Source organism: Suncus etruscus, chromosome 6, assembly GCF_024139225.1.
Source record: "Suncus etruscus isolate mSunEtr1 chromosome 6, mSunEtr1.pri.cur, whole genome shotgun sequence".
NCBI lineage: Eukaryota > Metazoa > Chordata > Mammalia > Eulipotyphla > Soricidae > Suncus > Suncus etruscus.
This window is the reverse complement of record NC_064853.1, coordinates 49884746-50028924: the sequence shown is the minus strand read 5'-3', so window position 1 is coordinate 50028924 and position 144179 is coordinate 49884746. Positions and strand designations below refer to the sequence as shown.

General features: G+C 44.7%; 1 protein-coding gene, 1 non-coding gene and 1 pseudogene across 3 annotated transcripts; 1 reads left to right on the top strand and 2 right to left on the bottom strand.

The window, feature by feature from the left end:
• Positions 1 to 57961: 57961 nt before the first annotated feature.
• LOC126013135 (U6 spliceosomal RNA) lies at positions 57962 to 58065 on the bottom strand. The gene has a single exon (XR_007497465.1). It is a non-coding gene; the product is annotated as a U6 spliceosomal RNA (small nuclear RNA).
• A 9734-nt stretch (positions 58066 to 67799) lies between these two features.
• Positions 67800 to 138778, top strand: WDTC1 (WD and tetratricopeptide repeats 1). Of its 2 annotated transcripts, none has more exons than XM_049774724.1 (16): positions 67800 to 68110; positions 92914 to 93061; positions 94883 to 94966; positions 114582 to 114628; positions 115141 to 115252; positions 118240 to 118427; positions 123203 to 123385; positions 124708 to 124802; positions 125412 to 125527; positions 126811 to 126886; positions 127458 to 127563; positions 128309 to 128482; positions 131315 to 131550; positions 133162 to 133333; positions 134606 to 134798; positions 136917 to 138778. In XM_049774724.1, the coding sequence occupies exons 2-16, from the start codon at positions 93014 to 93016 to the stop codon at positions 137115 to 137117; spliced, it is 2031 nt and encodes a 676-aa protein (XP_049630681.1). In that variant the 5' UTR covers positions 67800 to 68110; positions 92914 to 93013; the 3' UTR covers positions 137118 to 138778. The 2 variants fall into 2 exon arrangements, with proteins under 2 accessions (XP_049630681.1, XP_049630679.1); XM_049774722.1 differs by having other exon boundaries at positions 67801 to 68110; positions 127455 to 127563.
• Positions 109200 to 109676, bottom strand: LOC126010887 (RNA-binding protein 4-like; annotated as a pseudogene).
• Positions 138779 to 144179: the final 5401 nt, after the last annotated feature.

The following is a 144179-nucleotide window of genomic DNA, read 5'->3' as shown; positions in this document are numbered from 1 at the left end:
TTATAGGTGTGCAGAAGGTATTTTTGTATTGTGTTTTTGTGTTCCTAAGGTATATGTTTATGAGTAATATAGTTGGATCTTATGATAGCTCAATTTTCAGTTTTTTGAGGAATCTCCATATTGTTTTCCAGAAAGGCTGGACTAGATGGCATTCCCACCATCAGTGAATAAGAGTTCCTTTCTCTCCATCTTAGTTATCTCCAGCACTGATTGTTCTTGTTCTTTGAGATGTGTGCCAGTCTCTGTGGCTTGAGATGGTACATCATTGTTGTTTTGATTTGTATCTTCCTAATGATTAGTGATGTGGAGCATTTTTTCATGTGCCTTTTGGCCATTTGTATTTCTTCTTTGAGAAAGTGCCTATTCATTTCTTTTTTTGGGGGGGCCACACCCGGTGGCGCTTAGGGGTTACTCCTGGCTATCTGCTCAGAAATAGCTCCTGGCAGGCACGGGGGACCATATGGGACACCGGGATTTGAACCAACAACCTTAGGTCCTGGATTGACTGCTTGCAAGGCAAAAGCCGCTATCTCTCCGGCCCCACCTATTCATTTCTTCTCCCCATTTCTTGATGAATTTAGATGTTGTTTTTTTTCTTGTTAAGTTCTGTCAGTACCTTGTATATCTTAGATATTAGCCCTTATCTGATGGGTATTGGGTGAATAGTTTCTCCTATTCTGCGGATGGCCTTTGTATACTAGTCACTATTTCCTTTGAGGTGAAGAAGCATCTCAGTTAATATAGTTCCATTTGTTTATCTCTGCTTCCATTTGTTTGGACAGTGCTGTTTCTTCTTTGAAGATGCCTTTAGTCTCAATGTCATGGAGTGTTTGACCTACATGTTGTTCTATATACCTTATAGTTCCAAGTCTGATATCAAGGTCTTTAATCCATTTGGATTTGATCTTTGTGCATGGTGTTAGATGGAGGTCCGAGTTAGCTTTTTTGCATGTGGCTGACCAGTTGTCCCAACATCACTTGTTGGAGAGGCTTTTTTTTGCTCTGTTTTGCATTTTTTGCTCCTTTACAAAGATTAATTGATTAATGGGCTACATTCTCTGAATACTCCAGTTTATTCCATTGATCTGAGTGTCTGTCTTTATTCCAAACCATGCAGTTATAATAACTATTGCTTTGTAGTACATTTTAAAGTTGGGGAAAGTGATGCCTCCCATATTCTTTTTTTAAAGGTTGCTCTAGCTTTAGTGGGTATTTATTGTTCCAAATGAATTTCAGGAGTGTTTGATCTACTTCTTTGAAGACTGTCATGAGTATCCTTTGAGGAACTGCATTAAATCTGTACAATGCTTTGGGGAGTATTGCCATTTTAATGATGTTAATCCTCCAAATCCATGAACAGAGTATGTGTCTCCATTTCCTTGTGTACTCTTTTATTTCTTTTTTTTTTTTTTTTTTTTGGTTTTTTTGGGCCACACCCGGTGACGCTCAGGGGTTACTCCTGGCTATGCGCTCAGAAGTCGCTCCTGGCTTGGGGGACCATATGGGATGCCGGGGGATCGAACCGCGGTCCGTCCTAGGCCAGCGCAGGCAAGGCAGGCACCTTACCTCCAGCGCCACCGCCCGGCCCCACTCTTTTATTTCTTAAAGCAGTGTTTATAGATTTCTTTGTATAGGTCCTTCACCTATTTAGTTAAGTTGACTTCAAGGTATTGAGTTTGTGTGACACTAATGTGAATGGGATTTGGGGGGTGTGTAATTTTTTTAATGTCAATTTCTTCTCTATCATTATTGGTGTATCAGAAGGCCGTTGATTTTTGTGTGTTTAATTTTGTAGCCTGCCACTTTACTATATGAATCTATTGTTTCTAGAAGCTTTATAGTAAAGTCTTTAGGGTTTTCTAAATATAGCAGCAAGTCATCTGCAAACAGTACGAGTTTAACTTTATTTCCTATCTAGAGGCCCTTGATATCTTTTTCTTGCCTAATTGCTATGGCAAGAACTTCCCCAGCACTATGTTGAATAGGAGTGGTGAGAGGGGGCAGCCTTGTCTTGTACCAGATTTTAGAGGAAAGGCTATTAGTTTATCTCCGAGAGATAGCATGTTGGCAAGGCATTTGCCTTGCATGCAGAACGACAGTCGTTTGAATCCCAGGGTCCCATATGGTCCCTAGAGTCTGCCAGGAGCGATTTCTGAGCGTAGAGCCAGGAGTAACCCCTGAGTGCTGCCGGGTATGACTCAAAAACCCAAAAAAACAAAAAAACAAGGGGCTGGAGAGATAGCATGGAGGTAAGGCATTTGTCTTTCATGCAGGAGGTCATCGGTTCGAATCCTGGCATCCCATATGGTCCCCCGTGCCTGCCAGGAGCAATTTCTGAGCCTGGAACCAGGAATAACCCCTGAGCACTGCTGAGTGTGACCCAAAAACCACAAAATAAAAAAACATAAAAACAAAAAAAAAAAACAAGACAAAAACAAAAACAAAACAAAACAAAAAAACCCAGAAAATAATATTTGCCATTGGCTTGTGGTAGATGGTATTGACTATGTGGAGAAATGTTCTTTCTATAAATGAAGTAAGCCAGAAAAACAAAGAGAAATACAGAATGATAATACTTACGTATAGTGTTTAGAATAACTGCACAAAACAACACAATCATCTAAATGGATAGTTGTCCTGAACCATTAGCCTTAAGTATAGCTAGAAAAGAAGCAACTGAGTGGAAGAGGAGAAACACAAAAACTTGTACTCTCTTCTATACCTCAAAGAGACCTTCAGCAATGCATACAGCTGTCTAGATTGAGCAGGTACCCAATCAATTGCTCCTTATAGATGTCTATAATAATGTTATAATGCTTTTATCCACAGAAACTGGTGCAGAATGTGTTTGGAAGCCATGGATTCCCACTACAGTGCTCACTGTAAGAAGTTTTAACAGTAATTTTACTGTGTCTATAATAACTCCTTGATCTTTTTGTCCACAGTGGTACTTGGAGATAGAGGTTGGTCACCCTAGTTTCACATTGCAATGCTATACTATATTAGACACAGAAGACAGCACACATTAAGATAATGTCTTGACAAAAATTCTAATCTATTCAGTTTATACTTGATTATGCCTGCTAATATAATATAATGTTTATGTCCACAGATAACAATAAAATATGCAATTGCATACCATAAACTCCTGCTACAGAGTTCATTTATTGAGTATGTTATTGTAATTTTGTTTGTTTTGGGCCACACCTGGCGGCACTCAGGGGTTACTCCTGGCTCTCTGCTCAGAAATTGCTCCTGGCAGTCTCAGAGGGCCATATGGAACACCAAGATTCGAACCACTGTTGGTTCTGGGTTGGCCGCTTGCAAGGCAAACACCCTACCGCTGTGCCATCTCTCCAGCCCCTGTAATTTGTTTTCAATTTTGGGTAGTTTACCATTATACCATAATGCTCATGATTTTAGTTGGCTTTTAGGAAAGGAACCTAGAAGCTCAAGACCCTTTAGACGATTCTTCATGATGTAGACTCCTTTTACAGTGCTCATTATCATATCACTTAGTTTTTTAGACTTGAAAATTATTATTTGGGGGGTCACACCCAGCGGCACTCAAGGATTACTCCTGGCTCTGCGCTCAGAAATCGCTCCTGGCAGGCTTTGGGGACCATATGGGATGCCTGGAATCAAACTGGGGTCTGTCCTGTGTTGGTTGCATGCAAGGCAAATGCCCTATTGCTGTGCTATCTCTCCGGCCTCAATTATTATTGTTTTTAAGAATGCTCTATACACAATCTAACCCATGAAGTCTTTCTTCAGTAAAATTTACCCTCACCAATGATGATTGGTCTAGAAAATGGAAAACCTTTACATCTGACTTGCCAACTTTATATTTTTTAAGTGTTTTGACCCATTCCACCTGGGTCAGCTTTAGATCCTTCACTCTCTCACCCTAGTTTCATTTATTTTCTTTTTGTTGCTGAGTTTATTTGTTTGTTTTGGACCACATCTACAATGCTAAGTGGATACTACTGACTCTGAACTCAGGAATTACTCCTGGCAGTGCTTCTTCTTCTTCTTCTTCTTCTTCTTCTTCTTCTTCTTCTTCTTCTTCTTCTTCTTCTTCTTCTTCTTCTTCTTCTTCTTCTTCTCCTCCTCCTCCTCCTCCTCCTCCTCCTCCTCTTCTTCTTCTTCTTCTTCTTCTTCTTCTTCTTCTTCCTTCTTCTCCTTCTCCTCCTCCTCCTCCTCCTTCTCCTTCTCCTCCTTCTCCTCCTTCTCCTTCTCCTCCTCCTCCTCCTTCTCCTTTTCCTCCTTCTCCTTCTCCTCCTCCTCCTCCTCTTCCTCTTGTTATTGGCCCATACCTGGCATGCTCAGGACTATGCATTGCTCTGCACCAAGGGATTGCTTGGGGATCACTCGTGTGTTTGGGTACCATATGGGTGCCAGAGATAAAAAAGAAAAAAAAAAAAAAACAGATCAGCATGTGCAAGACAAGCACCTTACTCACTGTAGTATTTCTTCAGCCCTAATCATCTGTTCTTGGACCCTTGGTTTATTTTCAGATTTTTGGCTATTGTGAATAGTGCTGTCATCTAGTAAATTTTATTTGGTTGTTAGCTGGTTTTTAGTTTGGTCTGGGGAGCATTCTCAACATTGTTTGAGCTACTGGGATAGGGATCATGCAGTGCTGGAGTGGAAGCAGGCTAGCATGAGAACATGTGCACAGACTGTTGAGATATCTCCCTGTTTCCTTCATATGTTCAGTTTATTTATTTATTTAAACATTTTTTGTATTTTTGGGCCACAGCCAGTGGCACTCTGGTTGTTCCTGGCTCTGCACTCAGAAATCACTCCTGGCAGGCTCAGGAGACCATATGGAATGCCAGAGATTGAACCAGGGTCAGTCCTGGGTTGGCCATGTGCAAAGCAAACTCCCAAATGCTCTACTGCTTAGCTATCGCTTCAGTCCCATTTTATTTATTTATTTATTTATTTATTTATTTATTTATTTATTTATTTATTTATTTTTGGTTTTTGGACCACACTCAGTGGCACTCAGGGATTACTCCTGGCCCTGAGCTCAGAAATCAGGCTCAGGGGGCCATATGGGATACCGGGGATCGAACCTGGGTAGGCAAATGCCCTAGCCTCTCTGCTATCACTCCAGCCCTCATCTGTTCTTTTTAATTTCTTTTTCCCTGCCTCTGTGAATTCCTCTTAGATTTGCCTGTTCATGTCCTTTGTCTATGTTCCAAATTGTCTATTTGTCTTTAAATCTTACTGATTTCTATGGGTGACTTACATATTAATTATTATCTTCTTCGATCAAGAAATCATCTAGTGGGGCCGGGCGGTGGCGCTGGAGGTAAGGTGCCTGCCTTACCTGCGCTAGCCTAGGAGACGGACCGCGGTTTGATCCCCCGGCGTCCCATATGGTCCCCCAAGCCAGGAGCGACTTCTGAGCGCATAGCCAGGAGTAACCCCTGAGCGTTACCGGGTGTGGCCCAAAAACCAAAAAAAAAAAAAAAAAAAAAAAAAAGAAATCATCTAGTAGTTAATTTTGTATATATCTTTTGCCACATGGACACTTCTAGTCTTTATTTGATTCTATTTGCATATTGTTTCTTTTATTTTTAGTGCTTTTAGAACTACCGTTGAAACACTTAGCCATGACTCAGCAGTCCCTCATAACCATTGCTTCTTGAGATTTTATTCATATCTCCTCTTTCCTCCAATGCCCTTTCACTGATAGGCATGTTCCTAATGATCTTTAATGCCATAAATTAAATGAAACCTTCTTTGCAAAGCTCTCCCCAGTTCCCCCAAGTAAGAATAGTTGGTAGCTGTCTTCCCAGAGCTCCCATAACGTGTCCATGTTTATTAAAATGCATGTATTGAGCTTTATTATAGTGCTCTTTAATTAAGACACATACATGTGTATTTATTTATAGGGGCCCGATAATCGGTGCTGGAATGGGGATCCAGGGGATCACTTCCAGGGATATTTAGCCTGGGAGTGTGAGCCTGAAGTTTAAGTGCTTAGACCAGATAGTGCCCAAAGATGAAGACAACCACACCCACTGTGGTGCTGGGATGGAGATTTGGGGTGCTAGTATGTATATAACCCCCTTTATGCCATTTCCCTAGCCCTGTTTGTATATGTGTTATTCCACTAGACAGAAATGATGTCTCAGGTAATTTGTCCTTATAGTCTTTGTTTGTTTTTTTGTTTGTTAAATTTTGGCCCATGCCCAGTGGTGCTCAGTTTGCTTACTCCTGACTCTATTCTCAGTGATTACATCTGGTGGAGCTCAACGGATTATATGCAGTTCGAGGGATCAAACCCAGGTTATCTGTGTGTATGTCCTAGCCACTGTACATTATTGCTTAGGCCCCCATCTTTACTCACTGTTTTTAGTTCTTGCTATTTGTTTAGGGGGCACCCCAAGCAGTGCTCAGGGCTTACTCCTGACTCCTTGTTAAAGGATTATTCCTGGTGGTGATTAGGAAACCATACACAATGCCAAGGATTAAACCACATGTAAGACATCAACTTGACCCCTGTACTATCTCTCCACCACACTCATTGTTAAATCATGGAATGGAGCATTTACTACCTTAACTGTTTTGAACTGTGAACTTTAGTGGTCTTGCTTACATTCACACTTGCACAGCCATCACCACCCATTCCCATAATCCTTCATTTATAACTCTGCAAGTCTACCTGTTAAACTATAGTCCCCATTTTCCCATCTCTTCATTCCTGATAGCCATCAGCATACTTTGGTTTTGTATTTTGTCCACTTTATGTACCTTGTAAATATGGACTCTTTCAGCTTCTTTGTTTTTGATGACTGAATTACTTCACTGAGCATATTTATAAATTTCCTCCATATTGTAGCATATTAAAGGATTTCCCCTTTTAAGAGTGAATGATGTTCTAGTCTATGAATGTATTTTAATAATCTTTGATCACTGACGGTTGCTACCACATCTTAGATATCATAAATAATGCTATTAGGAATGCATGTGCAAATAACTATTAAGATCTGTTTGAGAAGTAGGATTTATGGATAATAATTTCTGGTAATAATTTTGTGTTTTGTTTTTGAGCACCTGGTACTCTGAGACTACTCATGATTCATGGTGCATTGAGTATCGTAAGGTGCCAGGGATTGGGCTGGTTTTTCCCTTATACAATGCCTGCATGCACTCAGCCCATTGAGCACTCTCTCCAGCTGGTTATTCTAATTTTAGCTTAAGAAGCCTCCCATAATGTTTTCCACAATGGCAGTATCATTTTTACAGTTCTATCAAAAGTATATAAGAGTTCCAATTTCTCTACATCTCATGAACACTTGTTTTCTGTTTTTTTTCTTTTTGACTGTATACATTTTGCTCGTCACAGAAATGTTTTCCTAGAATAATATATTTTATGTATGAAAGTCTGTTGTTGTCTAATTTATTCATTCTTCAAGAGAAATTTTTGTTTGGGGGCCACACCATGTGTCTCAGGACTTACTCCTGGCTCTGTGCTTAGAGATCATTCCTGGCATGCTGGGGTACTCTAGGTGATGTCAGAATCAAATTGGATTGGCTGCATGAAAGGCAAACACCTTACATCCTATACTAGCTCTCTGACCCTATAAACTGAGCACCTCTAGGTATGACATCAAAAAGACCTTTCAACCACCCCAAGTGTGATCCTGAGTAACACCACATAGGAGCCCAAGCAGCATCAGCAGGCTTCTGTACCATCAGGCCTACACACTCAAACGAGCATTCTGAGGAGTTATCCTCTGGTTCCTTCTAAGACATCTGCTATGGAGACCCTTCATTTTTAAAAAATAATTCAAAATATCCTTTGACTTCAAGACTCTTGGTTTTTTTCATTTTCTTCTAGATTGAAGAATCATTGTTATTTCATCTATCAAAGAGTTAGAAGAAACTCTCCACAACTTTGAGTTCTTATTCATTGGTACCAGCAGAATCCTGCTATAGGACTGTGGCACACAGGAGCAAATTTGTTTTCTCAAGCCAAGAGGGAAACTTCAAGAGGGCCAAGGGATAGTACAGTGGGTAGGGTGCTTCCCCATATGATTCCCTGACCCTTGCAAGAAGTGATCCCTGGGGCCGGAGAGATAGCAGAGAGGTAGGGTGATCTAGGACAAACTACATGTAGCCCATCTAGGACAAATGGTAGTTGGAATCCTGGCATCCCATGGTCCCCCAAGCCTTCCAGGAGCAATCTCTTTCTTTTTTTCTTTTCTTTTCTTTCTTTTTCTTTTTCTTTTTTCTTTTTTTTTTTTTTTTGTTGTTGTTGTTGTTTTGTTTTTGGGTCACACCCAGCAGCGCTCAGGGCTTACTCCTGGTTCTATGCTCAGAATTCACTCCTGGCAGGCTCTGGGGACCATATGAGATGCTGGGATTCGAACTACCATCCTTCTGTATGCAAGGCAAACGCCCTACCTCCATGCTATCTCTCCGGCCCCACCAGGAACAATTTCTGAGTGCAGAGCCAGGACTAGCCCCTGAGCACTTCTAGGTGTGGACCAAAAACAAAAAAGAAGTGATCCCTGAGCACAAAATCAAAAGTCAGCCCTGAGCTTCACCAGGTTAGGCTCCCAAAATAGCCAAACAAACAAACAAGAGTAACTAGATCAAAAGAGTAGCAGCTGTTGGTTCTCAAGGTGTCTGTCCTGTGGTGGTCTTGGATCCAGGCTGTGACTTGGGTCTCAATTTGGAGACTTGTCCTCATAATAGTTTGTGTTTAACTCAGAGAGTTGAGGAGGATGATTAGAGTTTGAAAATCTCCTTGAGTTTCTGTCTTGGTACCTGACCAATACAACCCAGTACTGAAGCCACAGCAAACATTACTGCCCACCCTGTAGCCAAACTGATTCCTCATAGTTAACCTCTGACCTCTGACCTTACATTAGAGATTTCATGGCAAGATACTTTTTTTTGGCGTGGGGGGGGGTCATACCCAGCAGTGCTCAGGGGTTATTCTTGGCTCCATGCTCAGAAATCACTTCCTGGCAGGCTCAGGGGACCATATGGGATGCCGGGATTCAAACCACCATCCTTCTGCATGCAAGGCAAATGCCTTACCTCCATGCTACCTCTCTGGACCAAGATACTTCTTTCTGGCAAGGAGTCTTCAACCCAGAAGACTCTCGAATCCAATAACCACAGAGTGCTAAAAAACTCTAGGCATTGATATTCTGCCCTCGATTGTCTATACATGCATAAAAGCACATAAAATATACCTTAATGTGGGGCCGGCGAGGTGGCGCTAGAGGTAAGGTGTCTGTCTTGCAAGCGCTGCCAAGGAAGGACCATGGTTCATCCCCCAGTGACCTATATGGTCCCCCCAAGCCAGGGGCAATTTCTGAGCGCTTAGCCAGGAGTAACCCCTGAGCATCAAACAGGTGTGGCCCAAAAAAACAAAACAAAACAAAATCTTAATGAATAATTAGTCAAGAGTAAATGACTAGGGGCTGGGAGGAGAAAAAAAAAGAGTAAAATGGCAGGAAATGCATTCCATAGTAAAATTGCTTTTCCTTCTTCCTCCCTCCCTCCCTCCCTCCCTCCCTCCCTCCCTCCCTCCCTCCCTCCCTCCCTTCCTTCCTTCCTTCCTTCCTTCCTTCCTTCCTTCCTTCCTTCCTTCCTTCCTTCCTTCCTTCCTTCCTTCCTTTCTTCCTTCCTTCCTTTTTTGGGCCACACCCAGCAGTGCTCAGGGGTTACTCCTGGCTGTCTGCTCAGAAATAGCTCCTGGCAGGCACGGGGGACCATATGGGACACCAGGATTCGAACCAACCACCTTTGGTCCTGGATCGGCTGCTTGCAAGGCAAACACCGCTGTGCTATCTCTCCGGGCCTCTCTTTCTTTCTTTTCTTCTTTCTTTCTTTCTTTCTTTCTTTCTTTCTTTCTTTCTTTCTTTCTTTCTTTCTTTCTTTCTTTCTTTCTTTCTTTCTTTCTTTCTTTCTTTCTTTCTTTCTTTCTTTCTTTCTTTCTTTCTTTCTTTCTTTCTTTCTTTCTTTCTTTCTTTCCTTTCTTTCTTTCTTTTTCTTTCTTTCTTTTTCTTTCTTTCTTTCTTTTCTTTCTTTCTTTCTTTCTTTTCTTTCCTTCCTTCCTTCTTTCTTTCTTTCTTTCTTTCTTTCTTTCTTTCTTTCTTTCTTTCTTTCTTTCTTTCTTTCTTTCTCTCTCTCTTTCTCTTTCTTTCTTTTCTTTCTTTCTTTCTTTCTTTCTTTCTTTCTTTCTTTCTTTCTCTCTCTCTCTTTCTTTCTTTCTTTCTTTCTCTCTCTCTCTCTCTCTCTCTCTTTCTTTCTTTCTTTCTTTCTTTCTTTCTTTCTTTCTTTCTTTCTTTCTTTCTTTCTGTCTTTCTTTCTTTTTCTTTCTTTTTCTTCCTTCCTTCCTTCTTTCTTTCTTCCCTTTCTTTCTTTCTTTCCTTTCCTTTCTTTCTTTCTTTCTTTCTTTCTTCTTTCTTCTTTCCTTTCTTTTTTTCTTTCTTCTTTCTTCTTTCTTTCCTTTCTTTCTTTCTTTCTCTCTTTTCTTTCTTTCTTTCTTTCTTTCTTTCTTTCTTTCTTTCTTTCTTTCTTTCTTTCTTTCTTTCTTTCTTTCTTTCTTTCTTTCCTTTCCTTCCTTCCTTCCTTCCTTCCTTCCTTCCTTCCTTCCTTCCTTCCTTCCTTCCTTCCTTCCTTCCTTCCTTCCTTCCTTCCTTCCTTCCTTCCTTCCTTCCTTCCTTCCTTCCTACCTTCCATTCCTCTCTTCTTTCCTTCCTTCCTTTCTCTCCTTTCTTTCTTCCTCCCTCCCTCCCTCTCTCCTTCCCTCCCTCCCTCCCTCCTTCCCTCCTTCCTTCCCTCCTTCCTTTCTTCCTTCTTGTTTGTTTTTCGGCCACACCTGGTGACTCTCAGGGGTTACTCCTGGCTATGTGCTCAGAAATCACTCCTGGCTTAGGGAACCATATGGGACGCCTGGGGGATCGAACCACAGTCCGTCCTAGGCTAGAGAGCGCAAGGCAGATGCCTTACAGCTCGCGCCACCACTTCAGCCCCAAAATTGTTCTTTTGTTTTTGTTTTTGGGTCACAGCCCTCAGGGGTCACTTCTGGCTCTACATTTAAAAATCGCTCCTGGCAGGCTCAGGGACCATATGGGATGCTGGGATTCGAAAAACGTCCTTCTACATGCGAGGTAAACACTCTATCTCCATGCTATTTTTCGGCCTCTCGAAATTGTTTACTTTTTTTTTGTGTGTGTGTGTGGTTTTTGGGTCACACCCGGCAGTGCTCAGGGGTTACTCCTGGCTCCATGCTCAGAAATTGCTCCTGGCAGGCACAGGGGACCATATGGGACGCTGGGATTCGAATCGATGACCTCTTGCATGAAAGGCAAACGCTTTACCTCCATGCTATCTCTCCAGCCCCCTCGAAATTGTTTACTTTTAAAAATATATAGTTCTTATATTTTTGGATAAACACCACTTCTTATCTGAATGAGACCAGGTTCGACATCAAGTTAATATCTATTATTTATTTTTAGAACATAAACTATAATCACCAAGAAACCATGATCACACAAATAAATAATGAGAATGGAGGGAGTACTGCTGCAACAATGTCACTTAATTATCTGGCTTCCTTCTGAGTCTCAAGCCGCTATAATTCATGTAGTGATTTATCTTCAAAAATTTTTTTAATGACAAAATTAGAATCTCAGTCAACTTTATTGAAAGCAAATAACTGGCAAGTGCAAGCACTGCAAGAGATTTTATTCTCCAATCAAGAGGTGTCCCTCTCTTTTAGTTGGCTCCCTGAAGGATTCTAACCCCAGGAGCCAGGAGATTGTTGTTGGGGGAGGGGTGTCAACTGGGGAGAGGGAGAGAGATAGCGCAAAACGACTGAATTTCTTGTTTCTAACTCCAACACTGCTGAGAGTTATTTCTAGCAACCTAAGCTGGAAGTAGTCCCAAAGTACCAATGGGCTTGGCCTAAAAGCAAAACAAACAACAATAATAAATATATATGCATGCACACAATGTAAAATAACAAACATAGGGGCCCGGAGAGATAGCACAGCGGCGTTTGCCTTGCAAGCAGCCGATCCAGGACCAAAGGTGGTTGGTTCGAATCCCGGTGTCCCATATGGTCCCCCGTGCCTGCCAGGAACTATTTCTGAGCAGACAGACAGGAGTAACCCCTGAGCAACGCCGGGTGTGGCCCAAAAACAAAAAACAAAACAAACAAAAAAAATAACAAACATAATTTAAGTTCTGGTAGCTATTAAAAATTTTCATTTTAATTTTTACCATAATCAGCAATGCTTAGGGCTTACTCCTGACTCTGTACTCAAAGATCACTCCTAGTAGTGCTCAAAGGTCAATATTCCAAATATTAAACTCTATAAGCAATGTACAAGGCAAGTATTATCATTCCAGTCTCACAGGTCTTTGGGACAGAAATAAAAATCCAGGAACCAGAGAGATAGCACGGAGGTAAGGCATTTGCCTTGCATGGAGAATGACAGTGGTTCGAATCCTGGCATCCCATATGGTCCCCCAAGCCAGGAGCGATTTCTGAGCACATAACCAGGAGTAACCCCCGAGTGTCACCAGGTGTGGCCCCAAAACAAAAAACAAAACAAAACCAAAAAACCAGCTTCTACTCAGTAAATGTAGATTACAGTAAACTGAAGAAAGAAAACCAAGACTTCGTTTTTTGTTGTTGTTTTTGTTTTTGGGTCATACCCAGCAGCGCTCAGGGGTTACTCCTGGCTCTATGCTCAGAAAATCGCCCCTGCCAGGCTCCGGGGACCATATGGGATGCCAGGATTCGAACCATCGTCCTTCTGCATGAAAGGCAAACGCCTTACCTCCATGCTATCTCTCTGGCCCCAAGCCAAAACTTCTTTTTTTTTTTTTTGGTTTTTGGGCCACACCCGACAGTGCTTAGGGGTTACTCCTGGCTGTCTGCTCAGAAATAGCTCCTGGCAGGCACGGGGGACCATATGGGACTCCGGGATTCGAACCAACCACCTTTGGTCCTGGATTGGCTGCTTGCAAGGCAAACGCCGCTGTGCTATCTCTCCGGGCCCAAGCCAAAACTTCTTTTTTTTTTTTTTTTTTTTGTTTTTGGGCCACACCCTGTGACGCTCAGGGGTTACTCCTGGCTATGCGCTCAGAAGTTGCTCCTGGCTTCTTGGGGGACCATATGGGACGCCGGGGAATCGAACCGCAGTCCGTCCTAGGCTAGCGAAGGCAAGGCAGGCACCTTACCTCCAGCGCCACCGCCCGGCCCAAGCCAAAACTTCTTAATAAAAATGCTTCACCAGAAATCTGCTTAAAAGACTGCTTCCAAAAGCCATCGGCACAGTTTTCCACTTAACCAGGGAGTATTTTTTTCTCTAAATGCATAAAATCATGTTGGGGTTTGCAACGATTAATAACTATATGAAACTTGGAAAAAAAAAACAAAAACAAGCCATCAAAACTTCAAAACTCTTGGGGCCAGAGCAGTGGTGCAGCGGTAGGGGATTTGATTTGCTTTGTACACTGCTGACTCAGGACAGACCTTGGTTCGACCCCCCAGCGTCCCATATGGTCCCCAAGCCAGGAGCGATTTCTGAGCGCATAGCCAGGAGAAACCCCTGAACATCACAAGGTGTGCCCCCACTAAAAAAAAAATCTTTAAAACTCCTTCCCTATGTACAACTCCAGGCCATGGGAAAGAACCTTTTCTGCAAACTGTTAGGTCACTCCCCCTCTGGAGAATACCTGTTCCTTTTTGTTTTGTTTTGTTTTTGTTTGGGGGCCACATCCAGCAGTGCTCAAGGGTTACTCCTGACTGCTCTCAGGAGTCACTCCTGGCGGTGCTCAGGGAACCATATGGAATGCTGGAGATCTGAGATGGTTGCAAGGCAAGGCAAACACCCACCCTGTGCGGGGCTGTGCTATCACTCAAGCCCTAGCCAGTTTTCTCTTTTGAATCTGTTGATCTTTCCCTCATTTCTGCCCACTCACTTTTTTTTTTTTTCTCTTTTGGGGCCACACTTAGTTGTGCTCATAAATAGTTTCCAGTTGGGAATTCATGGGACTCTTCTACTTTAATAATATATCTGTACTTCACTGTTCTCCTATATTTATTTTCTGTGAGAGTAGATGATGAGCCTGAGAAACCTGAGCAGAGGTTCCTTTTCTTTGCCAAAGAGCAAAGAAATTCCTTGTTCCTGCCTGAGTCCAGAGCTCCCCCAAACCCCAGGTTCCCTCCAACCCGGTCCCCAAGATATTGGACCTTCACCACATTGATCAAGTGGATTTCCAGTGTAGTTTGACAGCTATCCGAAGGGGCTAGTGGAAATCTAGTGTCCATGCAGGTGCCCATGGCAGCATGGCAGGCTTATTTACCAGTTCCAATCCCCAACCCACCCACACAAACACCCTGATCATTTCTTGGAGAAACTCAGACATGGCAAGCAGGAGGTCAGTAGCACGGTCTCTGCCAAGGCTACTTTCTCCCTGACTCCCTGCTTCTCCCACTAACATTACAACGCAAATGCTGCAGTCTGTGGAGTTGTCTCCCCAAGACCAGCACACTCCATGGCCCATGGGGCTGGCGAACAAAGCACAGAGCTGAAGGAAATTTATCATACCTAGAAAGAAAAAGGGAAAAAAAATAATTAATTAATTAAAAAAATTTTTTAAAAGTTAGAAATTTATCATACCTTTGGCCTCACTGGCATTTTTAAAGTTTTCCCTTTGGTGGGAGGATAATTATGGTTTCTTCTTTAAACTTTCCTGCCTGGGGCTGTGGGTAAAGTGTTTTTCTTCCATACTGTCAGTCTGAGATCAATCCCCAACACCCCATATGATCCCCTGAGTCTGTTAGGAATGATCCCTGACCACAGAGACATAAGTAAGCGCTGTGTACTACCCAAAGACAACTAAAATGTGGCTCCCAAACAAGTACAGATATAAATAAAAATTTAAAATAAACTTTTCTTCCTCACTGTTAAAAGCCAAATGTCTCTCTATCCTCTCCTTTCTTCCAAGCTCCTATTTTTGCTTGAACACCTCCCTCTCTAAATTAAACCATATCTCTCTAATTTTTTTTCTTTTTTTGTGGTTTTTGGGTCACACCTGGCAGTGCTCAGGGGTTATTCCTGGCTCCAGGCTCAGAAATTGCTCCTGGCAGGCACGGGGGACCATATGGGATGCTGGGATTCGAACTGATCGACCTCCTCCATGCTATCTCTCCGGCCCCTCTCTAAATTTTCTACAATAAAAAATATTTTGCTTCATTAAACAACACAAAATTTTCTGCCTCTCCTGATTTAGGGTGGACACGCATCAATAAAGCATGTTAGGAGAGAGGAGTTAAGAACCAGGTGCTGGGCCCGGAGAGATAGCACAACGGTGTTTGCCTTGCAAGCAGTCGATCCAGGACCTAAGGTGGTTGGTTCGAATCCTGGTGTCCCATATGGTCCCCGTGCCTGCCAGGAGCTATTTCTGAGCAGACAGCCAGGAGTAACCCCTGAGCACCGCTGGGTGTGACCCAAAAACTAAAAAAAAAAAAAAAAAAGAACCAGGTGCTATGATGCACCAATCCTGAGCTTGCAGGTCAGGGGAAGGCTGCAGGAGGAAGACAGGAAAGAATCAACATAATTAATGTTGAAAACAGCTTTGACTAAGTTCAGTTTATAATTATTCTTTCAATAATAGTTAAATACTTGACACACTCATGTTTATGTAATTTATTTCACAATTTAAAAACATGAAAGCAGGTTGACCCCCAGAAGCAAGAGCAATAATCCAGCATCCAGATTTTGACTTCTAAAACTTATTCTTCAATAAAAGGAACTCGGAGACTGGGGAGGTGGCTCAATGGTACAACCTCAAGCACAGCAGCAGCAACAACAACAACAACAACAAAAACCCAACCCTAAATCAAGAGTGGGGAAACCAGAAATTTTCAACAAAGTGCTAATTCTAGGGATGGGGCAGAGAGGACAGGATGATCCCATAACATGGTTGTTTTTTTTTTGTTTTTGTTTTGGGGATTAGGGTTGGGTTAGGGTGAAGGTTAGGATCAGGATCAGGATTAAGATCAGGTTAAATGGGGTTTAAGGTTTAGGATTGGGGTTAAGGTTAAGGTTTTTTGATTAATTTTTTTCTGGGTGTTTGAAACTACATTTGTTCTGCCACTGGATTTCTGAGTATTTTTTTTTTCTGAGTATTTTATAGCACAAAGAGAGAAATAACGACATGCTCAGAGTGGGGCAAGGTGAAAGCAGACAGGAGTCAACCTGAAACAACTCCCCATGGCCAAAACAGAGATATTTTGGGCAACAAACAAATAATATACTATTGGATTATAGCTGGAAGAATAAAACTAATAGAGGTCAAAGTGATAGTAGGTGTTGGTTCTAGTATGTGGTCAATTCATGTTCAATTCCTAGGACCATGTACATTCTGCAGAGCACTTCCAGGAATCACTTTTGAGCACTGGCAGGTACATTCCTAACCTTCCAAAAGAAAGAAAGAATAAGGCAAATATATAAAATGTATTACATATAGGGCCGGCGAGGTGATGGTAGAGGTAAGGTATCTGCCTTGCAAGAGCTAACCAAGGAAGGACCACGGGACCTCGGTTCGATCCCCTGGTGTCCAATATGGTCCCCCAAGCCAGGGGCAATTTCTGAGCACTTAGCCAGGAGTAATCCCTGCGCATCAAACGGGTGTGGCCTGAAAAGAAAACAAAAAAAAAATATACATATATATGTGTGTGTGTGTATATATATATATATATATATATATATATATATATGAGTGCATAAAGTAACAAATATGGGGCTGGAGAGATAGCATGGAGGTAAGGCATTTGCCTTTCATGCAGAAGGACAGTGGTTCGAATCCCGGTATCCCATATGGTCCCCTGTGCCTGCCAGTGGCGATTTCTGAGCATAGAGCCAAGAGTAACTCCTGAGCACTGTCGGTGTGACCCCCCCCCAAAAAAAAGTAACAAATATGGGGAAAAAACACATAATCCTTTTTTTTTTTTAATTTACTCCTGGCTCTGTGCTCAGAAATTGCTCCTGGGAGGCTGGAGCGGTGGCGCAAGTGGTAAGGCATTTGCCTTGTACGTGGCTAACCTAGGATGGACCACAGTTTGATCCCCCATCGTCCCATATGGTCCCCCAAGCCAGGAGCAATTTCTGAGCGCATAGTCAGGGGTAATCCTGAGCATCACCAGGTGTGCCCCCCCCAAAAAAGAAAAAAATTACTCCTGACAGCCTCCAGGGACGATAAGGGATACCAGGAATTGAACCCAGGTCCGTCCCTACCACTGTGCTTCTTCTCTGGCCCCAGAAACACACAATTCTTTAAAGAAAAGTTCCAGATTTGAAGAAGGTACTCAAGCTTTATATACAAGAGACCTGAGTCTGATCCCAGGCACTACTGGCTCCCCTGAGCACCACCAGGAGATAGCCCTAGAGCACAGAGCTGGAGTAGCCCCCAAGAACCATCAGGTGCGCCACACAAATGAAGAATAGGAGGAGGAGGAGGAGGAAGAGGAGGAGGAGGGTAGAAAAGGGAAAAAAGAAGAAGAAAGGAAGAAAGAATTGGGGAGGAGAGGAAAGGGAGGGACAGGGAGGAGAAAAATGAGAAAAGAGCCCCAGGCAGGGAGGGCTTGCCTTGCTGAAAAAGAGGGGTGAGTTAGTGTATCAGGACCAACCAAAATGGTAGTAAGGCCTTGGAACTTTGTCCTGCAGTGGAGTTTGGTTCTGTTATTGAGCAAGGGCGTGACTGTTTACTCAGTGACTCAGCCAAAGTCACACAACTGGCCTCCAGTGGCTCACCCCTTTTCCCTCCCCAGGGTCCCTTCCTGCCACATGTTCTTCCTTTACCTTTAGAGGCCAAACTGATAGAAATCAGTTACTAACAAAATGAACCATTCCATGGTTCACCTACCAAATCTATAATTCAATGTTTTTGAGGGTCAACAGTTAGAATCTCAATGCATTTTGACTTTTTGTTCATTTGTTTTGGGATCACACCCAGCGTCACTCAGGGGTTACTCATGGCTCTGCGCTCATAAATCGCTTCTGGTAGGCTTGGGGAACCATATGGGATGCTGGGATGTGAACCACTGTCTGTCCTAAATGGACTGTGTGCAAGACAAACACCCTACCACTCTGCTATCGCTCTGGCCCCTCAATGCATTTTGAGATGTGGTCAGAATCATATCTTTCACATACACCTTCATCAGGGAGACCCCAAGGCAAGGACTTGTAGGGTGGGTCCTGTGTTAAAAATCGACAAGCTGGGGGCCGGGCGGTGGCGCTAAAGGTAAGGTGCCTGCCTTGCCTGCGCTAACCTTGGACGGACCGCGGTTCGATCCCCCGGTGTCCCATATGGTCCCCCAAGCCAGGAGCAACTTCTGAGCACATAGCCAGGAGTAACCCCTGAGCGTTACTGGGTGTGGCCCAAAAACCAAAAAAAAAAAAAAAAAAATCGACAAGCTGGGCCGAAGAGATAGCATAGCGGTAAGGCATTTCCCTTGCATGCAAGACAGTGGTTCAAATCCTGACATCGCCTGCTGGGGGCGATTTCTGAGCATAGAGTCAGGAGTAACCCCTGAGTGCTGCTGGGTGTGATCTAAAAACAAACAAACAAACAAAAAGTCTATGAGCTTTGGAGCTGGACAGAGAGCACAGTGGAAGGGCATTTGCCTTGCAAGCGACCGACCCAGAACTGACATTGGTTGGAATCCTGGCATCCCATATGGTCCCTCGTGCCTGTCACGAGCGATTTCTGAGCTCAGAGCCAGGAGTAACCCGAGCGCCGCCAGGTGTGGCCCCCCAAGAAAAAACTAAAACAAAAAAATCTATGAGCTGGGGTCCCTGAAGTGATAGCACAGCAGATAGGGTGTTTGCCTTACATCTGGCAGGCCCAGGTTTGGTTCTTGGTATCCTATATGGTTCCCTTCAGGTTCACTGCCAGGAATGACTCATGAGTGCAGAGCCAAGAGTAATGCCTGAGCACTACTGAGTGTGGCAAAACAAACACACAAATAAACAAAAAATCCTACAAGCTGTGACCAGAACAATAGTACAGTGGATAGGGCACTTATATTGTATGTGGCCAACCTGTGTTTGATCTCTGGCATCCCACTGGGAGTGATTTCTGAGTTCAGAGCCCAGAGTCAGCCCTGAGCACCACTGGGTGTGGCTCCAAAACAAACAATAATCTACTAACTCCAGATTAAGTCTTCTTCCTGTCCTCTCCTGAACATTCCTTGCCAAAGTAAAGTGAGAGCCCCTCTGTGAGGAAGAGGAGCTTGAATGCAGATCAAGACAGGAGTCAAGTCTGAAGACTGGAGCTACGAAAAGGTGCCACCAGGGAAAACTGTTCATTAAGTAGCCTGTTTGAAACCATAGACATGGCTAGGTCAGAAACTGGGGGTTGGGGAGTGGGGGAGAGAGGGGGTTATGAATGGGGCAGAATGGGCAGAAGAAAAGGGGTATGAGGGGCTGGAGCTGTGGCACAAGCCATAAGGCATTTGCCTTGCACACCCTAGCCTAGGACGGACCCCCAGTGTCCCATATGATCCCTAAGCCAGGAGTGATTTCTGAACACATAGCCAGCAGTCACTAAGTGTGGCCCAAAAACCAAAAAAAAAACAACCAAACAAACAAAAACAACAAAGAAAAGGGGTGTGAAAAGGAAGAAAGAAAAATGCATACTTTTCTGTGAACAGTAGTAGCAGGGAAAATTCAATGGGAGAATGGTAGAAGTTACTGGATTTTGTTTTATTTTGTCTGTTCGTTTTTCTGGGCTACAGCGAGCAGTGTTCAGTGTTTACTTCTGGCTCTGTGCTCAGGGGTCACTTTGGGCAGTACTCAGGGAACCATATGTGGTGTCAGGGATCGAACCTGGCTCAGCCAAGTGCAAGGCAAGTGTAGAAGATAACCTGCTGTACTACCTCTCCACTCTCCAGACTTAAGTTATGAGATTTCTTGGGGGAGAAGGCACTCTTGAGGCTAGAGAGCTATTCTTGACTCAGTGCTTAGGAGACTATGTGGTGCCAGAAATTAAAATAACCCCCTTACTTCATGCAAAGCATGTACCCAACCTGTTGTGCTGTCTCTCTGGGGATTTTATTTTTTACTTGGGGGAGGGCACACCCAGTGACACTCAGGGGTTACTCCTGGCTATGTGCTCAGAAATCGCTCCTGGCTTGGGGAGCCATATGGAATGCCAGGAGAATGAACCACAGTCCGCAGTCTGTCCTAGGTCAGCCACGTGCAAGGCAAACGCACTACCACTGCGCCACCACTCAAGCTCCTCTCTGAGAATTTTAATTAGATAAAACTTCTTTTTTTTTTTTTTTTTTTTGGTTTTTGGGTCACACCCGGCGGTGCTCAGGGATTATTCCTGGCTGTCTGCTCAGAAATAGCTCCTGGCAGGCACGGGGGACCATATGGGACACCGGGATTCGAACCAACCACCTTTGGTCCTGGATTGGCTGCTTGCAAGGCAAACACCACTGTGCTATCTCTCCGGGCCCAGATAAAACTTCTTTATACTTTATCTTTTATGCCTCTGGTAAAAATAGTAACAAGGGCCTGGGGATGTGGCTCAGTAGTTGAGCTCATGCTTTGCTTGTGTCAGGCCCTGGGTATAATCTGGCATGTCCCACCCCCCACCCCCACAACCCAGACTAACATTCTTGAGCAGTTTGCTCTGTGCTATGTACTATATAAACAACTTTATTTGATCCTTACAGCAGCTGTGTATTAGTGCTGTCATTTTATAAATGAGATAGTTGGGCTCAGAGAGATAGAATGTCTGAGTATGCAGCTGGTAAGTGTCGGAACTGGGAGAGAGCAGAACCAGTACAGAACAGTACATTAGGCGTATAGGTCTGAAATGAAGAATTCAGCTTTCAGAGGAATAAAAGTGAATTTTATGGTAACATTCAAATTTCTTCTCCTCTCCCTCCTTTTCTTCTTCTTTCCAGTGTGTTTAGGGGATACTTGAGTTTGTTTTGAGGCCGCTCCTGCGAGGAACAAAAATTTCCTGTGTAGAAAGCACAGTTCCACCCATCAACTGTCTATCAGACATTTCTAATCTCATACTCTCCTCTGCAGGCTAGGGTGGCCACAGCATGCAGAGAATCTTTCACATCAAATCTTCCTCCTGCTTTGTACCCAGAAAACAACCCCCATAATATTTCCCTGCTCAGCCCATCAACTTTTGTCTACACCCACTCCTTTTTTCTCATTTGTCTCCATAGCTCCTATCACATCTGATACTTTTATAGGCTCATTTCTCTGTTAATGCCAATGTCTACTCCAAGAAGACAAGGACTTGCACACTGCCAACCCGGGTTCGATCCCTGGCATCCCATCTGGTCCCCTGAGCCCACCAGGAGTGATTTCTGAGTGCAGGGCCAGGAGTAACCCCTGAGCACCGCCAGGTGTGCCCCCACCCCAAACAAACAAACAAACAAGCAAATCAAAACGTGAAGACAAGGACCTGCTCTGTGGGGTTCACTACATTTAACATAACCAGCTTCTAGAAATATGGGTTGATGAAAAGAGCATGCTTGTAATCATGGTGGTTTTATATTAAAAAAAAAAAAAAAAGAAAAAAAAAGAAAAAAAAAAGAGGCACTTTCTACTTTCTTTTTTGTTTTTGTTTTTTTGGGGGGCCACACCCGGCGATGCTCAGGGGTTACTCCTGGCTGCTCAGAAATAGCTCCTGGCAGGCACGGGGGACCATATGGGACACCGGGATTCGAACCAACCACCTTTGGTCCTGGATCTGCTGCTTGCAAGGCAAACGCCGCTGTGCTATCTCTCCGGGCCCTCTACTTTCTTTTTGTTTTGTTTTGTTTTGGGGGGGAAGCACACATGGTGGTGCTCAGGGGTTATTTCTGGCAGGCATGGGGGGCCATATGGAATGCCAGGCATCGAACCTGGGTCCGTCCCGGGTCAGCTGCAAGCAAGGCAAATGCCCTACCACTGTGCTATCACTCCAGCCCTACTTTCTACCTTCTTCATTGAGTACCTGACCCCCAATTCTTCAAAAGCTGCTAAATTTCCTATCTAAAACATCACTACCTTGGTTTTCCCTACTCCCCTGGCATGGTCACCCACACCAGCAGAGGTCAGAAAACACCCTTAAGACCCATACTTTCTTCTGCTCACTTTCCACCCACCCAGGGATCCAATCAATCACAAACTCCAGGATATTCTGTCTTGTCTTGTTTTTTTCGTTTTTTCTTTTCTTTTTTTTTTTTTTTTTTAATTTTTTTTTTTTTTTTTTTTTTTTTTTTTGCTTTTGGGCCACACCTGGCGATGCTCAGGGGTTACTCCTGGCTGTCTGCTCAGAAATAGCTCCTGGCAGGCACGGGGGACCATATGGAACACCGGGATTCGAACCAACCACCTTAGGTCCTGGATTGGCTGCTTGTAAGGCAAACGCCGCTGTGCTATTTCTCCGGGCCCCGTTTTTTCTTTTCTTTTCTTTTATCTCACCTTATTGTTTGGTGAATTACACCTGACTGACTATGCTTAGGGATCACTTCCAGCAGTACTTAAAGATCATGCAGTCCTTAAAGATCATGGGGGGATAGAACCCAGATTCCTTATACAAATCATGCATTCCAGCCTTCTGAGCTATCTCCCTCACATATATTCTGCCCTTTGTCTCTCAAATCTGTCATGTCTCATAACCCCTGCAGTGTTTCATCCACCAGGCAGCCTCCCTCTCTTGCCTGAGTTGATGTATCAATTTTCTCACTAGTCTCCTACCTTCATTTTGCCCCTGCCATTCTCTATACACAAGACAGTGTTTGTTCTAAGAATCCAAATTGCCTGGGAAAACATCCTGGTGAGCTTTCAGTGGCCTGAAACGAATTTCAAGATCTTAATGACTTAGGTTCTGCCCCATCTGACCACAGTCTCCTTCCTTACTTCCCTCTTCTTACTCCTTCTTTTCTTCTCTTCCCTTTCCCTTTCCTTCCTTTCTTCCTTCTGTCCCTCTTTCCTTCCTTCTTTCTTTCCTTCTCACTCACCTGTAAGTCATTCACTCTAACAAATGACTTATTCTTGTCTCTGCTCAGAAATTATTCCTAAAAGTACTCGAGGGACCATATGGGATACTAGGGATTGAAACTGGTTTGGCAACATGCAAGGCAATTGCCCTACTGCTGTACTATTGCTCTGGCTCTCAATTTTGTTTATTTATAGAAAGGCTGTTAAAAGTAGAATGAAAGGACAAAAACTCTCCCACCAGGGAGGAGCTTAGTATAAAACTAAATTTAGCATTTCAAATTATTTTTGTGGGCCACACCCATTTGATGCTCAGGGATTACTCCTGGCTATGAGCTCAGAAATCACTCCTGTCTTGGGGGGACCATATGGGACACCAGGGAATCATCCTAAGCTAGCACTTGCAAGGCAGATACCTTACCTCTAGCACCACCTCTCTGGACCCTCAATTATTTTTATTATTTTCCTTTTTGATTTGTTCCAAGCCCTAACTATCAGTACTGGTGGCTACTCCCAGTTTCATGCTCAGAGGTTGCTTACAGCAGTGCAAAGAGGGCCTTGCAGAGAGGAAGATCAAATTTTAGATGCAAACGCATCTAAAGCAGGGGTCTCAAACTCAATTTACCTGGGGGCTGCAAGAGGCAAAGTCGGGGTGAGGCAGGGCCGCATAAGGGATTTCACAAAAAAAAAAAAAAGTCCTCAAACGTCACTATTAACAGTTTTAATTATTTCTTCTGAACATGAATAGAACATTGAATGAAGATCATGAACAGTTCTTCTGAACATGGCATCTTTTGCCTATTCTTTGCTGCTAGAGACTTGACAGCGCTTCTCTCACAAATCTGAACCGCATTTGGCTTTAGAGAGGAAGCAGTTGAGACCCTCAGTATGGCTTGAAGATGATCATCATTAAGTCTAGACCTGTACTTTGACTTATTGAAGTTCAATGTGGAGAATAACTTTTCACACAAATATGTGCTCCCAAAAAGGCACATGGTGCGCTTGAACATTCGGGAAAGCTCAGGGAAGCTGGGGGGCAATTCTCTCAAAAATTGCCCATGCATGTCTGCTTTTCCACTAATCTCACTGAACTTGGCTTTGGATCAGAGTTGCATTGCAGGTCAATGAGCTCCATTTGAAGCACAGGAGGGGCATCTTGCATATCAAAGGAAAAGGAGTCCACAAAAATTTGGAAAGTGGCTCTGTGGTGTGTGTGTGTGTGTGTGTGTGTGTGTGTGTGTGTGTGTGTGTGTGTGTGTGTGGTTTTTGGGTCACACCCGGCAGTGCTCAGAGGTTTTTCCTGGCTCCGTGCTCAGAAATTGCTCCTGGCAGACACGGGGGACCATATGGGACGCCGGGGTTCAAACCAATGACCTTCTGCATGAAAGGTAAACGCCTTACCTCCATGCTATCTCGCCGGCCCCCGCTCTGTGCTTTGTGAAGTCTGCAAGTCTGTGATCAAATTCCTTCTCTAGCTTAAAAATAGCATCAACATATTTCTCACCACTGAATGGTATGCCTGCATCCACAAGTTCCTTGCATGCTGGGAAATGGCAAAGGTTTGTCTGAGAGAGCTGGGATTTCCATAACAAAATTTTGTGGAGAATGCTCTCATGTTGTCATAGGCAGCACTGATAAGCTGCCCTGGGCCTTGTAACATCTTGTTTAGTACATTCAGCTTATGTGTGATGTCAACAAGAAAAGCTAAGTCCATGAGCCATTTGTGATCACTCAACTCAGAAATAGCATTCCCATCCTTCTCCATGAAGGCTTTCACTTCTTCTCTCAACTCAAAAAATCTTTTCAGGACATTTCCCCTGCTGAGCCAACGTACCTCGGTGAAATAGAGCACATCTCCATATTCTGACTCCATTTCCTCTAAAAAAGCACGGAACCTCCTGTGCTTTAAGCCCCTGGATCTGATTTGGTTGATGCATTTCATAACAACAAACATCACATTGTCACATGGCAGGCATTTACTGCAAAGGGCCTGCTGAGGGATAATGCAGTGAAGAGCAATGGCCTTCTCTACACCCTCCTCTTCAAGTTTTTTTTTGAACAAGTGCCACCAGTCCATTTTTCCTCCCTGTCATCGATGGTGCTCCATTGGTTATTTTTTCAACAAACCTCTTCCATGGCAAACTTGCATTCTCAATGGCATCACACAGATAACGAAATATCTCATTAGCAGTGGTCTGGCCATGCATTGGAATTTTTGTTAGCAGCTCCTCTGTCTATTCAAAATTGCAATCAACACCACGGACATAAATTGTGAGCTGCGCAGTGTCTGCTATATCTGTGACCTCGTCAAGAGCAACTGAGTATGCATCAAAACATTTGGCTTTCTCACACAGTTGATGATAAATGTCACTTGACATGTCAGAAATGCGCTCTGCCACAGTGTTGGCAGAAAGGCTGATTTTGCTAAACTGACCTTTCTTTCCCAGACAGATAATACTTGCAGCCTATAACATACTTTTTTTTTTTTTAACGAACTCTCCTTCTGTGAATGGTTTCCCTGCCTTAGCAATCATCTCACTAACCATGTAACTAGCTTCGACTGATGCAACGTTCTCTTTGGTTGCTTTCTTGAAGAAATCTTGTTGCCTCATTAGACATGCTTTAAGACTGGCAACCCGCTTGGCTCTCTCATTTCCTTGATGTTTTGCACATTCCTCAGCATTTTTAGTTGAATAATGGCGTTTCAAGTTGTATTCCTTGTGCACTGCAACTTTCTCTGAGCAAATAAGACATGTGGGGATGCCCCTGTGCTCAACAAAGAAATACTGCATCTCCCACTTTTCCCGAAATTGTCTGTGCTTGTCATCAATCTTTCTCTTCACTGCAGGCTTTGATGAAGTCATGATGAAGGTATGACAAAATCTAATTCTGTAATAAACTTCTCTCCCTTAGGCTTCCGATAATGCAAGGGACAGCAGGCAGGAGCAGCGGAAATGACATCTGCGCTAGGCACAAACTATTCACGAGCAGTTCCGTTCGGGGTATGCAAATGTTTAATGCGATTTTTTTGCTATTTTTTTCTTACTAATGTGATTTTTATTGCGAATATTCAGTTAGCGAATAATCGCGAATAATTCGATATTTGAAGGCGGGCCACAAAAATATTGTATGGTGGGCCGCAAATGGCCTGTGGGCCGCGAGTTTGAGGCCCCTGATTTAAAGCATCACATGCAAAGCATACGCTCCAGTCCTTTGATCTATCTTGCCAATCCCAAAGTTTCACTTCTAACCATTCTCTGCCTCTATCTGGTTCAACTACATCCAGTTACCCAAATGTGTGCATAATATTTATTTTGTTGACATATATTGTCAGAGTGCTGACCAACCCCTACTGATCATTCAGGTCTCAGGTTTTCCTTTCTCCAGGAATCCCTCCCTAATCTCTTCTTTCTATTAGTGTATTATTACTATTAGGGCAGCTCACTCTTAGAGTATCTCAGGGATAACCTGGCCAATTTTGACAGTCTTCCATCTCTTGCTGCCTGGTGGGTGTTTTTATTCTAGAACCTCCAATGCCTCTCACTCTTCAAGACCCATCTCAAGTCTAGACTTACCCAGAAAACAACTCCAGGAGCACAGATAGAATTTCTCTTAACTCAAGTCTCTCCTTTGCTACTTCCTAGTATGTTACTTTGCCTCTGAGAGCCTTCAAATCCTCCTGTAAAATGACTATGATAACATTAATGTCCATCTCCTAGTTGTTTTAAGTAAAATTATAGCTGTCAAAGGGCAGTGTAAACAATGAAGTGTTATATAGACATGAGGATGATTATTATCTTCCCTGGCATGTTGCCCCTGCTGCACTCAAAGGTTGTGACCCTTCAGTTTGTACTTAATTATAGCCTGTCACCAGTGATCTATTCTTGTTCTGTGTGGTAGGCTGCTTTTTTTATGACCAGTGTAGAAGATGGCTCGCACCACCTTTTCTACACTCTTCTGCATGCCCTCTAGTTCAGAAATCAGTGCCAAGCAAATGGACGGTGTAGGTTACCACTGAGATTGTAACCAACCACTGTTATCGGTCACCTATTATACACCAAATATTTCACATTATAATTACACATAGTTGTATAGATTTTAATCCTCAACACCAGAGACAGGTCTTTTTATCTTCACTATCCAAACTGAGGCTTGGGAAAATTAAATAAGGTAGCTATGATCATGAATCTGTTACCTAGAGGACAAGGGCTTGAGAATATTTCTGGCATTGTCCCACAGACTGATGATAAAAGGTGCTTATCTTGGTCATCTTATGAGATATGTCATATCTTGGTCATCATATGTGATATATCTAGAGAAAGAAATATGTCTAGGGATTGATTAAAAGAGGTAGAAGGATGGTGGTTCAAATCCCGGCATCCCATATGGTCCCCCGACCCTACTAGGAGCGATTTCTGAGCATAGAGCCAGGAGTAACCCCTGAGCACTGCCGGGTGTGACCCAAAAACAAAACAAAACAAACAAAAAAAAAGAGGTGGCTGCTTTCATGAACCAGACACAGAGGCTTTGCACATTTAGGTTATGTCAGATTTGACCCAGCAAACTGTCCTTAGAAACAGGTCCTGCGATTATGTCTAACTCAACTCAGAACACTGTCCTAAAGTATTTGTCCTGAGAATAATGAGTGGCTTAACATCACGGAAAAGCCCTGCCACATCTGCACTGTGGCCAGAGTGATAGTACAGAGGGTAGGGCACTTGCCTTGCATGCAGTCAACCTGGGTTCAATCCCTAAAACCCCATATAACCCTGAGCACTACTAGGAGTGACCCCTGAACGCTAACCTAGAAGCAAGCTCTGTGCACAGCTGGATGTACCTCTCTCCAACACACACACACACACACACACACACACACACACACACACACACACAATGCTGCCCACGTTTGTGTGAGTAAAATCGCAGGACAGGGCCCAGAGAGATAGCACAGTGGCGTTTGCCTTGCAAGCAGCCAATCCAGGACCAAAGGTGGTTGGTTCGAATCCCGGTGTCCCATATGGTCCCCCGTGCTTGCCAGGAGCTATTTCTGAGCAGACAGCCAGGAGTAACCCCTGAGCACCGCTGGGTGTGGCCCAAAAACCAAAAAAAAAAAAAAAAAAAAAAAAAAAAAAATCGCAGGGCAAAGTTGCTCAAAGCAAGGTACTACTATTGGTCAGCTCAGGTTTCCATTCGCCTGGAAAGGAGGAAGGTCATGTAGAATTCATAGTGCACCACTAGGTGGCACAATGCAAAGAGCCCCAGAATAAGTAGATTGGAACTCTTGGACGTAAAGAATTAGACGAAACATAAATGCTTCCTGTACAGAAGTATGAGACCATAGTAGAAGTTATCCAAGGGAACCAGTTACATTACTGAACCACTATGAGAGATTCAGATTTCAGTCCAGATCATTTTGTCTCTGAAATACCTGCCAATCACATTTTCTGGACCTTCTTCTAGTTCATGGGATAGACAATAGAGGATTAATCTTGATCTATCATGTCAAAATGGTAGTCACTATCCTCCTATTTGAATTTAAATTAAAACATTAGCCACATACCCAGGGCACAGTAAACAATTTTCGTGGTCCAATATAGACTTTTTTTTTTGGGTTTTTGGGCCACACCCGGTAACGCTCAGGGGTTACTCCTGGCTATGTGCTCAGAAGTTGCTCCTGGCTTGGGGGACCATATGGGACACCGGGGGATCGAACCGCGGTCCGTCCAAGGCTAGCGCAGGCAAGGCAGGCACCTTACCTTTAGCGCCACCGCCCGGCCCCCCAATATAGAATATTTAATGTCATCAAATATTCTTTTTTTTTTTTTTTTTTTTTTTTTGGTTTTTCAGGCCATACCCGTTTGATGCTCAGGGGTTACTCCTGGCTAAGCACTCAGAAAATGCCCCTGGCTTGGGGGGGGACCATATGGAACGCCGGGGGATTGAACCGCGGTCCTTCCTTGGCTAGCGCTTGCAAGGCAGACACCTTACCTCTAGCGCCACCTCACCGGCCCCGTCATCAAATATTCTATAAACATCTATTGGATGACATTTCAGGCCATCCAAGCTTATTATTTATGGATATACTGAGAGCATTAGAGGGGATAGAATTAAATTTGTCCCAACTCACAACCCCACGATTTTTAATTTGGATCACACCCACTGATGCATGGGCTATTCTCTAGCATCTTAATCCCAGAACCAGCTGGCTCATCAACTTAAGGGTTATTTTTATTTGTTTCTTTTTGTGTGTGCTAGTTGGGGAATCAAACCTGGGCCTTCTACAAGTAAAAAATTATACTACAAGAGCTGGAGTGATAATATGAAGGGTAATGGACTTGCCTTACATTTGGTCAATACCAGTCCAATACCAGGTGCCCCATATTGTCCTTCAAAACAAAACAAAGAATGCATTATAGCCCATTGAGCTTTTTTCAGCCCTCAACATGAGGTTTTTGAGGTTTGTTGTTGTTCTTTGATTTTTGGACCACACCTGTCAATGCTTAGAGGTCACTGCTTGCTTTGCTCACTGAAATCACTCCTGGCACACTCAGAAGATCGTATGGGATGCCAGGAATCGAACCTGAGTCAGCAGTGGGCAAGACAAGTGTCTTACCTGCCCCTCAACCTGACTTTTTTTTTTGTTTCTTTGTTTTTTGTTTATTTTGTTTTTGGGGGCCACACCCGGCAGTGCTCAGGGGTTACTCCTGGCTGTCTGCTCAGAAATAGCTCCTGGCAGGCACGGGGGACCATATGGGACACTGGGATTCGAACCAACCACCTTTGGTCCTGGATCGGCTGCTTGCAAGGCAAACACCGCTGTGCTATCTCTCTGGGCCCTCAACCTGACTTTTTAACCATATATAAATGCTAATTACAAAAATAGTAAGAATTCGGGACAGAGAGATAGCATGGAGTTAAGGCATGCAGGAGGACAGTGGTTCGAATCCCGGCATCCCATATGGTCCCCTGAGCCTGCCAGGAGCGAATCCCTGAGCACTGCTGGGTGTGACCCCCCCCCAAAAAAAAAGGTAAAAATTCTCCCTTTATGAAATTTAGATATGTATATATATTTATATATTACAAAATATATCAAATGTATATATTCAGTTTTGGGGTCATGCCTAGCTATTCTCAGGGCTTACTCCTGGCTCTGTTCTCAGAGTTCACTCTTGGCAGGGCTCTGGGAACCTTATGGAATGCTGGGGATCAAACCCTAGTTGATCATTTGCAAGAAAAAGTGACTCTTTACTGTACTATCTCTTCAGTTCTGAAATTGATATCTTAGTGGGCTTAGGATACTGAATTTAAAAACTATTTTAAGACTTCCTGAAGCTCTCCCCAGCTAGGGAGACACCGTCCAAAGACACAGCCCGGGCGAGCAGCTTGGCTCTGCCCCTGGGGACTTTCTTCAGTACTCCTCAGGCATCCTTGAATACAAATGGCGGATAAACTAAGATGGCAGCGCGGGATACCACACGAGATACCATACCTAGCTTGCAATATGAGAAGGCCCCGAGAAAACTCTTTAACATACACTTTATCTCTAGGTTACACCTTCTTTTAGGAACTGAAGCACGTGACCAGTCAGACCACCGAAGCAGTAACTGAGACGTACAGACTTAAACTACATGCTCTATTCTGTGAACACATTCAAGCAAAACCGAAGCAGTAACTGAGACGTACAGACTTAAACTACATGCTCTATTCTGTGAATACATTCAAGCAAACTAGCATTCCCCTGCTATTCTCTCCTCTCTTCTCACTACTTTCTTATTTATTTTTTTATTTTTTATCTTCTTTTCTTTTCTCTTCTTTTTTTTCTTTTTCTCTCTCTTTTCTACTCTTCTCTTTACTTTTTTCCTTTTCTCTTCTCCCTTTCTTTCTAAAGTATTTTCTCTTTTCTCCCTTCCTACCCCTTCCATATACCTTCCCCTTTTCCCCCTTTGGAAATCCAACTATCCCTTCACCCCTCAATCCCATACAGACCTCCCGCCATATTAAAACTCTCCACCCTCAGTCCTTAATCTATTAGGCATCAAGATTGACCTCCTACCCCAACGAACCACTACCCAGCACCCAGTCGAGAGGACACCCAGTCAAACCCACACCTCGTCTCCTGCAAGAAAAGGCAGCCAACTCCCCTGCGGATCCATGCTGCGCGGCCCTCCCCACCAACTCCCCCTAACGTGGACTGTTACCTGAAACCGGACTTAGGTCTAAAAGTATCCTCAATGCAAGAACCCTTCCAGGACCTCCCTGCCACAAATCTTTTGCCACTCTGAAGAAGATCTGGGGATGGGATGGAAAGATGCCTGGGGACCCACACACCACAAGAAAAACCCAAAAGACAATGGGAAAACCTGTATTTCCAACATAAGCATAAGAACTGTATCACACCACCTCTTTACCTGCTTTTCCCCAAATGTAAGATAGTCATATGCATCACTTTGGCCCTTTAAATACTTTGCTACCTCATTAAAAAAAAAAAAAAAACCTGGCCTACATATACATATGTAAGCACATACATTTTTGATACCTATTTTTTTTCTATTTATTAATTTTTCATCTTTTTTTGGGTATGTAACCTGTTTCTGTTTTCCCCTTTTGACCACCCCCAAATGCACCAACAATATAAGGTAGCACCATTTTCCCCTGCAAAGGCACACTAAAATAAAGGGGAATTCTTACATAAATATATATATATATTAAAAAAAGAGAGCTCTTATCTATTAGAGATAGGAACTCATAGTTGTTTACAATAGAGGGATATCTCCTACCTTGAAAATATGTCATGTGGAATTAACTTAGACCTCAGGTGTTTAGATACCATCAATCCAGCCTTGAACCCTGGATCCCAGACACAGGAACGGCACAGTTCTTCACAACTGCTACAGGAAACAAATCCCATCCGGGACAGCCGCAATACTGCGAGGTCACCAACAAATGCCAGCTCTAATATGACATCCTGACAACGAAGAAAATGGGAACAACTTGACTTAAGTGAAGGTTATCCTACCTTTCTAGCTAACGACAAGACAAAATCAGAAGACTTGTCACCCTTTGGAAGGCCCAAAAGCCAAGATTTTGAGTTACAGATGACTGCTGCTAGAACTATGACCAGACTGTATACAGCCTGGGACCAATAAAAAAGCCCTAACCTAGGGTTTGAACTACGATCTGCACAATGAACATGATCCCCAGTTTCAAAGGTCTGGCAGAGACCATTGTAACGGAATGGGGCTTCTGGAAGCACAAAGAAAGACGCTGTCCTAGGTGCCATCCTAGCTTCAGTGCAAAGACCAAGATCACCAACCACAGAAGATAAATTAAAATGACACTGATGGAACAGAACTTCTAGAACCACAAAGACTGACTTCATCATAACTCCCACCGCAGGATCTGTGCAGATACTGAGATCCCTAGACACAGAGGCCTGATAGTATCACCCAGGACAGAGCAGAGGTCTTACAAACACCACAGAAGCACCACCGGGAGAGTAAATGATCCTGAACAGAGTCTATAGTTGATCCCATGACAATACACTCCAAGGGCGGAGAAACCCCATATCTCTTAGGCCAAGTGAATTCCTTTTCGAATGACCCCAATATTTACTGTGCCTGGGCAGGAGGGAAAAAAAACAAAAAGCACAAAACATTATTTTTTATATATATTATTTTATTTTCATTTATTATTATTATTTTTATTTACCTATCTATTTTTGGTCAATTTCTCTGTTTGGGTGTGATAATTGAAGTTGTCCCCAGTTATACTTATTCTTTCTCTTCCTTTCTGTTCTTACTTTGTATGCTATGCCATGTTTCCTATATCAAGACCATGGCATTTTTTTGTTTGTTTGTTTGTTTGTTTTGTTTTGTTTTGTGTTTGTTTTTGTGGGGTTTTTTTTTTTTTTGTGCTTGTGTTTATTGTTGGAGTCCTCACGGGATATTTGACACTTCTTTTTGTACTGGTGGAATGTTTCACCTTTTTTCTCTCCTTCATTTCTCAAACCGATGTTGAGAGCCTCTGGAAGAATTCCGCCTATTTTCGGCGTATTAGACTTTTACCCCAGTTTATTACTTTTCTCTCCTTCAAACAAAACCACATAACTTGAACTAGCTAGTCCTGCCCCCCCAATTAGAGGGGGAAACAAGGGAGACACCAGGACCAAACAGGTGCAAGACTACTATGCAGTAGGCTAGATACAGAGGAGACCACATATTCTAGCTACCCTGGGGGTGAGGGAAGAGGATATGGGTGGTAGGACAAAAACGGAGGTGTAGGGAGGACAATTTGGTGATGGGAATCCCCCCTGATTTTATGTAAATATGTACCTAAAATATCATTGTCAACAATATGTAAGCCACTATGATCAAAAAAAAAACTATTTTAAGAACTATTTAAAAACTCTTGCACTCAAGGTATCTTAGCATAGTTATACTTTTGTATGTAGACATAACTAGTAATGTAAAATGTAATTTCAGGGTGGAGAGAGTATGAAAGCTAAGGCATTTGCCAAGCATGTTGTTACAGTCACAACCAAGTTTAAATCCTGGCACTGCCTATGATCCCTTGAACAGAGAACCAAGCACAGACCCTCAATCATAAATAAAATAAAATATAGTTTCAAATTCAATAGGTCTGGGGTGGAGTCTGTGAATTTACATTTTTAAGTTTAATTCATTGACTTATTTTACTGTTCTGAGGAGCAAATCCAGAGTTTCACATATGCAAGGCAGGTACTCACTACTAAACCACATCCCTGACCCTGCAATATTGTGTATTGTTTTTTTTTTTTTTGCTCAAACCTTATTTTGACTCTGCTCAAGGATCACTCACTATATTATTATATGTATTTTATTTATTGGTTTGTTTATTATTCTTTTGTGGTGCTGCTGAACTACAATCTAGCCAAAATAGTGTTTATATATATATATATAATGGTTTTTGGTTCACACCTGGCAGCACTCAGGGGTTACTCCTAGCTCTATGCTCAGAAATTGCTCCTGACAGGGTTGGGGGACCATATGGAATGCCGGGATTCGAACCACCATTCCTTCTGCATGCAAGGCAAATGCCCTACCTCCATGCTATCTCTCTGGCACCCCAAATAATATTTTTGTTTTATTTTGGTTTGTTTGCAGTGCCAGGATTTGAGTCCTGGTCTCATGCATGCATGTCATACACTTTAACACTGAACCACTACCCCAGACCTCAATTTACATTTGTTTTTGTTTGGGGCCTAAAGAAACTACTCTCAGCTATATACTTAGAAGACTCTGCTATGCCAGTTGAATCTGGACCTCTTGCATGTAAGCCATGTGCTCAGATCTTTGAGTTGTCTCTCCAGTCCTGAATTTGTAAGATAAATAGCTCCTTGTTAGTGCCAGGGTTACAAATCTTAGAGTACACTTTAAGTAGTAAAGATGTTGAAAACTGGTCCAGATAGAGTTGCTATGCATGAGGGAGGCCTAGATTTTGTTTTTGTTGTTGTTTTTTATTAACTCATGGCTTTTTTTTTGTTTGTTTGTTTTGGGGCCACATCCAACAGTACTCAGGGGTTACTCCTGGCTTAAAGAGCTTAGAAATCCTTCCTTGCTGGCTCACAGAATGATACGGGACACCAGGAGTCAATCCCAGGTTGGCCACATGCAAGGCAATAAAAATACCATACCCTCTGTGCTATTGTTCTGGCCCCAAGATTTGATACTCAGTGTTGGTAGAGGCCTTTGGATTGGTCCTCATATTGCCTTCTAACTAAATGTCTCTCGATTGGTTCCTTTGGTTTTCTCGTTTATATGTTTTTTGTTTGTTTGTTTGTTTGTTTTTGGGCCACACCCAGCAGTGCTCAGGGGTTACTCCTGGCTGTCTGCTCAGAAATAGCTCCTGGCAGGCACGGGGGACCATATGGGACACCGGGATTCGAACCAACCACCTTAGGTCCTGGATCGGCTGCTTGCAAGGCAAACGCCGCTGTGCTATCTCTCTGGGCCTGGTTTTCTTGTTTAAAATATGTTTTCCTGGTGTTTGCCTTGCAAGCAGCCGATCCAGGACCAAAGGTGGTTGGTTCGAATCCCGGTGTTCCATATGGTCCCCGGTGCCTGCCAGGAACTATTTCTGAGCAGACAGCCAGGAGTAACGCCTGAGCACCGCCGGGTGTGGCCCAAAAACCAAAAAAAAAAAAAAAAAAAGATGTTTTTCCATAGCCTCCTCATCTGGCTTTTCCCCCTCCCCTTTGGAGTGGGCTTTGTTTATCTCAATAATACATGGACCTCTTAGAATCCCCTATTCATCAAACTGGAAATAGTCCCTGAGTATCAGGTATGACCTAAAACATGAAACAAAAAGAATAAATTTTGGGGCCGGGAAGGTGGCGCTAGAGGTAAGGTGTCTGCCTTGCAAGCGCTAGCGTAGGACGGACAGTGGTTCGATCCCCCGGCGTCCCATATGGTCCCCCCAAGCCAGGGGCGATTTCTGAGCGCATAGCCAGGAGTAACCCCTGAGCGTCAAATGGGTGTGGCCCAAAAACCAAAAAAAAAAAAAAAAAAAAAAAAAAAGAATAAATTTTGAGAATTATGCCAAGACAAGAGTCACTCTCTGGTGCTGGGGCGCAGGAACCTTGGGTTTCTGTATGCAAAAAAATGCACTACATCCTTCTGAGCTATCTCTGATATCGTCAAATTTGGTACAAATCTTACTGTGCCTGGTACAAATCTTTCTTCCTGACCCTTAATACTAGGGTCAGGTATTGAGCCTTTATTTTATTTATTTTTTTATTTTTTTGGTTTTTGGGCCACACCAGGTAATGCTCAGGGGTTACTCCTGGCTATGTGCTCAGAAGTTACTCCTGGCTTGGGGACCATATGGGACGCCGGGGGATAGAACCTCGATCCGTCCTAGGCTAGCACTGGCAAGGCAGACACCTTACCTCTAGGGCCACCATGCCGGCCCCAAACCTTTATTTTTCACCTTCTCCTAACCTGGTATTGTTCATGAAGCATTACCTATCCTTTTTCTGACTCCCAATAGCGGCAAAAACCGTTAGTCTCATTCCACTTTTATACTTTCAGCACCCACCTAGCAAAGCATTCCAACAATAGCAACACCAATTTGAATTTTGAGAACTATTTATACCTCCTTTATTTTTCTCACAAAGTATTTTATCAGATGTGTGATTAGCAAATATTCTCTCCATCTGTGACTAGTTGGTCCATTCTTTTTTCCATATCTTTTGAAGAACAACAGTCCTTAATTAATATAATGTCTAGTTTATTAATATTTTATATTATAGAAATGCTTGTTTTGTTGTTAAATTTTAAAGTATCTTTGTTCAATTCAAGGTCACAACTATGTTTATGAACTCTTGCATTATATATTTAAGGATGGGGCTGGATGGCGGTGGATTTTTCTCTGTGCCATTCCAGGCCACGTGGCTTAGCAAACCCCATGATCCGGCAGGTTCCAGGTTAGGCAAACGGCGGAATCAGACTCACAAGCAGGCAGACCTCAGGAAGCATTATCTTTATTCAGGCCCTGACCACCACAGGTGTGTGGCCTATCTCATAACCTTTTAAGCATTTAGCCATTCCAAACTTGCCCTGCGTCTTATTTCAGCCATCTCCCTCAGAGAGCCCAGCAGGGCCAAAAGGCAAAGACCCTTAACCCCCTGGCTCCCGGGTTTATCTACCTATTCCAAGACCCCTCCCCGGAATGGGCAGGGTCTTGCAGGTAGAGTTACGCCTACTATTCGGTTCCCAAGACCCCTCCCAGAAATGGGTGGGTCTCAGGGTCTTAAATAGGTACACCCACAATGAACTAGAAATTTATTACATTTAAGTTTAAGATTGATTTTGACGTGATTCTTTGGTTTGTTCATTTTGGTGGGTCTCAGGGTCTTAAATAGGTACACCCACAATGAACTAGAAATTTATTACATTTAAGTATAAGATTGATTTTGACGTGATTCTTTGGTTTGTTCATTTTTGGGGCTACCCCCAGCATTGCTCAGGGCTTACTTCCGGCTCTATACTCAGGGAACACTTCTAGTGTTACACAAGGAACACTACTAATGTACTCAGGGGACATCATATGGTGCCAGGGATTGAACTGGGGTTGGCAATGTGCAAAGTATATGCCTTGCCCACTGAACTATCTCTCAGGCCCCTTACCTAATTTTTTTTTTTTTTGCTTTGGATGCCACACTTGCAGTGCTTAGAGGTTACTCCCAGCTCTGTGCTCAGAAATCACTCCTGGTAGGTTCAGAGGACCAGATGGGATGTCAAAACTATATGGGATGCCAGGGATTGAACCCAAGTCAGCAGAGCAAATGCCCTACCTGCTGTGCTATTGCCCCAGCCACTCCTTAACTAATTCTTGTACAGAAATTTGCAAATTCTTGTGAAAAGGATACTTCTTTGTTCCAATGTAATTTGTAAAAAAAAAAAAAAAAAAAAAAAAAAAACCTTCTAGGGGCCGGAGTAACAGCACAGCAGTAGGGCGTTTGCCTTGCAATCAGCCAACCCAGGACCGACCCCCTGGCTCAAATCCCAGCATCCCATATGGTCCCCTGAGCCTGTCAGGGTCGATTTCTGAGCGCAGAGTTAGGAGTAACCCCTGAGCATCGCCAGGTGTGACCCCAAAACAAAACAAAACAAAAAAACCAACCAAACAAACAAACAAAAAACCCACTTTCTTTTGGAGGGCTGGGGAGATAGTACATAGCCAATCCAAATTCAATCCACAGTATCCCATGGCCCGTCAGTCTCTGACAGGAGTGACTTTAAGTGCTGACCCAGGAATAAGCTCTGAGCACAGCTTGTGTGGCCCAAAAACAACAAACAAACAAATCTTTATTTGGGCTGGCGAGATTGGCGAGATAACACAACAGTAGGGATTTTGCCTTGCATGCAGCCAACCCATATTTGAACCCGGCATCCCATATGGTCCCCTGAGTCTGCCAAGAGTGATTCCGGAGAGCAGAGCCAAGAGTAACCCTTGAACACCACCAGGTGTGGCCCGGAAACAAACAAACAAAAAGATCTTTATTCCATTGTCTCTTTGCATCTTCATGGACAATCAGTTGACCATATGTATAGGGCCTATTTCTGGATTCTATTTTTTTCTTTTTTGTGGGGGCACACCCGATGATGCTCAGGGGTTACTCCTGGCTATGCGCTCAGAAATTCCTCCTGGCTTGGGGGACCATATGAGAGGCGAGGGATCTATCTGCGGTTCATCCTAAGCTAGTGCTGGCAAGGCAGACACCTTACCACTCCATGCCACTGCTCTGGCCCCTTGTGTGTTTTTTTGGTTTTTTTTGTTTGTTTGTTTGTTTAGCTATTTTGTTTGTTTTTGAGCCACACTCAGCAGTGCTCAGGGGTTACTCCTGGCTATCTGCTCAGAAATAGCTCCTGGCAGGCACGGGGGATCATATTGTAAAGGAAAAGTTTCCCCTGAGTTTGCTAACTGCCCTGATCACCTACCCCCCTTCACAATTCTGGGAACTTAAGTTTCCCCTGAGTTTCCTGACTGCCCTGATCACTCACCCCCCTTCACAATTGTGGGAACATGTAGACCCAGTTATAGTTTAACTTTCTTTCTGTTCCTACATGGTTTTAACCTCCATGTTAACCCTGTAAGCTTGCACCTGCACCTTGCAAAAATGTGATTGAGCAAATGCCAGATGTCATGTACTTCTACTCTCTGTATGTAAATTTATTTGCTGCCAAAAATATTAATAAGTGTATCACAAGGAACTTTATGAATATAGTCATGGTTTAAAGAATTAATAATAATATGAAAAATCGTATTGTAAAAGCCTCCAGACAATAATCAGATTTAAAATTTTCTGTGCAAAATTAAGTAACATTTGCTTTTTCTCTCTTCCTACCACCTTTTAATATCATTTTTATGTCATGGCATCAGTTTGCTTTGCATGAAATACAAACAGGTAAATTTCCTCTCTGCATGAGGAGTAATCCCCGTGCAAACAGGGAATCTTAAAATTAGTAAGGGGACCCCAAAGCCCTCTTTTGGGAAAATAATCAGGCTTGAGGTGGTGTGACGAGCAGGCACCTTTAGGCATCTGGCTAACAAAACCAGGAAGACATCAAGATGAATGGCCTGAAAACGGAAATGGGAGATTTCTGAACCTGCACTAACTGGCCACGGCCACTCTCACCCTCACCCTCAGTCTCAAAAAAGGACTTAAGGTCAGAGTCTCTTCCAACCCTGAAGAGAAGTGGAACAGGCTACCTCTAGGAAAATCCTGCAGTGGGTGAGAAGACAACATCCATCCGAGAACCAACTCGTTCTTACATCAGCCTAGCCTAAATGACTGTGACGTGACAAACCTGCTGTGTCCCCACCCTATCCTCAAAAATTCTCTGTGAGTATTGGGAGTGCCCCAAATGGAGATTTCTCCAGTAATATTGTGTTTATGCAAAGGAAGGAGCCAAAATTTTTTCAAATATCTGGTAAGGTGCAGGGTGGAGGTGGAGAGAAAATTAATTTTTATAATTAAAGTAAAGTAACCTATGTGTGAAAGTATTCTCATTAATTGTACTGGAACAGATCATAAATTATAAATGCAAGCATAAGTCTAACTAAAAATAATTTAGAGCTGTTTGTTAATAATGCTATGATGCCTTTAATTTCTGTTGTTTAACTTGTGTTATCATTAATTGTTACACACTAGGTGTAAAAGACCTTAGATACAGAACAAGTGAGAAACCCCCCGGAAATCTTTTCATGTCTTTTTCAGATACTTCTCAGAAGCCCGCAGCTCGGGTGGTCAGTGGCCTGGACAGACTATCTGGTAACCTCAAAGGACCCCCCCTGCATATCCATCTGACTCAACTTCCTGGACCGGGGCAAAATGAAGATCACCTACTGTACCAGATGACAGCATGGGACTGTAAAACCACTGATCAGGCATACTGGAAGCTCCCTTCCAGTTGGGACTGGATCCTGATAACCAAATTTGTAGTGAATCACACTTTTTGAAGAGCAGCTGGGTAAGAGGGCATAAAAAGAAATGCCTTGCATTGCCCTTGAAGTTTTTAATCTGGCTTCCCATTATTGTGTGCTAATTCAGAAACTGCCCAGAGTGCTATATTATAATTCTGATTTCTTTTTTTTTTTTTTGGTTTTTGGGCCACACCCGGTGATGCTCAGGGGTTACTCCTGGCTATGCACTCAGAAGTCGCTCCTGGCTTGGGGGACCATATGGGACACCGGGGGATCGAACCACGGTCCATCCAAGGCTAGCGCAGGCAAGGCAGGCACCTTACCTCTAGCGCCACCGCCCGGCCCCTAATTCTGATTTCTTTAAGGCAAGGTTTAGTAGCTGCTCTACCCTCGAGAACTGGTTTCCCTCACCCTGGCAGTCATCCTAGGGATGGGGTTAGCTGCTGAAATTAAAACAGGAACAACAGCGCTCTTAAGGGGGGCCGATCAAATCAGTAAGCTTGAAACAGCCATCAGGCAGGACCTAAGAGAAATAAAAACCTCAGTTCAAGCTCTCAAGGACTCATTAACTTCCCTGTCAGAAGTTGTGCTCCAGAATAGAAGGGGGTTAAATCTCCTCTTTGAACAAGAAAGTGGGCTATGCGTGGCCCTAAAAGAAGAATGTTGTTATTATACAGATTATACTGGGGTCATACAGGCATCTATGGACAGACTTAAAAAGAGGCTAGACGAAAGGGAACAAAAATCCCGGGTTCAAGACAATTGGTTTCAGTCCTGGTTCAAGTAGTCCCCCTGGCTAACAACTCTAATGTCTGCCATTACAGGCCCGCTTGTGCTCCTGCTGCTATTACTGACTATAAGACCTTATGATTATTAGGCAGCAATATGAGGCACTCAATCAAATAGCCCAAGATCTCTAGATTTAGAGATCAAACAAAAGAAAAGGGGGGGATGTAAAGGAAAAGTTTCCCCTGAGTTTGCTAACTGCCCTGATCACCTACCCCCCTTCACAATTCTGGGAACGTAAGTTTCCCCTGAGTTTCCTGACTGCCCTGATCACTCACCCCCCTTCACAATTGTGGGAACGTGTAGACCCAGTTATAGTTTAACTTTCTTTCTGTTCCTACATGGTTTTAACCTGGTCATGTTAACCCTGTAAGCTTGCACCTGCACCTTGCAAAAATGTGATTGAGCAAATGCCAGATGTCATGTACTTCCTAAAGCAAATCAATCTACTGTACCTTTCTATTGTTTGAAATACTATATACAGCTTGTAAGCTCATGGCTCAGGGCTGGCAGTTTCTGGCCTATGCTGGATTCTAGCACAGCCCCTGCATGCTTGTAAGAAAATAAACCCCCTGCTATTACATGAGACTGTGGTCTTGGTGTCTTTGAATGGCGCATCATTCTCCTGGACTTAACAATATGAGATGCCGGGATTCGAACCTTAGGTCCTGGATCAGCTGCTTGCAAGGCAAACACCACTGTGCTATCTCTCCGGCTCCAGCTTTTTTTTTTTTTTTAATTTATATCATACCTCCCACACATGCAACATTCCCTTCCCTTTGTTGCTGTGACAATAACCTGGGGCCCCTGGAACTGGGGCACACTTTCATTGTAGAAGCTACATACACTCTGGGCCCGGAGAGATAGCAGAGTGGCATTTGCCTTGCAAACGGCCAATCCAGGACCAAAGGTCGTTGGTTCGAATCCCGGTGTCCTATATGGTCCCCCGTGCCTGCCAGAAGCTATTTCTGAGCAGACAGCCAGGAATAACCCCTGAGCAATGCCGGGTGTGACCCCCCCCCCCAAAAAAAAACAAAAACAAAAAAAAGAAGAAGCTACATACACTTTGGCTACAGTGTTCTCTAGGGGTTGCATCATGCTGCCTAGATGGCTCGCAGGATGTGGGGTGGTGCCAGACTCTACTCAGGCTTCAGGACTGACAGGCAGGATCTCTACCAACTGAGATGTCCCTGGCTCCCATATAATTTTATTTAGTTACTTTCTAGAGAGACTTAAAATCAGCTAGAGTGAATCCTCCATCTGTTCTTTGTTCTGATCATTTATGGCTATTTTTTATGGCTATTCTTATTTCTCTTCATTTCACTACAGACTTATATAAATGTATTTAAATGCTTATTTAGGGTGCTGGAAATTGAACTCAGGAATTGAACATGGGGATTACATACACACAAAGCAAATGCTCTACCATTGAGCTACACCCCCAGCACTTGATCTAAAATTTAAAATCTTTTTTATCAAAATGCCTGTGCTTGGTTGGTTTGAGGGCCACACCTAGCAGTTCTCAAGATCAATAGTTAAGGTCACTCTTGGCAGTGTTTTGGGAGTGTATGAGGTGCCAGGATTCAAACTTGGCCCTTCTGCATGCAAAGCATGTGCTGTACCAGTTGAGTTATCCCTCTCATTTTGCTTATCAAATTCTGTTTCTAAATTCCCACTGTTAATCTGATTGAAATTTTATTGACTGTATTGATCTTTTGAGGAAGAATTAATAACTTCATAATTGGAGGGGTTGTCATACCTTAAAGTGCTCAGGGCTTACAAACCTGTATTCAGAGACCACACCTGGACAGTGATCAGAGGACCATATGTGATGCCAGGGATAGAACTGGAGTCAGTTGCTTGCAAGGCAAGTGCCTAAAGTTCTGTACATCTCTCTGGCCATTTTCTCTTTTGGTTTTGCATCACCCATAGCAGTGCTTGTACATTACTTCTGGGTATGTATTTAGGGGTACTCAATGTTGTTCAGCAGACCATGTGGTGCCAGAGACCAAACCCAGGCATCCTACATGCAAAACCTATGCTCAGTCCTGTCAACTATTTCTCTGAACCTAATATTAGTTGTTTTTTTTTGTTTTGTTTTGTTTTGAATTATGCCCGGTGATGCTCAGTGATTACTAGTAGCTTTGCACTCAGAAATAGCTCCTGGCAAGCACTAGGGACCATATGGGATGCTGGAATTCAAACCAATGTTTGACCTGGATCAGCTGTGTGCAAGGTAAATGTCCTTTCTTGTGCTATCTCTTCAGCCCTAATATTAGTTTTTTATTTTTATTATAGTTGAGGTAATGTTTCACTCTGGTGTTCACATTTATTTATTTGGGGGGGGGGGTTTGGGTCACACCCAGCAGCGCTCAGGGGTAACTCCTGGCTCTATGCTCAGAAACCGCCCCTGGCAGGCACAGGGGACCATATGGGATGCTGGGATTTGAACCGATGACCTTCTGCATGAAAGGTAAACGCCTTACCTCCATGCTATTTCTCCGGCCCCTGGTGTTCACATTTATGATCTTGGCATACATAGTTACATCACCTCATTACCACAAAAGTGACCAAGACCTCTCATCCCCATGTCACTTCCAGTCCTGTCACTTCCAGTCCACATAACTGAGTATCTTGTGGGGAAACAGTGGTTTGGCCTATATTTAGCATTCAAGGACTATTTCTGGCTCTATGCTTAAGTGACCCCTGGAAGTAGTTGAGGGATCATATGCAGGTCAGGCACATTCAAGCCTTAACTGCTGTACTCTGTCCAGCCCCTGATTGAGCACTTTAATTTTATTTATTTTGGAGGATTGTTTAAAAATTATGGGGGACACACTCAGTGCTGCTCAGGGATTACTCCTGGCTCTTTATTCAGGAATTACACCTGGCAGTGCTCAGGAGATCATTTTGGATGTCAGGGATCAAATCCTGGTTGGCCACATGCAATACAAGAGCCCTACATACTATCTCTCCAGCCCCTACATTATTCTATTTTATCTTCATTATTAATTTATCACTTTTAATATTTTTGCCAGTTATCCCAATATTTATATAACATACATTTAATTCACCATAGTCTCTCTTCAAATTATAAGAGGCCAGAGCAATAGTACAGTGGGTAGAGCAATTGTCTTCCATGCAATTGGTCCAGGTCCAATTCCCAGCACCACAGAGGAGTGGCCCCAGAGACCATCAGGAGTGATCCCTGAGCAAAAAGCCAACAGCAAACATTGACCACTGCCAGGTGTGGCCAAAACAAAACAAAAAAAAACCTGCAAGAAACTTAGGGAGATAGGTCAAAAAATTGAAATGCATGTTCTTTACATGTATTAGTCCCTGGGTTTTATCCCTGGTAACACATGATGTGCCCTACCCAGAACCTTCAATTAGTGCCCTGGTTGCCCCAAAGCACTACCAAAAGTGGTTCAGGGAGAGTGGGGCTGGAGCAACGGTCACCACAGGAATAATCCAAACAAAGCTGAGTAAAATTTGTCTCATCAAGGAGAGAGGACAAGAGAGGCGAGGAGAGGTCCCTTCCCCAACACCCTTCCTATCTTTCTTGAACAGGGAGACCCTGGAGAGGTCTGTGGTTGGTAATTAAGAGTGGCCTAAGGGAAGAGGTAAGGGGGCAGACTCAGCAAGGGAGACGCAGCAGTAAGGAGATCAGAGACACATGTTGGATGCAGAGAGGCTGCTTAGCTTAGAAGCATTGTGAGATATGCACATGACGGTTAGGGCCTTGTAATAAAAGCTGGTTTTTCAGGAGAAACTTATCTGACCATTACCCTAACACCTACAGACCCGCCAGGCCATAGGGGCTGTAGGTGCCAACGTAGGCCAAGAAAGGCCTCACCATCCATCCATCCACCTCTAGGACTATATAATTAATAATTAATGCAACAAAGGCTTATCTTGAGCCAGTCCTGCCCAGGTTTGCTTGATACATGCTAAGTCAGGAAAATCTCTGTTTTGAGTAAAGTCAAGTTGTAAACAAACAGATACAAAGAAACCTGGGATGATCTTTGTTTTTAGATGGAACCAAGTTATAAGCCAATAATTCATTATTTGTTTGTTTGTTTGTTTTGGGCCACACCTGTTTGATGCTCAGGGGTTACTCCTGGCTAAGCACTCAGAAATTGCCCCTGGCTTGGGGAGACCATCTGGGACGCCAGGGGATCGAACCTCGGTCCTTCCTTGGCTAGCACTTGCAAGGCAGACAGACACCTTACCTCCAGCACCACCTCTCCGGCCCCTAATAATTCATTCTTTGTTGTTTATTGAGAAATATAAAATATGATATAAACCAGAATAGATGGTGTTCCAAAGTTCTAGAATTTTAGAACATGGAGGGTTTGGGCAAGAACCCTCAAATAGGAGCTATAAAAGTTATTTTGGCTGTTGTTTTTATAGGCACAGTAAAATCTGGAGAAATAAAAAAATAATAATAACTTTAAGCCTAGATAGGGAAGGGCAGCCTTTCTCAAGAAGTATTTGGTCATATATTCCAACTGTAGATTTTAGACAGTCTAAGTTTTACTTAATCCATAGTCTTTCTTTTAGATCCTGAGAAAAGTTCTCATGGCACTGTTGTTGTTGTAGACATAGTCCTTGGGCTCTCATAAGACCTATGTCATTGCCAGGGCATCACAAAGAATACTCTGGTTTACAAGTCGTTGCCAGGATGTCACAAAGCATGCCAGGGTTGCAAGCTGTTGCCAAGGCATCACAAAGGATGCCTGAGTTTGCAATTCATTGCCAGGGAAGCTCAAAACCTGTTCCTAGATTTCTCATTTGTCAGGATGGCATACAACCTGTCCTTGGTTCAGTGAGGGGACCCAAAGTTCAGTGGTGTATAGCTAATTTCAGAGCAATTGAATCGCTCTCTCTTCCTTTTTTTTTTTTTTTGGTTTTTTGGGTCACACCCGGCAGTGCTCAGGGGTTACTCCTGGCTCTACGCTCAGAAATCACTCCTGGCAGGCTCGGGGGAACGTAAGAGATGCCGGGATTCAAACCGCTGTCCTTTGGCATGCAAGGCAAATGCCTTACCTCCATGCTCTCTCTTCAGCCCAGCAATTGAATCTTACGTCGAGTCAATATGACAAATATTCAGGGGAAAAGCCACCTGCATCATATAAATTTTGGAGTTCCTATCCCTAATAGACAGGAACTTCTGTCATACATAAGATTTCCCCATTTTATTTTTTTTTTTATAATTTTTCTTTTTTTTTTTCTTTTTTTTTTTTTTTAGGTCACACCCGGCGGTGCTCAGGGGTTACTCCTGGCTGTCTGCTCAGAAATAGCTCCTGGCAGTCACGGGGGACCATGTGGGACACCAGAATTCGAACCAATCACCTTTGGTCCTGGATCGGCTGCTTGCAAGGCAAACGCCGCTGTGCTATCTCTCCGGGCCCTATAATTTTTCTTTTGACCAAAGTGGATTATATATCTTTTTTTTTTTTTTTTTGGTTTTTGGGCCACACCCTGTGACGCTCAGGGGTTACTCCTGGCTATGCGCTCAGAGGTTGCTCCTGGCTTCCTGGGGGACCATATGGGACGCCGGGGGATCGAACCGCGGTCCGTCCTAGGCTAGCGCAGGCAAGGCAGGCACCTTACCTCCAGCGCCACCGCCCGGCCCCGATTATATATCTTTTAGTGTGATATTTTAGGTACATATTAACATTGAATCAGGGGATTCCTGTCACCAAAGTTGTTCTCCCTCCACCCATTTCCCAGCTTGCATCCCTTATTCCTCTCCTTTACCCTACAGGTTGCTAGTATAAGTGGTCCCCTCTGTGTCTAACTTGTAAATTGGGCATCAATTCTTTTGTCATTGGCTTTGGGTTTGGTGTTAAAGTTTGATCATTTTTATTCCTACTTAGTGATCATACAACTGCTTGGTCTTGGTACCCTCCATTATTTCCCCCTCAGTTTGGGAGGCAGAGCAAGATGGTTCAAGTTATGTGATTTGTTTGAAGAGAAGAAAAGCAATGGGGTAAAAACTCAAGCAAGCCAAAAATGGGTGGATTTCCCCATTTTACTGGGTCCATGCAAAAAGAAAAAGGATAATGCTATAAAGTACTATTAGGGTCTTTCAGGTCCTTGCTCAATGTTCTTGTTTAGGCATCAATTGTAAGGACTCCAAATTTCCACCCAAGGAAAGTGGGTCTGGAGCAAGGGTCACTGCAGGAAATCTAAACAAAGCTGAGAGTGAAATATTCATGGCTGAGCAGTAATCTGTCTCATCAAGGGGAGAGAGAGAAAGAGAATCTCTGTTTTGTGTAAAGCCTAGTTGTAAACAAACAAACCAAAGATAATATTTGTTTAGGCTGGAACCAAGTTGTCAATTGTAAACCAACAGTGATGGTCTCAGAACCACTGAGCCTAAGCTGTACCCTATTGCTCCTTCGCTGAATCCATCAGGTTCCAAACTGCTCAAATTTCCACATTGGAAGATCTCTCAGGAATGGTTCCATTCACTTGGAAGCCCATCTCCCCAAGCAGTAACTACAAAAAACAATAAGATATTATTTCTTACAGGCTATAAGAATCTTACAGCAGGGGGATCCGGAGAGATAGCATGGAGGTAAGGCATTTGCCTTGCATGTAGAAGGATGGTGGTTCGAATCCTGGCATCCCATATGGTCCCCCGAGCCTGCCAGGAGCGATTTCTGAGTGTGGAGCCAGGAGTGACCCCTGAGCTCTGCCGGGTGTGATCCCCCCGCCCAAAAAAAAAAAAGAATCTTACAGCAGGGAGCAAGAGAGATAGCATGGAGGTAGAGCATTTGCCTTGCACGCAAAAGGATGATGGTTCGAATCCTGGCATCCCATATGGTCCCCAGAGCCTGCCAGGAGCAACTTCTGAGCATAGAGCCAGGAGTAACCCCTGAACGCTGTCGGGTGAGACCCAAAAACAAAACAAAACAAAAATATCTTACAGCAGGGATTGGAAAGATAGCACAGTAGTAGGGTGTTTGTCTTGCAAGCAGATGACCCAGGACTGACATTGGTTCGAATCCCGGCTTCCCATGTGGTTCCCTGTGCCTGCCAGGAGCGATTTCTGAGCACAGAGCCAGGAGTAACCCCAGATGTGTCCCCCCCCCCCAAATAGAATCTTACAGCAGCTTCTAGCTTCTTCCTATGACCTCATGTACATGATTTCTATGACTTTGGCTTTTAAAGGTGCTATAAACTTCACACAGTACAATATTGACTTTTGTTTTGTTTTGTTTTGTTTTGGTTTTGGTTTGGTTTTGGTTTTTGGGTTACCTCTGGCAGCACTCAGGAGTTACTCCTGGCTCTATGCTCAGAAATCGCTCCTGGCAGGCTCAGGGGACCATATGCCGGGATTCGAACCACTGATCTTCCGTATGCAAGGCAAATATGCCTTACCTTCATGCTATCTCTCCGGCCCCAATATTGACTATTTTTTGTTTCATTTGTGAGTTATTTTTATTGAGATTGAAAATAAAAAAGATATATTTTTTATTTACCATAATTCTGCCAACCCCACATGTCTCTTTTGTGTAGATTCAATGTCCCTTTGGTCTCTGCTCAGCTAAAAGTGTGTCCTGCCCCATCTCTATCATTCACTTTGGCAAAGTCTGCAAGAGGCCAGTCACAGTGGAGGGCTGCTGACAGTGACTTTTCCCAGCTGCTGTTTGTTGCCTCTAGCTTTCAGCCACCTTTTCAGACCTGCACCAGACAGGGATCTTTCTCCATGTCTCTCCCTCTCTGATCATGTTAGTATTTAGTCCTGTGCAAATTCTGCTCTTTTCTGGCTCATTTACTTAGGCCCCAGGTAGGCATTCTCAGTCAGCCTGGTGCTTTCTCAACCCTCTTCCTCTTCTTCATGGTGGTCAAATTCAGTTTTGGGTTTCCTGGCAGTGTGATCAAGCTTCTACTTGATATTGCCAAGGATTCTAGGCTCAGGTTGGATTCCTATCATTCCTCCTGGAATGGTAGAAATTTTCTGTGCACCCACCACCAAGGCAGATGTACTTTGTGCTACTCTGCAGAAATAGATTTTTGCTGACAGATCTGTACCTGGGCTTGAGAGCATTTTCTTCCCCTAGCCCAGAAGCTTAAAACTTTGCTTTGTTAAAAATAAGGGGACCTCCATAAAGGTCAAATCAAAATGGATAAAAGACTTTGATATCAGACCTGAAACTGTAAGTTATTTAGAGGAAAACATAGGCACTCCATGACATTGAGACTAAAGGTATCTTCAAGGGGAAAACACCACTGTCCAAGTAAGTGGAAGCAAAGATAAATAAATGGGACTACGTTAAACTGAGAAGCTTCTGCACTTCAAAGGAAATAGTGACTAGGATACAAAAACTATCCATGGAATGGGAGAAACTATTCACTTAATACCAATCTGATAAAGGGTTAATATCTAAGATATACAAAGTACTGGCAGAACTTAACAAGAAGAAAAAATATAATCGCCTCCAAAAATGAGGAAAGGAAATGAACAGACATTTCCTCAAAGAAGAAATACATAGATGATCAAAAGGCACACACACACACACACACACACACACACACACACACAAATGTTCTACATAACTAATCAGCAAGAAGATGAACAACAAAACAATAATGAGGTATCTCATGCCACAAAGACTGACACACATCACAAAAAACAAGAACAACCAGTGCTGGTGTGGATGCAGGGAGAAAGGGACTCTCATTCAATCTGATGGGAATTTCATCTAGTTCAACCTTTCTAGAAAACAATATGAATATTCCTAATAAAAATGGAAATTGAGCTTCCATATGATCCAGCAATACCACTCCTAGGGATATACCCTAGGAACACAAAAACACAAAATGCCCTCTGCACTTTTATGTTCATCTCAGCACAATTTACAATAGCTAGAATCTGGAAACAATAGATCAGTGGCTAAAGAAACTGTTGTATGTTTACACAATGGAATACTATGCAATCATTAGGAAAAATGAAGTCATAAAGTTTACTTATACATTTTGAATATGGAGATTATTATGCTGAGTGGAATGACTCAGAGGGAGAGGGACACACATAGAATAATTTCACTCATTTGTGGAACATAAGAAAAAATAAGACACTATGGTAATAATACCCAGATACAATAGAGATGAGGATCAAGAGGAACAGTCAAAAAATAAAAATTAAAAAAAAAAAAAGAGGAACAGTCCATAGTAAGAAGCTTGCCACAAAGAGAAGACTGCAGTTTGAGTAGAGAAGGGTCTACTTGGACAGTGATAGTTGGAACTTATCACTATGGACAAGAACTGGGTGCTGAAAGGGGATAAAGCGATATGCATGGCACTCCTTTATTAGCAATAGTGCAAATTACATATCAAGAAGGAAAGATATATATATATATATATATATATATATATATAGAGAGAGAGAGAGAGAGAGAGAGAGAGAGAGAAACAAAATGCCTGCCCCAGAGACAGGCAGGGGGTAGGGGTGAAAGAGAAACTGGGGGCATTGTTGGCTGGAAAGTTGCACTGGTGAAGGGTGCTGACACCCATCTATGAACAATTCTGTTAAACATAGTAATGTAAACATAGCGTTTAAAGAAAGCAATAAAAAAAATAAGGGGGCCTGGGAAACTGTTCAAAGAAGTGAGTGCATGACTAGCATGCAGTTCCTGCACTACACAGTCCTCCAGCGTCACATGCCCCAGCCCCAGCACTACCAGATGTAACCCTGGTGCTCCTGCCTCCCCTTTCTGTATCCTAGCAACACTGCCTCACTGGGCATGAGCATTATCCAATGTTTGCCCAGCACCGTTGGTCAAAAATTGCCGAGAGGGTCATGGGAGGTTTTTTAGGTGCCTCCCCCCACCCTCGACCCATAACCCTGCCCTACCACCTCTACCAAAAAAACTAAATTTGTCTCCTTCCCATCCGTGCTACTGAGTCTGGTCTTCAATTGACCTTCAATTCCCCCCCCCCCACACACACACATTTCTCTTATTTTTTTTCTTTTTTTTTCTCTCTCTCTCTGCCTTTCTTTCCTTCCTTTCTTCCTTCCTTTTTTTTGTTTTTTTGTTTTTGTTTTTGTTTTTGTTTTTTTTTGTTTTTTTGGGCCACACCTGTTTGATGCTCAGGGGTTACTCCTGGCTAAGCACTCAGAAATTGCCCCTGGCTTGGGGGGACCATATGGGATGCCGGGGGATCAAACCGCGATCCGTCCTATGCTAGCGCTTGCAAGGCAGACACCTTACCTCTAGCGCCACCTCACCGGCCCCTCTTTCTTTCTTTCTTTCTCATATTTAGGAAATATGAGAGAGAACACAGATAAAGAGGGGACCCCATAGGCAAAAGAAAGAGCACAGGACCAGGAGTAGGCCCTGATCACTACTGGGCCAATCACACTCAAAAGGAAACAGACTCTGGGGAGGAGCCATACCTTATAGCACTCAGGGCTTACTTTTGTATAAGTAAGGGAACAGTCTTGGCAGGCTCAGGGGACTAGATGGGTGCTAGACATTGAATCCAGGTCAGTTGCATGCATGGAAAGTGTCTTACCCACTTTAAAAGTTTCTGATTCTAATCTCCAACTCTGGGGGAACAGTAAGTATCTGAAATATCACTAATATGTGGGATAATAAATAATGATTGATTCAGATAATACAGGGGTTAAAGCACTTGCTTTGCATGTAACTGGCCTCATTCAATACCTGGCACATCCACACATAGCACAAAAACAAACAAAAGCACTGCTTTTCTGTATGAGGTAGCCAAGAAATGCCATCGAACATAATCTTGGGCCAGAGAGATAGCATGGAGGTAAAGCATTTGCCTTGCATGCAGAAGGACGGTGGTTCGAATTCCGGCATCCCTTATGGTTCCCTGAGCCTGCCAGAGGTGATTTCTGAGCACAGAGCCAGGAGCAACCCCTGAGTGCTGCCAGGTGTGACCCAAAAACCAAAAAAAAAAAAAAAAATTGCCATCGAATATAAGCTCTCCAGGACCCAAATCCGGTGAGCTGTTCCTACTCTATAAACATGGGGATTGATTCCTGCCACATGAGAGCCACTATAAAGGACTGCTGCCTCACTCCCTGCCTCCTTTTCTGCATGAGGAAGCCAAGAAGACGTCATCAAACATAATCTCTCCAGGGACCAATCCACACATAGTAAAAAACACACTATATGCGTGGCAATGGGGGAAAAATGCAAGGACAATCCCCACATATAGAGAATGAAGATAGCAGCTCTGATGACCCAAAAAATACCAACCAGCTAGTTATCCTTTCAGATAAAGTGTTTAGAGTAGAAATATGAGGCCAGAAAGATTGCATGGAAGTAGGGCATTTGCCTTGTATGCAGAAAGATGGTGGTTTGAATCCTGGCATGGAGATAGGACATTTGCCTTACATGCAGAAGGATGGTGGTTCAAATCCCAGCATCACATATGGTCCCCCGAGCCTGCCAGGAGCGATTTCTGAGTGTAGAGCCAGGAGTAACCCCTGAGCGCTGCCGGGTGTGACCCCCCGCCAAAAGAAATGTTTGTTACTAATACTACTGAATTTTGCACTGCAGGCATATACAGACAACTTTCATGATTAACCCATGATTCAGTTCTCAATTTTTGATAATATACAAAGAATCTCAATGAAGAATATGTGATTATTTGTTTTGCTTTCCAACAATTCACTGCAGATCTTATACAGTAGAATAATCAACCTTGAGGTTCAAAAATACACACAGCTTTTTGTTTGGTTGGTTGGTTTTTGGGTCACACCCAGCAACGCTCAGGGGTTACTCTTGGCTCAGCGCTCAGAAATCACTCCTGGCAGGCTTGGGGGACCATATGTGATGCTGGGATTCGAACCACCATCCTTCTGCATGTAAGGCAAATGCTCTATCTCCATGCTATCTCTCTGGCCCCCATACACCCAGTTTTGTTTTTTTTTTTTTTGGTTTTTGGGCCACACCCAGTGATGCTCAGGGGTTACTCCTGGCTATGCGCTCAGAAGTTGCTCCTGGCTTGGGGGACCATATGGGACGCTGGGGGATCGAACCGTGGTCCGTCCAAGGCTAGCGCAGGCAAGGCAGGCACCTTACCTCTTGTGCCACCTAGTTTTTTTTTTTTTTTTACACCCATTTTTTTAAGAGAAAGCTTATGCTCAGAAGATTAAAAAACACACACACATGTTGGAGCCAGAGTGGTGGTGTAGCGGTAGGGTGTTTGCATTGCATGCGGTTGACTCAAGACGAACAGTGGTGGGCCCGGAGAGATAGCACAGCGGCATTTGCCTTGCAAGCAGCCGATCTAGGCCAAAGGTGATTGGTTCGAATCCCGGTGTCCCACATGGTCCCCCGTGCCTGGCTGGAGCTATTTCTGAGCAGACAGCCAGGAGTAACCCCTGAGCACCACTGGGTGTGGCCCAAAAACCAAAAAAAAAAAAAAAAAGACGAACAGTGGTTAGATCCCCCAACGTCCATGTGGTCCCCCAAGCCAGGAGCAATTTCTGAGCGAATAGCCAGGAATAACCCCTGAGTGTCACCAGGTGTGGCCCAAGAAAAACCAAAAAACCAACAACATGTTTAATGAAAGTTTATGAACATTTAAAATTTTTGCCATTCAACCTATGAAATAAAAGTATTTTATTAAGGGAAATAGTCACACATCATGTGCCTGATAAAAGTAATCTTTATTTAACATTGATTGCTTCTTGAGCACTGCTAGCTGATATCAACCCTCTTAGTAAAATCCAAATTGGTCTTCTGTTCTCCCAAGCAATCTTGCTTCACCCAATGTGGTCACTTAGCTTGGGCCTTTCAGGCCTTTTACATCTTTATAGTAGGTTAAAAATAAAATCAAAAGTGTGAAAGAGAAAAGAATGTTGGGGCCGGAGAGATAGTATGAAGACGGGGCATTTGCCTTGCATGCAGAAAAATGGTGGTTCGAATTCCAGCACTGCCAGGTGTGACCCAAAAACAAAAACAAAAACAAAAAAAAGAAAGAAAGGAAAGAATGCTGAGGTCTGGAATGATAGCGCAGCTGTAAGGCCTTGCACATGGCAGATCCAGTACAGAACTGGATTCAATCCCTAGCGTCCCATATGGTCCCTTCAGCCAGGAGAGATTTCTGAGCACATAGCCAGGAGTAACACTTGAGTGTCAATGGTGTGCCCCCCCTCCCAAAAAAAAAGCCTGCTGTGATTATATATGGAAATCAGGATCTGCCCCTATGGGAAACACGTTTCAGTACAAGAAAATGCCTAAATGAAAACTTTCTAGTGGCCGAAGACAGAGCTACTCTGAGCATAGCTGAGGAACCTAGTATGTCTGGCAAGGAGTCAGGAGAACGGGAAGATAAGATGAGACTTGTGAGAGAAAAGTCAAACCTCTTGCCCTTGCCAGAGAGAATTTCTTACAGGAGCCATCCTGCCTCTCTCATTAGAGCTTTACAATTCACAAAGCAGTGCTTCACTTACTTCCTTTTTTTGTTTCAACCCACAAGTTGCTTGGAATCAATTATTTACTTTGGCTTATAGAAACTTCCAAAAGAAATTAAGTGTCAGTGAGACCCCCACCCACCCACTTCCTTTGAGAGTGGAAGGCAATGCCAGCCTCAGGAATTTTAGTTAACACAAGGAATTTAACATGAGGATAAAAATGTCTTGCTTTAGGGACACACTCAGCAGTGTTCAGGACCTACTTCACCAGCTCACACTTAGTCCCACCCATTGGTGCTCAGAGAAAGTGCCCTACCCAGGATCAAACCCACCTCCTTCAGGCAAAGCAGGAGCTCAGCCACTTGAGCTATATCTCTCTGGCCTCTCCCCCTAAGCCCCCCACTCCCGGGATTTTTTGGGACCACATCTAGTGGTGCTCAAGGGTCCCCCCTGGTGGTATTTGGGGGAATTATGCAGTGCTAGAGAAAATTCAGGGCTTCTGCATGCAAAGAAAGCATGTGCTCTAACCCTTTGAGTTATCTCTTCAATCCCTCAGTTTTCTCCTTTTCTGAACAAAAATAATATCAATTAATTAATTATCTTCATAAAATGTCACGGAAGTCTTTTAAGGGACCCGAGAAATAGTGCAAGAGGTAAGACACTTGCCTTGCATGTGACTTACACCTGTTCAAATTCTGGGCACCACCTATGGACCCCTGAGCTCTGCCAAGAGTGATCCCTGAACACAGAGCAAGGAGTGATTTCTGAGCACAGAGCTAGGATGAAGTCTTTAGCAGCACCATTTCCAATTGAAGTTACTTAATATTTGTAAAGTTCTAAAAAAAAAATTGTAAAGTGCTTCAAAAAGTAATTGGCATTTAGTAGATATTGTATTTGTTAAATAACTAAATTTTAAAAATCTAACTTAGCATTAAAGTGAAATGAACTGAAAAGTTCATAATCTATGTTCATGCATCCTGTCTCCTACCCCTCTATTTTAATTGATGTTGAAATACTAGTACTACTGACAGTCTAACCGTATAGAACTAGACTGAACTCAGGTTATCTGAGTTCTGCCCAAAACTAATACTTGGGAAGGTTTTATAGCTGAAACTTCTGGGCTGTTTGTTTACGGTTTTGGTTGTTATTGTTTCTTTTTGTTTGTTTTTGGGCCACACCGGGTGACACTCAGGGGTTACTCCTGGCTATCCACTCAAAAATCGCTCCTAGCTTGGGGGACTATATGGGATGCCGGGGAATCGAACTGTGGTTTGTCCTAAATCAGCTCATGCAAGGCAAACGCCCTACCGCTGTGCCACCGTTGGGCCCCTAGTTGTTGTTGTTTCTTTTGGTTTTTGGCCACACCCAGTGGCTGTAGTTCAAAGGTTACTCCTGGCTCAGTACTCAGAAATTATTTCTGGCAAGTTGGGGATCGAACCAGGGTCAGCTGCATGCTGACCCTGCATGCTCTCCCTACTGTGCTTTCGCTTCAGCCCCTGAAACTTCTGGTTGAGTGACAATATGTACTCACTAATCTTGTTTCCTCTGCCTTCTCTTGCAATTGGAAATGTTATATAATAACTTTTCTACCCCTTCCAACAACTTCCAAGTAGCTATAAGACTTTCTGCCAAATAAGGTGTAAAAGTCTGCTGGAGACTTTTAAGGCTTTTTGTTTGTTTGGTTGGGTTTTTTGTTTTTTGTTTGGGGGCTATACTTGGCAGCCTCAAGGTATACTCCTGACTTTGCAGTCCAAGATCATTTCTTTTTTTCTTTTTGTTTTTCGGCCACACCCGGTGATGCTCAGGGGTTACTCCTGGCTATGTGTTCAGAAATCGCTCCTGGCTCGGGGGACCATATGGAACACGAGGGGGATCGAACCACAGTCAGTCCTAGGCTAGTTCACACAAGGCAGATGCTTTACACCCTGCACCACTGCTCTGGCCCCTCCATGATCATTTCTAGTGGGCTCAGGGACCACATGAGAAGCAGGAGATAGAACCCAGATCAACTGCATGCAAGGAAAGCATATAAGTACTTGCTCTTCTATCTCTCTGGTCTCTATTCAATTTTTTCCTCTTTCCTCCTATCCTTCCTCTGCATTTTCTTTCTGGCTATTGTTGTTGTTGTTGCTGTTGCTATTGTTGTTGTTATTATTATTATTATTATTATTATTATTATTAATGGACTGCTGAGACCAAGTGGCACTGATGCCTAACTTGGGTGCTTACAAATTTTTAGCTGTGATGCTCACTGTGACAACACATCTTGGGGCACACATCAGATTGTGGTGTTCACATACATTACTATGGTGCTCACTAAGGTTTCCACTCCCTTAGTGACTGTGCTTGGACACATGCTCTCCAGAGCTTGCAATCTGAATTGAAGACCACAAGTAATGGTGATGCGCACACAAGTGTTCAGAAAAGGCCACACCAGTTTGAGACTGGTGCATCTTTTTACTTGTAATGCTCACACGCTCACACTTGGCTGCAGTACAGCTGGAAATCACAGTGCCTGGTGTCACAGATAGCAGAGGTATCTGAATTCTGCTTCACACATGTGGGATCCTGGGGAGTTCAACTCATGATCATGCACTTGCAAGACAGGTTGTTAAAGCCCTGGTGTTTATTTCTCCAAGGCCAAAGCCGTGGTTTTCTTTTTATTTTTATTAAATATTTAAAGCAGTGTGATTTTCAAAATTATTCATAATTGTTTTAGATATACAATTTTTTCTGTTGATTTATTTTGTTTTTGTTTGTTTTTGGCCACACCTGGTGCTGCTCAGGGGTTACTCTTGGCTATGTGCTCAGAAATCGCTCCTGGCAGACTCAGCGGACCTTATGGGATACTGGAAATTAAACCTAGGTTCATCTCAGGTTAGCTGTGTGCAAGGCAAATGCCCTACTGCTATGCTATCTTTTTTTTTTTTTTTTTTTGCTTTTATGGGGGGAGGTGGGAGAAGGGTCACATTCGGCGGTACTCAGGGGTTACTCCTGGCTCTGTGCTCAGAAATCGCTCCTGGCAGGCTCGGGAGACCGTATGGGATGACAGGAATCGAACCAGGTTTGTCCTGTGTAGGCCACATGCGAGGCAAATGCCTTACCACTGTGCTATTGCTCCGGTCCCAATTTGGCCCTCCCTTTTAAGTTTAATTGCTAAAAGTTTAGGTCTCATGATTTTATTGTTGTTGACTCCAAGGTTTAGATATTTAGTTCTGTTTTTCTATAATACCACCAATGCATTTAAGTCGAGTAACAAATGTCCCTCATTATTTCACATCTATCTTTTTCCTCCTCCAATTTCTTTTCCAATTTCTTTTCTTCTCCTTACTATATTTTGGAGCCAAGAGTGTTCTAGACAGTCCCTGTTTAAACCATTGCATTCCTTCGTGCAATTATTAGAAATACCACATATAGGCCCCGGAGAGATAGCACAGCGACTTTTGCCTTGCAAGCAGCCGATCCAGGACCAAAGGTGGTTGGTTCAAGTCCCGGTGTCCCATATGGTCCCCCGTGCCTGCCAGGAGCTATTTCTGAGCAGACAGCCAGGAGTAACCCCTGAGCAATGCCGGGTGTGGCCCAAAAACAAAAACAACAACAACAAAAAGAAATACCACATATAAGTGATATCTTCCTGTATTTATCCTTCTTCTGGCTTATTTCATTTAACATGATATCTTTCAATTCCATCCGAGTTGCAGCAAAATACTTTCTCTTGTATATATGTACCACATCTTCATGATCCACTCATCGCTGATGGGACATTTAGGTTGATTCCAACTCTTTTTTTTTAAATATGGAATGCTTCACAAATTTGCATGTCATCCTTGCGCAGGGGCCATGCTAATCTCTGTATTATTCCAATTTTAGCATATGTGCTGCTGAAGCGAGCACTGATTCCAACTCAACTATTGTACTGAGTGCTGCGATGAATAGTGGTGTGCATGCAGGTTGAGGAAAAGGTGATGATTTTGAGACCACAATCTGTGGTGCTACTCTTGGCTCTGTGCTCAAAGATCATTCCTATAAGTGCTTATAGGACCATTTATTATGTCAGAGATAGAAGCCAGGTCTGCTGCATGCAAAACAAGCTCCCTAAACTATACTATACTATTGCTCCAAGGTAGCTAATGCTGTTCTCCTTTCCTCTCCTTTCCTTATTGCCTTGAATAAATATGTAATATACAGCCATTTTGTTATTACAGTAAAAAGTTAAGAAACAATGGGGCCAGAGAGACAGCATGGAGGTAAGGCATTTGCCTTGCATGCAGAAGGACGGTGGTTTGAATCCCAGCATCCTATGTGTTCCCCCGAGCCTGCCAGGAGCGATTTCTGAGTGTAGAGCCAGGAGTAACCCCTAAAGGCTGCTGGGTGTGACCCCCCAAAAGAACAAAATAAAAAAAAAACAAAAACAAAAAAGTTAAGAAACAAAACCAGGAGCCGGAGAGATAGCACAGTGATAGGGTGTTTGCCTTGCATGCGACTGACCCAGGACTAATGGTGGTTTGATTCCTAGCATCCCATATGGTCCCCTGAGCCTGCCAGGAGTAATTTCTGAGCATAGAGCCAGGAGTAAGCCCTGAGTACAGCGGGTGCGACCCCCTAAATTTTTTTAATAATAAATAAAAGAAACAAAACCAAAATCAAAGGTATTGGAATAGAAAAAAGTAGTAATGAGTTATGCTGAGCCATTAAACTAATTGCAATAATCACCTTCAAGCCACCACCCTTGAATTTTTTTTCTTTTTTTTGGTTTTTGGGTCACACACCCGGCAGTGCTCAGGGGTTACTCCTGGCTCTCCACTCAGAAATCGCTCCTGGCAGGCTTGGGGTACTATATGGGATGCCGGGATTCGAACCACCGTCCTTCTGTATGAAAGGTAAACGCCTTATCTCCATGCTATCTCTCCAGTCCCATACCCTTGAATATTTTTATAAATGTTTATGTTATTTAGAGGCCAGAGCTATAGTACAGTGTTTGCCTTGAATGTGGCCGATCCAGGACAGACAGTGGTTCAAATCCCAGCATCTCTTATGGTCCTCTGTGCCTGCCAGGAGCAATTTCTTTTTTTTTTTTTTTTTTTTTTGGTTTTTGGGTCACACCTGGCAGTGCTCAGGGGTTATTCCTGGCTCCAGGCTCAGAAATTGCTCCTGGCAGGCACAGGGGACCATATGGGGCGCCGGGATTCGAACCGATGACCTCCTGCATGAAAGGCAAACGCCTTACCTCCATGCTATCTCTCCGGCCCCGCCAGGAGCAATTTCTATGAGCCAAGCCAGGAGTAACCCCTGAGAGGCTGCTGGGTGTGACCCAAAACCCCAAACCCAAAATAAATAAATAGGGGCAGGAGAGATAGCATGGAGGTAGGGCATTTGCCTTGCATGCAGAAGGACGGTGGTAACCCCTGAGTGCTGCCAGGTGTGACCAAAAAACTAAAAAAACAAAAAAACAAAAAAAAAAAGGAGGGCCCGGAGAGATAGCACAGCGGCGTTTGCCTTGCAAGCAGCCGATCCAGGACCAAAGGTGGTTGGTTCGAATCCCAGTGTCCCATATGGTCCCCCGTGCCTGCCAGGAGCTATTTCTGAGCAGACAGCCAGGAGTAACCCCTGAGCACTGCTGGGTGTGACCCAAAAACTAATAAAAAAAAAAAAAAAAAAAAAAAGGAAAGAAAAAAGAAGAAATTTTACTTTATTTAAAGAAAATGTATCACATAGTTGTCTATGTTTTCCAATAAATGAGAGCAAAGTTATTTTAAAAAGAATAGAAAGAGGGGCCAGGCGGTGGCGCTAAAGGTAAGGTGCCTGCCTTGCCTGCGCTAGCCTCGGACGGACCGCGGTTCGATCCCCCGGGCGTCCCATATGGTCCCCCAAGCCAGGAGCAGTCGACTTCTGAGCGCATAGCCAGGAGGAACCCCTGAGCGTCACCGGGTGTGGCCCAAAAACCAAAAAAATAAATAAATAAATAAAAAGAATAGAAAGAAAAATAAAAAAGAAGAGAAGAAATTTTAATAAGAGAAAAAAAGAGGGGACAGGAGAGATAGCATGGAGGTAAGGCATTTGCCTTTCATGCAGAAGGTCAGTGGTTTGAATCCCGGCATCCCATATGGTCCCCTGAGCCTGCCAGGAGCGATTTCTGAACATAGAGCCAGGAGTAACCCCTGAGTGCTGCCAGGTGTGACCCAAAATCCAAAAACAAAGAGAGAGAGAGAGAGAGAGAGAGAGAGAGAGAGAGAGAGAGAGAGAGAGAGAGAGAGAGAGAGAGAGAGAGAGAGAGAGAGAGAGAAGCACAGTGACAAGCTAATTTGTGAAATCTTTTTTTTATCTCCAATGAAGTCATTAATATAATGGCAAAAGATTTAGTAAGGGGGCCGGCGAGGTGGCGCTTGAGGTAAGGTATCTGCCTTGCAAGCGCTAGCCAAGGAAAGATCGCCACCGCGGTTCGATCCCCCGGCGTCCCATATGGTCCCCCCAAGCCAGGGGTAATTTCTGAGCCCTTAGCCAGGAGTAACCCCTGAGCATCAGATGGATGTGGCCCGAAAACAAAAACAAAAACAAAAACAAAACAAAAGATTTAGTAAGAACTTATTAGCTGTCTATGTTGTAAAATTGGTTTGTTCTTATAGGGTTGACAGTATCAAACAAATAAAGTTGTCCAGAAATTCAAAGCACTATTACTAATGTTGCAGCTTTTGTGGGGTGTATTCTCAACTGTTAGGCTTCCCAAAAGAGGATGGTGTTGGGGGGTAGGGGGAGCTTGGCGTGCCCTTTCCTCCCAGAATGTCAGTTTTCTGCTGTGTGGCTGGTATAGCCATGATTTATTTTGTTTGTTTGTTTTTGGGTCACACCCGGCAGCGTTCAGTGGTTACTTCTGGCTCTATGCTCAGAAATCGCTCCTGGCAGGCTTGGGGGACCATAAGAGATACTGGAATTCGAACCACTGACCTTTTGCGTGCAAGGCAAATGCTTTACTTCCATGCTAGCTCTCTGGCTCCAGCCATAATTTGTTTTGTTTTGTTTTGTTTTTGGGTCACACCCAGCAACGCTCAGGGATTACTTTTGGCTGTATGCTCAGAAATTGCTCCTGGCAAGTTTGGGGGACCATATGGGACCATATGGGATTCGAACCACCGTCCTTCTACATGCAAGGCAAATGCTTTACTTCCAAGTTATCTCTCCAGCTCCAGCTAGGATTTTTTTTTAAGGCTTGGTTTACATCTCTTTCGAGGAGAGTGAGGCTATGGAGCTGGCCCAGTGGGAACATGACAATTGCCTAAATTTTTAATTGATTATGTAGTACTTCACTGTATGGACTAAATCCACCCATCCCCCTACAGATTAGGTTGTTTTGATATTTGAGTTTTTTGGCAGGGGCACACTCACTGATGCTCAAGGCTTATTTCTACCTCTGTGCTCAATGATCACTCTGGTTTGCTTGTGGCCATGTATGGTGCCAGAGATTAAACTGAAATCAGTCATGTCCCATATTCCTGGTCCCAATTTTTGACATTTTTTACCATCCTGTTAGGTGTGGGAGTAATAGCCTTATACATGTCTCCATGCACATGTGTAACAGAATTACTGGACTATGAAATGCCAGTATCTTCAAATTCAGGTTGAATATGTCTTTTTGCCCGGGAGTCCAATCAGGAGGTGAATTGATGCTATCACTGACTCCATTCTACAGAGTTGGTAGTCAGTTGGAGCACCATATGGTGCTCTTAGGAGAAATAAAAAGAGCTACATTCATTGCCACCAGCTTATTGAAATAATATGTGTATGCTCACAGAAGCCAAATAATAGAATATTGGAATTGACTGCTTAATTCAGTATCTAATAAAATTAATATTAATATCTAATAAAGTTAATATTTCTATAATATGCTGGGCTTATGATTATACATCATATAATTAAATATTACCAAAGATAGGGAACTAGAACTTTTCAAATAGTCTGGGTCTGGGCCGGGAGAGATAGCACAGCGGCGTTTGCCTTGCAAGCAGCCGATCCAGGACCAAAGGTGGTTGGTTCGAATCCCGGTGTCCCATATGGTCCCCCGTGCCTGCCAGGAGCTATTTCTGAGCAGACAGCCAGGAGTAACCCCTGAGCACCGCCGGGTGTAAAACCCCCCCAAAAAAAAACCCAAATAGTCTGGGTCTGTAGGTTAGAAAGTGCTCTTTTAGGGAACTGGAGAGGTAGTACAGCAGGTAGGGCATTTGCCTTGCACCACAGCCATCCTAGGTTCAATCCCTGGCATCTTATATGCCCCCTCCCCCCGAGTTCACCGGGGTGATCCTTGAGTACAGAGCCAAGAGCAACCCCTATTAGGGGTCTCAAACTCACGGCCCACGGGCCGCAAACGGCCCTCCGTACAACATTTTGTGGCCCTGCCCTAGAGGAATCTTTTTTTGCTTTGTTTTGTTTTAGTTGTTTGGGTCACACTCCTCAATGTTCAAGGCTTCCTACTGACTTTGCACTCAAGGATCACCCCGACTTTGCCTCTTGAGGCCCGCAGGTAAATTGAGTTTGAGAACCCTGGCTGGGCGTGGCAAAACAAATAAAAATTGCTCTTTTAGGGGCCAGAGTGGTGGTGCAAGCGGTAAGATGTCTGCCTTAACCTAGCTAACCTAGGATGGACCGCGGTTTGATCCCCTGGCGTCTCATATGGTCCCGCAAGCCAGGAGTGATTTCTGAGCACATAGCCAGGAGTAACCCCTGAGTGTCACCGAATGTGGCCCAAATTTTTTTTAAAAAATTACTCTTTTAAAATTGATCTGAAAATATCTATGCCTGAGAGATGTTGGTTTACAACTTGGTTTCACCCAAAACAAAGACCAACCCTGGTTTTATCATATTTTACATATCTCAAGCAGACCTGGGTAGAATTAGCTCAGCACCTTCTGTGCTCACTCTCACACCCTGGGGTGGTCTCTGTTCTCAATAAATACTGCAGTTCTGGCAGGCAGCTCTCTCTCTGAGCTTGATGAGACAGATTGCTTACAGCCACGTGTATATCACTCTCAGCTTTGTTTAGATTACTTAATGCAGCAACCCTTGCTTCAAACCCACCTGGAATACTGCATTTGGGGCCATTACAGAAAGGGATGTCTGATTCTAGGAGAGATCATTTGTTTCTTTTTTTTATTTATTTTTATTTTTTTGTTTTTTTGGGCCACACCCGGTGGTGCTCAGGTGTTACTCCTGGCTGTCTGCTCAGAAATAGCTCCTGGCAGGCACGGGGGACCATATGGGACACCGGGATTCGAACCAACCACCTTTGGTCCTGGATCGGCTGCTTGCAGGGCAAACACCGCTGTGCTATCTCTCCGGGCCCGATCATTTGTTTCTGTGGTACCAGGGACTGAACCCTGCATCTTACCTTTGGGATGTGTTCTATCATGAAGTCATATCCCAGGACCTCAGGAATTCTAAACTTAATTACTCTATTTTTTAACCTTATTTATTTATTAATTGATTGATTGGTTTCTGGTCCACACTCAGCGGTGCTCAGGAGTCACTCCTGGCTCTGCACTCAGAAATCACCCCTGGCAGGCTGGGGGACCATATGGGAAGCCAGAACTGAACTGGGCCCCTCCCGGGTCAGCCACATTCAAGGCAAAAGCCCCACCGCTGTGCTATCTCTCTGGCCCCATGAACTTAATTCTTCTTTGAGTATCTTTAAGTATCTTTTTTCAGGGCCTGAGAGATAGCACATCGGGAAGGGCGTTTACCTTGCACTCAGCGACCCAGAATGGATAGTGGTTCAAATCCGGGAAATCCATATGGTCTCCCGAGCCTGCTAGGAGCAATTCTGAGCACAGAGCAAGGAGGAACTCCTAGGTTACTCCACTGGGTGCGACTCCCCAAAAATTATCTGTTTTCAACTATATAGGATGGGAGTAAGACTAATACCTAAGCTATAATATGGTTGCAAGAATCAAATTAGTTTATATATATGTACGAATGCATAGAAACATGTACAGATTCATGTGCATGGATGCATGTAGGTACATACACATGTGCATATCTGCAATATATATATATATAAATGTCATATCTATATATATTCATACATGTTGAGAATGAAAGGTCGTCAACACCTGGAATAAAATAATAAATAGTAACTGTAGATACTATGTTCAGACAAATATCTACTGTATTCTGTTACCTATGTATCAGAAATTGTGCTAGGAGACACAGAAAATTACTCTTATTTTGGAGCAATTTTTTTGTTTTTGTTTTTGTTTTTTGTGTCACACCCGGCAGCACTCAGACGTTACTCCTGACTCTGCTCAGAAATCCTTCCTGGTAGGCTCGGGGGACCATATGGGATGCCGGGATTTGAACCACTGTCCTTCTGCATGGAAGTCAAATGCCTTACCTCCATACTATCTCTCCGGCCCTTTGGAGCAATTTTTAAGCTCCTCTGTGGTATTGCCAACACAGAACAAGGGTTAAAAATAGGATTTTTGGGGGCTGAGAGATAGCATGGAGGTAAGGCGTTTGCCTTGCGTGCAGAAAGTCGGTGGTTCGAATCCCGGCATCTCATATGGTCCCCCGAGCCTGCCAGGGACAATTTCTGAGCCTAGAGCCAGGAGCACTGCCAGGTGTGAACCAAAAACCAAAAAAAAAAATTAGGATTTCTAGGTCTTGGGGTGTGGGCTTAGTTGTGGAGCACCTGCTGTGGAGGCAGGAGATTGTGTATTGCATTAGATCCTTAGTTTCATCCCACATACCAAGTGTGATCCAGTTGGCACTATCATTTAGGGTCTCTGCATCATAACAAAGGGTATAGGTTCTGGTGTATCACAACCAAGCATGTGACCCCTCATCATTGCAACAACACAGGAAGGGAAGGGGAAAAATAATTAAAGATGTGTATGTAGGGGTTCAGGATTCAGTATGGTTTTTGGTTTTTGGGGGTTTTTGTTTGTTTGTTTGTTTGTTTTTGGTCTTTTTGGGTCACACCCAGCAGTGCTCAGGGGTTACTCCTGGCTCTATGCTTAGAAATCTCTCCTGGCAGGCTCGGGGGACCATATGAGATGCCGGGATTCCAACCACTGTCCTTCTGCATGCAAGGGAAACGCCCTATCTCCATGCCATCTCTCCGGTCCCTCAATATGGCTTTTAATCCCATCTGTATCACTTGCTATGTGATGTGAGACTATTGCCTAATTTATTGGTAAATACCTCCCATGGTGTTTAATAAATGATCATATTTTATTTAATTGACTCAGTAAACTTAATTAAAAGGCTTTCAACATAAACCTAGAAACTAGATATATTGGATATATTTTCTCAAAGCAGTCTTTTTGTTTTGTTTTTGCTTTTTTGGCCACACCTGGCACTGCTCAGGGGTTACTCCTGGCTCTGCCCTCAGAAGTCACTCCTGGCAGGCTCGGGGGATGATATGGGATGCTGGGATTCGAACCACTGTTCGTCCTGGGTTGGCTACATGCAAGGCAAATGCTCTGCTGCTGTGATATCTCTCCGGCCCCTCAAAGAATTCTTGTCCCAAAGTCTCTGAAATTTTTGTACTGCGTAGGAACAAGATGAGAAGGAATGGTCCATAATATTTTTAGTAGACAGGCTTTACACAAAACTGAATTCACAATTCTAACCCCTAGAAACATGGGAAAAAAGGTCATTTGGGAGCTCACAGACTATTACTGATGTGAGCAGAAGCAGGAATAAACTAGTAACACATAGAATTTATTTGGTTTTGGATCACACCTGGCGAGCTCAGGGGTTACTCCTGGCTCTGCACTCAGAAGTCGCTCCTGGCAGACTCGGGGTACCATATGGGATGCCGGGAATCCAATTTGGTCCGTCAGGAGTTGGCCACGTACAAGGCAAATGCCCTACCGCTATGCTATCGCTTCAGCCCCAACACGTGGAATTTAAACATGGGATAAGTACCTGAGCATGGCCTGAGAGATCAATGAATACAGAGAGCCAGGAGTCTTAATCAGCTGAGCCCAGCTGGGTGTGGTCCCACTATCAAACAAATAAACAAACAAGCCTAGGACAAGCCAGTTTTTCCTGAAGATATGTGCTGTCTGGTCATAGTGGAGGGGCAGAAAATGTTCAAAAGCTCAGACTCTTAAGTCTGGGATATGTCTCAAAGTGACAGAGCAATATTTTTTTCCTGGTTGGTTTTGGTGACACATCGGGTTTGCTAAGGGCTGTTCAGGGATCACTCCTGATGGAGCTCTTCCAGGATCACTGATTGTGGGAGATAGAACCTAGGTCAGCTGCTTGCAAAGCAAAAGCCTTACCCACTCACTGTAGAAAATGGTTCCAGCTCTGAACACATTATCTTGTATATGCTAGGTCCTGGGTTTGATTCCTTAGATCACTTTCTGACCTCCACCTCAGAACGGTCTGCAGGTCTGCAATGTCCCCACAACGACTGCAAATCTCAGACTCTGTCAGGAGTATCTAGGTTTAAGTTGGGCTTCCTTTTCATATAGGTGACCTTGGTCAAACTGCCTTTAACTTCTTTATGCCCACTTCCTTTTCTGCAAAGTAAATATAGTAATAGTCGTCTAAAGAGCTCTAAAGCAATGCACAGTATATGCTCAATAGAAAACAAACTATCGTCATCAAGAAAATGGCATTATAACAAAACAAAAGAAAAAAAAAAAAGAAAATGGCATTCTATGTGCTTTAAGTTTGCAGTTCCAGTGTTAGAAGATGCTGGCAATATCTTTCTTTTTTGACTTTCGGCACCTCACCTAAAAAATAAAATAAAATAAAGTACAAAATAGGCGTGCGCGTCCGCTGGCACTTTGGGAACTTCCTTATTATTAAGAACACTCGGGAATTGGCGAGACAGGAACCGTTGCTCCTCCTACGACGTGTTCCAGCAGTACCTGCCACAGATTCCGAAGGAATTTGGTTCTCCCCACACTTGCCTGAAGGTTCCCAGAGTAACCTCTCTTGTCGGCCAGTTTCTGAAGGGCTGATTTCTTCGTATTCGCTTTCTCAAACTCAGGAGGCAAGAGCGTGGAAGGTGCCACTAGAGCAGCCTCCTAGCTTAGGAAAGCTTTAAGACTAGGGCCCACCCTGAGGTTCACCACATTTCAGGGGATCTGAAGTACTGAAGGCGTTCTAGGAGACTCTCCAGTCCTTAAGGGCAAAGGAAAAGTGCGTATCAGGGAGAAGGATCACAGAAGCTCCTTGAGGAATTTTTCCAGTGGACGTGGGGGGGGGGGGAGTGGTGGTGAATGGGAGGTGCGTCCGGGTAACTAATGGCAACTGGGGTGGGCGGAGGTGAGCCCCACTCCGCGGGTGTTCTTGAACTGAAAAGAAACTACAACTCCCAAGAGGCCCCGCGGCGCCACTCGGGCTTTCTCGCTCTCCGATTGGCCAGCTAGGAAGCCACCCGAGAAGCCGATTGGCCGGCGGTGATATAAGCCCCTCCCACCAGCGGGGTCAGTGGGCGGAGCCGGCAGCGGACGTTGCCGGGCTCGGGACGGGAGGGAGGAGGAGACTCGAGCACGCCATTCTGGGAACGGCCTGGGCGCCGCTTCCGTAGCGTGGCCGGCGGCGGCGAGGGAGGCGCGGGGCGGGGTGGGCGGAGACTGCGTGGCGCAGGCGCGGTGCTGAGCTCCTCCTGGGTCCCCAGACAGCTGGAGGAGATAAACAGAAAGAGGAGGGAAGGGGGTGCGTGTGTGAGAGCGCGCGCGAGTGTGAGTGTGCGAGTGTGTGTGCGAGTGTGGGGTGCGCAAGGCCGGGCGGAGGCGCTCGCTGTCCGGCCGCGATCAGGCGCCGGCTGGGGCTGAGGAGGAGCATGGGAAGGGGCTAGTAGAGCTGCCCGGGCCCCCTTCCCGGGATCCGCGGGCCCCCCACTCCCCGGAGCGGGGCTGGGCCTCCCCCCCTGGACGGACATGGGTTCCTGAAGTTGCGCCGCCGCCGGTCCCGAGAAGAGGCCTGACAGGTACGACGGGAGGGGAGCTTCCGCCGGCCCCTGCCCCGGGCGAGCGAGGACGGAGGGCTCCCGCAGTGCCCGCACCCTGGGCACCCCGCTTTGGGCCGGCCCCTGCCCTGATCTGCCATGCCTTGCCCGCCTGGGGAGCCGGGGCCCCTACCCTGGGGTGTCTGCCTGTCCCTTCCCTCCCCTCCCGGCTAAGGGACAAGGCCTCGCCGGCAGACAGAGGGCAGAGTGAGTGGGCCGGGGGCCTGGTGTGGGGACGCGGGGTGGACTTGTTGGCGGAGTTTTGGGGTGCCGTCCGATCGAGCGCGGGGGTCTCTCAGGATTCAGGGGGCAGGTGGAAGGAAGCCCCCGAGCGCAAGCGTGACCCTGTTCACTCCCGCTGGCTTTCCGAGTCTGTCTGTCTGTCTGCGCTCACCTCTCTCTGTCTCTCTCGAACTCGCCGCCCAGGATTTGCTTTCTGGCTGCGGCACATGCCTTCAGTGGCCCAGGCTGGCACCGAGCTGGACTGCTCCGCCAAGGTGTTTCCAAGCGGGCGACTTTAGCACACAGTCCAAAGGCCCTTTCGGGCACCGGATCTGGAAAGGGTGACGAGGAAGAGTGGTGGAGCGGGAGGAGAGAGCCTGTCTGCCTGCCTGCCAGCCTGCGGGCTCCATTCTGCAGTGGTGGGTCGCCCCAGTTGCCAGGCAGGGCGAATCTGCCGGTGCCCTCTGGTTCTCCTCTGCAGGTGTCTGGCTACCAGGTTCTCTCTGTAGATGAGCTCTGGATACTTAGGAGGAAAGGGCTAGCTGGGACTTTCTTTGACTGCCTGGGATCGTGGTAAAAGACGTGGAAAGTTTTCCTCCGCAGTTGGTGAGTTAGAAGCTTCCCCGTTCTTCCCAGGTACGGGGAAGAAAATGAATGATCAGGGTGCAGCGGCGTAGCTAAGTGTTTCCTTTTTCAACCAGCCTGAATACGTTTGGAGAATATGCTTCTGAGGATATCTCCTCGACTCGGAGCCCGGCTTTTTTGTATGTGAGTGCCTTTCTGTGCCTTAGAGTCAGTCGGCCTTGAGCGGGCCGGCCTCTGCTCACTGTGGGGAAAACGACTGCAGGCTATTTCTGCTTTGATTGTGTTCTAGCTGTTCTTCCTTGTTAATTCTTAAATTCTTGTTAATTCTTAAAAGGCTTTCAAATGCACCTAGGTTGTTATGTCTGTTGGCCTGATCCAAAGAGTAACTAGTAGAGTAGTATAAGACCAGCAAATGAATTTCTTCACTGTAATTTGTTTCATTGGCTGCTGAGGAAAATCTTTTTCTGCCAAAGCTCTGTCATGCTGCCCTCTTATCTTTTGTGCTTTTTTTTTTAGAGCACTTATGTTCAAGCCAGATCTCAAGTAAAGGCACTTTGAATCAACTTTGCAGAGTTTTTGAATAATAATCTTTATTATTGTAGCAGTAGTGATTTTTTTTTTTTTTTTGGTTGTCTCTTAAGGTACACTGGCAGTGCTTCTGGCCCACTCCTGGTCATTCCTGGTGGTACTGGGGAGACCATGTGGTACCAGGAATTGAACAGGATCTGCTTCATGCTCACCCTGCTAAACTACCTATCGGGTCCGTGGTAACAGTGTTAACACTGATGGTTTGTCAGTTTTGAATGTGTTTGTTGGTCATACAGAGTAATGCTCCCGGCTTACTCCTGGCTTTGAGTTTAGGGATCAATTCTAGCAGGGTCCAAAGCAAGTGACTTAACCTCTGTACTATGTCTCCAGCCCAATTTTGAATTTTAGCTGGATATGTTAACTTAGGGGTATTTCTCATACATAAGTTATTTTTACACACTTGTACTTCAGATCAGGTTGATCTGGATGTAGCTGAAGTTTGAAGCTTATGCCAATATCTGAATCTTAGGGGGTCAGCTGCTAGGAAGACCCAAAACTTATAACTTATTCTTTAATTTCTCTTTCTCTCTCCCTTACCTTCAACTTCTCCCCTTCCTCCCTCCCCTGCACAGGGCTTACTCCTAGCTGGGCTCAGGGGGACCATATGTGGTGCTGGGTATTGAACCTGGGTCAGCCAAGTACATGGCAAGCTTCTGGTAGGAACCCAGAGTACTACCTATACTTTCTTGTTCCTTTCTTTTCTTTTCTTTTCTTTTTTTTCTTTTTCTTTTCTTTTCTTTTCTTTTCTTTTCTTTTCTTTTCTGCCTTTTCATTTTTGGGATTTTGGGCTATACCCAGCAGTGCTCAGGGGTTACTCCTGACTCTGTGCTCAGAAATCACTCCTGGCAGGCTCAGGAGACCATGTGGGATACTGGGGATAGAACCCCTGATCTGTATCGGGTTGGCAGCATGCAAGGCAAATGCCCTATTGCTGTGCTAATTGGTGTGCTATTGCTCTTCCCCCCTTTCTTTCTTTTAAAATTAGTTGTGGGGCTGGAGAGGTCGGATAAGGTGCCCCCTTGCCTTGCATATGGCTAACTCAAATTTGATCTCCATCACCAGGAATGAATCCTGAACACAAAGCCAGGAGTAAGCCCTGTCTCTCTCTCTCTCTCTCTCTCTCTCTCTCTCTCTCTCTCTCTCTCTCTCTCTCTCTCTCTCTCTCTCTCTCTCTCTCTCTCTCTCACACACACACACACACACACACACACACACACAATGTTTAATTAAGTACAATTATGTCATGTGGTCCATGTGTGCATCCCAGATCTTAGAGAATTATAGTCAACTTTTTTTTTTTTTAAGGAAAAACATGTTCTATTTGGAGGTACTGAGGAAGAGGAGGGAAAAGATAAGAAAGAGGGAAGGGCCGAAGAGATAGCATGGGGGTAAGGCGTTTGCCTTGCATGCAGAAGGATGGTGGTTCGAATCCCGGCATCCCATATGGTCCCCCAAGCCTGCCATGAGCGATTTCTGAGCATAAAGCCAGGAGTAACCCCTAAGCTCTGCCGGGTGTGACCCAAAAACCAAAAGACAGAGAGAGAGAGAGAGAGAGAGAGAGAGAGAGAGAGAGAGAGAGAGAGAGAGAGAGAGAGAGTAAAGCTCTTAAGAAAGAGCACAGGCTTCTCCAAAGGTGGAGATGACCCCCCGCACACAAACCAGCATGAAAGTAGGACAGTATGAAAATACACATCGCAAGAGGGGAGATGTGGGTGACATTGTGCTCAGTCACTATGTATCCAGGCAACACAGATGGACACATGGGCCCAGGGAACACATGTGCACAGTTCTTTTTCTTTTTTGGTGATGATTTAAGTCAGTACCTATTTCGTTCCCTCTTTCTTCCTTGATTTTCCACTACATCTTTGTGTTGCTATTGCAGATGGACCCATGTAACAGTCCAGTTGTGTTCTCTTCTTTGCTACTGTGATACTCTTTAAAAAAGACTCAAGCATTGGGCCAAAGTGACAGCACGTTAGGTAAGACATTCGCCTTGCACGCAGCTGACCAGGTTCAATCCCTGGCATTCCATATGGTCCCTTGAGTCTGCTAGAAATAATTTCTTTTTCTTTTTCTCTTTCTTTCTTTCTTTCTTTCTTTCTTTCTTTCTTTCTTTCTTTCTTTCTTTCTTTCTTTCTTTCTTTCTTTCTTTCTTTCTTTCTTTCTTCCTTCCTTCCTTCCTTCCTTCCTTCCTTCCTTCCTTCCTTCCTTCCTTCCTTCCTTCCTTCCTTCCTTCCTTCCTTCCTTCCTTCCTTCCTTCCTTCCTTCCTTCCTTCCTTCCTTCCTTCCTTCCTTCCTTCCTTCCTTCCTTCCTTCCTTCCTTCCTTCCTTCCTTCCTTTCTTTCTTTCTTTCTTTCTTTCTTTGCTAGGAGTAATTTCTGAGCGAAGTTAGGTATAACCCTGAGTGCCTGTGGGTGTGGCCCCCCAAAAGAAAAAAACTCCTGCACTGGCAGCTAACAGAAGTCATTCCCTTGATACTGCATTATCATTTTAAAAAAGGTACTTTGAGGGCTAAAGCTGTGGCACAGAGCGGTAAGGTGTCTGCCTTGCCGATTCTAGCCTAGAACGGACCTCGGTTCAATCCCCCTGGGTTGGTCCAATAAACAACAACAAAAAAATGTACTTTGAGAGAATACATTGGAATATATTCTAAAGAGTGATAAGCCTATAGTAGGAAGTTAACTAGCAGCTGAAGAAATAACTTCAGGGCCCGGAGAGATAGCACAGTGGTGTTTGCCTTGCAAGCAGCCGATCCAGGACCAAAGGTAGTTGGTTCGAATCCCGGTGTCCCATATGATCCCCCGTGCCTGCCAGGAGCTATTTCTGAGCAGACAGCCAGGAGTAACCCCTGAGCACCGCTGGGTGTGGCCCAAAAACAAAACAAAACAAAACAAAAGAAATAATTTCAGAGATGTTAAATAACTTGCCTAAGATCACACAGTTAGTAGGTAGGCAAAAGGACTGGTATTCAAACTGGTGTCTCCTCTGAGATATTGATCTACCCCAGGAACTGTCATTTGAGGAAGAATTGAGAGAACTAAAGCTAAAAACCTGGGAACGTGATACATGCCTTCAAATACTTGAAGAACTATCATGTGGAAAGGTAACTGGACTTGCTCTGTTTGATTCCAGAATGTAGCACTAGTATAAAAGGACAGAAATTCCAAGAGGGTAAACTTTCTCTTGATAAGAATTTTACTTTGGGGGGGGAGGGTGGGCAAAAAAAAAAAAGAAAGAAAAAAAAAGAATTTTACTTTTTTTTTTTTTTGGCTTTTTTGGGCCACACCCATTTGATGCTCAGGGATTACTCCTGGCTAAGCGCTCAGCAATTGCCCCTGGCTTGGGGGGACCATATGGGACGCCGGGGGATAGAACCGCGGTCCTTCCTTGGCTAGCGCTTGCAAGGCAGACACCTTACCTCTAGTGCCACCTCACCGGCCCCAGAATTTTACTTTCTAAAAATGAAATTGGGACTCGGAGCAACAGTACAGCGGATAGGACACTTACCTTACACACAGTTCAATTCTTAGCACCATGTATGGTCCCTCCATCCCTGATCCAGAGTCAGGAGTAAACCCTGCTCACTACCAAGTGTGCCCCCCAAAATTTGAAATCAAACGAAAACAGAAACTGTCTTGAGAGATTAAGTTACCTATCACTGAAGGTATTAAAGCAAAGACTTAAGCCACTTCTTATTAAGAATATGGCTAAAGGCAGAAGTTGTGAATTGTTTACATACCTATGTAGGAAATTTGACTAAGTAATACTTTAGTATGTTAGGGATTTATTGGTTGTTGTTTTTTAGGCCAGAGGTGCTCAAGGGTCATCATTCTTGGTACTTAGCAGATCTATGCGTTGCTAGAGATTGCCCCTGGGCTTCCAGTATGCAAACGTGCGTTCCAGCTTTTTAAACTATCTCCGCAATTCTCTTTCAATAATTTAAACTCTATTATTCTGTGAAAATAATATCAAATTCCTTGCCATCTTGATTTGTAAAAATAAAAAGGGTGTTGAGTCTTCCACACTCAACTTTATTTTAATGTTGCCAGGTCCTTGCTAGTTAAATTCCTACTATAAGTCTCCCAGAAATATTGACTCCCCAGAAATCTTATCTGAGGTAATATCTCCCACTTACAAACAGGGAAAATGAGGCTCCAAGTTGAACACTTGGGTGGAGGTTGTACACATAAAATGGTAGGGATGATGATATTTGATTCTATATTTGCCCCCTCTTAGATCTTTGACCCGAATAAGTCATATATCTTCTCAGAGATTGTATCATCATCTGTGAAATGAAACATATGGTGACTCCTACCGTACAGTGGTTTATGAGGACTAAATGATGATATATATAATTTTTCCTGAACCTCACTGCTCTTCAGAGACCAGGTTTGGGGGCAGAGGGTTACCGCTTTAGTTTCTTTCGGGTTAATTCAGGCCTGACTGCAGCCCTAAAACTTCTGGGACTCATTCTTTATACTATTAGTAATAGCTACTGACTCCTTGAAGGGCTTTGTGGCATTAGTGACTAATACTCTAAAAACTCAAGATCTGAATAAGAGGAAGGTTGAAACAACAGGTTGGAATATAGGAAGCATTGTCAAAGGCTTGTGGAAAGAAAATTCTCACACTACCAAAGAGATGCATGGGCACTGTTTGCATTTTATATTTTTAATATATTATTGCAACAAACAGGGACATAACTGTTAGAGCTGGGAAAGAGATGAATGCCAAGAATAATTACCTTTAATCCTCCCTATAGCCATCTGGGGATGTATTAACCCCATTTCTTGGGATGGGAGGCAGAACAGGATCATACCTCACCCAGGTAGCCATTCAGGAGCTCTTTGGAAGGGCAGTTTTAGGGTCAAGACTTTGGAAAAATTTTGTTTTTGTTTGTAATTCCAAATTATTTTCACAGAAACCATAACAACAGTCTCTCTTAGAATAGGAGTCAGACATTTCTGGTAAGCTTCATCAGTTAATACCTTAGAGTTTGGGTGGCTTAACTGGGCCCTACTGTGTCAGTCATAAAGATACAGCACAACTGCATGTGACTTAGAAAAAAAAAAACCAGTTCCAGATTCATTGGTTTAGGGACTGGAGTGATAGGACAGTGCGTAGGATTCTTGCTTTGTATGAGGTCAATCCGGGTTCAGTCCCCTCTACCAGAGCCCAGCCAGGAATGATACCCAAGTACAGAGCCAGGAATAAGTCCTGAGTACTGCTAGCTATCTCAGGACTATGTGGCCCCATTCTGAGCACATAGCCAGAAGTAACCCCTGAGTGTCACCGGGTGTGGCCCAAAAAGCAAAAAAAGAAAATTTTCACAAATCTCAAAAGATGTTATAGAACTTGGTTGAACAGAAAAGATATTACAGAAAATGTTCTAAAAAGGGAAGCATTTTCTTTTTTTCTTTCTTTTTTTTTTTTTTGGTTTTTGGGCCACACCCAGCATTGCTCAGGGGTTACTCCTGGCTGTCTGCTCAGAAATAGCTCCTGGCAGGCACAGGGGACCCTATGGGGCACCGGGATTCGAACCAACCACCTTTGGTCCTGGATCAGCTGCTTGCAAGGCAAACACCACTGTGCTATCTCTCCGGGCCCCAAGGAAGCATTTTCTAGGGTGGATTTCCACAGAGAAACCAGTCAGTATCATATAGATTTAGTTGAGTCAGGAACCTCAGATGGAAAATAATTTTTCTTTTTTTGTTTGTTTGTTTAGGTTTTTTGTTTGTTTGTTTTTGGGCTATACCCAGTCACGTACAGAAGTTACTACTGTCTCTGTGCTCAGAAATCACTCCTGGTAGGCTTGGGGCACCATATGGGATGCTAGGGATTGACCCGGGTTGGCATCATGCAAGGTATTAACCTCCCTGCTGTACTATCATGCAGGCCCGAAAAGCATTAATTTTTTTGGGGGGGGGCACACCCGGCGATGCTCAGGGGTTATTCCTGGCTGTCTGCTCAGAAATAGCTTCTGGCAGGCATGGGGGACCATATGGGACACCGGAATTCGAACCAACCAGCTTTGGTTCTGGATCGGCTGCTTGCAAGGCAAACACTGCTGTGCTATCTCTCCGGGCCCAAGCATTAAATTTTTTAAAGATACTTTGATGATAGGCCTATCCTGTCAACTATGTCTCTTTCTCAGGTACTGTTCTTGTAATAGGTTGGTCCATCCCGAAATACATTTTTAAAGTGTTTGAAATCAGAGGGGCTGGAGAGATAGCAGAGTGGTAGGGCATTTGCCTTGCAAGCGGCCTGGCCCAGGACCGATGGTGGTTCGATTCCCGGCATCCCATATGGTCCCCCATACCTGCCAGGAGCGATTTCTGAGCTCAGAGCCATGAGTAACCCCTGAGTACTGCCGGTGTGACCCACCCCTCCCCAAAGAGTGTTTGAGATCAAGAACCTGAGTGATAGCACAGCAGGAAGGGCATTTGCCTTCCTGACCCAGATTCCATCCTTGGCATCCCATATGGTCCCCGAGCCTGCCAGGAGTGATTTCTGAGTGCAGAGCCAGGAAGTAATGCCTGAGCACTGTCAGGTGTGGCCCAAATATAAAAAAAAAAAAAAAATGAGATTAGTAGAATCAATGAGAGTTTTTTTTTCTTCTTAGTTTAACCCTAAGAAATGTAGGAGACATGGGGCAAGAGCGATATAGTACAGTGGGTAGGGAGTTTGCCTTGCACACGGCTGACTCTGGTTGTATCCGCAGCAATAGTCCACAGAGCCTGCCAGGAGTGATTTCTGAGCTGAGAGCCAGGAGTAACCCCTGAGCACTGCTGGGTGTGTCCCACAAACAAAGAGTGAGAGTGACAGTGGGAAAGTGGGAAAGGGAGTGGGAGGGAGAGGGAGAAGGAGAGGAAAAAAGAAAGAAATGTAAGAGACAAAATTTCTTTTAGGCAGGATGGTCTGAACTTTTTTTTTTTTTTTTTTTTTTTTTTTTTTGGTTTTTGGGCCACACCCGTTTGACGCTCAGGGGTTACTCCTGGCTATGTGCTCAGAAATCGCCCCTGGCTTGGGGGGACCATATGGGACGCCGGGGGATCGAACCGCGGTCCGTTCCTTGGTAGCGCTTGCAAGGCAGACACCTTATCTCCAGCGCCACCTTCCCGGCCCCAAGAACTTTTTCTGATTAAGAATAGTAGTAGTGGGCCCAGAGAGATAGCACAGCGGCGTTTGCCTTGCAAGCAGCCGATCCAGGACCAAAGGTGGTTGTTTCGAATCCCAGTGTCCCATATGGTCCCCCGTGCCTGCCAGGAGCTATTTCTGAGCAGACAGCCAGGAGTAACCCCTGAGCACCACCCGGTGTGGCCCAAAACCCTAAAACCAAAAAAAGAATAGTAATAGTGACTCTTTTAGTGGCAAAATGCCTAAGCTTTAGAGTTAAACAATGTAGTGTGTTTCTCCATCTATCAACTACAATATGGGGGAAACTAACTTGTCTCAAGTTATCCTTTCTTTAGTAGTAAAATGAGGATAATAATAGACACAATATTTGGGGCAGGAGAGATAGCATAGCTGTAGGGTGTTTGCCTTATACACGGCCCACCCTGGACAAACTTGGCATCCCATATGGTCCCCCAAGCCTACCAGGAGTGATTTCTGAGTGCAGAGCCAGGAGTAACCCCTGAGCACCACCGGGTGTGGCCCCCAAACTAAATAATAATAATAATAATAATAATAATAATAATAATAATAATAATAGTATCTGTTTTGGGGCCAAAGAGATAACATGGAGGTAAGGCACCTTTCATGCAGAAGGTCATTAGTTCGAATCCTGGCATCCCATATGGTCCCCCGAGCCTGCTAGGAGTGATTTCTGAGTGTGGAGCCAGGAGTAACCCGAGTGCCGCCGGGTATGACCCAAAATCAAACAAACAAAAAAAAAATAGCACCTGTTTTAATTATGACAAGGAGTTTGTCAGATGACACTTGTAAAATACTTATAATGTTCATAAATATTATTGTTTACAAGGTTTAGTGTAGTACATAATGTATATTTGTTCTTCCATTAGTTTATTTGTTCTCATCAGTCTTGAAGATAGGCATTATTATCTGTTTTACAAATTAGAAAATAGAGTTAAGAAATGCTATCATGTGCCCGGAGAGATAGCACAGCAGTGTTTGCCTTGCAAGCAGCCGATCCAGGACCAAAGGTGGTTGGTTCGAATCCCGGTGTCCCATATGGTCCCCCATGCCTGCCAGGAGCTATTTCTGAGCAGACAGTAACCCCTGAGTACTGCCGGGTGTGGCCCAAAAACAAAAAAAGAAAAAAGAAAAAGAAAAAAAGAAATGCTATCACAGTCCCAGTTGGCTAATTGTTACTGAGGATGGCTCCTGTACACCCTCTGAGCATTTCTTGGAAACCTCTTTGTGTCCTGCCTTCCATTAGAAATACTATCACAGAAATTGAAGCTTACTTAGGTTCATCAAAGTCCACAGCACAGTTCTGTTATGTTGTTCCAGTTCCAGTGATCAGTGATCTTTATGCATCGGATTTTTTTTTTAGTTCATACAGTAATGTTCAGGGTCACTCCTGGTTCTGCATTAGGAATTACTCCTAGCAGTGCTCAGGGAACCATATGGAATGCTGGGAGTCAAACCTGGGTTGATCATATGCAAAACAAACATCCTATTATCCACTATACTATCACTCCTGCCCCTGATGTTTATGCATAGAAGTATATTTATCTTTTTTAGAATTGCACCAGTAGGAGAGCCACAACAAATAGAAAGGAAAGTTGCTTATATCTTTTGCATAATTCAGGATGTTGAAAGGGGTCAATTCTCACCTGGACTGAGGACAACCCTTTGCAGTGGGAGGTAGCACCTCTAGGGGAAAGAATACAAGTGACTTGGGATTCATCTTCCTTTAGTATCCCTATATCTGCTACCTAGTATCCCTATATCCATGGGAGAGTGGCATTAGGAAGGATTTTGTGGATCAGCTCAGAGCATACCTCTTTTATCACAGATGGTAGGTGTCTGGCTCAGAATCAATGCCAGTTAGAGTATGGCCTGGAACAAGAGATCTTAGATTCCAGTTCAGTGATTCCTTCTATTGAAAAGCATGGTGTTTCTGTTCTTTTTTATAAATGGGGGTGATGATATCTTTTTGTTTTTTATCTTCTGCGCATGATTATTGCAAGATTCAAATTAGTAGCTCAACGGGCCCTGAATGATAGCACAATGGTAGGGCATTTACCTTGCATGCAGCCAATCCAGAACAGACTGGGGGTTTGATCCCTGGCATCCCACTTGGTCCCCTGAGCCTGCCAGGAGCAACTTATGAGCACAGAGCCAAGGAGTAACCCCTGAGTGCTGCTGGGTGTGACCCCAAAACCAAACCAAAACAGCACATTAGCAGCTCAAATCTCTGGGTCCCTTCTTTGCATATGTACGGGAGATTCCAGATTTGATTCCTGGTCCCACTTATTCTTCTGATCATTGCCCAGGACAACACCCAAATACCTAGCCAGGAGTAGCCCTGAGTATAGGAAAAAAAACTAAATGTATAAGTAAATATCAGTACATAGCAATAGCATTTTTGATATATCTAATACTCTTTTTGTGGATGATAGTTGTGATAGGATCCACTCAAATATTTATTAGTAACTACTAAGTCCATGTAGGCAACATTTCTCAAGTGGGAAATATGGACGCCTGTGGATTCCCTGTGTACTTATTCCAAGGGACCAACTGTTAGGAGAGGGAGCCATCAGAAAAGTAACAAGGTTGGAAGAGGGCTAAAGTCAGAAAAAAGTTTCAGAAATACTGATCAGTAAATGAATAGGGGGTAAGTAGATGAAACAGATGAAGAAACTGGCCCTCAAAATGCTTATAGTTTAAGGAAGAAAGATCACAGTTGTGGGGCCGGGCAGTGGCGCTAGAGGTAAGGTGTCTGCCTTGCCTGCGCTAGCCTTGGACGGACCACGGTTCGATCCCCCAGTGTCCCATATGGTCCCCCAAGCCAGGAAAAACTTCTGAGCGTTACTGGATGTGGCCCAAAAACAAAAACAAAAACAAACAAAAAAGATCACAGTTGTAACAAGTTACAGTAAAGGAAAAGGTGAGGACTATTCATAATATATGATCTTGAGGTAGAGCAAAGAAGAATTGGAGATCTTTGCTTTTATAATTCATATCTCAAGAAAACTATCCTGTTAATGTGCATCATTCTGCAGTTTCTGTATTTTTTTTTTTGTGTGAGTTTTTGGGCCACACCCAATAACGCTCAGGGGTACTCCTGGCTATGCACTCAGAAGTTGCTCCTGGCTTGGGGGACCATATGGGACACCGGGGGATCGAACCTCGGTCCGTCCAAGGCTAGCGCAGGCAAGGCAGGCACCTTACCTTTAGCGCCACCTCCCAGCCCCATTCTGCAGTTTCTAATTCAGTTATTTAACTATAACCACTGATTTCAGAACCTTTTTTAATCCACCCTAAAGAAACCTATATCCTATAAGTATACTATCTGCCCAGTTCTTCATCAACCCTAAACAACCACTAGTCTGCTTTCTGTCTCTTCCTGTTCTTGGTATTTTATATAAATGAAATCATGTAATAAATGGCCTCTTGTGCCTGGCTTTCACCTACCGTATTTTCATTTCTATCCAAGGTGTAGCATGAATCAGTACCTTAATCCTTTTTTTCTTTTTTTTCTTTTTTGTTTTATTTTGGGCCACACTCAGGGATTACTCCTGGCTATCTGCTCAGAAATAGCTCCTGGCAGGCTCGGGGGACCATATGGGACACCAGGATTCCAACCAACCACCTTAGGTCCTGGGTTGGCTGCTTGCAAGGCAAATGCCGCTGTGCTATCTTTCCAGCCCCCCTTATTCCTTTTTTATGGCCAATTAATATTTCAGTATATTTATAGTCAAGGAAGTTTGTTGATTTTTTGTTTTGTTTTGTTTTGTTTTCTGTGCCATACCAGGCGATTCTCACGGTTTATTTCTGGTGTAGTGCTTAGGTATCAGTGCTTGGAGGGTACTGGGGATTGAACCCAGTTTGGAATGTGCAAACAGGCATCTTACCCACTGTACTTTGTCTCCAGCCTTTATCTTTTATTCTTTATTATATAATCTCATGGAAGTTGGGCCACTCCTGGAAGTGATCAGGGCTTACTCCTGACTCTGCTCTCAGGGACCACTCTTGGCATGATGCAGAGGAACAAATAGATTACTGGGGATCAAGCCTTGGGCAAATATCTCACCTACTGTACTGTCTCTCCAGCTCCAAAGGTTTCTTTTCTATTTTTTTTTTTTTTTTTTTTGGTTTTTGGGTCATACCCTGCAGTGCTCAGGGGCTACTTCTGGCTCTGCGCCCAGAAATTGCTCCTGGCAGGCACAGGGGGCCATATGGGATGCCAGGATTCAAACCACTATCAATCCTGAATCGGCTACATGCAAGGCAAATGCCCTATTGCTGTGCTATCTCTATGGCCCCCAAAGTTTCTTAAACAATTTCAATAATTATTTGAAACATTAAATGAGATAACACACTGTAAAAAACATAGCACAATATATGTTATGTGAAAGTGTTTATAATCTACAGCAGGGGTCTCAAACTCATGGCCCACAGGCTGTTTGCGGCCCTCCGTGCAACATTCTGTGGCCCTGCCCTAGAGGAATCTTTTTTTGTTTTGTTTTGTTTTAATTGTTTGGGTCATACCCCCCAATGTTCAAGGCTTACTACTGACTTTGCACTCAAGGATCACCCCGACTTTGCCTCCTGCGGCCCCCAGGTAAATTGAGTTTGAGACCCCTGATCTACAGGTTATGTGGAAGTATATATATTATATATTACATATATATATATATATATATATATATATATATATATATATATATATATAATCTACAGTTAAAAAGAAAACTCATGAACTTGAAAAGGTAATTTTGCCCAAGATTACACAGCCTGTTGTATAGTAAAATCTGATTCAATGGGCCAGAGTACAGTTGGTAGGATGCTTGCCTTGCAGCCAGCCAACCCAGGTTCAATCCCCAGCATTCCTTTTGGTTCCTTGAGTTTGCCAGGAGTAACTTCTGAGCAGTCAGGAGTAATCCCTGATTGTTGTTTGGTGTGGCCCAAATCCTCACCCTGCAAAAAAATACTTTTTGTTTTATCTTCCTTTTTTTTGTTTTTGTTTGTTTGTTTGGGTCACAACTGACTGCGCTCAGGCTCCTGGCTCCATGCTCAGAAATCACCCCTGGAAGGCACAGGGGACCATATGGGATGCCGGGATTCGAACCACCGTCCTTCTGCATGAATGGCAAACGCCTTACCTCCATACTATCTCCAGCCCCTGTTCTTTTTTTTTTTTTCTATTATTTTTTTCTATATCTTTGTTGAGGGAGAGGAAGAAAGAGAGGAGAGGGGAGAGGAAAGGAGAGAGGAGAGAGGAGAGAGAGAGAGAGAGAGAGAGAGAGAGAGAGAGAGAGAGAGAGAGAGAGAGAGAGAGAGAAAGAGCCATAGAGCCCCTAGCTGTGCTCCTAACAATGATTCAGACTATCGCAGAGAGATAAAAACATGTAAAGTTAAGAACAAAGAAAGACCTTTCAAAGATCGCAAAAAAATACTTGGTTCATATTCATTTCTTCCAGTCCAATGCTAGTTTCTTTTTTTTTTTTTTTTTCTTTTTGGTTTTTGGGCCACACGTGGCGATACTCAGGGGTTACTCCTGGCTTATCTGCTCAGAAATAGCTCCTGGCATGCACGGGGACCATATGGGACACCGGGATTCGAACCAACTACCTTAGGTCCTGGGTCGGCTGCTTGTAAGGCAAACGCTGCTGTGCTATCTCTTCGGCGGCCCCTACCAATACTAGTTTCTTTTTTTTTTTTTTTTTTTTTGGTTTTTGGGCCACACCTGGTTACGCTCAGGGGTTACTCCTGGCTATGCGCTCAGAAGTTGCTCCTGGCTTGGGGGACCATATGGGACGCCGGGGGATCGAACTGTGGTTCGTTCAAGGCTAGCGCAGGCAAGGCAGGCACCTTACCTCTTGCGCCACCGCCCGGCCCCCAATACTAGTTTCTAATGGCTATTTATATGTTAGTATAAAATGATAATTTTTACACTATAATAATTAGAAAATAGAGAACAAAGGAATGATTCCACTTCTCAGAAAGATAACTGTTCTCCATAAGATGTCCACTAATGAATCCATTTTAGTGAATCCCTTCTTGTTATAGAATTATAGGTATATACACATTGAGCTTGTTTCCCCACCCCACCTCTACGCTGAGATGGTTACATCTATCAATCTTGAACCTGATTTTTTTTTTCTTTCGGTTTTTGGGCCACACCTGGTGACGTTCAGGGGTTACTCCTGGCTATGTGCTCATAAATAATAATAATAATAATAATAATAATAATAATAATAATAATAATAATAATAGAGCCGGGTTGTTCTATGTGTTGTTTGTTTGGTTGTGGTAACCCCTGGCGGTGCTCAGGGGTTACTCCTGGCTCTGCACTCAGAAATCACTCCAGGCAGGCTCGGGGAACCATATGGGATGCCGGGATTCGAACCACCATTTGTCCTGAGTCAGCTGCATGCAAGGCAAATGTCCTACCGCTGTGCTTTCTTCTTCAGCCCCTGTTTTATGTGTTGTACTTCATGCCCATCATTACAATATCTGATCATTGCACCATTACCCACCCCTCTTCTTAGATAGCAGGTGTGTGTGTGTGTGTGTGTGTGTGTGTGTGTGTGTGTGTGTGTGTGTGTGTGTGTGTGTGTGTGTGTGTGTAGAAAATACTTTGCTGCTGTTTGAGTCTTTTTTTTGTGTGTGTGGTTTTTGGGTCACACCCAGCTGTGTGCAAGGCAAATGCCCTCCTGCTGTGCTATCGCTCTGCTCCAAGAAATTATTTCTTAAGGAGAAATTATCCTTTTTGGGTTTGTTTTTTTGTGTGTGTGGGAGTCACATCCGGTGGCGCTCAGGGGTTACTTCTGGCTCTGTGATCAGAAATCGCTCTTGGCAGGGACTGGAGACTATATGGGATGTCGGAATTCAAACCACTGTCCGACTTGGATCAGCTGTGTGCTAGACAAATACACTATTGCTGTGCTTTCTCTCTGGCCCAAGAAAAAAAATTTTTATTGTTGTTTTTTGGTTTTGGGCCACACCTGGCAGCGCTCAGGGGTTACCCCTGGCTCTATGCTCAGAAATCGCCCCTGGCAGGCACAGGGGACCATATGGGATGCCGGGATTCAAACCACCTTCCTCTACATGAAAGGCAAACGCCTTACCTTCATGCTATCTCTTCGGCCCTGAGAAATTATTCTTAAGGAGATCTTAAGGGATTTATTCCAGGGTGAAGTATTTCCCAGTATGCTATTATATTTCTTCTCAGGATGGGTATAGAAATGTTCAACAAAGTGCTTAATAGCAGTATTGTTAAATTTAATATTCTTTTGGCCACATCTGGCAGTACTCAGTGGTTACTCTCATCTATGTGCTCAAAGATTACTCCTGGCAGGCTCGGGACATATGGGATGCCTGAGATCAAACCCAAGTCAGCCGTGTTCAAGGCAAATGCCCTACCACTATGCTATTGCTTCGGCCCCAACATTTTGGATTTGAATTTTGGTTTTCATTTGCATACCACACTAGCAGTGTTTGGAGCTACTCCCAATGCTCAGGGGTGACTCTTGGAAGCATTCAGGAGCCATGTAGTGCTATGGATCTAGCTCATGGAGTTACCTCTGTGGCCTGACATTTTTGTTTGTTTGGTTTGGTTTTGGGGCCTCACTGAATGATGCTCAGGGGTTAGTCCTAGCTCTGAGCTTAGAAATTATACTTCTGACAGGCTCGGGAGACCCTTAGAGATGTTGGGGATTGAATCTGGGTCAGCCATGAGCAAGACAAACACCCTAACCACTGTGCTATTGTTCCAGCCCCCTGACTTTTTTTTTTTTGAAAACCTTTGTCTACCAATCTGATCTGGTTTTAGTTCCCAGTTTCTATTTTACCATTTACATGAATTATAGTGATTTTTTTCCCTTGTCTGGTTTCTCTGTTTATTTTTCTCTTAATCCTTTTAGTATTTCCAAGCTACACACCAACCTTTGCTAAAGTCTCTTGCTTTTGACTCTGCTTTCAGTGTAGATAATGTGTCTTTAATTTCAATTTTCCCCCATGGCTGGCATAGTTCTTAATACTTGAAGGTGCTCAGGTAATTTTTTAAGAAAATGAATGAATGAATAAATAGTGACAATTTAGTTGGTTCTCAGGGTTGGTTCTCATATAGTTGTTAATCTAAGAAGTTACATGCCACACTGGTTAGGCATGTGCCTATAGCTCTGGCCTGGAATTCCTGTTCCAGCACCAGTTTTTTTAGCTGTATCATAATATGAAAATTGTTTAATATCCATGAATCTTTTCCTTGTAAATTGGTGAGAATCATATCCTTTACTAATAGACATATTTGTTTGTATGTTTGTTTGTTTTTAGTAGGGGCTCTTTTGAGAATCAAACTTCAAGCTTCATATATGCAAGGCATGTATGTTCTGTAATGCTGAACCACATGCCTGACATGTGTTTTTTCTTTTCTTGTTTTTTTTTGTTGTTTTTGGGTTTGGGGCCACAACAGTGCTTAGTGGTTACTCCTGTCTCTGCAGGCAGGAATCACTATCACTCCTGGCAGTATTCAGGGAATCATATGGAATGCTGGGGATCAAACCAGGGTCAACAATATGCAGTACTATCGCCCTGGCCCCTCTTTTCTTATTTTTTTTTTTAAGGTACTATCCCTCTCCTAGCAATAGTTGGAGGACCTGGGCTACTTTAGGTGATGTTAGTTGGTATGGACCTGACAGTTCAAGATTCACATTAAGTAGTGTTCTCAGGAGTATCAGCGCTACTCTGAGGGGTGCTGTGGGGTGGAGAGCATGTACTGTCAGGGATTAAACTCATGTCCTCTCACAATCTCAGCATGTACCCTACCACTTGAACTCCATGCAAGTTCTTTGAACCAATCTTTCTCTAGTTTTCTGTCCTCAGAGGATCTCAAGTCATTCATGTTTCAGTTGCATTGTCTTCTCAGAAAAATCGCTCAGTATCAGAAATTTATTTATTTATTTATTTATTTATTTATTTTGGTTTTTGGGTCACACCCGGCAGTGCTCAGGGGTTACTCCTGGCTGTCTGCTCAGAAATAGCTCCTGGCAGGCACGGGGGACCATATGGGACACCGGGATTCGAACCAACCACCTTTGGTCCTGAATCGGCTGCTTGCAAGGCAAACACCGCAGTGCTATTTCTCCGGGCCCTATTTATTTTTTTCTTTTCGTTTTGTTTTTGGGTCACACCTAGTGTGCTCAGGGGTTACTCCTGACTCTGTGCTCAGAAATTGCTCCTGGCAGGCTCAGGGACCATATGGGATGCTAGGGATCTAGCCTGGGTCCATCCAGGGTTGGCTGCATGCAAGGCAAATGCCCTACAACTATGCTATCACTCCAGCCTTCTGGGTGATAAAAATATAAGAAGAACCACAAAATAAGACTTACATCACCAAAAAAAAAAAAAAAGTAATATGAAAATAAAAAAGGGGCCAAAGAGATAGCATGAAGGTAAGGCGTTTGCCTTTCATGCAGAAGGTGGGTGGTTCAAATCGCCAGGAGCGATTTCTGAGTGTAGAGCCAGGAGTGACCCCTGAGTGCTGCGGGTGTGACCCAAAACCAAGAAAGAAAAAAAAAAAAAAAGACTTACATCAGGTGTTTTATATACACAGGTTCAAACCTGTCCTGCCTACTATCCCCTAGGAGTAATCCCTGACTGCAAAACCAGAAATAAGCCCCGATCTCAGCCGGGTGTGCTCCCTCCTGCTCAAAAAAGAAAAGGAACTGGGGAAACTGGGAACAAACAAAACTTATTGACAAGAGTCTGGAGAGATAGTACATTAGGTAAGGTGCTTTACATCTAGCAGGCCCAGATTTAATCTCCAATGCCCTGTTTGATCCTCTGAGCCCACCAGAAGAAATCCCTGAGCACCTCTACATATGGCCACAAAGCAAAGGAAAACAAAAATCAAAAAATAATATCCCCAGTTTCCATGAGGATACTGCAGTCACCACCACACATACATTGATACCATTCCTACCCTGAACCTCAATGACCAGGGCCACCCCTTGCTGCCAGTTTATACTCCTTGATCAGAGTATCCCAGTTAAAGTCAGCATTTTACAATGGAGGGGTTATATTGTCCCTGTGGGCCCTCAAGGTATTCCAACGGGCCACATGTAAAAAATTGTATAGATAGCAGGGGAAGGGGGACACGGCACAAGATTACCCTCTAAAATAGTAAGACCTGTGAGCCCCAGGAAGGAAACAAGGTTGGAAGGGGTCAAGGTTGGAAAAAGGTTGCAAAATCCTGGTCTGGTTGGTATAATGTAAACTATATACAACACTCTAGCTGTGAGGGAGCCTCACAAAGAGAATATTAGTCTCGATTGTTATTCTTTCACATTGGGGGTTCTGCCTTCTCTAGTCTCATTAAATGGGGAATTCCCAAATGTTAAGCAGCCAGAAAATTTTATAAATTCCACAACATCTCCCATCTCAAGTCTTTAAAAGGAGCAAACTAATCACTTTCAGATCAATTTCTTTGGGCTCTGATTTAGTGATTGCCCAGTAAAGGATCACGCCTGGGTTATGGTGATATTTTCTCCCCCCCCCCTTTTTTTTGTTATGGTGATATTTTTATTGTAAATATGTGAAAACATGATTTGCACTCAGAAATTATTCCCAGGAGACGCTCAGGTACTCCTCGCTTTGCACTAAGGAATTATTCCTGGTGGAATTAGGGAACCATATGGGATGCCAGAATCGCTCCAACCCTTGGAAAGTTATACATTTTTGTTGTTGTTGTTGTTGTTATACTTTTTTGTTGTTGTTGTTTTGTTTTGGACCACATCTGACAATTCAGGAGTTACTCCTGGCTCTGCATTCAAAAAATCGCTCCTGGCAGATTTAGGGGGCCATATGGGATGCCAGGAATCAAAGATTTGATCTCAAGTCTGTACCGGGTCGTCTGTGTGCAAGACAAGTGCCCTACCGTTGTGCTATCACTCAGGCCCAAAGTTATATTTCTATATTGTTTATCCCCTTCTAGAATAAAGAATCTGTCTTGTGGGGCCGGCGAGATAGCATGGAGATAAGGCGTTTGCCTTTCATGCAGAAGGATGGTGGTTCGAATCCCGGCATCCCATATGGTCCCCCGTGACTGCCAGGGGTGATTTCTGAGCATAGAGCCAGGAGTAACCCCTGAGCGCTGCCAGGTGTGACCCCCCCCAAAAAAAAAAGAATCTGTCTTGTGTTGTTTTGTTCAGTATCACATCCCCTTGGGCCTGGAATATTACTTTGCATATAACTAGAAGATTCTAAAGGAATATAGAGCATTCAGCACAATTCTAGTAAATTGTGCGTAAGAGCTGAAGTGATAGTGCAGTAGGTAGAGCATTTGCCTTAAATGCAGCTGATGTAGGTTCAGGTTTGATCCCTGGTATTCCATATAGCCTCCCAAGCACTGTCAAAAGTAATTTCTGAGCACAAAGCCAGCAGTAACTCCTGAACATTGCTAGGTGTGACCCAACATTAAAAATAAAAAAAATTAAAATTGTAATTTAAAAAAGTAATAAAGATTAATATTTGACAATTCATTTTTTAATTTTGTTTTGGTTTTTGGGTCATACCTAGCAATGCTCAGGGGTTACTCCTGGCTCTATGCTCAGAAATTGCTCCTGGCAGGCTCGGGGAACCATATGGGATGCCAGGACTCTAACTACTGTTATTCTGCATGCAAGGCAAACACCCTACCTCCATACCATCTCTCTGGCCCCAATATTTCATAATTCTTATTCACTATCAAAACAAATTATATTTCTTCAAATTTGATTCAATAAAATATTTATGTTTTTCTTTCTTGTAGTTTTCAATAAAATGTTATTTTTTCTTTCTAGCAGTTCTTTTTTTTTTTTTTTTTTTTTTTTTGGTTTTTGGGCCACACCCGGCGTTGTTCAGGGGTTATTCCTGGCTGTCTGCTCAGAAATAGCTCCTGGCAGGCACGGGGGACCATATGGGACACTGGGATTCGAACCAACCACCTTTGGTCCTGGATCGGCTGCTAGCAAGGCAAACGCCGCTGTGCTATCTCTCCAGGCCCCTAGCAGTTCTTTATTATTTTTTTTCTAGCTGTTTTCTTGGAAAAGGATATTGGAGGTCCAGAGCAATAGCACAGTGGTAGGGCATTTGCCTTGCATGCGGGCAACCCGGAATAGACCCGCGACAGTCCTAGGTTCCATTCTCAGCATCCCATATGGTCCCCCGAGCCTGTCAGGGATGATTTCTGGGCACAGAGCCAGGAGTAACCTCTGAGCACCAAACCCCCACCCCCCAAAAGTATATTGGAGACTAAAGAATAAACATTGGAACTGAAGAGCTAGTATAGGGATTAAAGCACTTGCCATATACATTTCCAGCCCTGGTTTAATCCCCAAGCACCACCAGGAATGATGGTGGTCTGGGCACATAATAGAGAGGCAGAGTAAGTACCTTAAGTACCTCTAATTGTTGCCTCCTCCCCCTAAAATAGACCACCTTATGGTAAAACAGCCCCTTCCATATTTGATTAAAGCTCCTTATGCCTATTGGTGTCAGTAATGGGTGCCTCCTTGTAGACATTTGAGATATTTGATCAATGTACTGAGTAAATGACACAAGCAGTAAAATATATGTCTTGCATATTTGGTGCCCTAAATTCAGTATCTGGTACTATGTGGTCCTCCCATTTCAGCACTGTCACACTTACACCAAATTGTCCGGCTTGTACCTTTAGGTCTCACATTGCCAGGAAAAACCCCTATTTTAAAAAAAAAAAGTGATGGCTGGAGCAATAGCAGTGGGGGGAAGGTATTTGCCTTACATACGACCAACCTGGGTTTGATCCCCAGCATCCCATATGGTCTCCTGAGCCTGCCAGGAGTAATTTCTGAGCGCAGAGCCAGGAGCAAGCATCGCTGGGTGTGGCTCAAAAGCCAAAAAAAAAAAAAAAAAAAAAAAAGTGATGGGGGCTGGAGAGTTAGTATAGTGGGTAGTATGTGCGCCTTGCATGTAACCAGCTAGATTTGATTCCTGGCATCTCATAATGGCCTCCTAAGTACTACCTGGAGTAATTCATTAGTGTAGAATGAAGAATAAGCCCTGAACATTGCTAGGTATGGCCCAAAACCCAAAAATAAATAAATAAGTGAATTAATCAACTAAAAAGAAAAAGAGAAAGCAAGGGACTTAATCAAAGTCACAGAACTGGTCTTGGTATGATTATTGTTTTGTTTTGATTTGGGCCCATACTTGGCATCATTCTGATAGTGGCCTGGGGTCAAACAAAAACTGGCAATATACAAGTTTCTTAACCTGCTGTACTATCTCTCTAGCCCCTTAATACTAAATAGTCATTTTCTTTTTTGTTTTTGAGCAACACCCAGCAGTACTCAGGGGGTTTTTCTGGCTCTGTACTCAGCAGTTACTCCTGGCAGGCTCATGGAGTGCCAGGGATCTAGCCCAGGTAGGTCACCCGAAGGGCAAAGCCTTGCCAGTTGTGTAATTGCTCTGGTCCAAATATATTCATTTTCTTTATCATACTTTTCTTTTTTTTTTTGGTTTTTGGGCCACACCCATTTGACGCTCAGGGGTTACTCCTGGCTATGCACTCAGAAATCGCCCCTGGCTTGGGGGGACCATATGGGACGCTGGAGGATCGAACCGCGGTCCTTCCTTGGCTAGCGCTTGCAAGGCAGACATCTTACCTCTAGCGCCACCTTCCCGGCCCCTATCATACTTTTCATTATAATAAGTCTTCTCTATATTCTAGGCAATTGTGACAAGAATTGCTGCTGTTTCAATGGTCAGAATGCTTTGACCATTATTTTGTATTTTGTGTGTGTGTGTTGTTGTTTTTTTTTGTCTTTCCCTTCTAAGAAGATAAGATACTTCTAAGATACTATGATTCCAAATGAATAGAAGCATAAGCCACCAAGATCTTTTGTTTTGGGGCCACATCTGGCAAGGGCTCAGGGGTTACTCTTGGCTCTGTGCTCAAAATCACTCTTGGCAGACTCAGGACCTTATGGTCTTGATGCTAGAGATTCAACCCAGGTGGCCTTGTGTGCAAGGCAAACACCCTACCTGCTGTGCTATCACTCCAGCTTAAGGCAGAAAGTTTTTGTTGTCCTACTGTGTGTCTGTCTGTAATAATAGTGTTTATCATTTGTTCCTTTTGTTGTATGTTAAGTACCAAAGGAAAGGAATAGTATCTATTCAGATAAGATAGTGTCTTGTCAATTCAGGTGGATAAGATGCGATTCTCTGAATCTTATCCACCTGAATTGATATGCTAGTGATTTGCAGGAGGCCAGCTGATGGAAAACCAGGGACAGAGAATCCTGAAGTAGCCTTTAAAGATTTGCTGTGAATTTCAGAAGCTTGACAGGGACCCTGGTAGGCCCTGAAAGCTATCATCACAGCACAAAAGACACTCACAAGAGAGACTACACATCCTTTGTGGTTCTAGGGTAAAAATAGAACTAAATATAAATAACAGGAGACAGAACTTTTATGTTTATTTTTTTTCTACACCTCTGGTATTCTTTAGAGGCCATTCTGGGTGTTGTGCCAAGGACCACCTCTGGTGGTCAGGAGAACCAGGTAATGCTGTAGATTCAACCTAGGATTCCCACATGCAAAGCTTGCACTCTAGACCTTCCTAGTCTTATGTTTTCTTTTTAAAAATGACCATGGTGGATCTTGAGCTGGTAGGGTGTTTGCCTTGCATGCTTCCAACCAGAGTTTGATCCCAATACCCCATAGGATACCCCATATACCACCAGGAGAGCCAGGAATAACCCCTGATAATTGCTGGGTATGGCCCCAAAACAAAAGCTAAAAAGACAAAAATCAAATCTATATAATAGAACACTCAACCCTTGAATAAATTTATAGAACAGAGTGGAAAACAGTGCATTGGTCACCATGATTTTTTTTTTTTCCTTTTGGTTTTTGGGTCACACCCAGCAGTGCTCAGGGGTTACTCCTGGCTCTACGCTCAGAAATTGCTCCTGGCAGGCTCAGGGGACCATATGGGATGCCGGGATTCAAACCAACCACCTTTGATCCTGGATCGGCTGCTTGCAAGGCAAACACCGCTGTGCTATCTCTCCGGGCTCACAAGGGTTTTTCTTTACTCAGTAATTACTCCTGGTGTTGCTCAGGGAACTATTGCTTAGGCCTTGATTTGGTTTTTGTAAGAGCTGACCTTAAAGATCATGGTTTTGATGCCTAAGTAAAACTTTCAGGCTGTTGGGATCAGAGAGATGGCATAAGGATTAAAACACCTGCCTTGCATCCAGCTGGCTCCAGCTCTATCCCCAGCCCCACATATGACTAGAAGTGATCCCTGATCACAGAGCCAGGAATAGCCCTGAGCACAACTAATGTGACCCCTCCACCCAAAGTTTCACACTGTTTGTACAGATGCTTCTAAACAAATGAAATGACCGTCTTCCTTCCCTCCCTCCCTCCCATCCTCCTTCCCTCCTTCCCTTTCTTTCTTCCCTTCCTCCCTTTCATCCTCCCTCCCTACTTCCCTTTCTTTCTTCCTTCCCTTCCATCTTTCCTCCCTTCCTCCCTCCCTCCTTCCTTCCTTCCTGACAAGTGCCCAGGGGTTACTCCTATCTCTGCACTCAAAAATCACTCCTGGCAGGCTTGAGGGACTGACTATATGATATGGAGTATCTGGAATAAAACCTGATTGGTCACATGCAAGGCAAAAGCTCTACCTGCTGTGTTTTATCGCTCCAACCCCAAAGTAGACCCATTTTTATTTTGGTTTTGCTTTTAGTTTTTGGTCACTCCTGGAGGCACTTGGGTTACTCCTAGCTCTGCACTCAGAAATTACTCCTGATGGGCTTGGGGGACCATATGGGATGCCAGGGATCTAACTCGGGTAAGCAAACACCCTACCAGCTGGGCTATTGCTCCAGGAACCGTGAGCTCTTTCTTGATGTTGGCCTTGTTAATTTTCGGAATATGCTTTCTTTTCTCTTCATGTTCATATTCAACTGCCCTTCCATTTTCTGATGAAATATACACATAACCCCTTCCTGGAGACTGAGTCATTGTCTCTGCACCCCCACCCAGCCCCTAGATCATTCCACAGATTCTTTAGCTCTTCAAGGAGCAGGGCCAGCCCACTATGACATAAATCACAGGCAATAACCATTTCATCGAGCAGATGGGTAGGCTGCGGAATAAAGGCTCTGAAGATACCTTATTCTTGCCACTCAGGTTTAATGCTTCTCTCTCCTCCCTCACCCCCCCAGGTAATTAAATGTGTGTCTTGTGGACCTGGGCTTGGTTGGAATGCTCAAGGTTCCTGAAGCTCCTTCTATAGCTTACTTCTGTGGACCTCATTAAAAGAAGATGGCAAAAGTCAACATAACTCGAGACCTCATCCATAGGCAGATCAAGGTAAGGAGTCAGACCTCTGAGCTGGAGCATGGGATTCTTTCCTCCCCTACAGATTCACTTTATAGTGGAAAAAATTGAGGTCTAGGGTCAATGACTGCCCAAAGTCATGTAGGTAATTAGTGGCAGAACTAAAGTCACTGTCTCTTGATTCCTATTTTCTTTTAAGTAAGAACATGGAATTCATGGAGACTCTTAAGTCCAAACCCTTGTACCTAGGCCTTTTTTGATTAATGGAGGCTGGTGAGGGAAAAGAGTGTTGTGCATGTGCATTAACATGGTGGTGTGTGTGTGTGTGTGTGTGTGTGTGTGTGTGTGTGTGTGTGTGTGTGTGTGTGTGTGTGTGTGTGAAGGCATGCACAGTACTTGGTGTGTTGGAGAGGGGTTTCTGAAGAAATATATAGAGCTACTTCATTTTACTTGAGCTAAGGAGTTGTACATATATAACTACCAATGCCTGCACCTGCTCTCTTCAGTTTGTCCATAGAATACACTGATACTATGAGAAGAACAGATGACAGCATTCAAGTTTATTTAGCAAAGTAGCCCAGGCTTGTTAAGGGGAAACCTTCATTAACAGAGCACAGGCTTTAATGTCAAAGATTCAACCAAGACATGATAATGTTTCTACGGAAGAACCTTAAATGGGGGAGGAGGCAATAATTTAATCTCATCACTACTCTAATTAACTACCTATAAAACTGGTTAGTTTTCCTATATGTGCCTTAGTTTTCTGCTGTTAAGTGATAATATCTGCCTACAGGCTGATCTAAAATCTGAAAAAAAATATAAGGGAATTTTTTAAGGATTAAGTGCTAAAAACATTATAATGTATATTATAATATATAATTATTATAATATTATAATTAGAAATACCTTAAAGAGTTGGAGAGAAAGCTCAGACTGGAGCATAAGTCTTGCATGCAGGAGGCCTGGGTTGAACCTCAGCATCACATGGTCTCTTAAGCATTATTCAGAGTGACCCCAAACACAGAGCTGGGGAAAGTCTCCAGATGGCAAAGTGATAGAAAGTAGTCCCTAAGCACAAGCAGGTGTTTTTTTATAAGACATTTTTCAATAAATAATACTAAGTGACTGTGTTCACATTAAAGGAAGATTGAGTGTGTGTCTGTACCTGAGCCACATGTTTAATGTATTTCTCCTGCAAACCTGAATCTATACGGAGCCTTGCTTATTTGTGGGTTTGGGCTTTTGTTTTTGTTTTGGAGCCACACATAGTGGTGCTCGGGGTTTATTCCTGGCACTCGGGTCACTCTTAGAGGTGCTTAAAGGAACAATATGCAGTGCTGGGGTGCATTAAAGTGAAGTGCCTTACCAACTGTACTATCTCTAGACCCTTTTTTTTATTACTTTATTAGACTCATGAAGAACATGACTCTAATGAAGAGTATGAGAACATTTACTGTTTGTTTTTTCCCAGTATAATTTGTAATTAACTGTGATTAGTTATGCATTTCTAATATTAATCTAATCTATGTCAGTGTAGATTATATACTGTAGTATATCCTACAAACCAATTTTTTGCTATTATTTTGTTTTTTGTTTTGTTTGGGGGCCATACCCTGCAGTGCTCAGCGATTACTCCTGGCTTTACACTTGGGAATTAGCGGACTTTATGAATGCTGGAGATCAAACCTGGGTCTGCCACGTGCAAGGCAAACACCCTACCTGCTGTACTATAGCTCCATCCCTCTTGCTATCACTTCTAGCTCCTGTGGTATCCAGCATAAAGCTGGCTATATAGTGGCATTTATTAAGTAATGTTGAACCGAATCAATGAAACTGATTTGTTTTGTCCTCTAGGAGCAGGGTGCCCTGAGCTTTGAACGGCGCTACCATGTCACTGACCCTTTTATCCGGCGGCTGGGCCTAGAAGCAGAGCTGCAGGTAAGGAGAGACCAGTATGCTACTAGCTTAGATGCACATGGCTGACTCTCTATTCTCTGCTTGCAGAGAATCCTCTAAGCCATTACTCAAAGTATAAACAAGTTTGCTTATATTTCTGCAGATCATTCCTGGAATTTACCTCTTTGAGTTATGCCTCCTCCCAAATTATTTCTTCCTGTTTGGTGACATTTTGCAAAGTTGATTTGTACGCTGTCATTTGTTTCCCTAAGGATACCAAGAACAACGTGATGTTAGGGCGAATTTTCAGCTTGCACTCCCATAAAGGCAATGTGAAAGAGAATTGGGTTAGACATCTGAGTTTGGAAGTTCTTAGATAGCTTTGCAGACATATCAATAGTTGATACGTATTCCTAATTAAGGGAGAGCTCTGATTATGGGAAAAAGTCTGAAGATTTCTCTTTGGGGGGGGGGGTTGTTTGGGGGCACACCCAGCAGTGTTCAGGGATTACTCCTGGCTCTGTGCTCAGGAGTCGTTTCTATCAGTGCTTAGGGAACCATATAGGATGCAAAGGAGATGGAAATTTATGTGTATGTGTGTGTTTCAAAGGTCATAGAAATTATTTAAAACTTTCCTCCCAGGTGAATAGAAAGATAGAATGTTAAGCAGTTAAAAAAAGGGAGAGGGCGGAGAGATAGCTTGGAGGAACGGCATTTCCTGGTGCTCCCGGTGGTTTGAATCCTGGTATCCCATATAGTCCCCCAAGCCTGCCTGGAGCAATTTCTGAGCTTAGAGCCAGGAGTAAGCCTGAGCGCTGCTGGGTGTGACCCAAAAAAACAAACAAACAAACAAAAGTAAACTCTATGGGGCCAGCTAGAACAACTGATATGAAGCAATAAAAATGACCAGTTTTACTGAACTTTAACCTTAAAGTACATGTCTCTTTTTTGGGGGGTGGGCACACCCTGCAGCATTCAGGGTACCTTCTGGCTATACACTCAGAAATCACTCCTAGCAGGCTCTGGGGACCATATGGGATGCTAGGAATCAAACCTGTGTCTGTCCCAGGTCAGCTGGGTGCAAGGCAGACACCTTACCCTGCACTCTCTCTCTGACCCCTAAAGTATATGCTTTTAATACTTTGTGTAATGGGATGGAAAGTAACCATAATGTACTACTGTTGTATACTAAAGACTGATGTTTGTTTTAAGGAAACCACTTGTGAAGTTGCAAACTCAGTAAGTCAAAATTTTTGATGAAACATTGTTTGAAAGAATGGCTCAGAGACGGAAACTGGTCAGTCAAATGTGACTAGCAGATATTTTCTGAAAAATAAATGAAGTGAGGGGTTAGGTACTTTGCTTGGTTTAGTGGAAGGGCACCTGCCTTGCATACATGAAGCCTCAAGTAATCCCTGGCTTTACCCTAATATCAAAGGAATGGAAGGAGGAAAAAATTAATAGTAAATGAGTGAGCTGTTATTTTAGAAGAAACACTGACAGTTTTTATTGCCAGGAAAATTTTTTTGTTTTGTATATGTTTTTGAGCCACATCCAGTGGTACTCCGAAGTTACTCCTAGCTCTCCACTCAGCAATCACTCCTGGTGGTGCTTGAGGGAACATGTGGGATGATGGGGATCGAACCCGGGTTTGTTATGTGCATACGCCCTACCTGCTGTATTATCACTCTGATCCATGTTGCTAAGAAATTTTAAGCAGGGGTTGTGGAGAATTTAAGCAAACTTGTATTTCTTACCGAAGTTGAATAACTTTCTAGTACTTTAAGACTTACTGATGTAATGTATTGGTAGTAAAAAAAAAAGAAATTTCAATGTAGGGCAAGAGAGATGGAAATTGGGGGCATTGGTGGCAGAAAATGTGTACTGGTGAAGGTTGAGGTACATATGGTGCTTAAATAAGGAGTAATCCCTGAGCATTACCAGGTGTGACCCAAAAACCAACCCCCCCAAAAAAAAGAAAGAAATTTTAATATAAAAATAATTTGGGGGGTCAGAGCGGTGATGCAAGTGGTAAGGCATCTGCCTTGCACATGCTAGCCTAGGACGGACCACAGTTCGATCCCCTGACATCCCATATGGTCCCCCAAGCCAGGAGCGATTTCTGAGCACATAGCCAGGAGTAACCCCTGAGGGTCACTGGGTGTGACCCAAAAACCAAAAAAAAATGTGGGGACTGGAGCGGTAGTGCAGTGGTAAGGCCTTGCACATCTCTGACCTAGGACGGACCGCAGTTCTATCCCCAGGCGTCCGATATGGTCCCCAAGCCAGGAGTGATTTCTGAGCGCATAGCCAGGAGTAACCCTGAGCATCACAGGGTGTGGCCCCAAAACAAAAAAAAAGTAGTAATTTTAACTTGGGTTGGAGAGATGATACAGTGGGTAGGGATGCTTGCCTTGCACACAGCCAACCCAGGCTCAATCCCCAATATCCTATATGGTCCCTTGTGCACTGCCAGGAGTAAGTTCTGAGCATAGAGTCAGGAGTTACTCCTGAGCATCTTTGGGTATGACCTGGGAATGCTGTTCTGTTCAGCCCTGCAGTGCTCAGGGTCCTCCAGGGTTACACTTGGGGGCCCCAAGTTTTTTTTTTCTTTTTTTGGTTCTTGAGTTACACCCGGCAGTGCTCAGGGGTTACTCCTGGCACTGCGTTCATAAATCGCTCCTGGCAGGCTCGGGGGACCATGTGGGATGCCGTGATTCGAGCCACTGTCCTTCAGCGTCTAAGGCAAATGCCCTACCACTTCACTATCTCTCCTTATCCTGTAGATTCCTATATGTGCCAAATGATGTTGCAAGACATAACTTACACATATACAAGATTGTTAATAAGGGCCCGGAGAGATAGCACAGTGGCGTTTGCCTTACAAGCAGCCGATCCAGGACCAAAGGTGGTTGGTTCGAATCCCGGTGTCCCATATGGTCCCCCGTGCCTGCCAGGAGCTATTTTTGAGCACACAGCCAGGAGTAACCCCTGAGCACCGACGGGTGTGGCCCAAAAATCAAAAAAAAAAAAAAAAAAAAAAAGGTTGTTAATAATCTAAGTCTATCAATAGATACAGCCTCCATTAATTATGGCATATAAAAATGATGAAGCCATGAAATAATTATAAATGTAAAATATATGCACTGACTTTCTTAAATTTTATTTATATAAATTTTATTTATTTATATATATTTAAGATTTCTGGCCTTACCAGTGGTGAGGCTTATTCTTTTGGTTTTTTTTTGATTTTTGGGTCACACTCAGTGGTACATATAGGAATATATAGGATAGGGTTGGAGAGATAGTAAAGCAGTAGGGTGTTTGCCTTAGACGCTGAAGGACAGTGGCTCGAATCCTGGCATCCCATATGGTCCCCCCAAGCCTGCCAGGAGTGATTTCTGAGCACAGAGCGAGGAGTAATCCCTGAGCACTGCCGGGCGTAACCCAAAAACCAAAAAAAAAAAAGAAAAGAAAAAAAAGCCTTAGACGCTGAAGGAATATACAGGATAAATACTGAGTAGCATTTAGTAGTATTAGTGCTTAATATGATCAGTAGGTCAGAAAGTATGTGCTTCTGTAATGTACTTTGATTTTTGTTTTTTAGACCACATTTAGCAGTGCTCAGGAGTTGCTCCATTCTTATTGCACTGTTGGGGATCACAAGCAGCCTCCTACATGCAAACCAGCCTGTTGAACTATCTCTCCACCCACTTCAGTCATTTTAATAAATAGCACCAAAATTACCTGCCATGTAGAGTCTACCAATTTATTTCCCTTCATTTTTTTTATTCCCCCCCTTCATTCTTTTTTTTTTTTTTTTTTTTTTTTGGTTTTTTTTGGGCCACACCCGGTGACGCTCAGGGGTTACTCCTGGCTATGTGCTCAGAAGTCGCTCCTGGCTTGTGGGACCATATGGGATGCCGGGGGATCGAACCGCGGTCCGTCCTAGGCCAGCGCAGGCAAGGCAGACACCTTACCTCCAGCGCCACTGCCCGGCCCCCCCCCCCTTCATTCTTAATTCAAATATAATGCTTAATATTTGTTCTTTTCCCATACCAAATCTCTTCTTCCCATATGTCCTTCATTACTGTGATAAATTTCACAAGCAAGCGAGACAGATGGGCCAAAGAAATATCAGCTTGACTTCTTAAGAATGTAGTCAGGTTGATACTGGAAAGATGCACGGAAGGAGCTACCTAGATTGGGGTGAGGGGGCAGTGGAGATAGGAAGGAAAAATGCATTAGGCAAGAGGAATAGCATATGCAGGAAGTAAAAAATGAGTAGTATTCTCAGTTCAAGAGAACAGATGGTCACAGGATCCAAGTGGACAAAAGATTACAGATGAGGCAGATGTGAGTAGGATGTTCATAATAAATGGACACTGTAAATTTATGAAGACTGTCAGGTTTTTTTTTCCTAGGGCCACTGGAGAGTCACAGTGTGATCATAGTTAAACTTTTAAAAAATTAATCTTGATTTCAAACAGAAAATTGCCAATGTTTTTGGGGTTTTTGGTTTTTGGGCCACAACCAGTGACTCTCAGGGATTACTCCTGGCTATGAGCTCAGAAATCACTCCTGGCTTGGGACCATATGGGATACTGGGGAATCGAACCGTGGTCCGTCCTAGGTCAGGGTATACAAGGCAAAGGCCCTACCGCTTGCGCCACTGCTCTGGCCCCAAGATTGCCAATGATTAAACCAAGACAAGGGACTGGAGAGATAGTTTAGCAGGTAGAGGGCACTTTCCTTGCACATAGTCAGCCCCGATTTGATCCTCTGCATACCATATGTTCCCCTGAGCACCACCAGCAGTAATTTCTGAGTGCAGAGCCAGGAATAACCCAAGAACATCACCAAGTGTAGCCCCAAATCCAAAAGTCATCACCTGAAGACAGCCAGACCATTGAAAAGAGTATGGCTATCTTCCAGACTCAGGAAGAGGCAATGGCTTCCTGAAACTAAAAGGATAGTCATTTAGTTAGAAATAAGTCAGTCAGTCTGAAAAACTTAATAGGTAGAATTAAAATGCTTGAATTAGAATTCAAGAATAGAATAATTCAAGGTAGAATTAAAATGCCTGGTGTCTGAAAATTAGGAAAAGAGGGCTGTCAAGGATAAAAGTAAACTTTCTTGGGGCTGGAGCAATAGCGCAGTGGTAGGGCATTTGCCTTGTGCGCGGCTGATCCAGGATGGACCTCAGTTCAATCCCCGGCATCCCATATGGTCCCCCAAGCCAGGAGCGTTATCTGAGTGCATAGCCAGGAGTAACCCCTGAGCATCACCGGGTGTGGCCCAAAAACAAAACAAAAAAAGTAAGCTTTCTTGCTTGAAGAGAGTATCATTTACTGGAATTGGAGAGATAGTACAGCAAGTAAGGATTTCCCTTGCATGTAGCTGATTGAACCTGGGTTCAATCCCTAGTACCCCATATGATCCGCAAGAATTGCCAGAAGTAAACTTCTAGGAATGGCCCAAAACTTAAAATATAAATGAATTCTCTCTTGCTGACTTAGGGAACATTGAAGAAGGAGTAAATTTGAAGGAAAGATGATGAGCTTCATTAAGGTTGTTCTAGAGCTGTATGTAGTCATGTATTGTTTAATGCTATCCAGAGAAGTGGGAGTGGTGTTTTGGTTTGAGCAAAGGATAGGGATTTACTCTGGAGGTGTTGACTTGGCAGCAGCTTATACAATGAGGCAATGAAGTGCATTGTGATTGCTTGTTAGTAGTGCAAAGCGTGGGAAGAAAGCCTACATGAACAAATAAGACCAACTAGGAAAGTAGGAAGGAAAACAGGATGATACTACAGAACCAGGAAGAAGAGTTTCATTGAAGAGGAAGTGGCCAGACTTTCAAATACTACCAGGAGTGAAGTAAGATAAGAACTAGAATTGGCCATAGATTTAGGGCTATGAAGTCATTCTGTTAACCTTGTCAGGAGTCATAGAAGTCAGAGTCACTGAATTACTAAGAAGTGAGAAAATTTTTAGAAAGAAAACTTGAAAATTAAAATAGGTAACGAAACTAACCTTTAAATAGTAGACTGCTCTCAATATACCAGTGAAAAGGAAAAGAAGGGGTGGAGCAATAGCGTAGTGGCTAGGGCATTTGCCTTACATGAAGCCAACCCAGGTTCTGCCCCCGGCATCCCATATGGTCCCCCAAGCCTGCCAGGAGTAATTTCTGAGCTCAGAGCCAGGTGTGACCCCTGACTGTAGGTGTGGCCCAAAAACAAAGGGAAAATAAAAAGTAGGACCATGGACAGTTAGATATTTGGCATCAGTGAAGAACATTTTTTCTTTTTTTTCTTTTGTTTTTTTTTTTTTTTTTTTTTTTTTTTCGGTTACAGCTGGCAGCGTTCAGGGGCTACTCCTGGCTCTATGCTCAGAAATCACTTCTGGCGGGTTTAGGGAACATATGGGATGCCGGGATTCGAACCACCATCCTTCTGTATGCAAGGCAAATGCCCTACCTCCATGCTATCTCTCTGGCCCCTGAAGAACATTTTTAAATTAGAAAAAGTTAATTGTATTTAGTTCTAAAAGAATGAATTGAGAAAAGTAAACTTGAAAATATAATTTTGTTTTTTGGGTCACACCCGGCAGTGCTCAGGGGTTACTCCTGGCTCTACACTCAGAAATCACTCCTAGCAGGCTCAGGGAACTATCTGGGAAGCCGGGATTCGAACTACCATCCTTCTGCATGCAAGGAAAACGCCTTACCTCCATGCTATCTTTCCAGCCCCTCAGTAATTTTTTTTTTTTTTTGGTTTTTCGGGCCACACTTATTTGATGCTCAGGGGTTACTCCTGGCTAAGCGCTCAGAAATTGCCCCTGGCTTGGGGGTCCATATGGGACGCCGGGGGATCTAACCATGGTCCTTCCTTGGCTAGCGCTTGCAAGGCAGACACCTTACCTCTAGCACCACCTTGCTGGCCCCTCAGTAATTATTTTTTAACTTATCATTCATATCATTGAAGCTACTCATATCAATTTCTAGAGTTCTTTTTCACAACTGCATAGTACTGTATTACGTAGCTATGATAAGATATGCTATTAATTTGGCTTTTTCTTCTTTTGGGGGGGTTTGATTTTGGGGCCATCTGAGTGAAATTGAATATCATTTTCATGTTTAAAGACAATGGCAATTTTAATATTATTTTTGCCAATTTGGTATAGCAGATGAGAATAAGAATTTAGTTACATATTGAAGTCAGAGAAATAGCACAGCGGTAGGGTGTTTGCCTTGCACACAGCTAATTCGAACAGATGGTGGTTCAAATCCTAACATCCCATATGGTCCCCTGTACCTGCCAGAAGCAATTGCTGAGCACAGAGCCAGGAGTAACCCCTGAATTCGCCAGGTGTGGCCTAAAAACCAACAGGGGTTACTTGTGGCTATGCACTCAGAAATCGCTCCTGGCTTGGAGGATCATATGGGATGCCGGGGTATCAAACTGCAGTTTGTCCTAGGTCAGCCACATGCAAGGCAAATGCCTTACTGCTGCGCCACTGCTCTGGCCCCTTAGTTATATATTTTTTGCAAGCAAAAACTAATGAAATTTGGGGGCAGAGTGGTAGCACAGCTATTGGGCATTTGCCTTGCCAAGTGGCTGACGCAGGACGAACCTCGGTTTGGTCTCCTAAACCAGGAGCAATGTCTGAGCGCATAGCCAGGAGTAACCCCTGAGCTTCACTGAGTGTGGCCCAAAAACAAACAAACAAAAAATGAATTTTGCTATATCTAGGGAGTGGAAGACAGACAATAAGGTGTGAAAGGAAAGGGAAGTAACTTTTTTTTTTGGACCACACCCAGTGATGCTCCTGGGCTTACTCCTGGGAATACCTTCAGGAATTACTCCTGGTGGGATGCCAGGGATCTAACCCAGGTTGGTTTCATTGGAGGCAAATGCCCTACCTACTGTAGTATTGCTTAAACACCAAAAAGGGGAGTAATTGTTATTTGTACCTTTCTGTAGTGTTTTTTGGTTTTGGATCATACCCAGCACAAGGATCAAACCCTGGTTTCCAGCATGCAAAACTTGAACTTTGCTCCATTTCCCAAACTCACAGTTAAATCAGCAAATATAAGATGGTAACTAATTCCGTTAATTAATTTTTCTCCTTTTGGTAGTGATTGTGATGACTGATATTTGGCACACCTGGTTGCTGTGATTGTACAGTTGACTGCTTGTGCTCATTGGGTCCCACATATTTAGTTGTAGTGCACCAGTGCTAATACATTTTTGTTGTGGGGCCTGGAATCATTGGCAACAGTGTCACATCAAGATTGCATTTTAGGGGCCCAGAGAGATAGCACAGCGGCATTTGCCTTGCAAGCAGCAGATCCTGGACCAAAGGTGGTTGGTTCGAACCCCCGTGTCCCATATGGTCCCCCGTGCCTGCCAGGAGCTATTTCTGAGCAGACAGCCAGGAGTAACCTCTGAGCAACGCCGGATGTAGCCAAAAAACAAAAAAAAAAAACAAAAAACAAACAAACAAAAAAAAAAGAAAGTGTTCATTAGCACATGTGTGTTCATCAGAGACAACAGAAATAACAAATGATAAAATGAAAACTGGGAATTAAAACCAGATAAAACTGGTAGACACAGGTTTTATTTTGTTTATTTGTTTTTGTTTTGGGGCCACATCCGGTGGCAGCAGTCCTGGCTCTGCACTCATAAATCGCTCTTGTCAGGCTCAGGGAACTATATGGGAAGCCAGGGATCGAGCCTGGGTCCATCTCGGGTTGGTCGCATGCAAGGCAAATGCCCTACTGCTGTGCTATTACTCTGGCCCTTAGGCAAAGGTGTTTTGTTTTTGTTTTTTTTTTTAATATATATCTTTATTTAAGCACCATGATTACAAGCATGTTTGTAATTGGGTTTCAGTCATAAACAGAATAACCCCCTTCACCAGTGCAACATTCTCACCACCAATGACCTCCCCCTGCACCCCTGCCTGTATTCATGACAGGCATTCTACCTCTCTCATTCTTTAACATTGTCATGCTAGTTGTTAGTGTAGTTATTTTCCTAACAGTGTTCACCACTCTTTGTGGTGTTTCAAATTGTGAGCCAGTCCTTCTGGCCCTTCCAGCCTTTAATGCTATTGTCTCTGGGCCTTATTACAGTAATGTCTTTAATTTTCTTAAAACCCATAGATGAATGAGACTATTCTGTATGTGTGTGTGTGTCTCTCTGACTAATTTCACTCAGCATAATAGATTCCATTACATCTATGCATACAAAAATTTCATGACTTCATCTTTTCTGATGGCTGCATAATATTCCATTGTTTATATGTACCACAGTTTCATTAGCCATTCATCTGTTGAAGGGCCACTCCTAGGAATATACTCTATGAACACAAAAATACAATACAAAAATCCCTCCCTCATACATATATTCATTGCAGTGCTATTTACCAAAGCCAAACTCTGGAAACAACCTAGACACAGGTTTAAAAACAAAAATCAGGTCAGAGAAATAGCTCAATGGCTAGATACACAGCACTGCAAAGGGACTCCCAGCATTGCCAAAAGTAACTCCTAAGCATGGAGTTGAGAGTAGCCTTGGGGTGGTCCCCTGTATGGTTCCCAGAGCCTGCCAGGAGTAATTCATGAACACAGAGCCAGGAGTAAAAATTTTTTTTTTGGGGGGGTGGTTTTGGGTCAGATCCGGCTGCTCTCAGGGGTTACTCCTGGCTCTGTGCTCAGAAATCACTCCTGGCAGTCTCAGGGGACCATATGGGATGCCGGGATTTGTTCCACCGATCTTCTGCATGCAAGGTAAACACTTACCTCCATGCTATCTCTCTAGCCCCTCCAAGAGTAAATCTTAAATTCTGCCAGGTATGGCCCAAAACAAACAAACAAACAAACAAAAAACACCCCAGTAAACCAGAAAAAAGAAAATTCAGGAGCTAGAGAGATATTACAACAGGCAGGATGCTTGCCTTGTATGAAACAAACCGGGTTTGATCCCCCAGAATCTTATGTGGTACCCCAAGTACCACCAGAGTCAGATGTAAATCCTGGGCACAGCTGAGTATTTGCCCAAAACCAAAACAAAAAGTGCAATGCCTAGCCAGCTGCCTGCAGCACAGCAGGTGGGGCATGTGACCCAGTGCAGATACAGCAACTGAGAAAGAGATGTAGGGGCATCAGAGCCAGGATACAAAGCAATTTGAAGTATCTGATCCCCAGAGAGCACGGATCCACTGCCCAGCATGTATATAACCCCCTGTCATAATGACAGAAATAAATTGAAGGAAAAGGAAAAGAAGGGAGGGAAAAGATGAGCATTCCCAAGGTCACCTAAGTGGTAAAAATTAGATTCGAGGAACAGTTTACTAAATTCAATATAATGCAAGAACCACCAGAGGAAAGAGATGCCTTAGGCAAGGTATGTGGTGAGATGTGCAGAGCTTCTGTGCCTTCTCAGTGAGCATGCCAGACTCCTCTAATCTCCACATGGTCATCTACCCAGAAGCATTCTGAATCCTGTCCTTTGGGATTTTATGGATATTTCATTACTTTCAGTTGATTGATTAAATCATGGACATTTGATGTTCTTCTGGTCAACCTCCAGCCCTTCTCCCCCTCCCTTGGGGGTAGAACTGAAAGTTCCCAAACCTCTTATCACATGATTTGTTCCTCTGGCAACTAGCCCCATCCTTAGGTGCTTTCCTAAAGTAGCCTCATTAACCAATGGGGTATGGCAAAAATAATTTATTATAATTATTAAGATACCTGTTTGGGGGAAAAAAAAAAAGATACCTGTTTGGTGGGGCCGGAGCAGTGGCGCAGCAGTAAGGTTTGCCTTACACACATCTGACCTAGGACGGACCAAGATTCTGGCGTCCCATATGGTCCCCCAAACCAGGAGCGATTTCTGAGCACATAGCCAGGAGTAACCCCTGAGCATCACCGGGTGTGGCCCAAAAATTTAAAAAAATTAAAAAAAAAAAAAACTATTTGGGATGGAAAGCCACACCTGACTTTGCTCAGGACTTCCTCCTGACTCTGCTTAGGGAATTACACCTGAAGGTGCTCAGAGAACCTTATATGGTACCAAGGATTGAACGTTCAACCCAATTCTGACTTGTGCAAGGCAAACCCATTATCCACTGTTCTGCTATCACTGTACTATCTTCCAGTCTCTAAGGTAGTCCAGAGAATTTAATAGTCCAGAGAAATAACTCAAAGGCTGAACACATACTTTGCATTCTTGAGTCCCAGGTTCAGTTCCCAGCACTTTATGGTTCCCTGAGCACCAGCTGGAGTGACTCTTGAGTACAGAGCTTATTTGTTGTTGGGTTAGTTTTTAGGGGAGCAGAGGGTCACACCCAGTGGTGCTCAGGGTTTACTCCTGGATCTGTGCTCAGAAATCGCTTCTGACAAGCTTGAGGGACCATATTGGATGCTGGGGATCGAACCCTGATCAGCAGCGTGTAAGGTAAATGTCCACTGCTCTTGAGCACAGAGCTTGGAGTAACCCCAGCACATGCACATGTGGCCCCAAAATTCCAAAACAAAAATATTTCTCTTATCACTTAGGAATTCCAAGGTTTTTAGGAGCTCTGTGCCAGAAACAAGGATGACAAAAATATATTTCTTACTATAAATCACAATAATCAAAATAGGTTACCTAATCTCTCTGAGCATGGTTTTTGTTATCCATGGAAAACTTAATCGTACATGTTTCATATTTCATAAACAAGATAATGATGTTGAATTCTGTTTGTTTATTTTCATATTATCTGCCATAACAAATTACCGTATTTTCACTCTATAAGATGCACCTGACCGTAAGACCCACATAGTTTTTAGACAAGGAAAAAAAGTCACAGCAGCAATTAAATAGTTTTAGACAAAAGCTCTATATGTCACAGTGACAGTGCATTATCCTGCTTGCTCATGCTATGTAGTATGACTGTGCAATAAAGGAGGCATAACACTTTTCCCCCTTCTTTTTTTTGAGGAGGGAGAGGTGCATCTTATGATATGAAAAATACAGTACCACAAACTCAGTAGCTTTAAAATGATAACACGTTAAGGGGTTGGGAATGTAGCTCAGTTGGGATAGTATGCTTGCTTCACATGTGTGAGATCCTGGGTTCTAGTCCCTCTACCACCAAAAACAAAAATAAACCAAACAACAACAAAAATCACCACCACTTTTGGGGACCAGAAATAACTCAAAGGAATAAAGCATAGTGCTGAGTTTGATACTCAATACCACATAGATCCCCAGCACCTAGTCCCCTGAGCTCTACTTAAAGAGCCACTAAGCATGGCCTAAAACATTTAAACTCTATATATCACACTTTATAAATGCAAAGTCTTGACAGGGGGAAATATTTCTTCTGGAAAGTGTAAGGTAGGATCTATTTTCTTGAAAGTTCTTTGTGGGTATTTTTCTCCCTTTTCTTGGTTTTTGGGTCACACCTGGCAGTGCTCAAGGGTTACTCCTGGCTCTGCACTCAGAAATCACTCCTGGCAGGCTTGGGGGACCATATGGGATGCCAAAACTGCACCAACGCTCTGGCCCTACATTTCTTTATTTTAGACATTTATGATTTATAGAGTAGTTTATAATACTGTTATTTCTGGCATTTAATATCCCAATACCAGTCCCACCACCAATGTAACAGTTCTACCCTTGTCAGTTTCCCAATCTCCCCAAGAAGCCTTTAATTTTTTTTTTTTTTTTTTGGATTTTCAGGCCACACCCATTTGATGCTCAGGGGTTACTCCTGGCTAAGCGCTCAGAAATTGCCCCTGGCTTGGGGGGACCATATGGGATGCCGGGGGATCGAACCGCGGTCCTTGGCTAGCGCTTGAAAGGCAGACACTTTACCTCTAGCGCCACCTCGCCGGCCCCTTTTTTGTTTGTTTTTTGTTTTTTGTTTTTTGTTTTGGGGCCGAACTGGCAGTGCTCAGGGGTTACTCCTGGCTGTCTGCTCAGAAATAGCTCCTGGCAGGCACAGGGGGACCATATGGGACACCGGGATTCGAACCAACCACCTTTGGTCCTGGATCGGCTGCTTGCAAGGCAAACGCCACTGTGCTATCTCTCCGGGCCCAGAAGCCTTTAATTTTAAGGGCTAATTTAGTGTTTTTATTTTGGGAGAGCCACACCCGCCTGTGCTCGGGGCTTACTCTGACTCTGCATTCACCAGGAATTACTCCTGGTGGTCGACAGGTGACCAGGTGGGATGCCTAGGAGCAAGCCTTTTACCACATGCCAGGCAAGTGCCTGTCTGCTCTACTATCTCTCCAACCCATTTTTGGTTTTTGATCTTTCTTGTCAAGCCACTTCCATTAAAATCACCTTTTTCTGGGAGCTGGAGAGATAGTGTGGAGGTAGGGCGTTTGCCTTGCATGCAAAAGGACGGGGTTCGAATTCTGGCATCTATATGGTCTCCCAAGCCTGCCAGGAGTGATTTCTGAGCATAGAGCCTGGAGTAACCCCTGAGTGCTGCCGAGTGTGACCCAAAAACCAAAAAACAAAACAGAACAAAAAAATTACCTTTTTTTTTTTTGTTTGTTTTTTGGGGTCACACCCGGCAGCGCTCTGGGGTTACTCCTGGCTCTATGCTCAGAAATCGCCCCTGGCAGTCACAGGGGACCATATGGGATGCCGGGATTCAAACCACCGTCCTTCTGCATGCAGGGCAGACTCCCCACCTCCATGTTATCTCTCCGGCCCCCAAAAATTACCTTTTCTCTTTTTTTTTTTCCTTTTTTTTGAATTTAGTCTTTTATTCTGAGTTGTCTCATTCTCAAAAGAAAACTTGGTACCAGGGTAACGGGAAAACAGCAAGAGCTCTATCCTTTAGAGACAATGACTAGCTGAAGACTTATCTTTCCTAAGGTTTGAGTGGGGTCTAAATGAGGAAGCTTAACAGGGACTCAGCTCCCGAGTGTTACTGAAGTTGCCTTTGCCAGTCTCTGAAAATTGTACAATGTCAAGTAACTCAGAAGTTGGCATCGGTGAGGCAATAAATGGAGCTAATTGCTACGTTCTATGACCAGCCCTCCCGTGCACCCGGGTCGCTAGAGAAATCATCCGCATTTTTGTACCAACTGAACTAACTAGTTTTAGGGTCTGCAAACTTAAGCCCTCAAAGGCCTGTGCAGCCCCATTTCATTTGCCCAGGATAAAGCCACCGAGTCTCAAGCATTCTCCATTAAGGCTCATCACCTACACCTAATTCTTGGCCATCAACCACATAACAGCTGTGGCGTGACCTCACCCTTCCTTTTACTTAGCGACCTGGTTTCTGTGCAAAGCCGTGGTCTGCGGGCCTCTCTCTCCCGAAGAGGCTAGGGTGAGCGGTTCACCTTGAAACTCCGTGTTGTCGAGGCCCCTGATGGCCTCCACGGCGTTCTCCGCACGCTCCATGTGCACGAAGGCGTACGGTAGTCTTTCACGATGTGGCACTCGATGACGGGCCCGTACTCTTCGAACTTGGCCCACAGCTCCTTGTTGGTGCCCACGTGCAGCTTGGTGGACGTCTTGCTCTTGTTCTTGCTGGCCTCCACGTTGATGTTGACGCCGTGCAGCTTGTAATGGTGCAGGTTGCGGATGGCATCCTCGGCCGCCGTCTTGTCCTCGATGTGCACGAAGCCGTAGTTCTTGATGATGCCATTCCAGCACCTTGCCGTACTGCTTGAAGAGGGCGCGGATCTCCTGCTTGGTGGCCTCGCAGGGCAGGTTGCCGATGAACAGCTTCACCATCTCCGACGCGGGCCCGCATGGCACCGGCTGGGGTCTCTCTCTCTCTCTCTCTCTCTCTCTCTCTCTCTCTCTCTCTCTCTCTCTCTCTCTCTCTCTCTCTCTCTCTCTCCCTCCCTCCCTCTCTCCCTCTCTCCCCCTCTCTCTCCCTCTCTCCCTCTCTCCCCCTCTCTCTCTCTCTCTCTCTCTCTCTCTCCCTCTCTCCCTCCCTCTCTCCCCCCCTCTCTCCCTCTCTCCCCCCTCTCTCCCTCTCTCCCTCTCTCCCTCTCTCCCTCTCTCCCTCTCCCTCTCCCTCCCTCTCCCTCTCCCTCTCCCTCTCCCTCCCTCCCTCCCTCCTTCCTCGCGGCGCAGCGCGGAGGCTTCTGACCAAAAATTACCTTTTCTAAGACTGCATTGCCCAGGTCCAATTCCAGTAACAGTTGATATTCTAGGTTTCAAACTTTTTAAATTCAGCTGATCAAACCAAAGGATAGATGTTGCTAGAGTATATTACAGGGAAAATTGGGGCTGAAGCAATAGTACAGGTAGGGCCTCGCGTGGTGTATCTAATCAAGGTTCAATCCCCATTACTCGCTACAGTACCCCAGAGCCCTTGAGAAGTGATCGCTGAGTATAGTAGCAAACCCTGAGCATTGCTAGATGTGGTCTAAAATCCGAAAAGAAAAAGAAAAATTAGGGGTGCTGGAGAGATAGCATGGAGGCAGGACATTTGACTTGCATGCAGAAGGACGGTGGTTCAAATCCTGGCATCCCATATGGTCCCCCAAGGCTGCCAGGAGCGATTTCTGAGCATAGAGTCAAGAGTAACCCCTGAGTGTTGCCAGGTGTGACCCAAAAAAAAACAAAAATATTAAAGGAAAGGTAAAGAATGATAATTGAGTAGAAAAGCCTTCCCTTATTTATATATGTAGAGGTAATAACCAAAAGAATATAGTACATGTTAATAATATTGTAAGCTGTCATTTTGTAGTTCAACCATTTAAGGTATTTAGAATTGTTCCATTGGCTCTTAGCTCTTCATTTATCTTTCCATTCATGAAGTCTCCCTATTTTAGTTTTCTAGGCTTGAAAGTCTTATTTTATAAACTCTTTTTTCATATTTGGCTTTTCCTTTCTCTTCATACTTTTTTTTTTTTTTGGGGGGCCACACCCGGCGGTGCTCAGGGGTTACTCCTGGCTGTCTGCTCAGGCAGGCACGGGGGACCATATGGGACACCGGGATTCGAACCAACCACCTTTGGTCCTGGATCGGCTGCTTGCAAGGCAAACGCCGCTGTGCTATCTCTCCGGGCCCATCTTCATACTTTTTGTTGTTGTTTTTGTTTAGTTTTTGGCCACACCCCGGTGGTGCTCAGGGGTTACTCCTGGTTCTGTGCTCAGAAATCGCTCCTGGCAGGCTCGAGGGACCATATGGAATGTGAGGAATCGAACCTGAGTCTGTAGGGGATGCCGGAAATCAACCTGGGTCTGTAGGCTGCATGCAAGGCAAATGCTCTACCGCTGTGCTATCTCTCTGGCCCCCATACTTTATTTTTGTAATGTTGGGATATATGTATAGCTTCTTTGTTGTCTTTTTTTTGTTTGTTTGTTTTTTTGTTTTTTTGTTTTTGGGCCACACCCGGTTGAGGCTCAGGGATTACTCCTGGCTATGTGCTCAGAAATCGCCCCTGGCTTGGGGGGGACCATATGGGACGCCGGGGGATCGAACCATGGTCCTTCCTTGGCTAGCGCTTGCAAGGCAGACACCTTACCTCCAGCGCCACCTACCCGGCCCCCTTTGTTGTCTTTTTAAAATTTATTTAAACACGTGGTTACAAGGTTGTTCAGAATACAGTTGGGGTTTTTATTTTGTTTTTCACTATTGCTAAGTTGTTCGTGATTGAGTTTCAGTCATACAAGGTACAACACCCTTCACCAGTGCACATTTCCCACCACCAATGTCCTTAGTTTCCCTCCTGCCCACCCTCTGCCTGTCTCTGGGACAGATATTCTTTTTTCTTCTCTCCTCTCTCTCTCTCATCTCTCTTCTCTCTTCTTTCTCTCCCTCACTCTCTCCTCTCTCTCTCCCTTCTCTTTGGTGTATTTTAAATCAAACACAGATCTGATAAGCAGTAGGGCATCATGTATAAGTATGCAACTGGCTTTCCTTAGGAAGAATTGTCAACGCCTACCTGCTTTCCTCTGATTCACCTGTTGGCTTTCTTTCAGTAGATTTTTGAGAGCATAAGATATTCTTGAATTTAATCAAATTTTCTTTCTTTTTCTCTCTTTCTCTCTTTATTACTCTTGAATTTAATCAAATTTTCCTTTTTCTTTTCTGTTTTTTTGTTTTTGTTTTTGTTTTTTTGTTTTTGTTTTTGAGCCACACCCAGCAATGCTCAGGGGATACTCCTGGCTGTCTGCTCAGAAATAGCTCCTGGCAGGCACGGGGGACCATATGGGACACTGGGATTTGAACCAACCACCTTAGGTCCTGGATCGGCTGCTTGCAAGGCAAACACCGCTGTGCTATCTCTCCGCGCCCCTTTTCTTGTTTTTTTGTTTGTTTGTTTGTTTTGGTTTTGGTTTTGGTTTTGGTATTTGGGACACACCCAGCATTGCTCTGGGGTTACTCCTGGCTGACCATATGGGACACTGGGATTCGAACCAACCACCTTAGGTCCTGGATCGGCTGCTTGCAAGGCAAACACCGCTGTGCTAGCTCTCCGGCCCCTTCTTTTCTTGTTTTTGGGCCCCACCTAGTGATACTCAGGGATAACTCCTGGCTCTCTGTCAAAAATAGCTCCTGGCAGGCTGGTCATATGGGATGCCGGGAACTGAATCTGGGTCCACCCTCAGTCAGCCGAGTGCAATGTAAACACCCTACCATTGTACTATCACTCTGGCCCCCTAATAAAATTTTCTTAAGTATTTTTTAGATAAAATACCTTTGACAAGCACTGGAAAAATGGTTTTATTTGGGGGTTTATTTGGATATACTTTGAGGATGCTTGGGTTTAACTTTAGGCTCCATGATCAGGTGCTATCCTTAGCTAAAGAATCAAACCCAGAAACCTCACTTGTATAAGGCAAATGCTCTACCACTGAGCCATGTTTGGACTGACATCACTCTAGTTATCTTCAGTCAAGAGAAGCCTTCTTATTTGAAGGGCAGATGTGATTATATTAGACCCATCTGAATAAACTAGGATTATCTCCTGATCTCATCTTAACTGCATCTCATCTACAAAGACCCTTTTGCTAACTAGCATAGTAGGTTCTATAGGATCAGGACTTGAATAGCCATAAGATATCATTATTCTGTGAATACTGTATCCAGTTTTTGTTTTTGTTTTTGTTTTGTATTTTTGGGTTTTGGGGTCACACCGGCAGTGCTCAGGGGTTACTCCTGGCTCTAAGCTCAGAAATCACTCCTGGTAGGCTCAGGGGACCATGTGGGATGCTGGAATTCGAACCACCATCCTTCTGCATGCAAGGCAAATGCCCTACCTCCATGCTATCTCTCAGGCCCTTGTATCCAGATTTTTATAAATCCTCAGAGCAGTTGTTCAAGATCCTCTATACTCTGGGAATTTTTTTTTGTTTGTTTGTTTTTCAGGCCACACCCATTTGATGCTCAGGGGTTACTCCTGGCTAAGCGCTCAGCAATCGTCCCAGGCTTGGGGGGACCATATGGGATGCCGGGGATCGAACCGTGGTCCTTCCTTGGCTAGCGCTTGCAAGGCAGACACCTTACTTCTAGCACCACCTTGCTGGTCCCTACTCTGGGAATTTGCAAGCTAAAGATCACATTCACACTCAGACACACTCACAGACATGCATAATATCCTTTTGTTAGCCAAATGTATATTACTAGACCAGACTTTGTCTACCTAAAGCAAGTTCCAGAAGATCAGGGACTTTGTTTTGTATGCTAATGTAACCCCAGCATCTGAACAGTAACTACATGGAATGGGTATGAAGTGGGTATTAAATTCAGTCTACTCCAAATGAATGAAAGAGTAGTCTTCTCATTCTGACCTTTGGGTCAGATGCTCCTCTGGACCAATTTTCTGTGGCTAAGAAGTTTGGTAGAGATAATGTTGATTTGGATATCACTTTACCTGCTCACTAGTGAACTTCAATTTATGTATCTAAAAAATATGATTCATGAAATTTTCCCTTTATGATTCCAAGTGTTCAGTTATAAAATGAGATTATGACTATGAAAGTACTTTATATGGGGCTGGAGAAATAGCATGGAGGTAGGACGTTTGCCTTGCATATGGAAGGACGGTGGTTTGAATTCCAGCATCCCATATGGTCCCCTGAGCGCTACTGGGTGTGACCCAAAAACCAAAAAAAAAAAAAAAAAAAAAAAAAAGTACTTCATATATTGCAAGAAGCCAGGCAGTTCACTTCAGATGACCAAAAGGTTACCTCTTTGCACCTAGAAAGCATTGAGGATAGTAAGGTTAGTTTACTTGTTCAGTTCCACTTTTTTGTTTGTTTGGTTTGGGGCCACATCTGACAGTGTTACCTTTGGCTCTGTGTTCAGAAATTAATCCTGTCAGGTTCCGAGGACCATATGGGATGCTGAGGATTGAACTTGGGTCAGCTATATGTAAGGCAAATGCCGTCTCTGTGCTATTGCTCTAAGCTCCTTGGTTCCACTTCTTTTTGTTTGTTTGTTTTGGGGTCACAGTTGGCAGCACTCAGGGGTTACTCCTGGCTCAATGCTCAGAAATTGCTCCTGGCAGGCTCAGAAGACCATATGGGATGCCAGGATTCGAACCACCAGCTTTCTAAAGGAAAGGCAAATGCCTTACCTCCATGCTATCTCTCCTGTCCCAGATCTACTTCTTAATGTTGAATTCCCCAGAAGAATATCTAACTGGTTATCTTATTCTGTTCCATTTACTTTACCAGGGTCACTCAGGATGTGTCAACTGTCTGGAGTGGAATGAAAAAGGAGAGTAAGTATGATCTATAGCACCTCCAAGATGCTGAGTAGTCAAGATGCTGGGAGAAGAAAATTGTTCTCGCTCTTTATAGTGCTAGAGAGTTGATCCAAGCCATTTTTGCTCTTTGCTACATGTGTTATTATCAACACAGTTAAACAATCAATCTTAGATACATAAAAGGTTGGATGACCAACCAAACATTTCAAATTTATGAACAAGTGTATTTAAGGAAAAATGATAAATTTGAGAGAGAGGGTAGGATGCTTGCTTTGCACACAGCTGACCAGGGTTCAATCCTTGGTATCCCGTACGGTTCCCCAAGCCTGCCAGAAGTAATTCCTGAGCACAGAGCCAGGAGTAGCCCCTGAACACTGCCAATTGTGCCCCCCCCCAAAAAATATCTTGAAATCCTTTGACACCTATTTAAGTTCTGTGTCACCTAATTCTTCCTCATCGGCATGTATAGAAAAGGAGGAGGGGACTCAGAACTTGGGAAGAGGTTGAACCCCTCACTCTGCTTGCAGCTTGCTGGCTTCTGGCTCCGATGACCAGCACACAATTGTGTGGGACCCACTGCACCATAAGAAGCTGCTCTCTATGCACACGGGTCACACTGCAAATATCTTCTCTGTTAAGGTAAGCAGGAGATGCCATGGACCAAGTAACGGGGATGTGAGTACAATTATGTGGGTATCTCTTGTGCCTCTTGGAGTCACCATCACATTTACCATGCTCTGCTTCTTCTCTTAGAGTGAGAAGAGATTCTTGGAGAGCTAATATATATATGCAAGGGCAATGGGAGACTGTTCTGAGCATAACTTTAGAGAGCAGTCAGACCTATGTTTGACTCCCACCTTTCCTGCCTCTTGGAAGTTCTGTAATTTAAGAAATCACCTGACATCTCTGAGTCCATTTGGTCATCTGAAAGAGGAAGTAGCTGAGGGTATAAACTCATATGTATGAATAAACAAATCATTTAATTTTTAGAAGAAAAATAGCCCACAAAATTAATATCTCCACTGAAATAATTAATAAACTGTGAGTTCAGAGACTGAATTTGGCAAAGACTGATATTTCCTAACAGTAAGACATTAGATAAGGCACTTATGATCACAGACCTTTTTTCTGTTATATTAAAATAATATGAAGGGGGCAGGGTGCTAATGAAGCAAGTAAGATGCATGCTAGCTTGCATTACATGTGGCCTGATTTTGTCCCTAGCACTGAAGAATATCTCCCAGGAACCACAGAAGTAATCCCTGAGTACAGAGTCAAAAGTAAGCCCTGAAGTATGACACCAAAATTAATAAAATAATTATAATGTGGGGCCCGGAGAGATAGCACAGCGGCGTTTGCCTTGCAAGCAGCCGATCTAGAACCAAAGGTGGTTGGTTCGAATCCCGGTGTCCCATATGGTCCCCCGTGCCTGCCAGGAGCTATTTCTGAGCAGACAGCCAGGAGAAACCACTGAGCACCGCCGGGTGTGGCCCCCCCCCAAAAAAAAAAAAAAGTTTAAAATAATTATAATGTGGATGAGGCTTCGTCTCTGTAGTGGAACACGTTATTTAACCAATGAGCTCCCCCTAGTGGCACCTATGGTGTGTAGGATATGGCACAGCTTCCCTTTAGGGAGTGGCACACCTGAGATGCAAGGAGGACCTATTCTAAGCTTGATGTACAGAAGTCACTCCCAGGGGTACTCAGGGGACCCTGTGGTGCCACAAATTTTTAGCAAGGATTCATTTGCTTATTTCTATTAGATTGACTATACTATCTTCAGACAAGATTAAAACCTACTAGTTAGTTGTCTCTAAAAGTGATTGAATTCTATTTATTTTCTTTGTTCCTTGTCCTGGTCTGCCACTAGAGAAGTAAGTGTTGAAAGAGTGAATTGTGTTTGTGTGAACATTTGAAGTCAAGTGGAATTTCAGCTCTTTAAATGCAGAATGATACCTCATGTTGCCCCCACCTGTGGGGTCCCGTCTCTTTTGTTGGTTATTTGTGTATCCTCAAAGAGCTCCCAGAATGAGAAATTGATTCCTATCCCCTAGTCCCCTTTTGGGGGGATATCTTGGTAATATTTATTATTCGCAGCAAATAATCCATACAGACAGAAGAGTTAAGGGGTAAAAGGTTGGGCGAAGAGAGTCCTTTGCCTGCTGCAAGCTCCAAAAAACACCTGGAGCCAGCCAACAAACTCTCCAAAAGACCCTGAACACCTCACTCCCCAACTATTTATTCAGCTCTCAACCGCGCCCCCACCTGGAAGGTCAAAGTGGGACAACAGGCAAAGAATAATCTTATGGAAATATTTTCATATACAACAAACTCACATGCCAGTACTCATTTTGCCTTATTGGTTGGAAGCTTTTCCATTATGAAAAAAATAGAGAGGGGCCAGAGAGATAGCACAGCAGTAGGGCGATTGCCTTACATGCGGCCAACCTGTGAGGGACCCATTTCGATTCCTGCCATCTCAGATGGTCACCCAGCCTGCCAGGGGCAATTTCTGAGTGCAGAAGCCAGGAGTGACCTCTGAGTGCTGCTGGGTGTGGCCCAAAAACCAACCAATAAATAAATAAAGTTTAAAAAAATTGAAAAGAAGGGCCCAGAGAGATAGCACAGCGGCATTTGCCTTGCAAGCAGCCGATCCAGGACCTAAGGTGGTTGGTTCGAATCCCAGTGTCCCATATGGTCCCCCGTGCCTGCCAGGAGCTATTTCTGAGCAGACAGCCAGGAGTAACCCCTGAGCATCGCCGGGTGTGGCCCAAAAACCAAAAAAAAAATTGAAAAGAAAAATGGGCCAGAGCAATAGCACAATGGTAAGGCATTTGCTTTGCACGAAGCTGACCCAGGACGAACCTGGGTTTGATACTCGGAGTCCCATATGGTCCCCAAGCCAGGAGCGATTTCTGAGCACCTAGCCAGGAGTAACCCCTGAGCATCACCAAATGTGGCCAAAAAATAAAAAAAAGAAGAAGAAGAATGCATAGAGTGGAGGGAAAGTCATTGGTGGGGCCACAAAATGAGTGTATAACATTACTCTGTCATGTCCCATGGGAAGATCTGGGACTTAGGCTGATCAAGGCCCCAACAGGGCTCTCAAGCTTAGGGCAGTGAGTTCCCAGAAAACAAAGTTTTATGTGGAGCAATCTACCATGGACTGTACCCTGGGGTCCTTCCCTAGGAAAATGTTCAAGCAGATGCCTTCTTGGCTTGGAACAAATTTACAGTCAGGGCCAACAATGTGAGTTCAGTGGCTCAAGTGAAGTTCCCCACAAGGACAGGTGTGGGATGATTGAGCCCCCAGTACTGCATGGTTCCTTGAATACTACTAGAAAATACCCCCAGTACAGACTCAAAAATTGCCCTTGAGCACCACCTGCTGGGGCCCCAAGACAAAAAAAGAGCTCCTTAGGTTTCCCCACACAAGCTAACTTCTGCAGACAAACTGAAAATAACCTTGGGCTCCTGCTCTAGAGCCAGTTTTCCTGGTGTAGTATTTTAAAAGGGTTCGTTTTCTTACCTGATATGAAGAGGGCAAGAAGATGCTAACATCCAGACTAGTTTCCATCTAGAGCCAAACCTGCACCCATATCGTTTTCTTCATTTCTCTGGAACAGTTCCTGCCTCATGCTGGGGACCGAATCTTGATCACGGGAGCAGCTGACTCCAAGGTGCATGTCCATGATCTGACAGTAAAGGAGACCATCCACATGTTTGGAGACCACACAAACCGAGTGAAGCGCATTGCCACGGCGCCCATGTGGCCTAATACATTCTGGAGTGCTGCTGAGGATGGGCTTATCCGGTAAGGGCTCAAGGCAGAAAGGGGCTGGTGACTTTTCCCACTCCATGTCCTCTCCCCGTCCACCTGCCTCTGCTACTGCTTTCCACAGCTAGGCTTCTTTTCTCCAGCGATTCATTCCACATTTGTCTGCCCAGGGCAATTGTTTATGGGCACACTTGGTGGAGAACATAGTTTTACCCCTTCCTCGACTTCTTCCCCACCTACCCCTCCTTTTACCTGCTCCTGTAATGCATTCCATCTGTTGACCTTCTTTTACCACTTCAGTAACTTTGCCTCGGATGGGCTTTCACAGTGACTATGGGTTGGGATGTATTTGGGATTTTTTGTCTTACTATCATTGAAAGATCATCTTATTTGTCAAGTTCTCAAGGGGCAGAGTGATAATAAGAAAGTTAAAGTACTTCCCTTGCATGTGGTCAAATCCAGTTAGATTCCCCAGCACCAACCATATGGTCACTGAGCCCAGAGTAGTCCCAACACTGCTGAATATGGGGGAGGGGGAGAGAGAGAAAGAGGAGAGAAGAGGAGCGAGGCAGGCTTAGAAGGGAGTCTCTGATTTTCTGAGCAGGGAATGATGTAATGAAAACTATTTTCTTTTTAACTCTTTTGTTTTGGTTTTGGTTTTTTTTTGGGTCACACCTGGTAGCACTCAGGGGTTACTCCTGGCTCTATGCTCAGATATCACTCCTGGCAGGCTTGGGGGACCATATGGGATGCTGGGATTCGAACCACCATCCTTCTGCATGCAAGGCAAACGTCCTACCTCCATGCTATCTCTCCGGCCCCAATATTTTCTCTTTTTTTGGTTTTTGGGTCACACCCAGCGGCGCTCAGGGGTTCCTCCTGGCTCTGTGCTCAGAAATTGCTTCTGACAGGCACAGGGGACCATATGGGATGCTGAGATTCGAATCAACATCGGTCCTGGGTCGGCTGCTTGCAAGGCAAACGCCCTACCGCAGTGCTATCTCTCTGGCCCCAAAAACAATATTTTCAAAGAGCAATCTGATGAGGTTGGTTTAGGAAGATAAGGTAAATAGTGAAGAGATAACTTCAGGTGTCTAGGCAAGAAGTGGGGAAGCACATGGGGAAGTCCTCTTCACCCCTGATTGCCTGTATATCAGCAGCACACAGTTCTGAAACTTCAAGGATGGCATGACACAGCCAGACAAATAATTCAGCACAATCTTTACTGTCTGGATGGGACTCCTGGCAGGCTCGGGGGACCATATAGGATGCTGGGGATCGAACCTGGAGCAGCCGTGTGCGAGGCAAACACCCTATCCGTTGTACTATTACTCCAGTCCTCCTGTATGGGACTCTTGAACATCTCTCAGCTCCTGGCATCTCTAGGTAGTTCTTTTTTGTTTGTTTGTTTTGTTTTTGGGCCACACCCGTGACGCTCAGGGGTTACTCCTGGCTATGCGCTCAGAAGTCGCTCCTGGCTTGGGGGACCATATGGGACACCGGGGGATCGAACCGCGGTCCATCCAAGGCTAGCGCAGGCAAGGCAGGCACCTTACCTCTAGCGCCACCGCCCGGCCCCGATAGTTCTTAATTTATCTCTAGATTGTCTTCTCTGTTACTTCCTTGCTTTTTATGTTTCTTGGGCGGGAAAGTCAATGAGGAATAGAATTAAGGAGCTGAAGGCCATGGAGATAACTCAAGAACACATGCCTGCATGGGCATGAGCCTGAGTTGAAATCCCAGCACTACATGGCCAAACTATCTCCCATCCTCCCTCACTCTTCCACCAGCACCACCTGTGTGGCTATTATTAAAAAAAAAAAGTATTGTTTTAATTAGAAAGTTAATTAATAATCACCATGATAAGAATTAAATCTCCTAGCTTAATTATCACCGCCGCTCTGAGAAAGATACTACCATTGTCTTCCCTGTTTTATAAATAAAAAGACAAAGGGTTTAATCATAAGAATTTTGGCTCTATTCTCTTTGACAATAATCATTGTACCCATACAGATTGCTATATATTAAACATTTGATAGAATCAATTTTTAAGTGTTTCTTTTTTTTTCTTTTTGGTTTTTTGGGCCACACCCAGTGATGCTCAGGAGTTACTCCTAGGCTAGCGTGTGCAAGGCAGATGCCTTATGGCTTGCGCCACTGCTCTGGCCCCTTTTAAGTGTTTCTTAAAGCCTAAAAATAAATTAAAAATAAGGGCTGTAGGGGCCGGAGAGATAGCATGGAGGTAAAGGTGATTGCCTTGCATGCCGAAGGACTGCGTTTTGAATCCCAGCATCCCATATGGTCCCCCAAGCTTGCCAGGAGCGATTTCTGAGCGTAGAGCCAGGAGTAACCCGAGCGCTGCCAGGTGTGACCCAAAAACCAAAAACAAAAAAAAAAAAAAAATAGGGGTTGTAGAGATAGCACAGTGGTAAAGCATTTGCCTTGCACGCAGTCGACCTGGGGCAGACCCAAATTCAATTCCTAGCATCCCATAGGGTCCTCTGAGTGGCAGGAATGATTTCTGGGTGCAGAGCCAGGAGTAACCCCTGAGCACCCTGTAGGGTGTGAGCCAAAAAACAATAAAAAAAAGTTTAAAAATAAAAACGGGGGTCAGAGCAATACCACAGCTGTAGGGCATTTGCCTTGCACGCAGCTGACCCAGGACAGACCCAGGTTTAAAACCCAGCATATGATTTCCAGAGCCTGCAAGGAATGATTTCTGAGCACATAACCAGGAGTAACTAACCCCTGAGCACCTCGGGGTACGACCCTAAAAGCAAAACAAACAAACAAACAAAAACTACTTAGAGGGGCCAAGGCAGAGAGATAGCACAGCAGCAGGGCATTTGTCTTGCATGCCGCTGACCGGGGAGGGACCCAGTTCAATTTCCAGCATCCCATATTGTCATTCCCCAGACTGCCAGAGGCAATTTCTGAGTACAGAGCCAGGAGTAACCCCTGAGTGCCGCCAGGTGTGGCCCCAAAATCAATCATGTAATCAATAAAGTTCTTTTTTTTTTAAATCTACTCAGAGTGGCTGGAGTGATAGCACAGCAGTAGGGCGTTTGCCTTGCATGCAAGTAGACCTGGGTTCGATCCCTGGCATCCCATATGGTCAGCCATGCCTGCCAGGAGCTATTTATTTTTAATTGGCTTTTGGATCACATATGGGGGTGCTCAGATTACTTCTGGCTCTGTGCTCAGAAATTACTCCTGGCATTGGGGACCGTATGGGATGCCAGGATTCTAACCACCATCCTTCCTGGATTGGCTGCATGCAAAACAAACGTCCTACCTCTATGCTGTCTCTCACCTGAGAGCCTCCAGGTGTGACCCAAACACCTGTAAAAGAATCTACTTAGAATCTATTCTTTGTCCACTGACTGTTTGCTTTTTAAAAAAAAATGGTTTTGGGCCTGAGCAATAATAGCACAGTGGTAGGGCATTTGCCTTGCACGCAGCTGACCCAGGATGGACGTAGGTTTGATCCCGAGTGCGTCTCTCGCCAGGAGTGATTTCTGAATGCATAGCCAGGAGTAACCCCTGAGTGTCACAGGGTGTGGCCCAAAAACAAACCAAAAAAAGGTTGTTGGTTGTTTTTTTTTGTTTTGGGGGGGGTTGTTTTTTTTTGTTTTTTGTTTTTGTTTTTGGGTCACACCCAGCAGTGCTCAGGGGTTACTCCTGGCTCTACACTCAGAAATCACTCCTGGCAGGCTCGGGGACCATATGGGATGCTGGGATTCGAACCGTCTTTCTTTTTTTTTTTTTTTTTTTTTTTGGTTTTTGGGCCACACCCGTTTGATGCTCAGGGGTTACTCCTGGCTATGCGCTCAGAAATCACCCCTGGCTTGGGGGGACCATATGGGACACCGGGGGATCGAACCGCGGTCCATCCGCTTGCAAGGCAGACACCTAACCTGTAGCGCCACCTTCCCGGCCCCTCGAACCGTCTTTCTGCATATAAGGCAAACGCCCTACTTCCATGCTCTCTCCGGCTCCTGATTTATGTTTTTTAAAGTGGTTCTAGTACTATCTACCTTAAAAATGTATAGTAGTGGGCCCGAAGAGATAGCACAGCGGTGTTTGCCTTGCAAGCAGCCAATCCAGGACCTAAGGTGGTTGGTTCAAATCCCGGTGTCCCATATGGTCCCCCGTGCCTGCCAGGAGCTATTTCTGAGCAGACAGCCAGCAGTAACCCCTGAGCAATGCCGGGTGTGGCCCAAAAACCAAAAAAAAAAAAAAAGAAAAGAAAAGAAAAATGTATAGTAGTGGGGGCAAGAGTAATAGCACAGCTTGGGTTCAATCCTCAGTATTCCATATGGTCCCCTGAGCCTGCCAGGAGTGATTTCTGAACACAGAACCAGGAGTAACCCCTGAGCACCTCTGGGTGTGGCCCAAAAACAAACAAAAAATAGTGACTTTAAAAAAAAAATAACATGAGATATGAGATACTTTGATGTTCTTTTTTTTTTTTTTTTTTTTTTTTTTGATGTTCTTCTTATTTACACACGGTTCCAAAGTGCCTCCCAGGGCTGGAGTGATAGCACAGCAGGTAGGGCATTTGCTTTGCTCATAGCTAACCCAGGTTCAATCTCTGGCATCTCATTGTTCTCTGAGCCTGCCAAGAGTGATTTCTGAATACTGAGCCAGGAGTAACATTGCTGGGTGTGGCCCCAAAACAAAAAAAACAAACAGACAAAAAGAAATAACCCAAAGTGCCTCCCCCTTGGCGTAACGAGACCTTGGTTTCTCCTCTGCCAGCCATGTTAAGACTTGGCCTCCAAGTCTCCTAACTGCACCCTCTCTCACAGCCAGTATGACCTTCGGGAGAACAGCAAACACTCAGAGGTGCTGATTGACCTGACGGAGTACTGTGGCCAGTTGGTGGAAGCCAAGTGTCTCACTGTCAACCCCCAAGACAACAACTGCCTAGCAGTGGGGGCCAGTGGGCCCTTCGTGAGGCTGTACGACATTCGTATGATCCACAACCACAGGTATGATGAGTTCTGGCTCCACAGTCAGCTCCTTTCCCCTCATTGCCATCCCTTCTTTAAGGTAGTTTTGTGTCGCCTTTTTTTTTTTTTAATGGATTTTAAAAACTTCAATGTATAACTTACTTTAGAAAATACAAAAAGTAGCTCAACTTTAATTTGTTTTTTGTGCCACACCTGCTGGTACTCGGGAATTTCTCCTGGCTCTACATTTACAGAATATTTTTGGTAGCCTCGAGGGACTATAATATACTGGGGATCAAACCTGTACAAGCATCTACTGTGCTATCTCTCTTGCCCCCAAAATACAGAAGCATAATAAATTATATGTTCTGTCATCTGAGAAAAAAAATCAATGTGATATTTTCTGCCTGTGCTTTTTATAAATATAAATATTTGTACAGTTAGAATCTTTAGTACATGTAATTTTATTCTTTTTTTTTTTTTTTTTAGAAAAAATAAAAGTTTATTGCAAAGTAAAAGAGAAAGAAACTCCCCAGCTAGGGAGGGGAGGAAGTTAGTATCTTAGTATAGACATAATTCTCTCTCTCTTTTTTTAGAAAGTATAAAATAGATTTTATTTGGAGGTACTGAGAAAAGGGAGGGAGAGGATAGGAAAGAGAGAGAGTTATGAGTACCATGCTCAAGAGAGAATACACAGGCTTCTCCAAAGGTCGAGAGAGCCCAGCATGAAATAGGCAAGTCCACATTTCATACAGGCAACATGTGCTCAGGTACCATGTACCCACCCAGGCAACACATGTCTGTCTCTCTCTCCTCTCTCTTCTCTTTTCTCTCTCTCCTCTCTCTCTCCTTTTTCTCTCCTCTCTCCTCTCTCTTTCCTATCTCTCTCTTCTCTCTCCTCTCTCTCTCTGTCTCTCTCTCGTAGAACATGCTCATAACCTCCACCAAAGTTCCAGACTAAAGTGGCTCTGCCAGCCTGGATTTTTAGTCCACACCTGGACTGGTGCAGAAATGTCTGACCTGCTTTATTCTTAGTGGGCTTGGGGACCTGATTGCTCCTCCTCAGGCAGATTACTTAGAATATGTTAAAAAAAAAAAAAAAAGCTGTAGCTTCTTTAGCTATAAGATGGAGAACAAAGGGTGATCATGAGGACCAAGACAGGAAACCTAATCTACGTGTAAAACCCTGTAATGCTATCATGTATGCATTCAGAACTGTCTTAGACCTTTGGAATTACTGAGGTAAGAAAGTAAAGTATCTCTCTGCCTTAGGGACATAATGTTGGGTTTTCCAGTAAGGAGTGTGACTTGTTAAGGGATAAGTCTTGCATCCTAACCTGTCTGGTTTGCCTTCCCACTAGAAAGAGCATGAAGCAGAGTCCTTCAGCAGGTGTACACACCTTCTGTGACCGACAGAAGCCCCTTCCGGATGGTGCAGCCCAGTATTATGTAGCAGGTAGGCCTCAGCCCAGCTCTGGCTCCTTTCTTGGCTGGATGCTGACTTCTCTGGACAGTCGTAGGAGACAGCATGGACTGGTTGTCAAGAGCAAGCATTTCCAAGTCAGGCATACCTGACCTTTAAGTCTTACTGCCATTTGACCTTACTGCCTTTGGACAAACCATCATTTGACCTTTGGACGATTGCTTATCCATGATGAGTCTTAAATCCGTTTAAGACTATAAAATGGGGCCCGGATAGCACAGAGGTGTTTGCCTTACAAGCAGCCGATCCAGGACCAAAGGTGATTGGTTTGAATCCCGGTGTCCCATATGGTCCCCCGTGCCTGTCAGGAGCTATTTCTGAGCACACAGCCAGGAGTAACCCCTGAGCACCGCCGGGTGTGACCCAAAAACCAAAAAAAAAAAAAAAAAGACTATAAAATGGTGTCATAATAATGAAATTAGATAAAGCATCTGAAGCAGTTGGCCCACTGATACTAAAGGCTCAATTTTAGATGCTTTTATGAAAATGATATTATCTATGTCTCTAACTTCTTCCAACTCTCTATTCCTTGGGGGGACATATTTGGGAGCCTTAAATTAAGGTAACAACTCTTCCCTGCAGGACACTTGCCAGTGAAGATGCCTGACTACAACAACCGTCTGAGGGTGCTGGTTGCCACCTATGTGACCTTCAGCCCCAACGGCACAGAGCTGCTGGTCAACATGGGTGGAGAGCAGGTATGGAGGACTGCCCAGGATGGCTTCTCCTCACCACCACCACTCCCTAGTCTGCAGCCAGGAAAGGGTCTTTGATAATGTCCCTGTATGTACTCTCAGGATAAGTAGTAAGTTTTGTATAAACTCATTTATCCTACAAGCACACAGCTGAGATCTTCCTATACATACGTACAAGGAGAATATATGCAAAATAAGGACCATCACAGGATGATGGGAAACAAGGCAAATGAAATAAAAACGAAAAATTACAAGGCCAGGTCTGAGGATGCTCAGAAGAAATAGGGTGGTGAGAAGGCAAGCCCCTGAGTTCAGAAAAGGGCTCTCTTGGAGCCAGAGAGATAACACAGCAGTAGGGCATTTGCCTTGCAAGCAGCCAACACAGACAGACCCTGGTTTGATTCGTGGCATCCCATATGGGCCCCCAAGTCTGCCAGGAGCGATTTCTGAGTGCAGAGCCAGGAATAACCCCTGAGTGCCACCAGGTATAGCCCAAAAACAAACAAAAAAATAAAAACAGAAAGGGGCTCTAGCTCCAGAAAGCTGAGCCATCACCTGGCCAAAGAATGGCATATGGATTCGAGGTGAGTGAGGCAGTCTGAGCAGAATGGTTCAGACTCACTTGGTTCTGTGGCTATGCTGCATGATGCCTTTATGGCCCTGAATAAAATACTTAAATTCTGAGCCTATTTTTTCATGTGTAATGGGAGTGGTGATAATTGTATCTCTTTGTGGGATGGTTTATAGCAGTGATGGCTAACCTTTTTGAGCCCGAATGCCCAAACTGCTGCACAATGCCCTGTCCTCCCAAAGGCCAGTCCAGCCCTGTTGTCATGTGAGCTGCAAAGCAGACACCGGCACACTCACCTCTCGCTGTGTCGAATATCTTAATTGCGGACCTTCCTGCATACCAGCTGCAAAGCCTTCACGTGCCACAACTGGCACGTATGCCATAGGTTCGCCATTGAGGGTTTATAGGATGAAGTAAGTTATATTAAATGCTTGGCAAAAAGGTTAGAGCAATAGTACAGTGGGTAGCTACCAAGACTTGCTTATGATCCAACCTTTTTTTTTTTTTTTTTTTTTTTTTTTTTTTATGCAGTTAGGGTGGAGTAGGGGTGGAGGAAATCTACTCCCTGCACAGTGCTTGGTACCATACAGAGTCAGGGATCAAACCCAAGGCTTTCATATGCAGAACATGCTCAACAGCTCTTTGAACTGGATTCCCTGAGCCCTGGCCACATTCTCACATAGCCCCCATCTCTTTCCTTGACCCTTCACTCTAGGTCTATTTGTTTGACCTGACTTACAAGCAGCGGCCGTATACCTTCCTCTTGCCTAGAAAATGCCATTCCTCAGGGGGTAAGTTCTTCTTTCTGGCTTCTCTGCTGGGGAGTGTGATTGTGCTAGCTCTGCTGAGAAGCCTTCATCCTTATGCTATGGCTCTGATTCTATAGAAAAAGTCAGTTTTCTGCAGTGCCACTGTCTGCACAGTAAGGACAGTTGTAGTACAGAGAGATCTGACAAAGGGTTTGCAGTACAGCCCTCATGCTTCCCTCTGAAGAAAGCAAACTCTTTCCATGGCTTTGCTCACGAGGACCTGACATAGTCATTCTTTGCTTATTGTCCTGAAATAATCTCACTAACTTCTTGCTGCACCCCACATTGATATGGGCACCTCCTCACCCCCCACTCCGACTCCCATCATTTTCCAAAGGCAGTGCCCACTTGAAGCTGTGTCTTTTCAGCCAGCAGAGGGCACACAGGCTTTTCCGTATAGTCTAGCCTGCTGGCCCATCACAGCTAGCTTTCTGGACTGAGGATAGGCCCACCCCACGTCCTTGAGACTGTGATGGGAGCTGAAAGGCTACAAAGAGACAGGCGGCCTCTCCTGAGCAGTTGTTTTTCCTTTCTCCCCACTCCCTACCAGAAGTTCAGAATGGCAAGATGACCACCAATGGTGTATCCAATGGCGTTTCGAATGGCCTACACCTCCACAGCAATGGTTTTCGACTGCCGGAGACTAGGGGGCATGTCAGGTGAGGCCAGTTTGACTTTCCCCACCTCGCAGCCCTAGTTAAATGCTAAGGACTGGAAGGAGGACCATGCCTTTATCCACACACAGGCACCCACTTTGCGTCAGGCATACTGGGACAGGGAGGTTTCTGCAGTGTATCTTATGATCCAAGCAGCTCTCCCTCTATAGACTCCAGTCTTGCTCAGACCTGTTCCTGATGCTGGATCAAGAGCCTGGGGTTGGCTCCCAAAGCTCAAGCATGAAGCATACTCCTGATGGGCTTCCACCCACATGACCTTCATGTTCTCCCTCTTGTAATTTGCCCTCACCTCTATTCTCAGCCACATGCTTCCTAAGTTGGTTTTGGATACAGAAGTGTCCAAATCCTTCCACCCTACAATAAGTGAAATTCTTCACAGAGTAATCATGGAAGGGATTTGGGAATTTTGCTCAGAGTATGGCAGGTGGTATCAGCTATTCTCATGCCCAGGAACTTGAATAAGGTATTACTATAAGCCCCAGCTAGGACAATTTGACTTCTGCTCCTCAGCTTTTCCACTGACTCAGGATAGCTGGAATTATATCCTTTTCCTATCATGGAAACCTCAGGCAAGGGTGAGAGTTGACCCCTCTTCCTGATAACTCTAAATCCCACAGGCCAAGAAAAAACACGGTCTTCAAGCAGGGTTATGAATTTCCTCAGAAATTGGTCTTCCCTTCTCAGGACCTGCCTTGACCCTGCTCTGCTTTGCTGTGCTTCTTCTTAGCCCCCAGATAGAACTGCCCCCATACCTGGAGCGTGTGAAACAGCAGGCCAATGAGGCTTTTGCCTGCCAGCAGTGGACCCAGGCCATTCAGCTTTACAGTAAAGCTGTGCAGAAGGCCCCTCACAACGCCATGCTCTATGGAAACCGAGCAGCTGCCTACATGAAACGCAAGTGGTGAGTGGGCCTGAGCCATTACAAGGGATGAAAGGCAAAGGGTCCCCTGGGGCCAAGTTGCTGCAGCATGCAGGGAAGGGGATGGTGCTATTTTCTTGTTTAGACCTAGGTCTCTCATCCCAACCTCCAACCTCAAGGTCAGTGATGAGGCAGGAAACTCTCAGTTCTGGAACATATTTACTTCAGCATGGTTCTTTGTTAGAGTATGGTGGCCACCAGAACTGCTAGAATTGGGGTCTCAGATTGGTCTTTAAAGGAGTAACTAGATGGAAATTAGATATGTGGTGAATTCAGTTGTTTTCTGCAGCTCCTTGACCTTAGACTTTACTTTCTGTGTGTTCAGTCCCCTTTGGACCAAGCATGAACAAGATCTCAGATCTTAAGCCAGCTCTGGGTTGTACTGTACTCTAGTGGCTGGGTGACAATGGGGTAAGGCCATATCAAAGAATCCTTTCTCTTTGGCGACCATCAGGGCCCCCAGCCCTTCTGCCTGCAGCACCAGCAGGCAAACAGACCCCCATCCCCCAGCCTGGGCCAGGACTGTAGATGGATAGAGCTGGGCCCACAGCCATTTCTGCTCCGTCTGGCATCCGTCGGCTCTGCCCAGACAGACAGGCCAGCTGGTGTGCCATCGTCTGGCTGCAATGAAGCAGGCCGGAGAGGGAAACTTAAGAAACCTACTGAAGATAGCAGAATGGTATATGGGGGGGTTGGGAACAAACTGCACTCACAGACCTTAGGTCAGGCATCAGGATTGTGTCGCAAGCTTAGATGGCAGTCAGGCCGGGAAGATGATGGTGTCTGGGTCCTTGTCCAGGCTCTGCTGAGAGCTGCTTTCTGTACCTGTGTGTTTTTAGCACATTCTCTGAATTCCTCCTATGTACTGCATACTAGAGACACAAAACCTTGTCACTTCTGTGCTCCAGAGTATTCTACCTCTGGGGCAGGGGCTACAGACATCCTCAGAGAGGCAGGAAGCAGAAGCAGCAAGGCTGAATGGTCAGGGCAAATGCTGTAAATCTTTCAGGAAAAGTTGGGTGATGGCTTAATCTGTGATCAGGGAAGCATCAAGCAGATGCTTCTGAGCATTAAGTTTGGGCAGGATGAAGGGGGGAAAATGAAAGGAAGGGTGTACCTCCCTCACTGTCCCAAAAGATGAAATATGAGGGGAACAAAAGCATGTGGATGGGAAGGGGGCTGAGTGAAGAGCTGGTTTGCTGAACAGCAAATCCATTTGGCTGAGGCAGTGAGTTCGGGAAAGGACTGGCAGGAAATGAGTCTAGAAGATAGCCTAGGGCTGGCCTGGAAAGGACTGGGAATGCAGAATGCTGGCATTTTGGCCCCAATTCAGTGGATGACGGGTAACTACTGAAGAGTTTCGAGCAAGAATGAGATAGTGCTGAGGGCCATCCTTGCTGGGAGATTGGGCTGGCATTGAGTCTAGATGGGTGAGCCCTGGAACCAGCCTGTTCATTCACCATCCCCCCCCATGCCTGCCAGTGACCCCTAGAATGTCACATTCTGTCCCAAGCCAGTCTCCCCAAGGCTGCCATCTGTTCCTGGATGCGGTGGGAGTTGTTACCCCCTGGGCTCCTGGCTGGTCTTTGATCTAGGTCTCTCAGGAGCTCTGAGGGGCACCTTGTAGGCAGTAATTGGGTTTCCAGGCAGCGCCTGCTCCTTCGTCACAGCCACTCATTCTGACGCAGGCCACCATGGAAGTGCTGTTTCCTGTCTGCCCCCACATGGGCTGATCTGCCTGTGTCTGGCTGAGGCGAGCTGCTAGAGAGCTGGCTGCTCACTCTCAGGTTGTCAGGAGGGGTCAAGAGGATGCTTTCTCTGTCAAGCCTGCCTCAGCTCATGCAGGAGGGCTGTGGGCAGAGCCTTAATGAAAGGACCATCAGCCCTGCAAATGCCTCTTGGCACAGTTTGGGTCTTAGGCCACCTTAGCCCAGCAAGACAAAGCACTGCTGCCAAGAGGAGAATCAGTGTTGTGATCCATGCAGCCCTCTTGAGAAGTGGGAACAAGGTTCTGGGGGTGGAAGGAGTGAATTCTCCTTTAACTCCTCCCCCACTTACTGCTCCTCAAAAAATTGCTGTCCTCCTTCCCTGCATCCTCATCTTAGGAGATTGGAGAAGTGAGTAGGGGTGATTTGGAACTCCTGGTGTATGTCTGCTCCACCATCAGCTTCCACTGAGCTGACTCTGCCAGACTGTCAGACCCCCTCCTTCAGCCCCCAGGAGGTACAGGCCACAGCTGCTGTGCATCAGTGGGCCAGGACAGAGGGGGGCAGCTCGGCTTACTGCCTGCTGGTCAGACCCTGAGCTCCCAGCCTGGGACTTCTGGCTTCCCAGACCTCATAGCTGTCCTTGAGGGCCCCTGCCTGGATCGTGACTTTGAAGGCCAGCCGGGAGGGATTTTAGGAGGTGCATGGAGGAAGTGAGAAGGAGGGCTGAAGTGGGCAAGATGCCAGTACTGTGCTGCAGAGCTGCAGGCGCCTGGGGTGAGCTGGTACGCAGTTGTGCTGTATCCAGCAGAGGGCAGCCTAACACTGGTTTTTGCCACACACCCAGCCACCACCACCCACCCCCTCCAATTCTCTCCTGTTCTGTCCCCCCACCCCCAACCTACCTAAGACCTCAGGGTTCTTGGCTGGCTTCCTTAATACTGTCTTCTGGGAAGTGAGGGCTTGACTGAGCCAGGATTTTCTTCAGCACAGGATCCCTGAGCCCTAGTCAGAGGTAGGCTAGAGTGACTGCAGGAAGCCAGGAAAACTGAGTGGGGACTCCTTGTTTGCTGCCGCATCTCCTGACCATACTCACTGGCCTTCCCAGGGATGGTGACCACTACGATGCTCTGAGAGACTGCCTCAAGGCCATCTCCTTAAATCCATGCCACCTGAAGGCACACTTCCGCCTGGCCCGCTGCCTTTTTGAGCTCAAGTATGTTGCTGAGGCTCTGGAGTGTCTGGATGACTTCAAAGGGAAGTTCCCAGAGCAGGCCCACAGCAGCGCTTGTGATGCCTTGGGCCGTGACATCACCGCTGCCCTCTTCTCCAAAAATGATGGTGGTGAGTAGGTACCAGGAGGGATTATTAAGGTGCCTCCTAACTTTCTGAAGTGGACACAGTTATAGGGTTGGGGTGGTCTGGGTTTGGATGCTTATCAGAAACCATGTGAACTGGAGACAGACTCCTTGTGTCTTGGACAGTCACTCTGCCCATCTGAAAGGAATGCCAGCGCCTACTATTCTGAATTAACAGTAACATATTGAAAGCACCCAGTGTAGTGTCAGGACTCAGGCTGTCAGCTCTAACTATGTGTTCTTACCTAAGTATAAACTCAGGGCCTTGTCTGCTGCTTGGAGACAGTTGCTGGGACAGCAATGCCCAGCAGTTCTCTGCTGGACAGACAGTTCTGGTTTACCCACCTATAATAGAGGCCTGAGATGAAGCATTAGAAATGCCTCAGGCACAGGACATGGAGTCTTAGTCTGACATGTGATGTCCATGTAACTGAGTGAAACAAATCTTCCCTCACATGCTGACTTACCTGCACATAGAGCCTTTGAGTGTTGTGCCTTCTCTCCCTTGCAGCCCAAACGAGCCATTGGATTTTCTTTTTCTTTTTTTTTTTTTTTAATTATTTTTACTTTTTGGGGCCACGCCCAGCTGTGGCGCTTCGGGCTTATCCTGAGTCTGTGCTCAAGGATGATTCTTGTGGGATATGGGGAATGAACATGGGTCAGCCACATGTAAGGCAAGTACCTTACCTGGTATGCTATCTCTCCAACTCTTTTCTGTTTTCTTCTTCTTTTTTTTTTTTTTTTTTTTGGCTTGAGTATACTTCACACATTTACCATGTGCCAGGTACTGTGCAGGATACTGGGAATACAGCTTTGAAAAAATCCATTAGTATCTCCTTATTCTTGGGATTTACAGTCTGGTTGAAGGAACCAAGCAAACAAAGGAGAAAGAAGTGTGACAATGTGACAAGTACCTGGGGGGATCTGACATGGTATAGGATATGGGAAAGGACTTATTGGCAGTTCTTGAAAAGGAGATATCAAAGCTGAGATCTGAAGGTGGAGAAGGAAGAGTTAACTAGATACCAAGTGTAGCTGTGGAGAGTAAAGAGTTCCTGGCTTAAGGACCAACATATGTAATAGCCCTTATTTCAGACAATAAGGAGTTGAGAAAATGAGTATGGTATTACCTAAGGTACTTAGCCACTCCAGTGCTTCAGTTGGAATCCACAATAACTACCAGAGAGAAACGGCTGCTACCTTACTGCCTTTTAGAGCTATGGGTCTATTTGGGAGGGAAAAAAAATCCACTCAAGGTTTGTTTGTTAGTGCCTCACCAGCCTTTCACCTCCACAGAGCAGACCCTATACCTGGCTTCTTCAGGGCCAGACTCCAGACATTATCTTTTTTAGGTGGCTGAGACAAAGCCTTCTTGGCATCAAGCCTCTCTGTACATCTTCACAGTCTGAATCCAAACATACTTCCTTCCCAGTTCTCAATTGCTTCCTCCCAGTGGTTCCCAATTTACCAGGGGAGGATAGAGGCAGGTAGCCCTACAATGCTCTTGGTTGGGCTGTAGACAGGATCAGAGCTCTGAACAAGAATCGGGGAGGGGAGAGAGATAGGCTTCTCACCTTTCCTTGCTCTCTGCCCCCAGAGGAGAAGAAGGGAGCTGGTGGAGGCCCAGTCCGCCTGCGCAGCACGAGCCGCAAGGACTCCATCTCAGAGGATGAGATGGTGCTGCGGGAGCGAAGCTATGACTATCAGTTCCGCTACTGTGGCCACTGCAACACCACCACGGATATCAAGGAAGCCAATTTCTTTGGCAGGTCCGAGACCTTGAAGGGGAAGAGAGCACAGCTTGGTTGGCAACAGGAGGTTGGGAGTTTGGGGACAAGTTACTGTTAGTAAACCCTCTCAGATCCTAGCTCTGCCTCTTCCCTGGGGCAAATATCGTCTCTTTGTGTGGGCCTTCATTTCTTTATCCACCCTTAAGCATGAGGCTATACAGAGATCAGTGAGGTCATGGACTCTGGCATCCAGCATAATGCCTGAACTCTTCTTCTGTCCCTCACTTCCAGCTTCATTGTCTCCAAATACTAGAGCTTGGTCTCTTTATCTGGGTGCATGAGCCTTTCTCTGCTATGGATATGAGGCAGGAGTCTTCAAGACTACTGTGTGCTACTAACTAAAGGTTCAGGGACTAAAGGACATCATTTGTGTCTAAGAAACCAGAACCCCAACCCTCTTTCGTAGATATCTGCTTTCTGTGGAAAATGAGACCCAAGAACATGGATGGAGAATCTCTCCATCATGATCCTCTCTAAATTCTCAACAAAGTATATCAGGGGTCTCAAACTCATGGCCCGAGGGCCGTTTGTGGCCCTCCGTACAACATTTTGTGGCCCTGCCCTAGAGGAATTTTTGTTTTGTTTTAGTTGTTTGGGTCACACCCCCAATGTTCAAGGCGTACTACTGACTTTGCATTCAAGGATCACCCCAACTTTGCCTCCTGCAGCCCCCAGGTAAATTGAGTTTGAGACCCCTGAAGTATATGAAGAACAGATTCACTGTAGGATTGGGGTCTAAATCCAGAGACTTAAAGATCTAAGGAGATGGATGATCCACTCCTAACTTCCAAAATGCTTATTTGAGGAACCCAGGAAATCCTTGACCCACCAAAGAGAACAGCTGGAACAGGGACAAGGACTCTCCAGTATGAGGAACATTAATTACCCTAATATGTGAGTTCTGAGTCAGTAAAGACCCTAGAGCAGGGGTGTCAAACTCAATTTACCTGCAGGAGGCAAAGTCGGGGTGATCCTTGAGTGCAAAGTCAGTAGTAAGCCTTGAACATTGGGGGTGTGTGACTCAAACAACTAAAACAAAACAAAAAAAGATTCCTCTAGGGCAGGGCCATAAAACGTTGTATGGAGGGCCGCAAGCGGCCCACAGGCCAGGAGTTTGAAGCTCCTGCCCTAGAGTCTGGGGGCTGAGTGGAACCACTTACTCTGCTCCCTCTTGCCCTAAGCCACGCAGAATCTACTTGAGACTTGTCAGGAGTACTCCACCTGACCTCCCTGCCCTTTGCCCCCTGACAGCAATGCTCAGTACATCGTCAGTGGCTCTGATGATGGCTCCTTCTTCATTTGGGAAAAGGAAACCACCAACCTAGTCCGTGTGCTCCAAGGGGATGAGTCCATTGTTAACTGCCTGCAGCCACATCCCAGCTACTGTTTCCTGGCCACCAGTGGCATCGATCCTGTTGTGCGGCTCTGGAACCCCCGGCCAGAGGTGAGAATGTAGACAAGGTGGCCACAATTCAACAAGTAGGAAGGTCAGAATGAATTTAGCAAGGCCTCTTCCCACTGAGAAGAGAACTAAGTGAGATAGAAGTTAGAAGGTGGGCTGGAGCAATAGCACAGCAGTAGGATGTTTGCATTGCACACATCTAACTTCGGATGGACCTTGGTTCGATTCCCGGCATCTCACATGGTCCACCAAGCCTGCCAGGAGTGATTTCTGAACGCAGAGTCAGGAGTAACCCCTAATCGCTGCCGAGTGTGACCCAAAAACAAACAAGTTAGTAGCTAAGGGGATAAGCTCTTCCTTAGAGCCCAAGGCTGTGTGTCAAGGTCTGAGCAATCAAGTTCTAAAAGCTCAGACAGAGTGGGTATTTTGGGAGAATGTCCTGAGTGAGTTACAGTAAGACTCCCACACAAGAATAGTTACAAGAGATATACGTGCAAAAGGACAGGGAAGGAACCAGACCAGATAAGGAACTGCTTCATGAAAGCATGTTGTGGTCTCAGCAGCTGTGCAGAGGCCCTCCCCCATTCTCGTGGCAAGTTTGCAGGCTTTGGAGCCTAGTGAGCCTGAGTTTGAATCCTGCTCCCTTCCTTCATTGCCTGGTAGACTTAACCATCTCTAAGAGCGCCACATTCTTAATCACCTGTACATTGGATTGGGCAGGATAGCATCACCTCAAAAGATTGCTTTGACAAATTTTGGAGTGAGGAGCCACACCTGGCAGCGTTCAGGGGTCACTCGTGGCTCTGTGTTTAGAAATCACTCCAGGCAGGCTCGGGGGACTATATGGGATGGCAGGAATCGAACCCAAGTCCATCCTGGGTTGGCTGTGTGCTAGGCAAATGCCCTACCACTGTGCTATCTCTCTGGTCCCTTGCTTTGACAATTAAAGAAGAGATATCTGGGGACTGGAGAGAGAACGTAACATGCTTGGCATACAGGACACCCAGTTTCTTTTTTCTTTTTTTTTTTTTGTTTTTGTTTTTTGGGTCACACCCAACTGACAGTGTTCAGGGTTACTCCTGGCTCCATGCTCAGAAATCGCTCCTGGCAAGCTCGGGGGACCATATGGGGTGCCGGAATTGAACCTATCTTTCTGCATGAAAGGCAAACGCCTTACCTCCATGCTATCTCTCCGGTCCCAAGACACCCAGCACTTCTTAGTCCCCTGAGCACCTCCCAAGAATGACATTTAAGAACAGAGCCAGTTGCCTTGCAAGCAGCCGATCCAGGACCAAAGGTGGTTGGTTCGAATCCCGGTGTCCCATATGGTCCCCCGTGCCTGCCAGGAGCTATTTCTGAGCAGACAGCCAGGAGTAACCCCTGAGCACTGCCAGGTGTGACCCAAAAACCAAAAAAAAAAAAAAAAAAAAAAAAAAAAGAACAGAGCCAGTGGGCCCGGAGAGATAGCACAGTGGCGTTTGCCTTGCAAGCAGCCAATCCAGGACCAAAGGTGGTTGGTTCGAATCCCGGTGTCCCATATTTGTCCCGTGCCTGCCAGGAGCTATTTCTGAGCAGACAGCCAGGAGTAACCCCTGAGCACCACTGGGTGTGGCCCAAAAACCAAAAAAAAAAAAAAAAGAACAGAGCCAGAGTCATACCCACAGCACTCTTGAGTATAACCCCTACTCCCATAAAAAGAAAGCAAGATGAAGATGTGTCGGTGGAGCTTTTCTAGAGCAGGCAGTGAGCTGGGCCAGACAGACATAGGGTTAGTGGTTGTCTCATTCTAGAGGTGGTTTATGATGCTGGGCCAATTCCTGAGAGTCCTCCCTCTCCTCAGAGGAGTGACAGTGAGGAAGGTGGTACAGCTGCTGTGTCTACTGTCTTTCCCTGAGTGCCCAGTATGTGCCCCTAATATGTCCTGATTTATGTCTTCCCTAGTCTAAGCCCACCTGCTCCTCCCCATGTGGTGTGTTGCTACCATATTCCACAGTGAGTCCCCTATGTGTACCCCAGCATAGGTGTTCCCTATGCCTCCATCCCTCCAGCAGTCTGGCATGTCTCCACACGCTCTCCCAATAATCGTGTGCACTGCTAGCTCCTGCATATGCACATGTGCCCCACATCCATCCCAGCAGTGCATGTATCTCCCCTCTGCAGAGTGAAGACCTCACGGGCCGAGTTGTGGAGGACATGGAGGGGGCTTCCCAGGCCAACCAGCGGCGCATGAACGCAGACCCCCTGGAGGTGATGCTGCTCAACATGGGCTACCAGATTGCAGGCCTGAGCAGCGCGGGTGGCGCTGGGGCCTCTGACGACGAGGACAGCTCTGAGGGCCAGGTTCAGTGCCGGCCCAGCTAGACCCTCCTAGCCCTGCTACTGACTGGACCCTTCGCCCAGGGCAGGAAGTCAGGGGGTTCTGTTTGATTTGTCTTCCGCCCCCCACCTTTTTTTTTTTTTTTTTTCATTTCCCCCATTTTGTTATTTTTGCATTGGGGGTGGGAGGTTGCAACAACTTGCTGGCTTTCCGATTCTGGGTGGTCTTCCCCTTCACTGGCCTGTGTCCTGAGAGCGGGGTGGGAAGCCCCTCATTTCTCCCCCTCCCACTTCCATGACCCAGAAAGCCAGGCCTGAAACTGTCTTCAAGGACCACCTGCCCCTTCAGCCAGCAGCAGGAAAAAGAATGAACCCTCCCTCATCAGTAAGGGCTTAGACTTCCTGCCACACAGGCTCCCCAGCAGGCAAGGCTAACTGTCCTTGGTATTCAGGGAAGGTTCTGGAAAAGGACTGGGTCCTGCCTTCCCTGAAGCCACTGTGACAATAGGAGCAGAGAAAGGTGGGGAGCCCCAGAATAGGTAGGGCAGGCCACCCATTGCCCTGGCCACCTCTGGGGGGCTCTGCCTGGGACCCTGGAAGAGGGTGAGGCCCCGCACCCTACCCCACCCACCTCCATGCCAGTCCATCAGCACTACAGCCACTCTCCTCTCTGGGGCGCTCCTCGGCCTCACTGTGACCTTTCTGCCAGAGCGCCCAGCTGGGCCTGTTCTCACTGAGTTGGGGCTTCCTGCTAAGGCCTTCCACCCTCCCTCCAGCCCCACATGCTGAGCCGCCACAAAGACCAAAGAAGTGATGGCTTTTCTCTGTCCCCTGCTGCTCTGGGGGAGAGGGGGTCCCCAGAAGCACTCTGCTGGGAAGTCCCTAGCTGGGCCCCCTCCCCCTCAGCAGCCTGAGCTTTACACTGGATGCAGCAGTGGGTCACCCCACTACTCACCAAACCCCCACCGTCCCCTTGGCTCTCAGCTAGGAGCCTCATGGTCGTGGGTTCATCCGTCCTCCCCTCTCCCTCCTTCTCCCCCTCAGTGCTTATTTGGCTTCAGCTCTCCAGCTGCAGCCTCTGGGGATAAGCAGGCCCCCCTCCTCCCGCCTCACCTCCCCCCTCTTCCCTCCACCCCTGTCTCTGCCAGGTGCCTCCTCTCAGTCAGGCTTCAGAGCAGCCCTGGAGACAGGAGGACCATGTTAAAAGCTTTTTCACAGTTTTAAGAAGACTTGCGGGGGGTGAGGAGAGTGGTAGGGGGTTCTGGCACCATCTCATTTCTGCTTTAATCCAGGCAACACAGGTGGCAGCTTCTCCCTGTCCCTCTCCACCCCATCCTCTCTGCCCCTCTCTCTTCCAGCTTGGTAATGAAGTATATTTATTGGGGAAGGAAACAGCTGCTGCTGCTTCTCCTGCTGTTGGGTCTAGCTCCCCTGTCTCTTCTCCATGACCTTTCTCTAGCCAGGGAGGGGAGAGTGGGGCTGGGACCTGGGGCTCATGGGCCAGTAGAGCCTCTTCACTTTCCTGTGTTGGAGCCACCTGCCATTTCCCCTCTCCCTGCCTCCTGCCCCTGCCTGCCCAGCCTGGGCCCTGCAGTGTGGAGAGACACATAAGCCTTACTGTCCTCTGGGGGCAGGAGCTGAGCCTTTTTGTTGCTCTGCTCCCAGGAGAGTGAGGGTGATGCAATTGATTAAAACATTTTGTTCTAGGTGTGGCTGGTGACATTTGTGGGGTGCAAATGGGTCTTGGGACCAAAGTGAGGGTAGCAGTAGTGGATCCCCCGGCTCTCTTGCTCATTGACTTTGAGTGACATCTCCCAGATAGAATAATGCTGCTGCCTGCCTGGACTCCCTTAGAGGGGCCTGGGAGCAGAGCCACCCTGCACTGGTGACTGCAATAATCATCCTTCACTCTCCAGACTGTTTTTCTCAACTGAAGAAGGGGATTGGAGTGTTTTTTTTCCAAATTAGAATCAGACAAGAAATAACATTTTATATTGTGACCCCAGAGGTCCTTGTTTAGTTTGAACGTATATAATGAACCTAAGTTTTGCACAGTTTGCTTATGTCTGCTACATGCCATGTGTTCTATTTACCATTCTATTGTATTAAGGAGAGAAAATGCTGGTTGTAACCCACTAAATTGATTTCACAACCAACCTGCAGGATTTTTTTTATGTGCCCAGGATTAGAGTGTTGGTGTACCTATCTGAGACCCTGGATTTAGGTGTAGTTACCTAAGACCCACCCACAGAGCCCCTAATCCCCTGGCTCCAGGGTTTATCTACCTATTCCAAGACCCCTCCCAGGAATGGGTGGGGTCTTGCAGGTAAGGTCACATCTAATATCTGGTTCCCAAGACCCCTCCCAGAAATGGGTGGGTCTTAGGTAGCTACACCCAAATCCAGGGTCTCAGATAGGTACACCAACATTAGAGGATTACTTAGAACAAACAGAAAGTTGCCATTTTTCTCAGCCCGAAGCATTCATCCCACCATTAGAGTCTTTTTATTTATTTAGTTATTTATTTATTTATTTATTGGTTTTTGGGCCACACCCGTTTAATGCTCAGGCCTGGCTATGCGCTCAGAAATCACCCCTGGCTTGGGGGAACCATATGGGACGCCGGGGGATTGAACCACGGTCCGTCCTACGCTAGCGCTTGCAAGGCAGACACCTTATCTCTAGCGCCACCTTCCCAGCCCCGAGTCTTTTTATTTTATTTTGGTTTTGGGTTTGGTTTTTGGGCCACACCCGGTGACACTCAGGGGTTACTCTTGGCTATGCACTCAGAAATCGCTCCTGGCTTGGGGGACCATATGGGATGCCAGGAGATCCAACTGCAGTCTGTCCTAGGTCAGCCATGTGCAAGGCAAACGGTCCTAACCTGCGCCATCGCTCTGGCCCACCATTAGTGTCTTAATAAATTGTATTTCTTTGGGATGACACTGAACATTGTTCAGGATGTACTCTTGGCTCAGTGCTTGGGGCTTGATCCCAGTGGTGCTCAGGGGATCGTGCTGTCCCAGGGATTGAACTTAGGACTTCGGTATGCAAAGCATGTGCTCTAGCTCTTTGAGCCATATTTTTCATAGAGCCGTTATGCCAAAAGAAATACCTAGTGATTCAATTTGTGAAGTACCTAAGCCCAAATCACTTAATAAGAATGTCTACTAAGCTAGTGTCACATGGTGACACTCAGGTTACTTCTGGCTCTGCACTCAAAAATAGCTCCTGGCAGGCCTGGGACTATATGGGATGCCAGCAATCAAACCCCAGTTCTTCCCCAGTCGGCCACATGCAAAGCAAATGCCCTACTACTATGTTACTTCTTCAGCCTCATCCTTTTTTTTTTTTTAATAACAGGCTAGAGAGGTAGTACAGTGGGTAGGGCACTTACCTTGCACTCAGCCAACCTACATTTAATCCCTAACATCCCATATGGTCCCCCAAGCACTGCAAAGAATAATTCCTAAATGCAGAACCAGCAGTAACCTCTGAGCATCACCAGATGTGACCTCCTACCCCAAGAACAAAAACACAAACACATGTAATTGGGACCCAAGAGACTTTACAAGAACTAGGATGCTTCCTTACATGAACTTGACCCTGGTTCCATCCTCTGAACCACATAAAGTCCCCCAAGGAGCATTAGCCAGGAATATTCCCTGAGCACCATTGTGTATGGCCTAAATTCCACATTCAGACACACACACACACAAGTTAGAAAAGGCAATATTTTTATTTATGATTACCAATGAGATCTCTGCTTTAGAGCACTGCAAAGCTTGCCAAACTGTTTCAGGGAGTGAGTTCAAGTTAGAGCAGATGTCTTGTCTTTGTGGGGCCCTGAATTTGATCCCAAGTACCACATAACCTCCTAGAAGTGCTGCATATTTCCCTGGTAGGTCCCAGATATTACCAAGTCTGAATGACCTTCTGCTGGACCTAAAATTTCTAGGAATGGTCGCTTCACCCCCATGATACTTTCTACTCCAATCTGACCCTGCCATCCACATTTCCTGCTCCACATTGACTTTCACTTACTTTTACCACAGCAATCTCAAAAATCCCAGCTTCTCTGAGAGAGGACATGGCTCAGTGAGCCAAAGGTCTTGCTTTGCAAGCAGGAGCTCCTGGCTCAATCCCCAGTGCTACATGAACCTCTGAAGATCTCTGGGTATGGTCCAAAAGCAAAACAGCAAACCCCATCATTTCAGGAGAAGTGATAGCCAAACAAGTGTGCTAACAACGAAACTGTGAACTACTTTGAGTTAATAGTTCTTTTGGTAGCAGCAGATGTTAAGTTTGGAGTGTTGCATATCTTCGATGTAAACAAATCCAGTGTCTCTTGTGATTGTGCTGTGCCACCTTTAGGTGCCTAGATGAAGAGTTTGGGAACTGGTCGTTACTGTGAATTTCAGTACTGCTCAAATCTTGTGATTCCTCTGTACTTTTTGAAAAGTCATGTTGAGGCCAGTACAGTATGTTCAGTTGAGTGCAGGAGACAGGACAAAGGTTCCTTCAGAAGCACAGGAAGTACTAGGAAGCAGTTCCAGGGGCTGCTGTTACTCTGTGTTCCACAAGTTCAAATCCGAAAAAGCTGCTGCTTTAAGATGTTTCCAGTCAAATAGAGAATGTTCCTGGCCAAGAAGTAGCACAGAGCCACAAATCCTTCCTAGAACTGGAGTCACTTGGTAGAGGACAGATGACCCTTGAAGGGTGTGCAACCTAAATTGAGGGGTTCCTTGTGCCAGGTAGGAAGCTATAGGTTTAATGCTATAAGTAAATAGAAGCCAAGGAGGTTTATAGAAAACTGAGCAGGTGAAACACTACCCCCCCTACTCTCTCTGGCTCAGTTTCTCCTATTAACATTTGTTGGAATTAATTAACAGTATTGACATTAATTCAAGTTCATAGCTTAAATGAGGGTTTACTATGTTATATAGTTCTGAGAGTCTTGACTGATGTACAATATTATATCTACCATTACACTGTCATAGAATAATTTTGCTGCTTTAAAAATTCCCTGTGCTTAAAAAAAATCCCTGTGCTCCACCTATTTAAGCATCTCCAAAAATTCAAAGAAGCAATTATGAGAAAATATACAAGATCTATGAAGAAAACAGAACATCTCCGATGAACATCAAGTAAATAAAAAGTATTTAATGTTCACATATAGGAAGATTCAATAACAATAGGATGTCAGTTCTTCCAAACTTGATCTATAGCGAAATTCCAATAAAAATCCCAGAAAGCTTGGGGCTGGAGAGATAGCATGGAGGTAGGGCATTTGCTTTGCATTCAGAAGGATGGTGGGTCCATATGGTTTTCCAAACCTGCCAGGAACGATTTCTGAACATAGAGCCCCTGAGCACTGCCGGGTATGACCCCCCCCCCAAAAAAAAAAAAAATCCCAGAAAGCTGGGCCAAAGCAATAGCACAGCAGTTGGGCATTTGTCTCACACACTGCTAACCCAAGACCCAGGTTCGGTTCCTGGCATCCCATATGGTCCCCCAAGCCATCCAGGAGCGATTTCTGAGCACAGAGCCAGGAGTAACCCCTGAGTGCTGCCACATGTGGCCCAAAAACAACAGCAGCAACAGAAAGTTTTTAGAGAGGGAAATGACAAAAAAAGAGAACTGGCGGGGGTGGCGCTGGAGGTAAGGTGCCTGCCTTACAAGCGCTAGCCAAGGAACGGACAGCGGTTCGATCCCCCGGCGTCCCATATGGTTCCCCCAAGCCAGGGGCGATTTCTGAGCACATAGCCAGGAGTAACCCCTGAGCGTCAAACGGGTGTGGCCCAAAAAGCCAAAAAAAAAAAAAAAAAAAAAAAGAGAACTGGCGCTGCCCATAGTCAATTTATCAACAGAATTAATAAAAGAATAGTCAATTCAATGAAGATAGTTCTTTTCAACCAAAAAGTGCTGAAACAACTAGATATCTACATGCAAAAAATAATTTGAAGAAAAAATGGAATAAAAAAAATAATTTGAAGAAAGGATCTGTCTCAAGTGGTAGAATGCATGTTTTGCCTGTGCAAGACACTGGGTTCAATTTCTGGCCCAATATACCTCACCCAGTCCCCAGCACTGACCAAATAAAGAAAACTTAGAAACCAGAGCAAGGGGCTGGAGTGGTGGAGCAAGCGGTAAAGCATTTGCCTTGCACATATTAACTTAGGACAGACCATGGTTCAATCCCCTGGCATCCCATATGGTCCCCCAAGCCAGGAGCAATTTCTGAGCACAGAGCCAGGAGTAACCCCAGAGCATCACCAGGTATGGCCCAAAACAAACACAAAAAAGAAACCAGAGCAATAGTACAGCGAGTAGGGCCTTTGCCTTGTATGCAGCCAACCCATATTTGATCCCCAGCACCCCATAAGTCCCTTGAACCCACCAGGAGTGGGTTTTGTTTTTTGTTATGTTTGTTGTTCTGTTGTGTTGTTTTTTCTTTTGTTTTCCGGTCACATTTAGTTATACTCAAAGGCTACAACTGGCTCTGCATTCAGGAATTACTGCTGGTGGTACTCAGGAAACCTTATGAGATGCCATGGATCAAACCCAGACTGGCCATATATAAAACAAGCACCCTATCTGCTATCACTTTGGCCCCTAGAGTAGTAATCTCTGAGCACAGAACCAGGTGTAAGTCCTGAGCCTCTGAGTATGATCCAAAATCAAACAAAAAATAGAAGATAAACAAAATCCAGTGACCTTGAATTTCTAGTTAAATTAAAAACTGAGTCATCAGAAGGAAAAATTAAGTTGGGCTGGGTTAATAGCTCAAAAGACTAGTGCACAATACCGGGCCTGGTAGACGAGAGGCCTCAGTTCAAGCCCTAGCACCACATGGTGAGAATTGTGCTGGGATTGGACCCTGAGCCCCCTCCCCAATTTTTTGATAAGTTGGACTTTATTGAATTTTGCTTTGATATTTGCAGCCTTACTAGGTTTGATCACTAGCATCCCATAGGGTCCCCTGAGCACAGCCAGGAATAATTCCTAAGTACAGAGCCAGGAATAACTCCTGAACATCACCAGTATGATCCCAAAACAAAAAAAGTTAGTGTTTTGCTCTATGAAATCATTTTTTTTTTTTTTTTT

Excerpts from the sequence above, each read along its gene's own strand:
- WDTC1 (XM_049774722.1), top strand. The coding sequence starts at position 93,014 with ATGGCAAAAGTCAACATAACTCGAGACCTCATCCATAGGCAGATCAAG. Across the intron at positions 115,253-118,239 it reads CAAATATCTTCTCTGTTAAG|TTCCTGCCTCATGCTGGGGA; the intron begins GTAAGCAGGAGA and ends TCTCTGGAACAG. Across the intron at positions 124,803-125,411 it reads AGCCCAGTATTATGTAGCAG|GACACTTGCCAGTGAAGATG; the intron begins GTAGGCCTCAGC and ends TCTTCCCTGCAG.